Genomic DNA, 144179 nt, shown 5'->3' on the forward strand with positions numbered 1-144179 from the left:
TGGCATATCATGAGTGGAGCTCGATATCTCAACACTCCCCTTCAAGCTCAATCCCAATTCCTGCACACCAAGCAGGTCTCTGAACTTGTGCAGCTTCTCTGTGCCCAATGCCTTTGTAAATATGTCAGCTACCTGATCCTCTGTGCTGACATAAACTAGATCAATAAGACCTAGTAAAACCCTCTCCCGCACATAGTGATAATGCACCTCAATGTGCTTTGTTCTAGCATGATAGACTGGGTTATTTGCCAAGTAGGGTCTGTACATAGTAGGGTCTTCCAGAAGCTCACCTGCATTAACGCTCAGCTTCACATTCTGCTCCAAAGGAACTGAAATAGGCTTACAGCCTCTCATCCCATATTTGGACAGCATGTCCAATCCATACTGCCTCTGCAAGAGCCGTATCCCACTTGGTGATCTAATCACCTCAATGCCCAAGAAATAATGCAGCTCTCCCAAAACCTTCATCTCAAACTTCTGTTTCAATAGCATTTTCACATGAAGGATATCTTCATCACTGTCACCTGTCATAATCAAATCATCAACATAAATGACAAGTAGCACAATATCTTTCTCTGTTTTTCTCACATAAAGTGAGAAATCTGCCTGGGAAATCTGAAAGCTAATAGTGACAAGATACTGTCCTATCTTGTCAGATCATGCTCTAGGTGCTTGCTTCAAGCCATACAAGGCTTTCTTCAACCTGCAAACAAACTCAGGATGAACAGCATGCACATAACCTGGTGGCTACTCTATATAGACCTCTTCTTGCAAATCACAATGCAAGAAGGCATTCTTTACATCCATTTGATGTAAAGACCATCCCTTTGATGCAGCCATAGCAATGACTGCTCTTACGGTTGCCATCCTTGCAACCGGACTGAATGTTTCTTCATAATCAATGCCATATGTTTGTGCATACCCCTTGACTACTAATCTTGCCTTGTATCTATTCACAGAACCATCTGCATTGTGCTTCACCTTATAAACCCACTTACAACCAATTGCATTCTTATCTTTAGGCAAAGGTACCAATTCCCATGTAGCATTTGCTTCCAAGGCATCCATTTCTTCATCCATGGATTTTTCCCATTTTTCTTTTCCCATGGCTTGCTCAAAAGAAGTGGGTTCTGGTTCTTGTATTACTTTGACCATATAGGCATAGTGAATGGCTGTAAATCCATCATATTTCAGCCTATCCACAGGATACCTAGCTCTGGTAGACCTGCGCAGAGTAGGTTCACTCCCAGGTTCTCTCAAAACATCCCTGGTCTTCCTTACTCCAGGTGTAACAATAGAAGGAATACTCAACTCATAATCAATGCTTTGTTTTGAGCCACTAGATTCACCATCCACATAAGAGTGACCTGCATTCACATCAAACATGGGCTGATCTACCTTCTCTTTTCCTTTTCGTGATACCTACATACCACTATCTGCATTGCTTTGAGAAGATTCTCCTGATCTCAATTTGCCTGTCCATGGCGAAGAATGTGAACCACTGCTAGAGGACACTAATATTTTGTGACTGCTGCTGTGAATTCTGTGCAGCATTACCATTTTATGCATCTACATCATCAATCACATTTACTGGTTTATACCAGCTACTCATCTCATAAAAAACAACATCTTTGCTCACTGTAAACTTACGAGTAGAAGGGTTATAGCATCTATACCCTTTCTGCTTGCAGAGAGTAACCAATAAAGATGCACTTCTCAGCTTTTGGATCCAACTTGGATCTCAACTCATCTGGCACATGAACATAGGCAATGCAACAAAAAATCTTCAAATGAGAAATATCTGGTTTCCTACCAGTATACCTCTCCTCTGGAGTCATCCCATGTATTGCTGCAGTGGGAGTCCTGTTCATTATGTAGACTACTGTAGTAACTGCTTCAGCCCAGTAAAAATCTGGCAAGTCTTTTTCGTTGAGCATGGCACGAGATACCTCTCCAATATGCCTGCTTTTTCTTCTGCAATTCCATTTTGTTGTGGGGTATGACTGCATGAATATTGCTGCTTTATGCCATGCTCCTGCAGGAACCTTGCAAACTCATTTGAGAGGTACTCTCCCCCTCCATCTGACCTTAGGCATTTTATTTGCAGGTCTGTTTCTTTTTCAACCATAGCTTTAAGAGTTTTGAAATGCCCAAAAACTTCACTTTTCTTTTTCATAAAATACACCCAAACTTTTCTACTATAGTCATCAATAAAAGTGATAAAATAATGATAGCCTCCAAGAGATGTAGCTTTAGTAGTCCACATATCAGAGTGGATTAATTCCAATGGCTTCTTACTCTCTTGAACATGTATAGGAAATGGTTTCCTTGCATGTTTTCCAAATTGATAGGCTTCACATACCTTATGCATTTTTGCAACCTTGAATTTAGGCAATCTTGCAACAATATTTTGGGCTTGCATTGATTTAAGTCGCTGTACATTAACATGACCAATGCGTTTATGCCAGATATCAATATCTGCAACTACACCGGTCCCATGTGCAAACATTGCTGCACTCAATTTAGGCATGTCTACATCCAACGTAAACATTCTGCCCTTCTTCTTTCCTTTTTCTATCAAGTGACCTTTATTTTTCATATCCTCAACAAAGCATCCATGAGAATTAAATCTGACCTGCAAGCCCTGCTCAACCATTTGACCAACAAAAACTAGGTTCTTGGTGATATTCGGGACATGAAATACATCCGACAGGTATTTCTTTTTCCCATCCTGCATAGACAAAGGAAATTTTCCAATCTGCACAATAGGATGTGCAGTATCATCACCAGTCTCCACAAATCCTAGTTTTTCCATTTTCCTTGCATCCTGCATCCATTCTGCATGACCTGTCATGTGGTTTGATGCACCTGAGTCAACATACCACACATCGTTTCTTTCTTCTGTACTTGTTACAGAATTGGTCATGTACTGCACCATAAAGAAATGCTCATTTCTGTCATCACCCTATCTATTAGAAGATGCATAATTCCCTTGTTGCAATTTTCCATTCATGATGTCATTCTGCTTTTTATAGTAGTCTTTAGCCATATGACCCATTTTACCACAGTAGTAGCATTCAACATTGCTATTTGCATTTTGCCCTCTTTGCCATCCACCACGATCTCTTTGGCTCCCCCTGCCTCTAGAGTTACCGCGTCCTCCTCCATAGGACTGGTTTTCTTGAGCTTGCTGCATATTTTGATTTCTACCACAGCCTCCAGATTGGCCTCCTCTACCTCTGCCTCTACCTTTTCCAGTATTTGAGTAGAAGACAGCTTCTTTTGAAGTTCCTCCTGAAGAAGATACACCACCATTTCTCTGCTCCTTAGAAATTAGAAGAGCAATCAACTCCTCAAAATCAGAAAATCTTTCACGGAGCGAAATGGATGTTCGGAACTGTGCATAATTCTTTCCTAGACCATTCAAGGTCACAGAAATTAAATCATCATCTTCCACTAGCGACCCAATGGAAGCAAGTGCATCTGCAATCTTCTTCACCTTCATGTGGTAGTCATTGATGCTCATACTTTCTCTTTGTACATTGTGCAACTCTTGCTTGAGCTGCATTTTCCTAGCTTGCGTATTTGTGCTATACATTTTTGACAAAGTATCCCATGCCTCCTTTGGCATACTTGCATCTTGAATATGCACAATCATAGAGTCTGAAATGCTGATAGATAGCCAGTACATAACTTTCCTAGCTCTCTCATGCTATGCTTTAAATGCCTGCATTTGTTGATTGGAAACATCAGGAAGAACTGGTTCTTCTTCATTTCCTGCAACGAATTCCCAATATCATTTTCCCATAAGGAAATTCGTCATTCTAAACTTCCATGCTTGGAAGTTGTTCTTGTCAAGCTTTTCAATGACAATCTGTGAAAGAGAATCAGATGCCATTACAGAACACTGCAAAAAATTCTATCACTGCAAAGAACACAACTTCAGCCTCACAAGGGCAAATCTGCAAAACTGACGAAAGTGGTATTTGACCACACAGTCACTTCCTAGTGACGATTTTGCATTAACAAGCAACAAGGATGATTCTATAACTCCCAATGTCTCTACACATAGGCATACGATGCAATTTCTATAGTAACTTTTCATCGACCTGTAGAACAGTGGTCGCACAGCATAAAACTGAGCCTTTTCCTGAGTGCATGCAGAAAACTTCCACCTCCAAAATAGGCCCCGAAATGGCCTCAAATAAAAAAAACAGAGCAACCAAGGGCTAAAGCCCTGTCCCTAGTATATACTATCCTCTTGCTACACCGCGAAGGGCGTCTCAATCTGAGACAATGCACTCTTGCACTTTCTGGCTGTGCTACCTGCAGAGACTTGCTCCCAAAACAGAAAAATGAAAGCAACACTGGTCCTCTTACCAGAACACCACAAACTTGGTTTGCTTTCTTGAGCTCCTCACCACGAACAAGGCTCTGATACCATGTCAAGATTGTGGGAGAGAAGGAAGGAGTCTCACTTGTAGCTTTCTTATTTGCACCATGGGGGAATATACACATAGGTGGAGGTTGAAAACAGTTTTCCTCTTCTTAGTTGTGTAAGCCAAAAGAACTCTAGTACATAGAAATAGAAGAACCCTATATATGGGTCTCAAACCAAACTTAACTAACTAAGGTGGCATACTAATTGAGCCACGAACTAGAGTAGATAAGGATATATGTCATCTAGCTATTATTCATGGGCGGTGTACCAACCGCATCTACAGCTAACAAGTTAGTGACATAACTGCACAACGGTCACCCTGGCATATCACGAGTGGAGCTCGATATCTCAACAGTTGTTGTGAGTCACCACACTTGGGTCTACCCCTTTGAGATCTTCTAGGGACCAAACAAAGATGTCTACATACTCTCACAAGAGAGTAATGAGACTTGCTTCATCTTGCTCAACCAAGTCATCGGCTATAAAGACAAGTCATGGGGTCTCTCCCCTATCGTTTGGATCCTAGTAAGATCACCAACCTATCTTCCTTTTTGAACTTCGTGAATCATTTTGGTAGGTCTCGTGGTTTTTTCTATTCTTCTATTAGCGTTTCTTTGCTCAGCATCCATCGTTTCTCCCTTAACCGTCGGTGTTGTAGGTGGACGGGTAGGCCCCCTTTAATGCGTCTAGTCTTGGGAGGCCGAGGTATATCACTATTTGAGCTGAATTCCGATTCAAGATCAAACCCTTTGTCTTAGCTAGAAGAGGGACTCTCTTCTAGTGGTCGTAGCTCAGAAGGTGAGTCCGTTCGCGGCATTGGTGCGTCACTCGATTGGGCTAGGCTTGCCTGCTCGTAGTCAATCACACTCATGTGCTCCAACCAAGTTTGATTGTAGTCCTTATGTGTGAATCCTTTCTCTACTCTAAGTTCACTCTGCTTGCGTGGTCTCTGGGGTCTACTTGTATTTGTTCGATTATACATCCCTCAGTGTCGTACTTAAGGGTATTGATTTCCCTTTTTCTCTCATCATTGAAGGATAGTAGTCCTCATATTCATTGTCAGAGCTGTCTTTGTCCAATTGCTCATCATTTTCCAGGTTTTGACATATGTCTTCTTGCTGGTTAAGGATTAAAGCCAAATTGTATCTCTAGTTTAAATCGTGCACTCTAGACCATCCCCATTCAGGCTCGTCCAAGAGGTCTTGGAGTGGCTTAAGATTCATTGTTGGATTGTGCTAGCCAACTTGTTGGTCAAGTACCCTAGGATCTCTAGGAGCTCTCATTTATTATTCGGGGCTTGGAATGCATCAGGGTTAGATCTTCCACGTAGGCTCTCGGTCATCATGCAAACTAGCACTGAAAGTGTGTTCTTGAGCTTGCTAGTTGCCTTGATGGCTTGTTCGTACTCTTCAAAGTTTGAGAATGATAAGTTGATGGTAGCAAGAACATGCATCCAGTCTCGCTCATCCTCAGGGCATAGGATATATTTGGTAAGGTCCCCATAGGATCCCCTAGTCTGCTGTCCATCGCCATTCAGCATGGTGGAGATGGCATCTAGGTTGATTGGCATAGTCTTCCAAGTATCCATCTAGGTTGACTAGCCTATGTTCGATTGCCTAAGAAGATAAGACCGTTGCCCCAGTCTTCTACAACTCTTGCATTGCGCATCTAGGGTCGACATAGGAGGATGTCGTAGTCCACTCCCTTCATGACTATGAAGTCAACCAAGAATTGGATTTCTGCAATCTGCACTGGCCAATTTTTCAATACTCTGAATGATTTCACATTCATTTTGTTAGCTAGTGTGACGTTGAACCTAGCAGTCTCGACCAGTGGTGGTTGCCCCAGGTTTGGAGTACTGTATGGCTTAACACACTCACTCATACCCCTGTGTCTACAATCCCCTTTCTTGTGACATCCCTAAGAGCTAGGATTGGCATGATTGCATGCATTTCCGTGTCTTCCCAAAAAGCATTGACATGCAAGGATTTAGGCATGGAGTGTAGCATCAGACTCGGTATTTGAGTTTCATCATCGTGCTCAGGAAAGTCTGTGGTAATTGGCTTGTTTGGTTCTTCGAACCACTGTTTCAGCTCTAGCCATACCATTGGATGCTGCCTAAGCAGATTGCCCAAGCTTAGAGTTACAGGGGTGGTCAAGAGTGTATTGAGGAGGTTGCTAGTCACTTGCCTCTCTCCTAAGTCTACGGTTCTTGGCCAATGGCCTTGATTATTTTGCTAGCTCGAAGCATTTAGCCTTTGTCTAGGTGGCTCTACTTGTGGTGTCATCCCCTCTCTTGATTTTGGTCATGGTAGAGAGATTGGCGCACTCATGCTTGAGAGATCATCGATCTCATCTTCTAGTATGGGCTCAACGTCTTTTAGGTGCTTCTAGGCTTCCTTCACCCATTGTTTCACCTTCTCGATGGCTTCGAGTTGGCACTTTGGGTTGGGATACTCCATGACCTTAGAATTCTCTTTTTAGCCATACGTGGAGTTGACGTTTCTTCCTCTGCCTCAATGACTTTCCTCCCCATAGGTAGTGTTGTGGCACTTTTGATTTTGAGAGTGACCTTAGCATCTGGTCTTTCCTTCCTTTGTGTCCAACTCTTTCTTCCAATTGAGGTTGCATCAAGGTTGCTAGGCCATGGCAATGATATGCCAGCCTACTTCATCTGTGCATGGGTCATGACATGCAATGGGATAGGCGTGGCCTCCCCATCAAGTATCTCGATGCCAAACACCCCCAATAGAATCGATGGCTCATTTGCTGAATTAGAGGATGGCCTTTTCCTAGGGTAATTGACAAAGAGATGAGTGATTTCACACTTAGCGCATCTCAAGTCTACCTTATCTCTATTTGCTTGCTCCCTCTTGGGGCAAGGTGAAGAAATGTGTCATGGGTGACCATAAGTCCAAAGTTGGTGCTCCTAGGCCTCTGCCTCTTCCCCTACCTAATGCCATTATAGGCACTAGTCGGTAGTCCATAAGGATTGCGTTGCCTTCCTCATCATGCGACATGCATGGGTTTATGTAAGGCTCATCATTACTAGGCTCATCCACATGGTGGACTAGAGTAGCACTCGGTGGATGGGTCACCTAGGGTCTAGGTGGTCTAGGGATACATGTAGGATTTATTTTTATCCTAGGGATGGGCACCCTAGCATCATTAGGTTCCGAGAGAGCCAGTGGGTCTCCCCTCCCAAGGAAGTTTGGTGGCCTATTCTCAAGGTAGGGTTGACTATAGGGTTACAGGTATGGGAGTCTCCGAGGTAGTCTACAATGCATAGTATCATGGCTGAACCTACCATAGTTAGCGCAAGGTCGTGACCTAGGATCCTAGCACTTGACTAGCAAGTGGTTCCCGCCATAATGCACGCATTGGACATGTGAGAACGTTGGTCATCTCATCATCTCCTGTAGTTTGGTTATGTCCATTCTAATCTCTGCTAGCTCCTCCTGTCCCGAGTTAGTGCCCTTTCCTTTGTCCTGCGCACTTGGGCCTACTCTCTCACTTGGCGTTGAGGCCCTATCGGAACTCCTAGTACTGGACTCTTCTCAATTTGAACTTTTGGAGCTTCTTTCCTTGAGTTGATCATCAATCTAATAGCTTCCTCAAAAACCCTTGCAAGTGTGTCTCCCTGCAAGCTTGAGTTACTGGCCAAGGCATTGTAGAGCTCTTCACTTTGTATTCCACTGATGAATACCATGGATACCGCTCTTTCAATTGGTCTATTGCCCATTGGGATTCTCTTGAAGAGGCTCCTCACCCTGTCACGTAATCTTGGATATTCTTTTTCTCTCTCTGCTTGACGTTCATGAGTCGCAATAGCAGGTTGTTAGAGTACCCAGGTTTGTAAAATCTCTTGATGAATAGATTTTTTAAGCTAGTGAAATCGGCACGCTCTGCGACATCCAAACTCGTGTACCAAGTTAGCCTTTGTTACCTAAGCACAATCCAAAAGCTTGGGAGTGTTGAGTAGGATCGGTAAGGCCATTGGCCTCACAGACCTGCTCGAACTATTCCACGAAGCTGTATGGATTGTCATTTGCTTGGTACTTATCCAGTTGCTTCACCACCATAGGGATTTTTGATTAGCTCTTAGAGCCTTGGTTAACCCCTAACCCTGCTAGCACTGATGTTGCTAACCGTGTCATGCTTTGCTCTGCTATCATGTTATCTAGCAGTCACTTCGTCAGAAGCTCACTCAGTGTGAGGTCTCCCTCTAGTGCTCTCTTGCCATCCGGTCAATTTCTGCATGCTAGGGTTAGCACTCTCTGGATCTCTTGCATTCCCAAAGTCTAGCGCAAGCTCCTAGTTTATTGGTCCTGGTTGTATGCAACTAGGCCTTGCAGAATCTTGCAAGGAGCCAATTTCCTCTCTTTGTCTGCTATGACGTCCTCTATAGGTCTAGTGTGGTGTTCTAGCCGGGTTTTGAACATCGTATTTGTGCAGTAACTGTTGGACAGCCTCCGAGAAATCACCTAGGTTCAGCTCTTCATTTCTTCTATGGCCTGAGATGCCCTCTTCCATGTCTAAAGCTTCTTGCTCTGCCAAGTTGTCGATCAAGTTGATAAGGCCGGGTAGATCCACTTCCATGATAGTGCCTATCCTTGTTGTGCTCGGCTTTTGGCTATGCTCTTCACTTGGGCCTACCTTTGGGGATTCGATCACCCCTCTATGGCTTTGGGTCTTCTCTTACTACTGGGTTTCTTCAAAGTTTTATGTCTGAGTGAGTTTCTTATTAATTGTAACTAGTTCTAAACTTACCCTCACTCTGTGAGTGTGTGCATGTGTATGTTCCTTTTCATGCACTGTGCAAAATCAAGCTTTTAGCTCTTTTCAAGTGTGCTTCAAGTGATGGAAACCAAGGTGAGTGAGAAAACAAAGTGTGTGCAGCTTCGGCTCTCCGGTCTACGGGTTGGCTTGATAAGGTTGTGTGTTTGGTTCGTACCTGTTCTTGTCGACTTCTCGGGTTTGTTTGGTGGTAATCAGACGAGTTGAGCGTTCGATCGGACAGGGTAGTGTGTCCGATTTGGAGTTGGTCTAATTGTGGCAATTGGATGGGTCGAGCATCCAATCGGACGAGGTAGTGTGTCTGATTTGGAGTTGGACCGATTTTCAAAATCAGATGGGTATGTTTGATCAGACGAAACAAGCTCCGAGTCCGATTCTAGGAATCAGACTAGTCATTGGGTTCGATTCTGGGAATCAGACACTGTGGAAAGCATCCGATTCCGTCACTGCTGAAGCATGTGTCAATCACATTTTTGCTAAAAATCTTCCCTTACATGTTGCTAGTAGCTACCAGGACTTCCAGGAATCAAGGAGGAGTGTAGACCAAAAGAATTCTATATCTGAATCTCACCAAAAGCTCTGACAAGCTTTGATTAGTTCGACATAGTCTTGTGCCCCGCAAGCTCTCTCTCTCAAAACCAAGAGTGCAAATGAGGTTTTCCCTGGTCACCCATGATCTTAAACCCTAGCTAGTCAGCACCTCAACCCTCCCAATCACTCCACTTGCGACTCTAAGACATCTGAGCCCTCTCTTTTTCCCAATTGCCCTGTTATTGACTTGTGCATGACTGTTTTATAGCAGTAATCTGTAAGCTTCCTACTTTGATGTCTCCTTCCTATCCTACTCTAAATGCAACAAAAATCAAAAGCAAGGTACTGAATTGAATTCTCCTACTCAACCAATCATCAAAAACCAAAAATACTTACTTGTAGTATGGATTAAAACCCAAAACCTCCCATCGACCTCAAGCTCTCGCTTGGGGATGAAACCCTTACTTCGATGCTCGACTTGAAGCGTACAAGTGCTCAAGCTTGAATCTGTTGTTTGTCCCGAAAACGGAACCAAAATGTAGAGGCGAGCTTAAGCTCAACCGTCAAGACCCACAGACTGCTTATTATTCAAGCGATTCAAGCGAGCACTAATGGCTACCCCTCACATAGTCGATGAGCTATCCCTCTCTATATGTGTAACGAGCTTACCTTGATGCCCGATTCAATTGCTTCCTCCCTCAAGCACTCTGATAGCTCCATGATTCGTGATGCAAGCTCAAACATCTTGAAGCCTCTTCCTCCAAGCTCCATCCTCCATAGCCACACGTGAGACGAGAGAAGAGAAAAGAAGAAGAAGAAGAAGGGAGGAGATGGTGGAGAGCTTCACCTCCAAGATCCCTCACTCTCACACACTCACTCCCTCACTCACTCACACTCCCTCCATCAAGCACTCACAAGCAAGTAAGAGAAGAGAAGAAGAGTCTAGTTTTCCACACACCAAGGAATAAGCTTTCATTCACTTTGCCATACAAAACCCTAAATCCCTTTTGGACGACTCTTTTTCCCATTGTCATCCTATCTTCCTAGCTTCCTTCCTATTGCCCATGTACCTTTACAATTTGCACAGGTGAGAGCTCAGCACTCTTAAAATAAATCATGGCGTGCCTTGCACTCTTTTACAAAAGTATTGACTTGTGCTTTTTCTTGTGCGCCTCTCTCTTTGATTTAGGACTTTTTCACACTTCTTGTGTTTTTCGATATTTTCTTGATGCGCCTTCGTCTTCCATTCCACTTTTGCCTTGGCCTTGTCTTTTGCTTTGGATTTTCTGGATTTTTCACTTTTCCACCTTGTTCGTCTAAGGGTTAATACTGAAAAAAGCATGCAATGAACAAATGTGAATATGATCCAATGGAATGTTAAAGATGGGTTTCCAAGTGGGATCTTCTCTATTACGCATCGGTGCAGCACTTGTCACTCTTTTCCAGTTCTTCTTTCCGTCCTTTCCTTCCACCCTCTCTATCAAGCAATATAGGCATGGATTCTTTGTATTTGCACCATTGGAGATTCCACACATGCATTTTAAAGTTTTCAAGTCTCGTGCAAGATGTCATTTAACCAAGTATTGACCATACCCTTCAACCGAGGTCATCTCACCTTGTTTATGATGATCGATGATGCTTGGAATACTTGTGTACATAAAGAACAACTGCACCACCTCAAATGTTTCCTTAGGAACTTCAAATGCAGCAAGCCACCACACATGGTGCTCGAATTGAACACTAAATTTCCCTGGGTTGTTCTTATTAAATTGTGAAGCTCTATTCATGAGAGTTACACTAACTCTTTTAAGGTTTACTCCTTTGACGACCTCACTTTCATCTAATTTTATAACAAACTATAATTTACCATTACATTCCTCAACAGACATATTGAAGTACATTACCATTGCCAACTACACCTTGTACAAATCTAAAAAGTAATTGTTGAGTTCGATGAACTTTACCTCATATGCATTTATGGTCCCAACCTTTAGTGTTTCCACACATTGAACATGCATGGGTCTCCTATTAGCTCCAAAACCTTTGTATTAAGTTTCCCTCATGCCTCTATTAACTTTCAAGGTTGAGGAAGAGGCACAATTATATTTCTCTTCAGCACACGACCAAACCCAGCCTTCATACTTTTGAATATCTTTGAGTAAGTCATTGTGCTAATATCGGCTCTGTCACAAATGGATTGTGCATCCATAGAGCTGAGAACTCATTTGACACATCTTTTAATGTGCATTCAATCACCTTTTCCTTCATAGCCTTAAACTTAGGATTTCTTAAAGCGTTTTCTAATGTACTTGCCTTCAGTAATCTACTAATACATGATCCAACCTCACCCTCACCTAGGTTCTCTTTCTGAGCTACCTTACATGCTTTGATACGTCATTTCCACTAGCCACTATTCACAATTAACTCATTGATTGGCTTCTTCTTTAGTTTGCGCTCTTGTGTTAGCTTGCTGTTGATCTTTCTTAGGTCGTCCAATTGTGCCTTTGCCTTCTCATATGAGATACCAATGTCATGGATAGTGTCCTACATTGAAATAATTTGATTGTTTTGTTGAATTATAGTGTCATTTAGTTGTACCACTTGTCCTTTGAGTTGTTGTATATGAAGTTGATGTGTAGCAATCTCATCATGACAAATTTTTATGGTTGCTTGGCAAGTTATAAATACTTTGAATGCCTAATCATTGAGCCGCCTAGTGTAACCGAGCAACCCATTTTCACCCTTGGACACATACTTCAGCAAATTTTGATTCCTAAGAAAGTTGGAGGTCTATTGTTTAAAATATCAATTCGGTAAATTCCCCCATCAACCCACAAGTCCACATGTTTCAATCCCATTTGCATGTAACTCTGCAAAACATAAGGGTTGACACTAGTATGCTAGGTTCTTTTGAATAATGGGGCATATTCAATCTCCACCTCAATATGCAACTCCTTCTTTACTGTATTCATTTTACTATTAATAGAAACAGGGAGCCTACTTGGTTATCACAAGAGGTAGAGTGGAGATGCATAGAGAGGCACACAAAGGTGCCAAGGGAAAGGAGGGTGTAAGTAATTCACTTTGTTAATGAAGGTTTGATAAACACAGAGAAGAGGTCATGATAGAGCCATGGGAGAGTATAGATATGGGGAAAAATAGCTCAGAGGATAGGGATGTCCAAGAATTTTCGTATTTTAGACATTTCTATTTTACCTCCAAATTTTTTTCCAAAAAACACGAAATTTGACCAGTTGGTTTGTTTTTTGACAAAAAACTAGAATATAAAAAATCCCCAAAATATCTTAAAAGAAACTTCAAAACTTTCATTTTCCTTCTTCTCGATTAAAAATCAATTACCTCGTATCTACTAATCATTTTGCATTGAAAAGAAAGCACCACACTCTCGTAACTAACTCCTTTTTGAATATAAAATTTGGTTGAAAAAGACTTATTGAATGAGGAGAGAGAAGGAATTTGATGTATAAGGGATGTGAGCTCCATGAGCCCTTACCTCACCCGCGGTGTCACGTTGTGGTGGAGAGCAGGTTGATATTGTGCCATCCCGTGCCTGCGAACCTTGTGCCTTGCACATTCGCGCTGTGTTATGCTCGTGTGCCTTCATCCCGCCTTCACAATATACTAGGGCCCTCCATTTTTTAGCCCCACGCTACTTGTTGTTTCCTCATGATATGTTGAGATACGCTTCCACATGCTTGTGGGCATGCTGATAGGTGGGTGATTCCCCTTGACGTGGGCTCTTCGGGCTGGGTCTCCCCCTATCCCAAGGTGGACCCAAGGTGGGTTCGTGACACTTGGTATCAAAGAAAACTTCACGGTAGGTGTTCCAATGCCCTCTGGTAGGCGAAACCTGGTCTGTGAAATGGCCCCCAAGGTGAAATCAAAATAATCTTTGCTAAAGGATGAGATTGAACGGATGTATGCCGAGAAGAGGCAGCTCCAACTAGATTACTCAACGTTGGAATCCAAAAGAAGGGAAAAATGGAAAACCAAGGTGGATCTACTCAAAGGTAGTGAAAAGCCCCTTGGCTCGGTGTTGTCGAGGACCTGGACCGGCACATCGATGAGATTACTAGCGACCTCGCATGGAATAGAGCCAACTTGAAAAATTTGAATGATAGAATTGAGGAATGGTGTGACCACCTCATAGAAGTGGGAGACTGGGATGCCTTGGAGTTCGAAAGCAACCTCAAACAGGGGATAGTGTGGAATTATGGTGTGGAGATCACGGTCGGTGCAAAGTTCGAGTTTAGCACTCCAAAAGGCCAACCCACCCCCTCCTACTACTCAAGAGTAGGTGACCATGTCGACCCCGACTTCCCCCCATCGCACTCAACCGAGTTTGAGCTCAAGTGATGACTACATCGATTGGATTGGAGACTCTACAGAGACAAGTGAGGATGATGATGGGCCAAGTGCCCCAACTTTTTCTTGAAAGGTCACAAGGGCGAAGATCATGCTGAGATGGGCTGAGGCCCAAAAGGAGATGAAGGATTGTTAGATTTCATGGAAGCAGGAAGGAGAGCAACATAGAGTGAAGCAACATGCTTCCTCTCTCTATTCTTCTTATTATTCATTTAGCACACCCATAGTGCATATACAACCTAAGTTCATAAAGACCATTCACACTAGAAGTAACACCGACATATTTAATACACCTAACTGATCTACCAGACTAGCTGTGTCCAGCTCATGTCGGTCAAACACACATGTACGAGCTTGATATTCTAACACTCCCCCTCAAGCTCAAGACATCATATGTACTCCAAGCAGCTGTCTAAAACCACAGAACTTATCTTTACCCAAGGACTTGGTAAAGATATCCGCTACTTGTTCATCAGTCTTCACATACATAAGATCAACTCTTCCTGCAAGAACCATCTCTCTGATGAAATGGTAGTGTACCTCTATGTGTTTCGTCCTGGCATGATAGACTGGATTCATAGCTAGGAGTACACTACTCAGATTTTCACATAGTAACTTCACTGGAGCATCTACCTGTATGTCCAAATCAGCCATAAGCTTGAGCAGCCATGAAATCTCGCATGCTGCTAATGTAGCACCCCTGTACTCTGCCTCAGTACTTGACAAAGCAACTGTAGGCTGCTTCTTGCTACTCCAACTAATCATGCCGCTACCAAATCCAAATGCATATCCACTTGTAGATCTACAATCATATGAGCAACCTGCCTAATCTGCATCCGTGTATCCAGTCAATATCAAGGGCTTATCTCTGACATAGAACATCCCATACTCTACAGTGGACTTAACATATCTCATAATGCATCTAATTGCATCCAAGTGCGGCTTTCTAGGCTTCTGCATAAATTGGCTTATGAGCCCTACAGCATAGCTCAAGTCAGGCCTAGTGATGGTCAAGTAAATCAAGCTGCCAACCATCTGCCTGTACATAGTCACATCCTCTACTTCAGCCCCAGTGTTCATGTCTAGCTTGACATTATGATCAAGAGGTGTATCCAGCGGTTTGCATTCAACCATGCCATACTTCTTCAGCATCTCTATGGCATAGTGCTTCTGCATCAGCCATAACCCATTGTCAGCTGGAATTACCTCAATGCCTAAGAAATACTTCAGTTCTCCCAGGTCTTTCATGTCAAATTTAGATTTCAGCATCTTCATTGCATGTTGTATGCCCAAGTCATCATCACCAGTGATTATCAAATCATCAACATATATGACCAGCACTACTAAACCTCTGTCAGTATTCTTTGTAAATAGGCTGTGATCAGCCCTACCAACAGCAAAACCCAATCTCTGCAAGAAGTTACTGATCCTAGCATGCCAAGCTCTCGGAGCCTGTTTCAGCCCGTACAATGCATTTTTCAGCCTGCATACATAATGCTGAAAATCAGGGTGAACATACCCTTCCGGCTGAACCATATAAACATCCTCTGCTAGGTCACCGTTAAGAAATGCATTCTTAACATCCATCTGTTGCAATTTCTAGCCTTTAGCAGCAGCCAAGGCAATCACAGTGCGTATAGTTGCCATCTTGGCAACAGGGCTGAATGTTTCCTCATAATCAAGTCCATACTGTTGGGCATACCCCTTTGCGACCAGTCTGGCTTTGTATCTCTCCACATTGCCATCTGACTTGCATTTGATTTTGTAGACCCATTTGCAACCAATGGTCTTTTTCCCTTCAGGCAGTGGTACTAAATCCCATGTTTTATTTTCAGCCAAGGCATTCATTTCTTCATCCACGGTTGCACACCAATTCTCATATTTCAATGCTTCAGCATATGTACTTGGTTCTTTGACCTCCATCAATTTTGTCATGTACGCATAATGCTTTGCAGAGTAGCCACTGTATGTCAACCTGTCAACAGGGTATCTAACCCTCTGCGAGCGTCTAAGCTGTGGTGCACTACTCGATTCCCCTCTCTCATGAGGCGGAATATACCTGCTCTGCCTTGTGCCAGGAGTATAGACAGTCAGAATACCAAGCCCGAAGTCATTCTGCCAGGTGTCATCATACCAGATGGATCCTCAATAACTTTCTCTTTTCCTTTGCTGTCCAAGACATCATGTCTCCCCCTTACTGACATACCGGTGTCAGTGGACGGCGAGCTCCTCAACCTCCCTGTCCATGGGGATACTGTCTGACTACGAGGTCCTGTCATAACAGTACTCTGTTGTAAATCAATTGTAGAGGCATGAATGGAAGGAGTATCCGCTGGCACTGCAATTGATGATACATATCAAGAACCCATCTCATCAAAGATAACATCCTTGCTTACCAAAGTCTCCTTGGTAGAGGGATCATAACATTTATATGCCTTCTTCTCCTGCGAATATCCAATGAAAACACACTTATGTGCTTTGGGATCCAACTTCTTCCTTTTCTCATCTGGAATATACACATAACCAAGACAGCCAAAGACTTTCATGTGACTTACATCTGGCTTATAGCCATACAACTTCTCAAACGGTGTCATCTCATGAATACCTGCAATGGGAGTCATGTTCAGAATGTATACGGTTGTCATAAATGCCTCTTCCCAATAGTAAAGTGGCATATGATTTTCATTCATCATAGCCCTAGTAGCTTCCATCAGAATTCTATTCTTCCTTTCAGCTACTCCGTTTTGCTGCGGAGTGTAGCTGCAGGTGAGCTGCCTACGAATGCCATTTTCAGCCAAGAAATCATCAAATTCATTTGATACATACTCCCCACCACTATCAGATCTCAAGCAAGAGATGTAGCATTCAACCTCCTTCTCAACCTGTGCTTTAAATTGCTGAAAAATAGCAAAGACCTCATCTTTTGTTTTCAATATGTAAAGCCAGGTATATCGACTGTAGTCATCAATGAAGGATATATAATATCTGGAACCTCCCATAGATACATTATGAGCTGGCCCCCAAATATCAGAGTGCACTAACTGCAATGGACGTGTATTCTGTTGTACATGCCTGACAAATGGCAATCATGACTGCTTACCAAATTGGCAAGCCTCGCATACATGACCAATATCTGAATATTGGAACTTCGGTAACCATGTAACCAGCTATTTCTTTTGCATAATTTGCAGCCTTTGCAAATTGACATGCCCCACTCTCTTGTGCCATATTTCCAAATCCCTAACAGTGCCAGAACCATGGGCAAACATAGATGAATTCGGCTATGGCAAGGAAGCATCAAGAGTAAACATTCTGCCATTCCTGTGACCACGAGCTATCAACTTGCAGCCATTTCCAAATTCTTCAATAAAGTAGCCATCCTTATTGAATCTAACCTGCAAGTTCTGCTCCGTCATCTGACCAACAGATAACAAGTTCTTCGTAATTGAAGGGACATGCAATACATCATGCAAATTTTTCTTTCTGCCATTATGGACCACAAGAGGCACTTTCCCTTTATGCTCAATGCTATGCTGCGTGTCATCACCTGTGCATACATAGCCATGCTTTTCAGCCACCATATCTGTGAACTAATCACCATGAGCGGTCATGTGATTCAACGCCCCTGAATCAATGTACCACACTGCATCATCAGATGATTTTTCAGCAGCCTTATCTTTGACATACTGCATGGCAAACAGTCTATCACCAGAGTCATCTGCCTGACTGGATGTAGCATAATGTCCATGCTGCTTGCCCTTCTGGTTTCCCTGCTTCTTCCAGCAGTCCTTTGCAATATGCCCATACTTTCTGCAGTAGTGACAATCCTTATCTTTATTTGGATTGTCTGACTAACGCTGCTGCTGCCATGAGCCTCTACCACGGGAGTTAGATCTCCCCCTGCCTCGAAAATTTCCACCACCTCTTGTATTTGATGACTGCTGATTGCTATTACTATAGGATGCATTCTGCTGGCCTCCTCTGCCAGATCCATAGCCTCTACCACGGCTACCACGACCACGCTGATTCGAGTTAAAAACTGCATCCTTATTCTTTGAGCTGCTTGACCCTGTAGCTAAGCCAAGCTTCACCTCTTCATGAATCAATAATGCAACCAGCTCATTAAAGTCAGGCATCTCAGTCCGCACATATACGATACTGAAGTGTCAAAAGACTTGTACTCCGGACCCAAGCCATTTAAGGTCACTGCAACCATATCCTCATCTTCTACCTGTGAGCCAACAGATGCCAGCTGATTTGCTATGGTCTTAACCTCTGTGACATAATCTTGTATGGATCTGTTCTTCCTCTCCATGTTATTGAATTTTTGCTTCAGTTGTATCTTCCTTGCACTTGTAGTTGTGCCATAGTATTTGACCAATATATTCCATGCATCTGCTGGGGATTTACAATTCATGATCTGCATCACCATAGCATCCGAGATACATAATGACAACCAATGTAAAACTCTGCGAGCTCTTTCCGTCCAAGCTCGATGCGCTCCTCTTTGATCAGCTGTAGGATTCCTATCTGGAACTTCAGGTTCAACCTCAATACCTGTCACTAAGTCCCAGTATCCTTTGCCTATCAGAAAGTTCTCCATGCGGAACTTCCGTATTGCATAATTGTTGCTATCAAGCTTTTCTCCCACAATCTAGGTTACATTATCAGTTCTATCAGCATTTGCCATGTTGTAGACCTTGCATGACTACCTGCAAACCAAGATCTTCTTAACAGTTCAACTTCAGCCCGAAACTGTTTATGACAGTTTTCTGCAATTAATTGCAGTAAAAAACCAGGGTATTTCAGCCCACTGACAGTCCAAAACAGCTCACACCAAGTGGCTTAACCTGTGAGTAAAGCAGTCAGTGCAAATACTATGTATTCACTTCGGTTTGAACTCCTGTAATCGCACTGCCAGGGTGCATATATGCAGTTTGAAAATTGTAATTCTGTGAGTGACCAGCAGTGATTTCAAGCCCAAAACTGAGTAGTATACATGTCATACATGTCCCAAACTTCCATAGATAGCTGCTAGTACATGTGTAAGCCATACATAGACATAGAACCACAAAACAGTATATAACCAGCATATATGAATGTCGTAAATAAATTCCCAGATTTCAAATAGCCAATGCACTGGCAACATGGATTAATTTCAGTCCCCAAAACCCATAAACCATTTGCATCACTTCCGTTTCCAATGCTCAAGCATTCAACAGTCACAGACCAAGTCTTCAAGTACCTGTGGGACTAACCAAACCAACTAGTTCTTCAAAAATAACCAATTAGTGCTTTATGTCTGCAATTTCTTAGTTTTTAGCCTGTCACAACCTCTCAGATCAGGCCATTCCATGCTCCAATTTTATGTCAAAATACCCAAGAAATATGACATGTCTTCTACCAAGCATCAATGCTACATTCAAGTTCAATGTACATGCCAAAGAGCATCCACAAATGTTGATATCCAAAGTGTATAATGTCACTGTAACTTCAATGACAGTTCAGCCCTGTGTATTCAGATCTGTACACCTCTATTACAGCTCCCACATGAGCTCCCACAAGAGCAATAGCAAGGTATACCCTTCAAGAACCTTCATTGGTATGCATCCAAGCTCTATGCCACCTGACAAGTGCTATACTTCTTGAATCTCAGCCAATGAGAGCAGCCTGTTCCTAGGCACAGTCCACACAGACTGTTCAGAGTATATTCAGATCAGATTTTCCAACTTGTTGATGCTCAATGGAGCTTTGGTGAGTCTCTAGACAAGCCACACTCTTGGTAATACTCAGTAGAGCCTTGGTGAGCAGTCCATGTATTGAGCCTCAGCCATGGAGTTCAGCCTGAAAACAGGCGCAAACATGCAGGTCTGCCAGGAGTGTACAGCAGCACCATTTGTTGATAATGACCATGATAGGGCCCACACTAATGCTCAATCAAGCCACTGTGTGACCATTGATGGAAATGACAGCCAGTCCTCTTCCTTTTCCAGCTCTTCAGTTCACTCTTCAAGTCTTCTTCTTCAGTGCATTCCACCAGTGAGCCCATTCATGGCTCTGATACCATGTTAGATTTCATGGAAGTAGGAAGGAGAGCAACACAGAGTGAAGCAACATGCTTCCTCTCTCTATTCTTCTTATTATTCATTTAGCACACCCATAGTGCATATACAACCTAAGGTCATAAAGACCATTCACACTAGAAGTAACACCGACGTATTTAATACACCTAACTGATCTACCAGACTAGCCGTGTCTAGCTCATGTCGGTCAAACACACATGTACGAGCTTGATATTCTAACAAGGATACCCTGGTCCGCATGGAGCTGAATTCAAGCTCGCGTGGAGGTGACCCCCAACATGGCACAGAGCCGAGTTCGAGCTCCTATGACCACTTCTATGGCAATGTCACCCTCCCGCCCCAACCTTCTCGCGAAGGCCGGGCATGTGGTTATGAGGTCCATGATACAATGACTCTTACTCAGGATGTGGATGGGGAACAAGACTCCTTGAGCCAAGAGGGAAAACCAATGGCCGACCCTAAAGCAATCCCACGAGAAGACTCCTTGAGCCGAGAGGATAAACGAATGGCCACATCTTGTGCTGAGCCCCATGGAGTCTCCTTGAGTTGGGAGAATAAAGGAATGGCCAACGCTCCAAAGAAAGATCGAAGAGTCTCCTTGAGCCGGGAGAATAAACAAATGGCCTATGCTGCAAAGAAGACCCGTGAAGACTCCTTGAGCTGGGAGAATAAAGAAACGGCCAACATTTGAAGCAGGAACCAAGAAGACTCCTTGTACTGGGAGATTATAAACAAACGGCCAACCCCCAAGCAAGCTCCTTACCTCGAGAGGATAAACAAATGGCCCCCCACCCTGATCCCATCAGAAAACCAGAAGGACGAAGAACTCCCTGAGCTAGGAGTATAAAAGAATGGCAACCCCCACCGATGCTGCAAGACCTCAAAGTTACGCAGTGGAAGACTCGCGGAGCCATGAGACTAAACCAATGGCCAGCCCCAAGGTCCCAAGGAAAACGACAATGTCCAAGCCATCTCCCTGTGCTAGGAGAATAAAGAAACGGCCACGTCAGTAGCAGGCGACATGACAGAAGGAGCCAAGATGAGCTCCAAGAAGCGAAAGAAGATCAAAGCGCAGGCGAAACCTGTGAACCTAATGCCCTATCCCGAGGTGAAGGATGAGACTCCCGAGTCAACTCCAACACCTCAATCCAAGTCCATGTCTGGGAGATGTCAGGTGACATTTGCTTTGCAAGTGACCATCCACTCCTATGAACATGATGAGGAGATAACCCTTTGTGCTCAAACGGCCGATTCTAAGGTGACCGAGCCCTCACACAGCAAAGCTGAGGCAACTACTGGGATGCCTCTTGTATGGACCGATCATGGTGAATGGGTCTTTGGAAATGGATCCCAATTGACTGAGTTACATGTCGACGCAGAGTTCGTGCTCACCATGAAGGTGAATTTCAAGGAGATCCCCTTGCTTGAAAGGCCCACACGTGCGTTAAAGCCCATTCCGATTTTTGGACCAAAGGGGTGTAATCTTCTTGGCGAGGTCATCGTAGTAGGTTGGCTGCATGATCAAACCAAGTTGATTCCAAGGAGGCTTCACCCTCTAGGTCATTCATGCTTGACGCAGCTCGTTATGGAGTGAGATAGGTTGGAACGAGCTAGGAGTGAATTCTTAGCCCAAACATACGTCCCAAAGACAGATTTGGACATGCCAAGTTCCCAACAAGATGTGGGTGAACTTGTGCTAGGGCACAACACGAATCCACTTCCAACCTTATGTGCCTTAATGTATAATATGGCCATTGAGGGCCAATTCCAAGTTGTCACGGTGCACGCTATGGGTTGTGCCATGCAGGCTAGGAGGTTCAATGCTATGAATTTGACCTTGCTACTTGCTCAAAGTGCCTCAACACTAGAGCTGGCCAGCAAGGGCCCTAACATACATGTAGACATGACATGGAAGATAGATCTGCCCGAGGGTTGCCTACCAAACTCAATCCTTATAATGATGTATGTGGGTGACAGAGGCCCAATGGTATTGACCGCCCGCAGGGAGGATGTCCCTTGCACTACAGGCTAGGCGATTTGATGCAACCCATCAAGTCACCTTGCTTTGTTCAGGTGCTCCAAAGATCCAGTCCACACAAGACGAGCTCCCATCTCCTCTTTCAGTGTCTAGGTGTGCTCCAACATGAGGCAAGGTGCTCGATACGGGAGAAATGGATATCTCGTGATGCGCAAGACAACATGCAGAAACATTGCATGTCCCTTGGTGCGTCCCTATTCAAGGTGCTCCTAATCCAAGAAGGTCCAAGCGGATGAAGACGGCTGGTGCGATGTGCTGGGATTGCGCCTTCCACGCAAAGAGACATGCTACCTTTGCAAGAGGGCAGTGTGGGATCTTCGACAGCTCAAAGTGCCAAAGCGCCAATTTGGGCAACCAAGGCCCTACTCAAGGGGGGTGTGACTCCACATCGCACCCCTATGAAGACATTGAGGTATGCGGCTACCTCGCGGTGGTCAAATGCTACCTCATGTAGGAGGAGAGATGCGTCCACTCCGTGGGCAAATGCTCTCTCTTACCTTCTATGCGGATTGACAGATCGGCCAATCGAGGCCACACTTTGCAGGGTGCCACCTCTTGGGCCCTTGCCTTCATGGAGTGGCATGCTCCGCGTTGAGCTTTCCACCTTGCCCCAAGTCCTTTGGCATGGTCTGCGCACTCATACTGCCAGGACCCCAAGTTAGGGAAAGTGCACTTAGTTTTTCCTTAATCGGGTTAACTCCACTCTGTGCTTGTAAATTGGTCAGCAGGTGGATGGATTGAAGTGCGCAATAAATATTTCTTCCTAGCTAGTTTCCCGAAACCACTCCACACTTGTAAATTGAGTCAGTGTGGGTGGTTTACCTTGTAGTCTGAAAAGACCATGTTCCACACTTGCAATCGAGTCAATGGGCATGGCACCTAGCAGGTAGACCCTGGCCGACTTGATAGCGAGTTGGCAAAGACCCCCAAAATTTTGGTTAAGTATAAGTCTAGCGGGATAGACACTGGCCGCCTTGATAGTTAGGTGTGTTAAGACCCCTGAAGTTTTGAGCATACATTACCAACTCCTTGATCAACCTCAATGGTTTTTGTAAGTACTCGATGAGGACATCGAGTTCATCAAGGGGGGTGTGTATGAGGGATGTGAGCCCCAAGAGCCCTTACCTCACCCGCAGTGTCGGGTCGTGGTGGAGAGCAGGTTGATGTTGTGCCATCCCGTTCCCGCGAACCTTGTGCCTTGTGCATACACACTGTGTTATGCTCGTGTGCCTTCGTGCCGCCTTCGTAATACACTAGTATATCTTTGTAGATAATATAAAAAAGTCAAAACGAGATTGCAAAAGTGGAGAGAGAAAAGAGGATTATTTTACTATTCTTCTCTTCTCTTTTCCCTGTTTTAAGGAGGAGGAGGGGTTAAAGGCCCATTTGTGAGTTCATGTTTTTCCTAATGAGTTAGTATGATAGAATTAGTTAAGTAGTTAGACAAGCAAGTTAACTTAATAATCTAGTTAAATATCTAATCTAGTTAATAAGGTTTTACCAAGCACAGGTGTAGGATGGCCTTGATTGGTAGCCTAAAAGTAGCATTCATAGATTGGTGGCTAAAAGAAGCCACCAATGTTGATGACAATGGTGCAATAATGAAAGGTGGCAGATTAGCCATAGATTATGGGAGAGGGACTTCATGACACCATAGGCACTAGAAGCTAAGGTAGCATTGGATAACCAATAATATTGTCATTTTTTAAGACTTAAATCAAAAACATCCTATATGCTAAAACATGCATAAAATTAGAATTCAAATGATAGTTAATTCCCATGATCCCCTTCCCCCATTGTTTAAGATTTTGCATTTAATGGATAGATTAAAAGGGTATTTCATGTATGTTTCTTTGTATAGAAAGTGATAAACATGTACTATGATATACAAATGGGAGTAAACCAAGGCCAATCCTCATGCTTTAACTTCATTATACTTGCACAAATATAGTTCTAAATTTTTGATAATTTTTTGAGTGCAAAAATATTTTTTCCTATTTTCTTTGTTTCAAAACCATATTTTTTGTATTTTTTCTTATTTTCTTTATATAAAATATTGTATTTTTTATTTTTTTTGGTTCAAGAAATTAATTCAAACTCAGATCCATCATCACATTTCATTTTATCCCATATTACAAACATGATTTGATATAGAATTTGGCACATTTTTTTGCTCTTTTTCGGTCATAGAATCCTACTCTCATTTGGCGACCATCGGTGGATAGGATGACTCAGCCCGTGGAATCCATGAACTGATCCACACATGTAGAAACCATAAAGAGCATCAAGTTGCTTCAAATAAAATACACAAGAAAACACAAACATAGCTCTCACCCTACCCCTTGACAAATTCAAGGCATAAAGATCCACAAGGGATAGGCCAAGTATAGTGTGACAAAGATCCAGAGCTAGTTGCTAACCAAGTGCTCCAAGTTGGCTAAAAAGATTTATCAAAGGATTCATCCTAAGTGGTGGTCTGACCTACCTATCAGACCTAGGGGACCTGTAAAATATTACACGGCGCAGCGAACAGAATCTGAGAAAGAGATAGAGAGTACACAACAGATAAGAGGAGAATCAGTAAATTCTTTAACTCCAAACAACTGATACAAAGATGGCTCTGTCCACCCGTGCGCTTCCACTGTGTGAAGCTTAGATGGCGATCTAGACAGAAGATAGGTGAAGAGCTTAAGGCTAGCTGGAACAACAACTCTGACTGGGTGAAAGATGAGTGTGAGATGGCTGCGAAGGGGTTTAGCTTTTATAGCCCGCGAAGGTCGTTAGGTCGGCCTGCTGACCGACCTACCATATGAGCCTCCACTAGTCGGCCAGGGAATATTCCAGGGAATATTCCCTTTACCATCGGGCCGGGGGCGCTGCCCCCGGACCCCCGCCAGGGGGGCCGCTGGCCCCCCTGGGACCCCCCAGCCAGGGGCCGCTTCCGCGGCCCCCGGACCCCACAATAGGGGCCCCTTTTAACTCCCTTACCACGCAACTCAATGCAATGTGCCTCGAGTTGCTACCAGCTTAACCACTCCGTCTAACCCAAAGATTAGACCCACAACAGTCACCTTTTTGCCATCCGGTCACATAGACCTCATCTGATATACAAGTCAGAACTCAACCAATGTCCGGGCTCACATTTGGCTTCTCCTCATAATGGGGGCCTTACAACTTTGAGCACCATGGATCATTGGTAGCACCTAATGAGGGTGGGGCATTGATCATATCTAACACCCCCCCTCAATGTCCACCCATAGGTGAACTATCTCCTCGGCCCAATGCCGAGTCTCTGAAGATGAACTTGAAGCAGATCCTTCGTAAGTGCTTTGGTGAAGATATCTGCTCCATTCTCCTCTGTTGGACAGTAGACCAATTCCACTATCCCATCCTCCATCAAATCACGCACATAGTGATACTGGATCTCTATATGTTTGGTGCGTGCATGAAACACTGGATTTTTGGCAATGGCGATGCAACTCTGATTGTCACATCTCAGCACAGTTGGTTCTTCATCCTGCACTCCCATATGCCATAGAATCCTTCTCAACCATACGGCCTCACATGCAGCAAAACAAGCTGCCTTGTACTCTGCTTCGGTAGAAGACAATGCCACTGTTGGTTGCTTCTTACTAATCCAAGAGAAAATTCCTGAACCCAAAGAGAAACAATAACCAGAAACTGACTTCCTGGAATCAATGTCTCCTGCCCAATCTGAGTCACAGTTCCCCACAAGAGAAGTTCCGAAACTGTATGTGATACCATAGTCAAGAGTTTTCTTCAAGTATCTGAGCACCCGCATCCCAGCATTCCAATGACTCTCATGAGGTTTGTTTGAGAACCTGCTCAAAACACCAACAGCAAAACTGATATCTGGTCTGGTGTTACACAAGTAGATTAGACTGCTGACCAACCTCCTATACCTCCCAATGTCTGCTAGTGCTGATGTATCCTCAACGGATAACTTTACATTCACCTCCATAGGTGTAGCTATCTCCTTGCACTCGGTCATGCCAAATGCCTTCAAGATCTCCCATGCATACTTCTTCTGAGAGATGAAGATCTTTCCTGGCTCTTGCCAGACTTCAATCCCCAAACAATAGTGCAGCAAGCCCAAGTCTGTCATTTCAAACTCAAAACTCAAAGCCTTTCGAGTTTGGTTGATCATATCTTCATAGTCACCTGTAATAAGAAGGTCGTCCACATATAGGACAATCACTACAGACTTTTTACCATCCCTGTAAACATACAAGTTAGCATCTGAGGCACATCTTTTGAAGTTTAGGTTTAAAAAGAACCTATCTATCCGCTGGTACCATGCTCTGGGGGCTTGTTTCAGCCCATACAATGCCTTCTTTAGTTTACACACTTTGTTCTCAGAATGGGGGGCCTCAAACCCTGGTGGCTGAGCCACGTACACCTCCTCCTTGAGGTCACCATTTAAGAACGCTGACTTAACATCCATTTGGTACACTGGCCACTTCTTGTGGGCAGCCACTGCAAGTACCGTGCGAATAGTGGTCATTCTGGCAGTTGGGGCAAATGACTCTTGAAAATCAAACCCTTCAACTTGTGAAAATCCTTGGGCAACCAGTCTAGCTTTGTACTTTTCTAAGGTACCATCAGCCTTGTACTTTACCTTCCAGATCCACTTGGTGCCAATAATCTTCCGCTTTGCTGGCCGATCCACTAGCTCCCAAGTGTCATTCTTCATTATGCTGTCATACTCCGCCTGCATAGCAGCCTTCCATGATGGATCTGCAAGTGCTTCTTCTAAGTCAGTTGGCTCCTTTACTTCTCTCATAATCTCAACCATCAAGGCCATGTTGACTATGTGAGCAGAAGCCCTCCTTTGCTCCTCTATTCTCTGAGACCTCCTTGGTCCGTCTGCCTTCTCCTCAACAGATGCAGGCATAGGATTATTGTGGTCATAGAGCTGCTTCACCCAGCGCGGCAATGGCTTTTCCGGTGGGGTGATGTTAGGTTGGTGAACTTTTTCCTCATCATCTGAAGATGATGCTTCCTCCTCCTTAAGGATAGGGATAGCTCTCGGGACAGGTTCATAGTGGACTACTTCTTCGCTTGATGATAAAGTGGAAGACCTTGCCTTCTCCTCCTCCACTATATGCGGCTCCTCCTTGAACACCACATCACGGCTCGCGATGATCTTCTTTGCCTCTTGGTCATATAACTTGTAAGCCTTCTGCTCATCACTATAACCCAAGAAGATACATTTTCTGCTTTTTGGTTGTAACTTGTTTCTCTTCTCATCTGGAACATGTGCATAACATTCACATCCAAAAATTCTGAAATGTGAAACAGATGGTTTCTTACCAGTGTAAGCCTCATGAGGTGTTTTTCCCTTGAGAGCCTTTGTGTAGCTCCGATTTAGAATGTAGACTGCAGTATTAACAGCTTCAGCCCAAAAATGGTTAGGCAATCCCTTGCCCTTTAGCATGCATCTTGCCATCTCCACAATGGTACGATTCCTGCGTTCCACAACACCATTCTGCTGAGGTGTGTGAGGCGTCGTCAATTGACGCTTGATCCCTTTGCTCTTGCAAAAGCCTTCAAACTCCTTTGAGTTGAACTCACCACCACCATCTGTTCTAAATTTCTTCACACTTTTCCCTCTTTCATTCTCAACAAGTATTAGCCATTCTTTAAACTTACCAAAAGCTTGAGCCTTATCACGAAGGAAGTACACCCACATCTTCCTACTGTAGTCGTCGACAATCAACATAAAATAAGAAGATCCCCCCAAGGCCTGTGTAGGCATCTTACCACACAAGTCAGCATGCACCAACTCTAGAGGAGCATGTGCTCTATTCTTGCTTTCTTGTGGAAATGCCTTTCTCTGTTGCTTGCCCATCATACAAGCTTCACATGGTTCCTTCAATTCAGTTATTGTAGGTAGGTGAGCAACCATACCTTGCTTTTGCATCTCCTTCAATACTGCAAATCCGATGTGTCCAAACCTTTCATGCCAAAGCTTACTTGTGCCCACTCCAGCGGTGGCTGTAAGAGCACTTAGCTCATACAGGTTGTTCCTCCTTTCTCCTTTGCCAACAATTGTGCCAGCACTATCAATAATTTCTGCACCTGTCTTCTTGAACCTCACTTCATGACCAAGATCAGTTATGGCAGCAACTGATAAGAGATTTCTTCTGATTTCGGGAACATACAACACATTTGAAAGCTTTTTGACTTCACCATTTGCAGCAACAAAAGAAATAGTACCTGTGCCCGCAGCAGGGCATTTAGCATCATTTCCAACCGTCACAGTGATGGATTCTTGTAGAGGCTGCATAGAACTGTATAGACCTTTCTTGTTGGTCATGTGACGGGAGGCCCCACTATCCAACACCCAAGAGTCAGTGGTAGATTCTTCTTGCGCCGAGGAGCACACTTCCTCAATGGTCGCCATGAATAATTCCAACTCTGCTTCAGCCGTATTGGCTGTCTCTTTCCCTTTAGTTTTAAGGGTACCATTCTTTTCATCTGCCTTCTTGACACGACAATCTGCAATCGCATGTCCTTTCTTCTTACAGTAGAAGCACTCTCCTTGAAACTTCTTCTTGCCGCCCTTTTTCTTTTTGTCACCATCATTTTTGGTGGAGGAAACACCTTTGCCTTTTGCATTGGCAGAGAATGCAGCATCTCCATTGTTGCTTCCTTCTCGGGCTTTCAGCCTCAACTCCTCCTCCATTAATAATGCACAAAACTCCTCAAAAGTCAAAGCTTGAGGTCTCACCTGAGTATTAAGGGCAGTTACTAGTCCATCAAACTTTTGTGGACAAATCCGAAGACACCTCCGAGCTAGCTCTTCGCTAGTCTTTTGTATCCCAGCGCCAGCCATCTGGTCGCGCAGATTCTTAATCCGAGTGATGAATGCTTCAACCGTCTCTCCTTCAGCAAACTTCTCCGCTGCTAGTTGATTCTCCAAGTTTTGAATCCTTGTTTGGTTTCGTGTTTCATATTGACTCCTTAGTACATTCCAAGCCTCTGACGCTTTGGTTGTATGCTGAATCAGAGTCAAAACACTGTCAGAACAGCTTGTAACTAAGGCACACAATGCATCTGCATTCCTTCGTTTCCAAGCTCGTAGAAGATCTGCATTCGGAGGAATCATCACACTAGGATTTGATGGGTCGGGGATAGGCTGTGGTTCTGCGTCAGTCCCCAGCACAGTCTCCAGAAGCTCATAAGAATCAAGGATAGTTGTAATTTTGAACTTCCACAAGGTGTAGTTTGTACCATCTAACTTGCCTTCGCTGAAGGTTGGTGGACGAATCCTCAGTGTTTGAATAGCCGGTACAGCAGCACCACCTCCTGCACCGCTTCCGGATGCGCCAGAACTGCTTCCCGGAGTCGACATCGTTTCTCTTTGCTGTTGAAGCCTTTACCTCTTGCACGCTCTCCGATCTCTAGAGCCCCCTGGGCTCTGATACCATGTAAAATATTACACGGCGCAGCGAACAGAATCTGAGAAAGAGATAGAGAGTACACAACAGATAAGAGGAGAATCAGTAAATTCTTTAACTCCAAACAACTGATACAAAGATGGCTCTGTCCACCCGTGCGCTTCCACTGTGTGAAGCTTAGATGGCGATCTAGACAGAAGATAGGTGAAGAGCTTAAGGCTAGCTGGAACAACAACTCTGACTGGGTGAAAGATGAGTGTGAGATGGCTGCGAAGGGGTTTAGCTTTTATAGCCCGCGAAGGTCGTTAGGTCGGCCTGCTGACCGACCTACCATATGAGCCTCCACTAGTCGGCCAGGGAATATTCCAGGGAATATTCCCTTTACCATCGGGCCGGGGGCGCTGCCCCCGGACCCCCGCCAGGGGGGCCGCTGGCCCCCCTGGGACCCCCCAGCCAGGGGCCGCTTCCGCGGCCCCCGGACCCCACAATAGGGGCCCCTTTTAACTCCCTTACCACGCAACTCAATGCAATGTGCCTCGAGTTGCTACCAGCTTAACCACTCCGTCTAACCCAAAGATTAGACCCACAACAGTCACCTTTTTGCCATCCGGTCACATAGACCTCATCTGATATACAAGTCAGAACTCAACCAATGTCCGGGCTCACATTTGGCTTCTCCTCATAATGGGGGCCTTACAACTTTGAGCACCATGGATCATTGGTAGCACCTAATGAGGGTGGGGCATTGATCATATCTAACAACCTACACTACAAACTCCTACTAGTAGGCAAGGACTCCTTGACAACACTTAGAAACATACCCAAGATTGCAATTTTTTTTTCACAAAATTGTATACAACTAGCACATGATTATCAAAGTTTTATATTAATTTAAGGCAAATGCGGTTGTAGTTATTGTCTTCGGAGGATGGTCCAACAATCTAGAAAGAGGGAAAAGAAGGACATTACATTGAGCATAGTGATCTAGGACTTGTAGTGGAGAACAAGGGGTTATTGCTAATTTTCGTAGAAAGTCATAAGTCGCAAGGCAAGTTAGATGTAGAGTGAGAGATTACATGCTCTATTAGGGACAATAGAGTCAAGACATTCAGAGGTCTTGGCTCTCAAAATCACATGGGAAAAGTTGTCAATGTTCAACAATGAGGAAGACATGGAGTTGGGAAGAGCTTATGCATGTCTTGGAATGCATGCCACTTCAATCCCAAAAAAAGGAAAAGCATCCCATTCCAAAGGATGTATAGGATTTTGACACTACTGAAGAAATCTCTCCATTCTTCCATGTTACTACTAAACTTGTTAGACTTCGCAGAGTCTTAGTGACTGGGACCACTCTAGCTTCAAGAAATAAATTAGAATAGTTGTTTGCATGTTCACAGTCACACTTAAAATTGCAATGCTTAACAATGAGGATGGCCTCAAAGAGCTTTTTGGAGAGTGGTGATGGATTTTTGAAAAAAAATAAAGAAAATGGGAAAAAATGATTAGAACTGTGATAGAGAGAGGGTATCTACTTGGCCTTTAAAAAAAGGGAGAGAGAGAGTCGAGAGGAGAAAAAAAGAGAGGGGATTTGTCAGACATTGACGATGGTGATGGAGATGAGGATGATAATGATAATGATGAGGGGATTATAGAGTGCCTGGAAAAGACTATGCTGGATGGGTAATGACTGCAAACAATGACGATGACAGAGGTTGGAAAGAGAAGAGAAAACAACAACATTTAGGAGAGAGGACATGATCTGATGGAGTCTCGCTGTGCTGCTATGAAATTGATCGAAGGGGAAAAAAGAACTTAATTTGAATGGGAAAAAAAATTCAATTGAATGATTTTTCTTAACTTGGAGGAGAGGGCGCTTTGCAAAAAACCTTGCCAAGGAAAGCAAGAAGAGGGCGCCTTGCAAAAAATCTCAATGAATTGCTAAGAAGAATGTATAATCAACTCCCTGAAAGCCTAGACAAGACACATAAACCATGGCAGACATCAATGTGATCCCAATCTCTCTTCCTTTCTTCCATCGCCTTCTTTTGGTGATAAATGCCAACATGGAGCTTCAACACAACCAATCAAATTGAAGTGCTAGGCTGGTAGAATGATATTTGGGCTTCTAATCGCCTGGCCTTGCGCATGATTTCATGGACAGATTGAGAAGGTAATATAATCTTTAATTCATAAGAGGGTATTCATATTACACACAAATAAATGGGCAAGTTTGTAATATGGAGAGAAGCAAAAATGGAAGAGCATGTGTTCAAGATGATGGAGTAGACCCCACCCCCAGTTGGATTGCGGGATGCGTACTTCCAAAACAAAATCTTGATTTGCGTGTTTTCAAGTAAGCACCTAATCTGTTTAATAAAAATAAGTAGTATGAAGTTATAATTTTCTTAGTTTAGAAATTTTATAAAATATCTTCAAACCTATTTTTCTACTCTAAATCATTGTTAGTGTTTATGTATGTCTGATTCTATTTTTTAAAATAAAAAACAATTAAAAATGCTTTAAAATGGCATAGATAAATTTTTATAAACTCTAATGTTGAATAATTATGAGATATTATATTTTTCTCATCAAGTCTATACCATTGAAAGCCTTTTCATTTTTAAAAGAATTTTTTGAAGAGATGTAATATGTTTTAAAAATAAAAAATAGCAATTTAAAATGAAAATTACAGCATTTACTGATAAAATTCATATTTTTAGCTCAACAAAAAAAAAAGAATCTTGTAGAGGAAAGTTGAAAGTATGTGGGGATTATATGGGGTGGTTTTGTTATGTTTAATTTTCAAAGCTTTAGTTAAGGCTTCTATGACCCTGTTCAGAAAGTGTATCCCCATGATTGGACACTAGTTCTTTAGATGGACTGGAATGGCAAAGTATTTATTGCATAATAAAAATAGTTGTTTCCTTGGCATTATCCTTCATCATAGCTCAAGCTTTAAACCATTTTGTAAAGTAGTCGGTCGCCACAATGATATAACACTTCCGCATAGTAGATGAAGGATGCACAAATTCAACAAAATCGATACCCCACTTCTCAAAGGGAAAAGTCACAAGAATAGGATTAAGCAACTTCTTAGGATTTTCCCTAGCATTGTGTCTTTGGCAGACATCACAATGCTTAACATATGCAAAAGCATCTTGGAAAACTGTTGCCCACCAATAGCCAACACTTAAAGCTTTTTGGGTAGTAAGTTATCTAGCAAAATGGCCTCCACATGTTGAATCATGACATTTCTCTGGAATAAAGGGTACCCCATCAAGCATCACAAAAGGATGATAAATCTCATCCATCTTTCCTATATAAGACACACACTATTATTGAAAAGAGAAGTACTTGCTACTTAATCTTCATCTTCTTGGATTTAGAAAGATTTTTCACTAGATTTTCTATTGATAGATAATGCATGATAGATGCATACCATGACAGAATAGAGGCTGCATCAATTTTATATAAATCCTCCTCATCACTAATATCAGTCCACTCTTCCTTAGGCTCACCAAAATCTACTACAAACTTTACAATACCCTGCAACTTTGGTGGCTTACTCCTAGTTTCATAGTTAAACTCCTATAAATAGATAAACCACTTGGCCACGCAATCAGGGGTTTGAAGCTTGTTTGGTAATAAATGCAATCCCCCTACCTTAGTGAAAAAACCACCTTTTTATAAAGAATACAGTGTCTGAATTTCTTGGTGGCAAATACCATTTGGGTTAGGAAACAACTAATAAAACACCTTGTTGTAGTCGTGAATATATAGAAAACCTCACCTCTTTTTGGAGCTTTTAAAACTAGCCCTTTGGATAATTCCATAACATCTTCAAATGCCACTTTGCATGCTTCTATCCAACTAAAAACATGGATATGAGATAAAAGATTCGTCAATTGTAACGAACGTTTAGCCAATGCATTAATGAATTGACGATAGTACCCCACGGATGAAACAAAACTATGAACTTCCCTAGGGCAAGTGGGTGAGCTTAGGGCCACAATAACAACAATATTTTCAAGATTGGTGGCAATACTAGCCGCACTCACAATATGACCCAATAGCAAACTTAGTGCGGGTGTTGTGTTTAGAGCTATTTTTCTCTTGCTCATGAGGTTTGGATGACTCTAGTGTAGAACTAAGAGATAGTTTAGGATTCCTGTCATGTAAGCTTGGACAAAACCAGCTGAAGAAGTTAGGGTTGTATTGATGGGAATCATAAAGATCTAGGATTGTAGGATCTTTAGTGAGGCAGAAGACATATGTGCTAACATCAAGCACCATGTTCCCTACTCCTAGCTTGCTAGCCACGTGTAGATCTTCTTCTGGCAGAAATTTATTGTACAAGGGATGTTTTTGGGAAGTGGCAAAAAGCTGGATCTCATGGACCATTGCCAACACTCTTAATGAGGTCGGGGCAATGTATGTGGGATCATGTATTGATGTCCAAAGGGATTTCCTTTGCTCAACGAGTGTCATTAGTCCGCGGGCCAGTTTTGGTTGCCAAACTTTGGTTAGCGTACCATTTTTGCACAAAGTTTCCTTGTCCTTTCCCTTTTTGTTTGATTCCTTCGAGCTTTTCCTTATTTGTCACACATTGAGTAGTATAGAGTGAGGGTATCAAGCACAATTCTCTAGCTGTGGCTTTTGGGATGTCCTTTATGACTTCTTCACTAACAGCTACATAGCGGGAGTAAACAAGTTGTTGCTCATCCCAAGTTAGGGGTTCGACTATGAGCTTTGCATCCTCTGGTGTTGCCCTTCCAATATCCAGATGGACGTATGCACGTGTGATGGCTGTCAACTTGTGATCAAGATTCATCATACACTTATCTCTCGTTCATTAGTCAAATGCGCCATCTCCTTGGACAAATCTTTAAGAGATTTTTCCTCAAGTTTAGTCTTTAGGTGCTTTGGAAGTGCTAGAGGTGTCAAGGATGCTGGTTGCGACATCTCTTTTGCAAGTGAATTGCTAATAAGGACACATTCTGCAAGGGGCATCGTCATGGTTGAAGACTGTGACTGATGGATTCTTGATTGGAAGTAGTAGCGGCTAGTTCAGAGGACTGGCTATTGTTGGTAGACTGCAGTGTCAAGTCCTTAGGCAGATCGGAAGTGGTCATGTCTTTTATTGCCCTTTGAGCATTCACTTGTGCAAATTGAGAGCTAGCCACATGATAGATAATTTTTGATGCCGAGAAGTGTTAAAGATAGCAAAAAAATCTGAATTTCAGGGTGGTAGCTGCAATCAGTATGATTTTAAGCGACAAGGCCCAAAAGTGCTTTAAAGACCCACGGGACGGCGGTTGGGGAATTTTCATAATTTCTCGGCATGTCAAACGAGACTTTGGGAGATGCCTGGTAGTGGGGGACTTTGAGATGGATACCCAAAATTTTTCAAACCTTAAATTCGACGTCGGATGCGGAAATGGGGATGCCTGGGAGGCCAAGGGCCAAAGGTTAAGTGTAAATGACTTTGGAAATGGCAAAGGGGGTGACCCTTGGGGGCTCCCTTTGGGGGCCCCTTCAAAAATTGATGATTGGGGGGGGGGGGGGGGGCATTTTTTTTTGGCTACATATGTAGAGAAATGGAGGCGCCATGGTGATGGATGAAGAGAGAGGGAGAGGGGCCATCTCCCACCTCTATACAACCCTATGAAGCAACTACAGTAGCCTGATGCCCTATGTTTTCACCCTCCATCGCCACTCTCTACACCTCTAATGGTTGCCTAGACATGGAGGTAAAAAACTAATCTTTCTCTCTCCTCCCTCTCTCTCCCCTTAAGGGGCAGTTCATGCCCATGAAGAAGAATGAAGACCGATTGAAGGATGCTTGCCGCCTGGCATGAACCAAATTGCTCCAAGTTCAAGAGGAGGCTGAGAGGAGATGTTCAACATTGAAGATTTGCTACTGGTGGGTCTATTGGAAACCTGAAAAAATTAATCACAAAACCTGCAACACGCAAATAAGCGGTATGTCTCATTTTTACAAAGGAAATTTGCTTCTTATTGATATTTGATGGCGGAAATGAAATTCATATGGAACAAAAATTTGTTTGGAGCTTATTTCCGTTATTATTGAGGGCTGTGCATAAACAAAAATTGCAGAACTGTAATGATAAATAGTCATAGTAATTAAATTATGGCATGAAAAGCGTCTTTTTAGTGTAAAAATGAAGGTTTTATTGGTTTTGGGTGGGAAAAAGAGATGCGCATGGGATAAAATTCTGAGACAAAACATCTTTCAGCTTTCATGATCAGTCACTAATCATAAATCAGAAAATAATCTATTTTTATGCACAAATAAATAAAGAAAAATAACTAAAAATGGAAAAAATAGGATTTTCATGTTATAAAAATCTTGAAAATTATTATTCGTGGTTGTGGCTATATAAAAAATTTGAGGCATGAAGTTTAGCTTTAGTTCAGCTTTGTTTATGCATTATAGTTCATGTTTTTTCCATTTTATGCAAAAAATACATACAAAATAATACCCTACACCTATGCAACGCAGCATAACCTAAATGTTAGAGGGAAAGGGTGAGGTTAAGAGATAAAAAGGGCTGAGAGGGTTTGAATTTCTAAAACGTTTGATTGTGCATTCCATTTAGAATTGCAATAATTTAGTCTAAGGGGCTAGTAGCACGAGAAATCGGTGCTAGTCTCCATACATCGAAGCATATGTTTAGTGAAAATCATGAAAGGGTTGTTTTTCCGCATCATAAAATGCTGATTGGATAAATATTGTTTGTGCACTAGGATCATATGCACTATGCATGACGCATGGCATGGTATCAGTCTAGATTGCATAGCAATTGTCTTCCTAGGATATGACTTATGTGCTAAGTGGAAAAGAGCCTTTGCTGTAGGTCAGTTGTACGCTTTCCTTGGGACTGTTTAGTGAGGATTTATATATTCCTGGATTGTAAAAAACAAGAAAAGAGTGGATTTTGTATGTTATGTATAATATGTTGGGGCGACCCATCTTGGGGCCAATCCCTGAGGTATAGGAGAGTCGCAGTGGAGCCGTGGCAATTAGTTGAGGGGAGCTTCTTGATGTTTGTGTGGTGAGGCACTATGCCTACATGCTATGGGATCTCCCTCTGAGGAGAATGGAAGGTAAACATTGGACTACATATCAGCTACAAATGCATAATTAAGTATATCTAGTGTTCATCAATGTATTGCCAGACACTCCTGGCCTGCGAGGCCATGTGGTGGGGTTGTCTGTTTTGTGCATGAGGTCGGGCTAGTGCCATAGCCAGTAGTGGACCATTTTAGGTCCCATCAGTGGTGCATTTGCAAGGAGCCGGCAACAACTGGTGATTCTGAATCTAGGGTTTCTAGGGACCAAATAGTTGGTTTATGTCCTTTGACAAGAACTGTCCAGTCGAAATACAAAAAGGAGAAAGTGCTGAGAGGGCTAGATGACTTGTGGAGATTGTAAGGCGTTATTCCCCTGAAAGAAGTAGTCCACTACGCATAAGCAGTAGTGGTTCTAATAACTTGAGTGTCATAAGTAGCCCTTTGAGTGCAAGTGGAAGTCTTAGTACTTCCCCTCTTCTAGTCAATCAACCCACTTCAAGCGGGGATGTAGTTTTACCTACACAAACTCTTGTTGTCAATCCGGTTGTAGCTATGGCACAACCCATCACAATTCCAGCAGGTACATCGGATTTATCGGGATTAGGAGAACCTTTGCCCATCTTCCATGGGTTAGCAGAAGAAGATGGAGAACTCCATATTAAGGAGTTTCAAATGCTCGTGTTCAACTATCGAATCCAAGATGAAGGACACCTAATGATGTTCTTCAACATGACATTAAAAGGAAGGGTAGTAGTATGGTATCATGATCTAGAGGCCGGAACCATAACTAGCACTGACCAATTCTTCATGGCCTTCCATAGAGAGTTTGCTCCTGAGAGAGGTGGATATTATTGGTTGCGTGTCTTGAATGTAACATGCCAAGAGCCAAATGAGAATGTCCATGCCTATGCTAAGAAGCTAAAGCAAGTTCTTCGCAAATTGAACACTTATATCCCCATTCTATTGGTTGCACAGTTGCAATATTTCCTACATGGATTAGATTTCAATATCCAGGTGCAGCTCAGTAGTGTTGCTTTGACCGACATTGACACTGCTATTATCCAAGCAAGAAGGAGTAGAGTTGTGCTTGCAAGCGGCTTACGCAGCGAGGATAAATTGGAATGGTAATAATTTCACATTGATCAACGGGAGCCAAGGGGACCCCATGTCAAATGTGAATGGTAGAGGGAGTATCATGCCGAATTTGCCTATGTTACTAGCTCCTCCCAATAGTATGACTATGCCTATGGCTAGTAGAATGGCCCACTACATGGTCGAGGCCAAATAACGAATCCTAATGTTGTCCCAGTAGGTCCGTGGCCAATTCCTAATCAAGTGGTTAGGATGATGGGACGACAGATAGATGATCACGGCTATGTGTCGAATGCCTCTAATGTCCTTGGTGAAGTTAAGGACATGATGAAGCACTACACTGATATGATTTCTGAACAATACAGACAAATAGCTGTGGATGTCAATTTTCTTAAGAAGCAATAGAATTTGATAGGGAGCCGATGCTCTGAAGAGGGTGCCCCCTCAAGATTCGGCTATAAGTGGTGTGGTGGCCAACATTTCCCTAGGAATTGTCCAAATGTCAAATGCGATATTTGCGGGCAGTCTGGCCACTTAGCTGCTACCTGTTGGAGTAAGATTAGTTCTCTCCAACAAGGGAGTAAACTACCACACAAGGGAATAATCTCCAGCAAGATGAGGGACCAAGACAAATACTACAACGAGGAAAGGCTATTGTAGAAGAGTTGCCTCACAGCAATGGAGTCAGCCTTATTGAGGCTGTATGTGTCAATGACGCTGAAACTTCTAATCTATGAGCCATAATAAGAGGTCAAAAGATCAAAGAGAGTGATAAAAAAATTGTAAAGCCTGTCGAGGGAAACCCTAAGCAAGAGGCTAGGAGAAAGCAAGTTTTGAATCCTGATATGAAAGGTGGACCTTTAAGGCCTGTTGATAGTAAAGTTGATCCCGAGAAGGATAAGGGATTGCCGAGAAAGAAGGTAAATGTTAAAAAAGAGGTACTAAAGCCAGTCCAAAGACCAAAGGAGAGAATGGTTTGGCATGAGAAGAGAACTTTGGCTAACTACCATGACTTTGATCTAGCAAGTTTCCTTTGCAAAGTTAAACTGGACGTGAATCTCCTGCAATTGATTAAACTTTCTCCAGGAGTACGAAAGAAATTCAAGAAAATCCTGCATATTGGGTATATTGTAGAACCTTTGTGCATAGCTAGAGTGGGAGAAGCTTGGTTTGATCATGCTGAAAAGCATTGCCCTAGGGTTCCAACATACGTGGATGGAATATTAGTATAGCATGCTATCGTGGACATTGGATCGTCCATCAATATCATGAGTTCAGACTTGACGGAGAGGCTGTTGAGATATCGAGCTCCACTCGTGATATGCTAGGGTGACCGTTGTGCATTTATGTCATCGACTTGTTAGCTGCAGATGCGGTTGGTACACCGCCCATGAATAATAGCTAGATGACAGCTATCCTTATCTACTCTAGTTCGTGGCTCAGTTAGTATGCCACCTTAGTTAGTTGAGTTTGGTTTGAGACCCATATATAGGGTTCTTCTATTTCTTTGTACTAGAGTTCTTTTGGCTTACACAACTAAGAAGAGGAAAACTGTTTTCAGCCTCCACCTGTGTGTGTATTCCCCCATTGTGCAAGCAAGAAAGCTACAAGTGAGACTTCTTCCTTCTCTCCCACAATCGTGACATGGTATCAGAGCCTGATTCATGGTAAGGGGGATCAAGAAAGCAAACCAAGTTCACGGTGTTCTAGTAAGAGGACCAGTGTTGCTTTCATTTTTTGAGTTTGGGAGCAAGTCTCTGCAGATAGGTAGCACAGCCGGAAAGTGTAAGAGTGTAGTGTCTCAGGTTGAGACGCCCTTCGCGATGTAGCAAGAGGGCAGTATATGTTGCGGGCAAGGGCTTTAGCCCTTTGTTGCCCTATTTTTTTGATTCGAGGCCATTTCGGGGCCTGTTTTGGAGGCGGAAGTTTTCGGCATACTCTCAGGAAAAGGCCCTATTTTTGTTGTGTGACCACAGTTCTACAAGTCGGTGAAAAGTTACCGTAAAAATTGCATCGTATGCCTGTGCGTAGAGACATTGGGAGTTACAGAATCATCCTTGTTGCTTGTTGATGCAAAATCGTCACTAGGAAGTGACTGTGTGGTCAAATACTACTTTCGTCAGTTTTACAGATTTGCCCTTGTGAGGCTGAAGTTGTGCTTTTTGCAGTGACAGAATTTTTTGCAGTGTTTTGTAATGGCATCTTATTCTCTTTCATAGATTGTCACTGAAAAGCTTGACAAGAACAACTTCCAAGCATGGAAGTTTAGAATGACGAATTTCCTTATGGAAAAAGGATATTGGGAATTTGTTGCAGGAAATGAAGAAGAACCAGTTCTTTCCGATGTTCCCAATCAACAGCAAATGCAAGCATTTAAAGGATGGCATGAGAGAGCCAGAAAAGTTATGTACTGGCTGTCTATCAGTATTTCAGACTCTATGATTATGCATATTCAGGATGCAAGTACGCCAAAGGAGGCATGGGATACTCTGTCAAAAATGTATAGCACAAATACGCAAGCCAGGAAAATGCAACTCAAGCAAGAGTTGCACAATGTGCAAAGAGAAAGTATGAGCATCAATGACAACCACATGAAGGTGAAGAAGATTGCAGATGCACCTGCTTCCATTGGGTCGCTAGTGGAAGATGATGATTTAGTTTCTGTGGCCTTGAATGGTCTAGGAAAGGATTATGCACAGTTCCAAACATCCATTTCCGTTCGTGAAAGATTTACTGATTTTGAGGAGTTGATAGCTCTTCTAATTTCTGAGGAGTAGAGAAATGGTGGTGCATCTTCTTCAGGAGAAACTTCAAAGGAAGCTGTTTTCTACTCAAATGCTGTAAGAGGTAGAGGCAGAGGTAGAGGAGGCCGATTTGGAGGCCGCGGTAGAAATCAGAATATGTAACAAACTCAAGAAAACCAATCCTATGGAGGAGGACGTGGTAACTCTAGAGGCAGGGGGAGCCAAAGAGGTCGTGGTGGATGGCAAAGAGGGCAAAATGCAAAGCAATGTTGAATGCTACTACTGTGGTAAAATGGGTTATATGGCTAAAGATTGCTATAAAAAGCAGAATGACATCATGAATGGAAAATTGCAACAAGGGAATTATGCATCTTCTAGTAGACAGGGTGATGACAGAAACGAGCATTTATTTATGGTGCAACACATGACCAATTCTGTGACAAGTGCAGAAGAAAGAAACGATGTGTAGTATGTTGACTCAGTTGCATCAAACCACATGATAGGTCATGCAGAATGGATGCAGGATGCAAGGAAAATGGAAAAACCAGGATTTGAGGAGACTGGTGATGATACTGCACATCCTATTGTGCACATTGGAAAAATTCATTTGTCTATGCAGGATGGGAAAAAGAAATACCTGTCGGATGTATTTCATGTCCCGAATATCACCAAGAACCTGGTTTCTGTTGGTCAAATGGTTGAGCAGGGCTTGCAGGTCAGATTTAATTCTCATGGATACTTTGTTGAGGATATGAAAAATAAAGGTCGCTTGATAGCAAAAGGGAAGAAGAAAGGTAGAATGTTTACATTGGAAGCAGACATGCCTGAATTGAGTGCATCAATGTTTGCACATGGGACCGGTGTAGTTGTAGATATTGATATCTGGCATAAATGCATTGGTCATGTTAATGTACAATGACTTAAATCAATGCAAGCCCAAAACATGATTGCAGGATTGTCTAAATTCAAGGTTTCAGAAATGCATAAGGTATGTGAAGCCTGTCAATTTGGAAAACAGGCAAGGAAACCATTTCCTAGACATGTTCAAGAGAGTAAGAAGCCATTGGAATTAATCCACTCTGATGTGTGGACTACTAAAACTGCATCTATTGGAGGCTGTCATTATTTTGTCACTTTTATTGATGACTATAGCAGAAAAGTTTGGGTGTATTTTATGAAAAAGAAAAGTGAAGTGTTTGGGCATTTCAAAACTCTTAAAGCTATGGTTGAAAAAGAAACAGGCTTGAAAATAAAATGCCTAAGGTCAGATGGAGGGGGAGAGTACCTCTCAAATGAGTTTGCAAGGTTCCTGCAGAGCATGGCATAAAGCAGCAATATTCATGTAGTTATACCCCACAACAAAATGGAATTGTAGAAAGAAAAAATAGGCATATTGGAGAGGTATCTCGTGCCACGCTCAACGAAAAAGACTTGCCAGATTTTTACTGGGCTGAAGCAGTTGCTACAGTAATCTACATAATGAACAGGACTCCCATTGAAACGATACATGGGATGACTCCAGAGGAGAGGTATACTGGTAGGAAACCAAATATTTCTCATTTGAAAATTTTTGGTTGCATTGCCTATGTCCATGTGCCAGATGAGTTGAGATCCAAGTTGGATCCAAAAGCTGAGAAGTGCATCTTTATTGGTTACTCTCTGCGCAGAAAGGGTATAGATGCTATAAGCCTTCTACTCGTAAGTTTACAGTGAGCAGAGATGTTGTTTTTGATGAGATGAGTAGCTGGTACAAACAGTAAATGTGGTTGATGATGTAGATGCACAAAATGGCAATGTTGCATAAAATTCACAGCAGCAGTCACAAAATATTAGTAGACCTGGAGTGTCCTCTAGCAGTGGTTCACATTCTTTGCCATGGACAGGTAGATTGAGATCAGGAGAATCTCCTCAAAGCAATGCAGATAGTGGTATGCAGGTTTCACGAAAAGGAAAAGAGAAGGTAGATCAGCCCATGTTTGATGTGAATGCAGGTCACTCTTATGTGGATGGTGAATCTTGTGGCTCAGAACAGAGCATTGATGATGAGTTGGGTATTCCTTCTATTGTTACACTTGGAGTCAGAAATACCAGAGATGTTTTAAGAGCACATGGGAGTGAATCTACTTTGCGCAGGTCTACCAGAGCTAGGTATCCTGTGGATAGGCTGAAATATGATGAATTTACAGCCATTCACTATGCCTATATGGTCAAAGTGATACATGAACGAGAACCCACTTCTTTTGAGCAAGCCATGGGAAAAGAAAAATGGGAGAAAGCCATGGATGAAGAAATGGATGCCTTGGAAGCAAATGCTACATGGGAATTGGTACCTTTGCCTAAAGATAAGAATGCAACTGGTTGTATGTGGGTTTATAAGGTGAAGCACAATGCAGATGGTTCTGTGAACAGATACAAGGCAAGATTAGTAGTCAAGGGGTATGCACAAACATATGGGATTGATTATGAAGAAGCATTCAGTCAGGTTGCAAGGATGGCAACCATAAGAGCAGTCATTGCTATAGCTGCATCAAAGGGATGGTCTTTACATCAGATGGATGTAAAGAATGCCTTCTTGCATGGTGATTTGCAAGAAGAGGTCTATATGGAGCAGCCACCTAGTTATGTGCATACTGTTCATCCTGAGTTTGTTTGCAGGTTGAAGAAAGCCTTGTATGGCTTGAAGTAAGCACCTAGAGCATGGTCTAACAAGATAGGACAGTATCTTGTCACTATTGGCTTTCAGATTTCCAAGGTAGATTTCTCACTTTATGTGAGAAAAACAAAGAAAGGTATTATGCTACTTGTCATTTATGTTGATGATTTGATTATGACAGGTGATAGTGATGAAGATATCCTTCATGTAAAAATGCTATTGAAGCATAAGTTTGAGATGAAGGATTTGGGAGAGCTGCGTTATTTCTTGGGCATTGAGGTGATTAGATCACTAAGTGGGATATGGCTCTTGCAGAGGCAGTATGGATTGTGTCAAGATTGTGGGAGAGAAGGAAGGAGTCTCACTTGTAGCTTTCTTGCTTGCACAATGGGGGAAGACACACAAGGGTGGAGGCTGAAAACTGTTTTTCTCTTCTTAGTTGTGGAAGCCAAAAAGAACTCTAGTACAAAGAAAATAGAAGAACCCTATATATGGTTCTCAAACCAAACTCAACTAACTAAGGTGGCATACTAACTGAGCCACGAACTAGAGTAGATAAGGATAGCTATCATGTAGCTATTATTCATGGGCGGTGTACCAACCGCATCTGCAACTGACACGTCGGTGAGATAAATGCACAACGGTCACCCTGGCGTATCACGAGTGGAGCTCGATATCTCAACACTCCTCCTCGAGCTCAATCCCAATTCCTGCACACCAAGCAGGTCTCTGAACTTGCGCAGCTTCTCTGCGCCCAATGCCTTCATGAATATGTCAGCTACCTGATCCTCTGTGCTGACATAAACTAGATCAATAAGACCTAGTAAAACCCTCTCTCGCACATAGTAATAATGCACCTCAATGTGCTTTGTTCTAGCATGATAGACTGGGTTATTTGCCAAGTGTATACTACTCATGTTGTCACAATAAATGACAACTGGCCCATCTATAGACTGATGCATATCATCAAGTAGCTTATGCAACCAAGCTACCTCACATGCAGCCATTACTGCACCCCTGTACTCAGCCTCTGTGCTTGACAAGGAAACTGTAGGCTGTTTCTTGCTGCTCCAAGTGACTGCAGCACTCCCAAAAGAGAACACATATCCACTGGTAGATCGTCTATCATAGATACTACCAGCCCAATCAGCATCAGTGTATCCATGCAACTGTATCTGAATCCCAGCCTCATAAAATAGTCCATACTGCAATGTGGACTTCACATACCTGAGTATGCGTCTAGCCGCATCCAAATGTGGTTTCCTTGGAGCCTGCATAAACTGACTTACCAATCCAACAGCATAGCTCAAATCTGGCCTGGTAATAGTCATATAAATCAAACTTCCTACTATGCGTCTGTACATAGTAGGGTCTTCTAGAAGCTCACCTGCATCTGTGCTCAGCTTCACATTCTGCTCCAAAGGAACTGAAATAGGCTTACAGCCTGTCATCCCATATTTGGACAGCATGTCCAATCCATACTGCCTCTGCAAGAGCTGTATCCCACTTGGTGATCTAATCACCTCAATGCCCAAGAAATAACGTAGCTCTCCCAAATCCTTCATCTCAAACTTCTGCTTCAATAGCATTTTCACATGAAGGATATCTTCATCACTGTCACCTGTCATAATCAAATCATCAACATAAATGACAAGTAGCATAATACCTTTCTCTGTTTTTCTCACATAAAGTGAGAAATCTACCTTGGAAATCTGAAAGCCAATAGTGACAAGATACTATCCTATCTTGTCAGACCATGCTCTAGGTGCTTGCTTCAAGCCATACAAGGCTTTCTTCAACCTGCAAACAAACTCAGGATGAACAGCATGCACATAACCTGGTGGCTGCTCCATATAGACCTCTTCTTGCAAATCACCATGCAAGAATGCATTCTTTACATCCATCTGATGTAAAGACCATCCCTTTGATGCAGCCATAGCAATGACTGGTCTTACGGTTGCCATCCTTGCAACCGGACTGAATGTTTCTTCATAGTCAATGCCATATGTTTGTGCATACCCCTTGACTACTAATCTTGCCTTGTATCTATTCACAGAACCATCTGCATTGTGCTTCACCTTATAAACCCACTTATAGCCAATTGCATTTTTACCTTTAGGCAAAGGTACCAATTCCCATGTAGCATTTGCTTCCAAGGCATCCATTTCTTCATCCATGGCTTTCTCCCATTTTTCTTTTCCCATGGCTTCCTCAAAAGAAATGGGTTCTGGTTCCTGTATCACTTTAACCATATATGCATAGTGAATGGCTGTAAATCCATCATATTTCAGCCTATCCACAGGATACCTAGCTCTCGTAGACCTGCGCAAAGTAGGTTCACTCCCAGGTGCTCTCAAAAAATCCCTGGTCTTCCTTACTCCAGGTGTAACAATAGAAGGAATACCCAACTCATCATCAATGCTCTGTTCTGAGCCACTGGATTCACCATCCACATAAGAGTGACCTGCATTCACATCAAACATGGGCTGATCAACCTTCTCTTTTCCTTTTCGTGATACCTGCATACCACTATCTGCATTACTTTGAGAAGATTCTCCTGATCTCAATCTACCTGTCCATGGCGAAGAATGTGAACCACTACTAGAGGACGCTCCAGGTCCATTAATATTTTGTGACTGCTGCTGTGAATTTTGTGCAGCATTACCATTTTGTGCATCTACATCATCAATCACATTTACTGGTTTATACTAGCTACTCATCTCATCAAAAACAACATCTCTGCTCACTGTAAACTTACGAGTAGAAGGGTTATAGCATCTATACCCTTTTTGCTGCAGAGAGTAACCAATAAAGATGCACTTCTCAGCTTTTGGATCCAACTTGGATCTCAACTCATCTGGCACATGTACATAGGCAATGCAACCAAAAATTTTCAAATGAGAAATATCTGGTTTCCTACCAGTATACCTCTCATCTGGAGTCATTCCATGTATTGCTGCAGTGGGAGTCCTGTTCATTATGTAGACTGCTGTAGCAACTGCTTCAGCCCAATAAAAATCTGGCAAGTCTTTTTCATTGAGCATGGCACGAGACACCTCTCCAATATGCTTGTTTTTTCTTTCTGCAATTCCATTTTGTTGTGGGGTATGACTGCATGAATATTGCTGCTTTATGCCATGCTCCTGCAGGAACCTTGCAAACTCATTTGAGAGGTACTCTCCCCCTCCATCTGACCTTAGGCATTTTATCTGCAGGCCTGTTTCTTTTTCAACCATAGCTTTAAGAGTTTTGAAATGCCCAAAAACTTCACTTTTCTTTTTCATAAAATACACCCAAACTTTTCTGCTATAGTCATCAATAAAACTAACAAAATAATGACAGCCTCCAAGAGATGCAGCTTTAGTTGTCCACACATCAGAGTGGATTAATTCCAATGGCTTCTTACTCTCTTGAACATGTCTAGGAAATGGTTTCCTTGCCTGTTTTCCAAACTGACAGGCTTCACATACCTTATGCATTTCTGCAACCTTGAATTTTGGCAATCCTGCAACAATATTTTGGGCCTGCATTGATTTAAGTCGCTGTACATTAACATGACCAATGCGTTTATGCCAGATATCAATATCTGCAACTACACCGGTCCCATGTGCAAACATTGCTGCACTCAATTCAGACATGTCTGCATCGAATGTAAACATTCTGCCCTTCTTCTTTCCTTTTGCTATCAAGCGACCTTTATTTTTCATATCCTCAACAAAGCATCCATGATGATTAAATCTGACCTGCAAGCCCTGCTCAACCATTTGACCGACAGAAACCAGATTCTTGGTGATATTCGGTACATGAAATACATCGGACAGGTATTTCTTTTTCCCATCCTGCATAGACAAAGGAAATTTTCCAATCTGCACAATAGGATGTGCAGTATCATCACCAGTCTCCACAAATCCTGGTTTTTCCATTTTCCTTGCATCCTCCATCCATTCTGCATGACCTGTCATGTGGTTTGATGCACCTGAGTCAACATACCATACATCATTGCTTTCTTCTGCACTTGTCACAGAATTGTTCCTGTGCTGCACCATAAACAAATGCTCATTTCTGTCATCACCCTGTCTACTAGAAGTTGCATAGTTCCCTTGTTGCAGTTTTCCATTCATGATGTCATTCTGCTTTTTATAGCAGTCTTTAGCCATATGACCCATTTTACCACAGTAATAGCATTCAACATTACTGTTTGCATTTTGGCCTCTTTGCCATCCACCACGACCTCTTTGGCTCCCCCTGCCTCTAGAGTTACCACGTCCTCCTCCATAGGACTGGTTTTCTTGAGTTTGCTGCATATTCTGATTTCTGCCACGGCCTCCAAATCGACCTCCTCTACCTCTGCCTCTACCTCTTCCAGCATTTGAGTAGAAGATAGCTTCTTTTGAAGTTCCTCCTGAAGAAGATGCACCACCATTTCTCTACTCCTCAGAAATTAGAAGAGCAATCAACTCCTCAAAATCAGGAAATCTTTCACGAACTGAAATTGATGTCCGAAACTGTGCATAATCCTTTCCTAGACCATTCAAGGTCACAGAGACTAAATCATCATCTTCCACTGGTGACCCAATGGAAGCAAGTGCATCTGCAATCTTCTTCACCTTCATGTGGTAGTCGTTGATGCTCATATTTTCTCTTTGCACATTGTGCAACTCTTGCTTGAGCTGCATTTTCCTGGCTTGCGTATTTGTGCTATACATTTTTGACAAAGTATCCCATGCCTCCTTTGGCGTACTTGCATCTTGTATATGCACAATCATAGAGTCTGAAATGCTGATAGACAGCCAGTACATAACTTTCCTGGCTCTCTCATGCCATGCTTTAAATGCCTGCATTTGCTGTTGATTGGGAACATCAGGAAGAACTGGTTCTTCTTCATTTCCTGCAACAAATTCCCAATATCCTTTTTCCATAAGGAAATTCGTCATTCTAAACTTCCATGCTTGGAAGTTGTTCTTGTCAAGCTTTTCAGTGACAATCTGTGAGAGAGAATCAGATGCCATTACAGAACACTGCAAAAAGTTCTGTCACTGCAAAGAACACAGCTTCAGCCTCACAAAGGCAAATCTGCAAAACTGACGAAAGTGGTATTTGACCACACAGTCACTTCCTAGTGACGATTTTGCATCAACAGGCAACAGGGATGATTCTGTAACTCCCAATGTCTCTGCGCACAAGCATACGATGCAATTTCTACAGTAACTTTTCACCGACCTGTAGAACAGTGGCTGCATAGCATAAAACTGAGCCTTTTCCTGAGTGCGTGCAGAAAACTTCCGCCTCCAAAACAGGCCCTGAAATGGCCTCAAATCAAAAAAATAGGGTCGCCAAGAGCTAAATGGGGGAAGACACACAAGGGTGGAGGCTGAAAACTGTTTTTCTCTTCTTAGTTGTGGAAGCCAAAAAGAACTCTAATACAAAGAAAATAGAAGAACCCTATATATGGTTCTCAAACCAAACTCAACTAACTAAGGTGGCATACTAACTGAGCCACGAACTAGAGTAGATAAGGATAGCTATCATGTAGCTATTATTCATGGGTGGTGTACCAACCGCATCTGCAACTGACACGTCGGTGAGATAAATGCACAACGGTCACCCTGGCGTATCACGAGTGGAGCTCAATATCTCAACAGATTGGACATGCTGTCCAAATATGGGATAACAGGCTGTAAGCCTATTTCAGTTCCTTTGGAGCAGAATGTGAAGCTGAGCGCAGATGCAGGTGAGCTTCTAGAAGATCCTACTATGTACAAACGCATAGTAGGGAGTTTGATTTATATGACTATTACCAGGCTAGATTTGAGCTATGTTGTTGGATTGGTAAGTCAGTTTATGCAGGCTCCAAGGAAACCACATTTGGATGCGGCTAGACGCATACTCAGGTATGTGAAGTCCACATTGCAGTATGGACTATTTTATGAGACTGGGGTTCAGATACAGTTGCATGGATACACTAATGCTGATTGGGCTGGTAGTATTTCTGATAGACGATCTACCAGTGGATATGTGTTCTCTTTTGGGAGTGTTGCAGTCACTTGGAGCAGCAAGAAATAGCCTACAGTTGCCTTGTCGAGCACAGAGGCTGAGTACAGGGGTGCAACAATGGCTGCATGTGAGGTAGCTTGGTTGCATAAGCTACTTTATGATATGCATCAGCCTACAGATGGGCTAGTTGTCATTTATTGTGACAACATGAGCAGTATACACTTGGCAAATAACCCAGTCTATAATGCTAGAATAAAGCACATTGAGGTGCATTATCACTATGTGCGGGAGAGGGTTTTACTAGGTCTTATTAATCTAGTTTATGTCAGCACAGAGGATCAGGTAGCTGACATATTCACGAAGGCATTGGGCGCAGAGAAGCTGCGCAAGTTCAGAGACCTGCTTGGTGTGCAGGAATTGAGGTTGAGCTTGAGGGGGAGTGTTGAGATATCGAGCTCCGCTCGTGATATGCCAGGGTGACCGTTGTGTATTTATGTCACCGACTTGTTAGCTGCAGATGCAGTTGGTATACCGCCCATGAATAATAGCTAGATGATAGCTATCCTTATCTACTCTAGTTTGTGGCTCAGTCAGTATGCCACCTTAGTTAGTTGAGTTTGGTTTGAGACCCATATATAGGGTTCTTCTATTTCTCTGTACTAGAGTTCTTTTGGCTTACACAACTAAGAAGAGGAAAACTGTTTTCAGCCTCCACCTGTGTGTGTATTCCCCCATTATGCAAGCAAGAAAGCTACAAGTGAGACTCCTTCCTTCTCTCCCACAACCGTGACAGAGGCTAGGTCTCAAAATTCAAAAAGTCAGCTCTACACTTCTTAGGATGGCAAACCGTCAAGGACTACTACCCGTTGCTCTTTATTGACCAAATTTTGGATAAATTAGTAGGTAGGGAAGTTTATTCGTTCATGGATTGCTTTGCAGGGTATAACCAAATGGTGATTGCTAAGCAAGACAAGCTTAAAACAACATTTATTAGTCTTTGGTACCTTTGCGTACCATGTGATGGCATTTCGTTTATGTAATACACGTGGTTCGTAGCAAAGAACAACCGCTAAGACCTTTGGTGACATCTCCCTAGAGGAGTTGAAAGTATTCATTGATGACTTAGAGGCAACCACCACAAGAGAAAGGCAATTGATCATTTTGTGGAAGTGTTTTGAGCATTGCATACAATTCTGCATAGCTCTTAACCCACGGAAGTGCGTCTTTGGAGTGCCTTCTGGGCTATTATTAGGCCATGTGGTCAGTTCAATAGGGATTGCGACCGACCCTGAAAAGACCAAGGTTATAGTCGCCATGAGTTTGCCATGTACTCCAAAGAAAGTACATAAATACAATATTAGCGAGTTTGGGAATCTCCCAATTCCCATTTTTTGAATACTAAAAAGGTGGCACCCGGATAACATGCCCATAAGTTTCTCAAAACTATATGATGTGACCTATCATTGAAAAGTGCTTGAAAAATGGAATCTATTGAGCTATAGAGTACTTAATTTAGAGTTATAGTGTTAAGTTATGATAAATCCAAAGATTTGACTACGTGTCCCAAACTTATGGGAAATTCCCATATTCCCCAATATGTTATTCATAGCTTTTTGTCATCAGTAGGGTATTATCAGAGGTTTTTCAATGCCTTGGCAGAAAGAGCGTTGCCACTGACGAACCTATTGTCCTTCAATTATCAGTTTACATGGAATGATGCTTGCAAAGTATCTTTTGATAATGTGAAGTAGGAGCTTGCCAAAGCACTTGCTTTAAAAGCAACTAAAAGGGGCGAAGTGTTCTATAGGGAGGAAAAGTGGTATCATCTGATAGGTTTTGCTAGTCGAAATTTGGGCACATCAGAGATTAACTATACATATATGGAGAAGTTGTGCATTGCGATGGTATTTGCGACCAAAAAGTTCAGGCACTACATTCTCTACGAGAAGGTGGTTTTTTATATGAAGGAAGAAGGGAATAAGTTACAGCCGCTTGATCATTTAGCAAAGTGGTTAATCACTTTGTAGGAGTTTGATTACAAGATCAAGAGCAAGCCACCAAGGCTACATGGCATTGTAGAATGTCTTGTGGATTTGAGAGAGCCCAAAGAGGTCATGGCTGAAGGAAGTGACATGGAAACTTTGTTTAAGATTGATATGGCATCTATTCCCTCCTGGTATGCTGCTATAACACACTATTTATCTACAGGAGAGACTGGAGCTACTTTATCCAAATCCAAGAAGAGGAAAGTTAAACAACAGACATTGAAATTCTCCTTGATCGCAGGAACACTATATCGGTAAGGTGTTGATGATATCTATCACCGATATGTGATGCCTGATGAGGTTCCATTTTATCTTGGAGGAGTGCCATGACTCCACTTGTGGAGGGCACTTTGTTGGGCGGTTGATGACACTTTGTTGGGCGGTTGATGATAGAAGGCACTTTGTTGGGCGGTTGATTTGGGTGATGCAGAGGGTAAGCGAGACTCATCTGCCTTTATTATCTTAGACCCACAGACTGATTCGATGACATGTGATGCGAACACCTCTTGCAATATACGTAGGAGGGATAGGTCATAATTTAATGCACTTAGTTTAGGGCTACAAGCCCTGTTCCCCCGGGAATGGTATGCTTTGATGTCTATCATGGTTGTTTCCAGGAGGATGTTATGCGTAGTATTGTTTGATTTCGTTAGGCCAAGAGGGCGGATTCAGTTTTGTAGCAAAGTCATGTCTGGTTTCATCAGGCCAAGAGGGCCATTTGCCTGTCTAGTGCAGGTGCATTTAATTCGGTTTTTGTTTTAAGTGCTGTGCTAGACAGGTTTGAAGGCAAGCTTGGAGGGAGCCTTTGTCGCGGCATCAATGGAAGCTTTTTGTGGCCAATCCAGGTGATACCTCTCCTTTACGAGTACCTTTCTTTCCTGTTATATGTGTACTTGTACTTGTTGAGGGGATACATTTTATTGGGGACCGGCGACCAAGGCATGAAGTCCCAGGTTTAGGCTAAGTATGTTTGAGGGAGGTCGGAGTAGTCATTGCCTCCTGTAAAGACATTGTCCGACATCGAAAGACCTGTTTTAGAAGGACGTCCTAGTGGCCCTGTTCTGCTAACCCGCTAGGTAGCCGTTCTAGGAGTTCTTGTTAGTAGTGAGGCAGTTAGAGAAGCCTGCCAGAAGATAATAATGATGATGCCCAGAAACTCTGTACATCCTAAAAGACGAATATAAATACGAAGGTGTGTAAAAAGGGGTTCTAACCCCTATCAAAGAAAAGAAAAGAAATGAAAATATATAAGCAGTTGATCATTGCCTTGCGAAGTCCTGGTAGGTTCCTGGGGACGAATCAGACCCGGGGCCGATACCTTGTCTTCCTAGGGGTGGCTTCTTGCTGGAAAAAAAAAGACAAAACAAGGAAGGTTGGAGCGAAAATAAAAGTGAGCGTTAAAAAAGGATTAAGTGTTGCCTTGCGAGGGCTTGGTAGGTTCTTGGGTGCCGAGACAGGTCCTGAGGCCGATGCCCTGTTCTCCTTGGGTCACTACGCTCAGCTCCCTCCTTTTTACATGCCCAAGTATATTGATCAAATAAAAATCCTCACAGAAGAACTGTACTGAAAGAAAATACTCTTTGATCAGGCTATAGGAGTCCTCGCCTTGTAGGAGCTCCTAGTTGTGTTGTCTTTAGTTGGTAAGTAGTGCAGACTACCACTTAGGGCAACCTCTTTGATAGGTTTTTTTTTAGTTTGGCTGTGTTGGAGCAGCTGGTTCGTGACTCACTTCGGATCTTCTATTAGATGATGCTAAGCCTACTCCTTGTGGATGTCATGCCTTGGTTCTGTCCAGGGGTAGGGGGAGCATTGTGCTGAGTTTTATTATCTATCTGTTTTGTATCAGTTTGATGCTTCTTTGGTTGTTTATGTGCAGATATGTTCGTGGATTCGACGGGCTAAGTCGCCCTATCCCATGGTCACCAATGAGAGCGGAATTTTGGTGCCGGAAAGTGCTTAAAAATAGCTAAAAATTATGAATATCAAGGGAAAAATATTCACCGTCAAAGGCGGCGGCTCGATCTAGGACGATTTTAAGCATAAGCAGTCGACGGGCGCCCAAGTGACACGTCCACATTTTTAGCAAATTTTCTGCCAATCAGGACGGGATGTGGGAGCTGCAGGCCGGTCCGGGATGCCGAGAGGGATGCCCAAAAATTTACAGCACGACAATCGGAGTCCGTATGCGGTAGTGGCCAAAAAACCGGCCAGGGTGCCCAAAAAAGGGGCCAAAGGGGAAATTTCAAAGGGTGTGAAGAGAGGGGGGTGACCTTTGGCAACCCCCCCCTCTCAAAAAAAAAAACGTGATGTAGGGGGGGCGGCGGCTGTTTTCAGCCGCCGAAAAAAACGCGCCCCCCCCCCCCCCCCCCCCCCCCCCCCCCAAATCGACATGATGGCTGTCAAGTAAGCCATGAAACAAATCACAGCAGGCCACTACATTGTTCTCACGCTCTGCATCGCTCCGTTCCGTGCAGACAATGGCAGCCTGTAGAGGGAGAGAGAAAATCAGTCTTTCTCTCTCCTCCCTCTCTCTCTTCTAAGGGGGAGTTCATGTGGGAAGAAGAAGGAAGAAGAAAGAATGATGGAGGCTCATCCGGCATGGATCGGATTGCTCCACGGGCTGGAAATGGTGATTGGTGATTGTGCTGGACATGAAGTGCTGCTGATTTCCAAATTTGCAGCCATGGACATGAAACCCGAAACACGCAAATAAGCGGTAATTTAAAATTTTCAAAGGAAATTTGAGATTCTATAGCTTTTGATTGATGAAATGTTGTTCATGTGGGCTAAAAATTGTTCATGTTGCTGTTTTCCATGAGTTCTTGCTGGTCATAATCAGACAATCAGAAAAATATGCATCTTGTGGTTCAAAATAATACATTAAAATACGAAAAACATGAAAAATCAAGGGAAAATGATGGTTTTTTGGCATAAAAATGGGGAAGTAAATAGGAACATCAACTAAACTTTCATTTTTCTGCAAGAAGGAACTAAGGGCCACAGCCCATAACATGTTTTGAATTTTCAGTAATTAAATAATGCAAGAAAATAAGGGAAAATACAAGAAAAGGGTGGAAAAACCCTAAAAAATAGGGAAAAAATATATTTTGGGTTTCAAAAAATAAGGATAAATAAGAAAAATGGTTGTGAATGTTTGTGGGGACTGAAGCATGAGGATTTGCCTCAGTTCAACCCCACCTTCTTGTTATAGTGTGTCTTTTTCCGCTTTCTACACATAAAATGATGTCAAAATACCCTATAAACCTATCCAACGATGCACTATTTAAACAGGGAAGGGTAGAGGAGTTGAAATATGTCTAAATGCCGTGTGAAATGATGGGAAATTTGTTGATTTCTATGCATAGCATTTTAGGACGGATAATAATTAAAATTAAGAGCTTAGTAGCACGAGGATCACCTCGGTGCTAGGCCCATGCAACGAGGCACGAACGATAGTTGGAAACCATTAAAAGAATGTTTTTGCACTTGTGCACAATACTGTTTGCTGAATGTTTGAGTACTAGACATCCACCAAATGCATAGAGCATGAAAAAGAATTTAAAAGTATCAGTGATCAGGACATGCATTGCAATTGGTTTATTGGAACCTGACCTACGATGAGAGGCAGTGAGGTACCCATGCTGTAGGTAGATGCGGGTCCCAAAGGGGAAAGAGAAGTAAGGACAATGGTACATTCCTGGACATGTTTATTTGGTACCTTGAGTGACTTTTGTGCTATGTGTCTATTTGTTGAGCAACACACTGAGGGGCCAATCCCCAAGGTGTAGGAGAGTCGCAGAGGGTTGACGGCATTCAGCCGTAGGAGGAACCCCGTGTGTATGTGATTCGAGCCTTTTGGCTATGTGAAAGGGACTCCCTCTGAGGAGTAATATTGGGTTAGGATCAGTTGGACTATAACGTATTACAGACGCAATGTTGAGGAAGACGAAGATTTTGATAGACGCTCCTGGCCGCGAGGCCAAGGGGTTGTCTTGTGCGTAGTGACGAGGCCCGGCTAGTGCATGAGCCAGTGCCGGCCCGTCTTTAGGTCCATCAGTGGTGCGTCTGCTGGGAGCTGCTTAAAAGTGGCGGTCCTCGAATCCTGGTTTTCTAGGGACCAACTAGTAGTTTATGCCAAAGGATACTGAGATTGATCCGTTATTTATTGATAAGCATCGTCTAGCGGAAATCCAAAAGCAAGAAAGAGACGAAAGAGCTAGGCAACGTGCTGAAATTTTTAGGAGATATTCCCCTAAGCGTAGCGGTGCTGAACCCTTACGAGGGAGTGGGTCTAGTGGTCTTGGGGCCACAAGCAGCAAGTTAGGAGAAGGTGGAAGCTCTAGTGCTCCCCTTCCTGCCATAAGCCAGTCCACGTCAATTGCGGGAGGTGTAACCCCACCGTCCCCTATTCCTAGTGCAAATGCAATCCGCGTCATGGCGCAGCCTATTGCAATTCTAGCAGGAACGACGGATTTGCCGGCTCTAGGTTACCCGCTACCCATTTTTAATGGGTTAGTTGAGGAAGATGCGGAACTCCACATTAGGGAGTTTCAAGAGCTGATGTTTAATTGCCGCATCCAAGAAGAAGGACATTTAATGATGTTCTTCAAGATGACTCTCAAAGGAAGAGCCGCTATATGGTGTCATGGTTTAGAAGCCGGAACCATATTGAACATTGATGCATTTTATGGAGCTTTTCGAAGGGAGTTTGCCCCTGAAAGGGGTGGGCAATATTGGTTGCGTGTACTCAACGTGACCTACCAAGAACCACACGAGGATATTCGTGCTTATGCGAAGAAGATAAAAGAGGTTTTTCGTAAGTTGGACACCTTTATTCCTATCCGTGCAGCTGCCCAATTGCAATATTTCCTTCATGGTTTGGACTTTAATATCCAATTGTAGTTGAGTAGTGTTCCCTTGGGGGATATAGATACTGCCATTACACGAGCGCAAGAGGTGGAATCCCAACTACAAGCAGCCTATGCTTCTCGAGGCAATTCGAACATGGGTTTAGTATTGGGAAATAATGTGGCAATGGCCAATGGCAGTGGTGGTCAAGGGATAGCAATGGCTAACCCTAATGGGAGAGGGAACATGATACAGAATGTCCCTTTATTACCAGCTCCCCCTAGCATGTCGATGCCTACGGGCAGTCAAATGGCTCCAAGTGCTGGAGGCCAGGTGGTCAATTCTAACACCATGCCTGTGGTTCAACAACCTATGCCTAATCGAATTGTTAGGCCAATGGAACGACATGGTAATGACCAAGGCTATGAGTCGAGTTCTTCCAATGTTCTTGGCGAGGTTAAGGACATGATGAAGCATTATACCGACATGATTACGGAGCAGTATCGACAAATAGCCGTGGATGTCAACTTCCTTAAAAAACAACAAAACTTGATAGGAAGTAGATATCCAGATGAGGGTGCACCTTCGAGGTTTAGTTGCAAATGGTGTGGTGGGCAGCACTATCCAAGAAATTGCCCAAATGTTAAGTGCGACATTTGTGGAAAATCCGGCCATTTAGCAACTACTTGCTGGAGTAAGATCAGTTCCCTCCAGTGTGGTAGTCGGCAGCTAGGGCCTGTTAATCATCGTGCCCAAGGAAATGATTCCCAGCGAGAAGATGGGCCTAAACAAATACTTCAACGACCAAAGACTACATTGGAGGAGCTACCAAGTGGTAGTGGGGTTAGTTTGATTGAGGCTGTACGCGTGAATGATGCTGAAACCTATAATCTGCGAGCTGTTCTTACGAGAGGTCAAAAGGGTAGAGAAGCCGACAAGGATAAGCCTGTCGATGGAAACCCTAAACAAGGCGACAAAGGAACGCAAGTTTTGGATCCTTCCATGGAAGGGGGACCTTTGAAGCCCGTGGAAAGTAAAAACGATAAGGAACCACCAAAGAAGAAGGTGAAAGTTAAAAAGGAGGCATTGAAGCCAGGTCAGCGACCTAAAGAGCGGATGGTTTGGCGTGAAAAGCGAGCTCTATCAAACTATCATGAATTCGATTTGGTGAGCTCTCTTTGCGAAGTCAAGCCGGATGTGAATCTTTTACGGCTTATTAAGCTTTCCCCAGGAGTACGTAAGGAATTTAGAAAGATTTTACGTACCGGGTATATCGTAGAACCTTTGGGTATTGCGTGAGTTGGTGATGACTGGTTCGAGCATACTGAGAAGCATTGCCCAAGGGTTGCAGCCTATGTCGATGGGATATTAGTAGATTATGCCATTGTCGACACGGGATCATCTGTTAACATTATGAGTTCTGAACTGATGGAATGGTTGGGTCTTGCGATCCAGAAAGATACCTCCACAATTCTCAGAATGGCAGATGATAGTTTGAGACAGCCGGAAGGCTACATTACTAAGGTCCATGTCACTGTTGCAAATGTAGAATGCCTGTTGGACTTTAGGGTGATTCGTTTTGCAGGCCGTCCAAGTTACCAAGTATTACTCGGACGACCTTGGATCTTGCAAGCGGACTGCCAAGTGGATATACCCACTGGTCGGCTAATATTCGGCAGAGGTTCTCAGCGTGTGGTGGTTGATGCTTATCCTGAGTCCCCATAGAGTGAGAGAGCTCCTCTATCTTCTACAGAATTGGAGACATTAGAAGATTTATCTACCAGTGAGACATCATCGAGTGATGAGTCCAAAGAGGGATCCACCACGGAAGACATCTATCAGATCACTTTGAATGAGCCGATAGAGGGCCAAGATCGTATAAGAGATGCAGATGTTATCGAGCTAGACCTTGGTACGCCTGATGATTCGCGGCCAATCAAATTAGGTTCTATGCTCAGTTCAGCAGAAAGGGAGGACTATGTGGCCTTGATCTAGGAATTCTGGGATATCTTTGCCTGGAGTTATGATGAGTTGAGAGGCATCCCTCCTAGTCTTGCTGTTCATACAATTCCGTTGAAAGAGGGCAGTCGTCCTGTACGGCAGAAAGTAAGGCGTATGCCTTTCGAACTGAGGGACGGGTTGTTTGAAGAGTTATAGAAGCTTCGGAAAGCGGGTTTGATTTTTCCTGTGCAACACACGGAATGGTGTTCGCCAGTTGTGATTAGAAAGAAGAAGAATAATCAAATCCGTTTATGTGTAGAATTTAGGGAGCTGAATAAGTAGACAATTAAGGACTACTACCCGTTGCCATTTATTGACCAGATTTTAGATCAATTAGCGGGTAGGGAGATATATTCGTTTATGGATTGCTTTGCAGGATACAACCAAATGGCAATTGCAGAAGAGGACAAGTTGAAAACAACTTTCATCACTGTATTTGGTACTTTTGCGTACCATGTGATGGCCTTTGGTTTATGCAATGCGCCTGGTTCGTGGCAATGAACAGCAGATAAGACATTCGGTGACATATCCCCTGAAGAGTTGAAGGTGTTTATTGATGACTTAGGGGCCGCTACCGTGAGAGAAAGGCAGTTGATCATTCTAAGAAAATGCTTTGAGCGCTGTAGACAATTTTGCATTGCCCTAAACCCACGGAAGTGTGTTTTTGGAGTACCTTATGGGCTTTTGCTGGGTCATGTGGTCAGTTCGGTAGGAATTGCGACAGACCGCGAGAAGGTTAAAGTTATAGTTGCCATGGGTCCACCACGCACTCCGAAGGAAGTTCATAGCTTTCTGTCTTCGGTTGGTTACTACCGTAGATTCATCAACGCCTTAGCAGAAAGAATGTTGCCGCTTACAAATTTATTGTCCTTTAGCTGTTCGTTTGTATGGGGTGACCCTTGTAAGATAGCATTCGAGGATGTGAAACAAGAGCTAGCAAGAGCACCCGTTTTAAAAGCACCTAAAAGAGGTGAGGTGTTCTATATATTCTCAGCAGCCACCATGTATAGTATCAGCTGCTGTTTAGCCCAAATTTGGGAAGAGAAGTGGTACCATCCGATTGCTTTTGCTAGTCGGAAGCTGGGGGTATTCGAAATCAATTATACCTACATGGAGAAGCTGTGTCTAGCGATGGTCTTTGGGACCAAGAAATTCAGGCATTATATTCTCTATGAGAAAGTTGTGCTTTATACGAAGACAGAGGGACTTCGATTATTGATGAATAAGCTACAGCCGCCTGATCGTCTAGCGAAGTGGTTGATCACTTTGCAGGAATTTGATTATGAAATCAGGAGTAAGCCACCATGGTTGCAAGGCATCGTGGAATGTCTTGTGGACTTTGGGGAGCCAAAAGAATCTGTGGCTGAAGGTAGTGACATGGAGTCATTATTTAAAATAGATATGGCATCTATTCCCTCCTGGTATGCTGCAGTAATGCATTATTTTATCAACAGGAGAGGCGGGATCCGAATTATCTAAAGCTGAGAGAAGGAAAATTAAGCAGCAAGCGTTAAAGTTTGCTTTGATCGCAGGTACATTATATCGGCAAGGGGTTGATGATATCTATCGCCGGTGTGTGATGCCTGACGAGGTGCCATTCATTTTGGAAGAGTGCCATGATTCTGCTTGCGGTGGCCATTTCGCTAGACGGCTTACAGCACAAAAGGCTTTAAGAGCAGGTTATTGGTGGCCTGCCATCTTCCAGGATGCGTTTGCGTATGTTAAGAAATGCGATATTTGTCAACGACATGATAGTCGAGAGAATAGGAAACGACCACTCACCCCTATTATGGCAATACTTCCATTTGAGAAGTGGGGAATAGACTTTGTGGGTCCTATTACTCTGTCGTCGACTACGCAAAAGAGGTACATCATTGTAGCAACCGACTACTTTACGAAGTGGTCAGAAGCACGTGCAACAAGGAAAGATGATGCTAAAGAAACTGCTAGTTTCCTTTTAGAGCAAATAATATGCCGGTTTGGTCCGTCGAAAGAATTAGTGTCGGACCGCGGAACCCATTTCCTGAATAAGGTGATTAAAGGTTTGACAGAGATGTGGCAAATTAAGCATAACAAGACAACCTATATAATCCGCAAGCCAATGGGCAAGTTGAAAGCACCAACAAGCAGCTTGTGGGCATCCTGTCCAAAATTGTGTCGGAAAAGAAATGGGATTGGGATAAAAAGTTATACGTGGCAGTGTGGGCTTATAATACCACCTTCAAATGAGCCACTGGCCATACCCCATTCAAGTTAGTATATGGGGAGGAGTGTGTCTTGCCTTTAGAGATTGAGCTGCCGACTATTCGGTTTGCCATCAATCATTCTTTGAGCGATGAAGACACACTTTTTGAGCGCTTGACGACACTGGCACATTTAGATGAGCTTAAGTTGCAGAGCTTATTGCACCAAGAAGTGGCGAAGCGCCGAATGAAGCAGCTACACGACCTCAAAGCCAAGAAATACACCTTCAAGAAAGGAGAGCTTGTTCTGTATTATGATGCACGACGTGAATTATTTCCAGGCAAGCTAGAGCCCAAATGGGATGGGCCCTATAGGATTGTTAGGATAGGAAAGAATAAATCCACAGTCTTGTTAGCTGACCTTGAGGGGATAGAATTTAAAAATAAGTTTAATCTTAATAAGATTAAACCTTATTATTTCTGATTGCACTAATGCTATGACTGCCTTGCCGGTCTAGGAGAGATCGATCAAACATCTGCAAGGAAATCGTGATAGAGTTTGATGGGTCGTCTAATCCCTTATTTAGAACACCCATATTTGGAACAAAGGTATCATCAGGGAAAGCTCATTTGGTGGAGCAAAGGATACAAGGTGATTGAGCAAGAAGGCGGGACATTTATTTGGGAGATCAAGGTCTTCTGCCATCACTGCCTACAAATTTTGACGAGCATCCCTGTTGAATTCAATGACGATGGAGGGATGGAGCCTACAATCCACCCGTTGAATATGCTGAATTTCGATTACCATAATTACGAGTAGAGTCCAGGATGGCGGGATATGTAAACCCTTTATGGACGTACACCTTGTACTTTGATGGGGCGTCCAGGGGTGCATGCAAAAAAGGAAGTGTAGGAGTTGTCATCCGAGACCCCCGACGACGCATTGTCATGAAGTTAGCTGCTTATCTCGGGGTGAATTTTACCAATAATATGGCAGAATACAAAGCCCTAATTATGGGTTTGAATATTGCGAAGAAGGGTGGTATCCACCAGTTGTTGGTGAAAGGGGACTCTCAGTTGGTTTTAAATCAACTCAGTGGGACGTACATGGTACGAAACCCCATCCTTTGTATGTACCATCATACTGCCATAGCCCTGCTAGACGAATTCGATAGAGTGTCTTTTCAGCTGATTCCACGGAATTGGAATCAGTTTGCCGATTCTTTGGCTAATTTTGCGTATGAAGAAGACCTCTTATTTAATTGTGGCCTGTGTCCCGATATATCTATTGATGGTGAGACAGGACACGGTCGTTTGTGGGAAATGCTTTCTGAACATGCCCTCTTTGGCAGACGATGGTTGATTTGGGTGATGCAGAGGGTAAGCAAGACTCATCTGCCTTTATTATCTTAGACCCACAGACTGATTCGATGACATGTGATGCGAACACCTCTTGCAATATACGCAAGAGGGATAGGTCATAATTTAATGCACTTAGTTTAGGGCTACAAGCCCTGTTCCCCCGGGAATGGTATGCTTTGATGTCTATCATGGTTGTTTCCAGGAGGATGTTATGCGTAGTATTGTTTGATTTCATTAGGCCAAGAGGGCCGATTCAGTTTTGTAGCAAAGTCATGTCTGGTTTCATTAGGCCAAGAGGGCCATTTGCCTGTCTAGTGCAGGTGCGTTTAATTGGGTTTTTGTTTTAAGTGCTGTGCTAGACAGGTTTGAAGGCAAGCTTGGAGGGAGCCTTTGTCGCGGCATCGATGGAAGCTTTTTGTGGCCAATCCAGGTGATACCTCTCCTTTACGAGTACCTTTCTTTCCTGTTATATGTGTACTTGTACTTGTCGAGGGGATACATTTTATTGGGGACCGGCGACCAAGGCATGAAGTCCCAGGTTTAGGCTAAGTATGTTTGAGGGAGGTCGGAGTAGTCATTGCCTCCTGTAAAGACATTGTCCGACATCGAAAGACCTGTTTTAGAAGGACGTCCTAGTGGCCCTGTTCTGCTAACCCGCTAGGCAGCCGTTCTAGGAGTTCTTGTTAGTAGTGAGGCAGTTAGAGAAGCCTGCCAGAAGATAATAATGATGATGCCCAGAAACTCTGTACATCCTAAAAGATGAATATAAATACGAAGGTATGTAAAAAGGGGTTCTAACCCCTATCAAAGAAAAGAAAAGAAATGAAAATATATAAGCAGTTGATCATTGCCTTGCAAAGTCCTGGTAGGTTCCTGGGGACGAATCAGACCCGGGGCCGATACCTTGTCTTCCTAGGGGTGGCGTCTTGCTGGAAAAAAAATGACAAAACAAGGAAGGTTGGAGCGAAAATAAAAGTGAGTGTTAAAAAAGGATTAAGTGTCGCCTTGCGAGGGCTTGGTAGGTTCTTGGGTGCCGAGACAGGTCCTGAGGCCGATGCCCTGTTCTCCTTGGGTCACTACGCTCAGCTCCCTCCTTTTTACATGCCCAAGTATATTGATCAAATAAAAATCCTCACAGAAGAACTGTACTGAAAGAAAATACTCTTTGATCAGGCTATAGGAGTCCTCGCCTTGTAGGAGCTCCTAGTTGTGTTGTCTTTAGTTGGTAAGTAGTGCAGACTACCACTTAGGGCAACCTCTTTGATAGGTTTTTTTTTAGTTTGGCTGTGTTGGAGCAGCTGGTTTGTGACTCACTTCGGATCTTCTATTAGATGATGATGCTAGGCCTACTACTTGTGGATGTCATGCCTTGGTTATGTCCAGGGGTAGAGGGAGCATTGTGCTGAGTTTTATTATCTATCTGTTTTGTATCAGTTTGATGCTTCTTTGGTTGTTTATGTGCAGATATGTTCGTGGATTCGACGGGCTGAGTCACCCTATCCCGTGGTCACCAATGAGAGCGGAATTTTGGTGCCGGAAAGTGCTTAAAAATAGCTAAAAATTATGAATATCAAGGGAAAAATATTCACCGTCAAAGGCGGCGGCTCGATCTAGGACGATTTTAAGCATAAGCAGTCGACGGGCACCCAAGTGACACGTCCACATTTTTAGCAAATTTTCTGCCAATCAGGACGGGATGTGGGAGCTGCAGGCCGGTCCGGGATGCCGAGAGGGATGCCCAGAAATTTACAGCACGACAATGGGAGTTCGTATGCGGTAGTGGCCAAAAAACCGGCCAGGGTGCCCAAAAAAGGGGCCAAAGGGGAAATTTCAAAGGGTGTGAAGAGAGGGGGGTGACCTTTGGTAACCCCCCCCTCTCAAAAAAAAAAACGTGATGTAGGGGGGGCGGCGGCTGTTTTCAGCAGCCGAAAAAAACGCCCCCCCCCCCCGCCCCCCCCAAATCGACATGATGGCTGTCAAGTAAGCCATGAAACAAATCACAGCAGGCCACTACATTGTTCTCACGCTCCGCATCGCTCCGTTCCGCGCAGACAATGGTAGCCTGTAGAGGGAGAGAGAAAATCAGTCTTTCTCTCTCCTCCCTCTCTCTCTTCTAAGGGGGAGTTCATGTGGGAAGAAGAAAGAATGATGGAGGCTCATCCGGCATGGATCGGATTGCTCCACGGGCTGGAAATGGTGATTGGTGATTGTGCTGGACATGAAGTGCTGCTGATTTCCAAATTTGCAGCCATGGACATGAAACCCGAAACACGCAAATAAGCGGTAATTTAAAATTTTCAAAGGAAATTTGAGATTCTATAGCTTTTGATTGATGAAATGTTGTTCATGTGGGCTAAAAATTGTTCATGTTGCTGTTTTCCATGAGTTCTTGCTGGTCATAATCAGACAATCAGAAAAATATGCATCTTGTGGTTCAAAATAATACATTAAAATACGAAAAACATGAAAAATCAAGGGAAAATGATGGTTTTTTGGCATAAAAATGGGGAAGTAAATAGGAACATCAACTAAACTTTCATTTTTCTGCAAGAAGGAACTAAGGGCCACAGCCCATAACATGTTTTGAATTTTCAGTAATTAAATAATGCAAGAAAATAAGGGAAAATACAAGAAAAGGGTGGAAAAACCCTAAAAAATAGGGGAAAAATATATTTTGGGTTTCAAAAAATAAGGATAAATAAGAACAATGGTTGTGAATGTTTGTGGGGACTGAAGCATGAGGATTTGCCTCAGTTCAACCCCACCTTCTTGTTATAGTGTGTCTTTTTCCGCTTTCTACACATAAAATGATGTCAAAATACCCTATAAACCTATCCAACGATGCACTATTTAAACAGGGAAGGGTAGAGGAGTTGAAATATGTCTAAATGCCGTGTGAAATGATGGGAAAGCTGTTGATTTCTATGCATAGCATTTTAGGACGGATAATAATTAAAATTAAGAGCTTAGTAGCACGAGGATCACCTCGGTGCTAGGCCCATGCAACGAGGCACGAACGATAGTTGGAAACCATTAAACGAATGTTTTTGCACTTGTGCACGATACTGTTTGCTGAATGTTTGAGTACTAGACATCCACCAAATGCATAGAGCATGAAAAAGAATTTAAAAGTATCAGTGATCAGGACATGCATTGCAATTGGTTTATTGGAACCTGACCTACGATGAGAGGCAGTGAGGTACCCATGCTGTAGGTAGACGCGGGTCCCAAAGGGGAAAGAGAAGTGAGAACAATGGTACATTCCTGGACACGTTTATTTGGTACCTTGAGCGACTTTTGTGTGATGTGTCTATTTGTTGAGCGACGCACTGAGGGGCCAATCCCCAAGGTGTAGGAGAGTCGCAGAGGGTTGACGGCATTCAGCCGTAGGAGGAACCCCATGTGTATGTGATTCGAGCCTTTTGGCTATGTGAAAGGGACTCCCTCTGAGGAGTAATATTGGGTTAGGATCAGTTGGACTATAACGTATTACAAACACAATGTTGAGGAATGTGAAGATTTTGATAGACGCTCCTGGCCGCGAGGCCAAGGGGTTGTCTTGTGCGTAGTGACGAGGCCCGGCTAGTGCATGAGCCAGTGCCGGCCCGTTTTTAGGTCCATCACTTTACAAAGCGGTTAGAAGCAAGGGCGACGAGGCAGGACAATGCAAAAGAGACTGCCAGTTTTCTACTTAAGCAAATCATCTGTGATTTTGGTCCGCCAAAGGATATAGTATCGGATCGTGGAACTCACTTTTTGAATAAGGTGATTAAAAGCTTGACTGAAACTTGAAAAAGTAAGCATAATAAGACGACTTCCTATAATCCACAAGCCAATGGACAAGTTTAAGTGACAAGTTGAAAGTACCAATAAGTATCTTGTGGGTATCCTATCCAAGATATCGAAGAAAAGAAACACAACTAGGATATAAAATTATATGTGGCGGTTTGGGCATATAACACAACGTTTAAACAAGCCACTGGCCACACCCTATTTAAATTAGTTTATGGGGAGGAGTGTGTCTTGCCCTTAGAAATTGAGTTGCAGACCATAAGATTTGCAATCAGTCATTCTTTGGGTGATGAAGATGCCCTGTTTGAGCAGTTTACAACTATAACCCACTTGGATGAGCTAAAATTACAGAGTTTGTTGCACCAGGAAGTGGCTAAGCATCGGATGAAGCGCTTGCATGATCTAAAAGCAAAGAAATATACCTTTAAGAAAGGATAGTTAGTTCTATACTACGTTGCACATAGGGAGCTATTTCCAAGGAAGTTGAAACCTAGATGGGATGGCCCTTACAAGATAGTTAGGATAGGTAAAAATAAGTCCACGACTTTATTAGTTGATCTACAGGGAGTGGAATTTAAAAATAAGGTTAGTCTTAATAAGATTAAACCTTATTATTTTTGAGTATGCTAATGCACTAAATGCATTAGAGGTCTATGCTGGGGTTGATTTGAGACCTACAAGAGAGCTTAAATTGGTTGATGGGGTGGTTAATCCCTTACTTGGAGCATCCATATCTAGAGCAAATATATCATTAGGAGAATCTTATCTAGTGGAGAAGGATACAAAGTGATTGAGCAAGAAGATGGTACCTTTGTGTGGGAGACTAAAGTTTTCTGCCATCATTGTTTACAAATTTTGATAAGCATCCCTGTTGAGTTTAATGAAGAAGGTGGGATGGAGCCGTTAGTTCATCCTCTAAATATGTTGAATTTTGATTATCATAATTGCGAATAGGAGAGTTCTTGATGGCTAGTTGTGTATACCCATTGTGGACGTACACGTTATACTTTGATGGAGCATCCAGAGGCCCTTATAAAAAAGAGAGTGTTGGAGTAGTCATCTGCGATCCTCGACGTAGAGTTACAATGAAATAAACAGTTTATCTCGGGGTAGGATTCACTAATGACATGGCAAAGTATAAGGCTTTGATTATGGGACTAAATATTGCCAAGAAAGGTGGTTTTGGTGGTTGTTAGTAAAAGGGGATTCCCAATTAATCTTAAACCAACTCAATGAGACATATACAGTTTGGAATCCCATCCTTTGTATATATCATCGAATTGCTATAATCCTACTTGATGAATTTGAGAGCGTCTCTCTTCAGCTGATTCCACGTTATTGGAATTAGTTTGCGGATTCATTAGCCAATTTTGCTTATGAGGAGGACCTCTTCTTCAACTGTGTTCCTAGTCCGGATATTGTTATTGATAATGAGACATGACTTGCGCTTGTGGGGAGTTTTATCAGACCATGTATTATATGGCAGGTGATGGTTGATATGGGTAATGCGAAGAGTAGCCGAGACCCATTTACCACTACTATCTTGGACCCATAGGTTGATTAGACGACATGTTATGCATACGTCTCTCTTGCTATACATGCAGGAGATATGGATCACAACTTGATGCATTTAGTCTAGGGTTGAGAGCCCTATTTTTCCCCTTGGAGTAGAGCATATTTTGGTATATCTGCCTTCTTCCAAGGAGGGATCTATATGTGCTGTTCTGTTTGCTTTCTTTAGGCCAAGAGAGCTAGTAGTTTTAATGTTTGCTTTCTTTAGGCCAAGAGGGCCAATCCGTGTTGTAGTTTAATGTTTGATTTCTTTAGGCTAAGAGGGCCAGTTAGTTTGCAGTGAAATGTGCTATTTCTTTAGTCCAAGAGGGCCCTATGTCTGTTTGGTGCAAATACGATTAATGGTTTGCTATTTTAGTGATTACATCATATAGGTTGACGAAGTCGTTGTGACGGGAGCCTTTTCTGCGAAGAAGCTTCTTGTGGGCATTCCAGGTGGTTTCGTCCCCTTTCCGAGTCTTTTTCCCTTAAGCAAATAATGATGTATGTGTATATAAGGGGTATTTTCTTTTTTGTTGGGGACCAAAAATCAAGGCATGAAGTCCCATGTTTAGGCTATGTATGTCTATGGGAGGTCGGAGTAGTCATTGCCTCCTGTACTGGCATTGTCAACCATTGAAAGACCTGTTTTAGATGGCAATCCTAGCGAACCTGTTCTGTTGACCTACTAGGCGGCCATTCTAGGAGGTCATGTTAATGTGAGGCAGTTAGAGAAGCCTACTAAAAATAACCAAAAGGAAAAAAACCCTAAATATTAGAAAGAAAATATATGAGTATATGGAGGTGTGTAAAAAGGGGTTCTAACTCCTATAAAAATAGAGAGGAAAGAAAAATCTTTGAGAAATTGTTTATCGCCTTGCGAAGGCCTGGTAGGTTCTTGGGGACGAGACAAGACTCGAGGCCGATGCCTTATCTTCCTAGGGGTGGCAACTAGCTGAAAAACTAACGTAAATAAAAGAATGCTGGAGCGAAAATAAAAGTGAGTGTTAGAAAAGGATTAAGTGTCGCCTTGTGAGGGCTTGGTAGGATCTTGGGTACCAAGACAGGAACTGAGGCCGATGCCCTATTCTCCTTGGGTCACTACACTTAGCTCCCTCCTTTTTACACCCTCGAGTATGGAAAATAGTCTAAAAGGAAAATGTGCTACAAGACGCCATTTATTGATCAGGCTATAGGAGTCCTCACTTCATAGGAGTTCCTAGTTGAGTTGTTCTTAGTTAGGTAGGTAGCTCAGACCACCACTTAGGATGACCTCTTTGATTGTTCTTTTTAGCTTGGTTGTGTTGGAGCAATTGGTTTGTGACTAGCTTTAGGCTTTTTGTCAGATTCTGCTAGGCCTACTCCTTGTGGATTTCATGCCTTATTTTTGTCAGGGAGTAGGATGAGAGCTGTGATGTGTTTTGTTGTGTATCTATTTTATATAAGCTTGATGCTCTTTGTGGTTGTGCGTATGTGTAGATTTATTTGTGGGATTCGAGGGGCTGAGCCGCCCTATCCCATGGTCGCTAATGATAGATGATTTTTGACGCCAAGAAGTGCTTAAAAATAGCTAGAAAATCCAAATTTTAGGAAAAAAATAGACTTCGTCGAAGGCAACAACTGCAATCAGTATGATTTTAAGCGACAAGGCCCAAAAGTGCTATAAAGACCCACGGGATGGCGGTTGGGAAATTTTCATAATTTCTCGACATGTCAAAAGAGATTTTGGGAGATGCTCGGTAGTGGGGGACTTCGAGACGGACGCCAAAAATTTTCAGACCTTAAATCCGATTGCTGGGCGAGGAAATGGGGATGCCCGGGAAGCTAAGGGCCAAAGGTTAAGTGTAAATGACTTTGGAAATGGAAAAAGGTGTGACCCTTGGGGGCTCCCTTTGGGGGCCCCTTAAAAAATTGACAATTAAGGGGGGGGGGGGGGGGGGGGGAGGGACATTCTTTTCGACCGCATGCAGAGAAATGGAGGCGCCATGGCGATGGATGAAGAGAGAGGGAGAGCAGCCATCTCTATACAACCCTATGAAGCAACTACAGTAGCCTGATGCTCTATGTTTTCACGCTCCATCGCCACTCTCAGCTCCTCCAATGACTGCCTGGACATGGAGATAAAAAACTAGTCTTTCTCTCTCCTCCCTCTCTCCCCCCTTAAGGGGCAGTTCATGCCCATGAAGAAAAGTGAAGACCGGTTGAAGGATGCTTGCCCAACATGAATCGGATTGCTCTAAGATCAAGAGGAGGCTGAGAGAAGATGTCCAAAATTGAATATTTTCTATTGCTGGGTCCATTGGCAACCCGAAAAAATTAATTACAAAACCCGCAACATGCAAATAAGTGGTATGCCTCATTTTTACAAAGGAAATTTGCTTCTTGTTGATGTTTGATGGTCGAAATGAAATTCATATGGAACAAAAATTTGTTTGGAGCTTGTTTGCATTATGATTGAGGGCAATAATTAAATTATGACCCAAAAAGTGCATTTTTAGTGTAAAAATGAAGGTTTTATTAGTTTCGGGTGGGGAAAAGAGATGCACATGGGATAAAATTCTGAGACAAAACATCTTTCAACTTTTATGATCAGACTAATCATAAATAAAAAAAATCTATTTTTATACACAAATAAATAGAGAAAAATAGCTTAAAATGGAGAAAAATAGGATTTTCGCATTATAAAAATCTTGAAAATTATGATTCGTGGTTGTGGCTATATAAAAAACTGAGGCATGAAGTTTGGCTTTAGTTTGGCTTTGTTTATGTGTTATAATTCATGTTTTTTCTGTTTTATGCGAAAAATACATACAAAATAATACCCTACACCTATGCAACGCAGCGTAACCTAAACGTTAGAGGGAAAGGGTGAGGTTAAGAGATAAAAAGGGCTGAGAGGGTTTGAATTTTTGAAACATTTGATTGTGCATTCCATTTAAAATTGTGATAATTTAGTCTAAGGGGCTAGTAGCACAAGAAATCGGTGCTAGTCTCCATACATCAAAGCATATGTTTAGTGAAAATCATGAAAGGGTTGTTTTTCCACATCACAAAATGCTGATCGGATAAATATTGTTTGTGCACTAGAATCATATGCACTATGCATGATGCATAGCATGGTATCATTCCTAGATTGCATAGCAGTTGTCTTTCTAGGGTATGACTTATGCGCTGAGTGGAAAGGAGCCTTTGCTGTAGGTCAGTTGTGTGCTTTCCTTGGGACTGTTTGGTGAGGATTTATATATTTGTGGATCATACAAAACAAGAAAAGAGTGGAGTTTGTGCGTTGTCTTATATGTTGGAGTGACGCATCGTGGCCAATCCCTGAGGTGTGGGAGGGTCGCAGTGGAGTCGCGGCAATCAGTTGAGGGGAGCTTCCTGACGTTTGTGTGGCAAGGCACTATGCCTACAGGTTATGGGATCTTCCTTTGAGGAGAAGAGAAGGTAAAAGTTGGACTACATATCAGTTACAAATGCATAATTAAGTCTATCTAGTGTTCATCGGTGTATTACTAGATGCTCCTGGCCTGCAAGGCCATGTGGTGGGGTTGTCTGTTTTATACATGAGGTCTGGCTAGTGCCATAGCTAGTAGTGGTCCATTTTAGGTCCCATCACCACGGTGGATTGCACAGGCATGTCCCTAGGTTAATAATTAGGGGTGCTATCATGTCCCACATCTTCGACATTTGGAAGCTCATATGGAGATAGATATTGGGATTGAGCAGTTGTACTTGACAACTTCTATTGTGCTTCTTGTGTCTGTTTAGAGAAAGAGGGTGGAGGAGACTTGGGACTCCTAGGTGGACTTGGCATTGGCTGAAATATTTACTCATGGCTATTAGACGACTCTACCATTTGCTTTATTGAGCAATTAGCCTTATCATGAGCAACATTGCACGTGTGGTGCTCATTATCCCTTGGGAAGTCAAAGGCTCCTTGGGCACGAGTGGATTTTGTGCACACTCAGCGACGGTTACATATGATATCCACTTGTTAAGCATGCTAGGATGAGGATCTACCCTTCGAATAGTCCTGTTTGGTTTCTTAATTTCAATCATGAGGGGCCACTCCAATGTTTTTGACTCGAGGCTTTTTTGTTTAGATTTCCTCCTACCCTTCTTCGGTCTTGAATCGTCCTAGCCTTCAATTGACAAAGGTGGTTTGGCAGGGGGTTTTGGTACCCAAATCCATCGGTTACCTACGTAATACCCTTGAGCACGTAGCAACGTTTTGGATATCCATTGCAGCATTGTGTTGGCTCTCCATCGATATCTTCCTCTATAAGGCTTGGGCTTCTTTTGTGGTCTTCTATGATATTTGTAAGTCCAAAGCCTGTCCTTGGCATTGTCCTTGACCTTCTTGTTTCAAGCATGGCCTCGCTTACTGGTTCTCTCTGTTCAACATGTGCTTGTATCAACTCTTTCAACAAGTCCTTACTCTCATCACTAGGCTTGTCTGGCATGTTAGAATGTTCCTTTTCCTTCCCTCAAGGTTTGATGAGGTCACCCTTGCTAAAGGTTGTGATTATTCTCACACTCAACAGTCTCAAGTGTATCCTCTGTGCTACATAATCGGCCTCACACTTTGACGTCCTTTTGAAGGGTCTTCCTAGGAGGGTTTCCTTTCCACAATCAGCACTATTTGGAGGAACATGGAATAGGATAGGCAAGCTTTCAGTTTCAATAGTTACAAGGATTTTGCACTTTACTATAAGTTCTTGTGGGTGTCCCTCATAAGGACTAAGAGTTGCATTAGTCCATGTGAGCTCTAGTTTGCCTAATAGTGTCCATGCTTCATAGGTCAAGATATTAAAATTTACTCCTTTATCAATGAGAGCATCGACACTACGCTCTCTTTTTGCAGTGAGTTTGACCCTAAGATAAACAGATGGTACTATGTCTTCATCTTCCGGGTCTTGGCTTGTAAATTTAAACCTTCTGATGCATGCCCTTGAGTCCCTAACTACACAACTAGATATGGATTCTCTATTGATGTCTTGAGTTGTCTGTACAGTGCCGTTCAAGGTGCATCTATCATTAGGACTGTCATTTCTAGTCATCCTCCTAGTTGTAGATTGATGTTATTCCATTTTGCTTTGACTAGATACAATCCGAATGAAACGTATACATGCTTTTGTGGTGTGAACTTTTTGCCCTTGTCAGCTAGATTGACCCATTGAGGTTCTAGGGTCTCTTTTTGTCTTTGTTCAAGTATGGACTTTTGGTTGCTATTTTGTAAGTGGGAATCTATGCTTGTGTAGAGCCATCACTACACTATAATCTAATTTGGAGGACCTTTCATGACACACATTTTCTCTTCGGCCTACTTGGGGGAGGTGCGAAGGGGGCAGAGCCCCCCCTGGGGGGTCTGGGGGGGTAGTCCCCCCCAGTTTGCATGGCCATTACACTAAACACCATGCGTAATTTGAAGGACTATTTGTAGCCAAGTTTTGAATCACTTGCTTTAGATTTCAGCCCAATGATAGGTCTATAATGTGCTTTCGGCTCTATATGGTCTTTGGGTCTGTATTTTCTTATTTTGGTTTGTTGATCCGATTCCCAGAATCAGACTTTTTGGGTGGTCCGGCTTTCAGAGTTGGATGGTTTGATTGGACTGGGTCCGATTCCGAAGAGTGGTTCGATTGTAGTTGTGGGTCCAAGTCCTATGGTTGGTTCAACTATAGAGTGATCCGATTGTTGTGCACATCCGACTGGACAAATGGGGTGTCCGATTGGATGGTTGGGTATCCGATAGGATGATTGGTCATCTTCGTGCATCCAATTTGACATGTATTCAATCTTGGAGTGTCCAATTCTAAATGGTCCAACTTTTGTGTTTGATTTTCATACGTCCGATTCTAGGAGTCCGATTTTGGGAATCGGATGTCCGATTTTGGATGGTCCGATTTTCGTGCGTCCGATTCTGGGATGTCTGATTTTCAAAATCAGACAGGATATGTCCGATTGGATAGGATAGGTTGGTCTCATTCCAAAAATTGGACTGTGGTCCCCGATTCTGGGAATCGGACTTTGGTAACAGTGTTTGATTCCTGCGGAAGAGTTTTAGGGATGACAAAAATCAACTTGATTCTAATGATTTTGGTTATGAGGGGTCACACAAACTTCCAAAATGTAAGAATAGGCCTAATGAAGGATTGTGTATACTTGGAATGGCAAATAAACTCCAAAATACAAATTGGCAACAAATCAAACCCTCTTGCCTTGTTATGACAACAGAAGCCCTGATGCTTGTTTTTCTTCTATTTCTTTGTTTTTTCCTTACCTTAATGCATCCAAATCACAAAGCAAACACCTATGCTACTCCAACTTACCTTTCCAAATTCAAAAAACCAACTTGCTAAGGATATCAAATACCTCTTCAAACTCCCTCCCTTCCTATCTATCTAGCTCAAGCACTAATTTAGGAAAAACCCTACTTTAATGCTCGATTTGGAGCACACAAGTACTCACGGCTTGAATCCATTGGTCTAAAAAATAGAACCAAAGTGTAGAGGTGATCAAGTGCAAAGACCCAGGTTTGCCAAGACCCACGGACCGCTCAATTCAGAGTGTGCAAGCACTCAAGGCTATCTATCTCTATGAGTGTAGTGAGCTTACCTCTATGCTTGATCGAGTTGCCTCCTCGCGTGAGCACTCTAGTAGCTCCACGATTCAAGTGCAAGCTTCAAGCAAGCTCCATCCTCAAGCTCCACACTCCAAGCTCCATCGCCGTGAGCAAGAGAAGAGAAGACGGAGAGCTTCTCCACCATGGTCCCTCACCCTCACACACTCACTTCCTCACACTCTTACACTCCCTTTCTCAAGCACAAGCTCAAGCAAGTAAGAAGAAGAAGAAGAAGAAGAAGAAGAAGAAGAAGAAGAAGAAGAAGAAGAAGAAGAGAGCTAATTTTGGCCACGCACAATAATGAGCTTCTAATTCCTTTTTCAACTTTATATACAAAGCCCTAAATCCCTTTTTGGCGGTCATCCCCTTTTTATATGTCATAGCCTAGGCCCTTTTTTCCATTGTCCTCCTATCTTTCTAGCTTCCTTCCTACCACCCATCTACCTTTACAATTTGCATGGGAGGCTGACACTCTTAAAATAAATCATGGTGCGCCTTGCACTTTTTTACAAAATTATTGACTTGTGTTTTTTCTTGTGCATCTTTCTCCTTGATTTAGGACGTTTTTGCACTTCTTGTGTTTCCATATTTTTCTTGGTGCGCCTTCGTCTTCTGTTTCACTTTTGCCTAGGCCTTGCCCTCTACTTTAGAGTTTCTCGATGTTCCACCTTGTTTGTCTGAGGGTTAACAATTGCTCAAAGCATGCATGTAGAACAATCAACATGACGAGTCATGGTAGGTATCTCCAAATCATCTATGAAGACCTTCAACTCTTTAGGGGATATATTGACAAACATCTCGTCAGCCATTCTTTGCCAAGACCAAGGTGCATTACATAGGCCAAAAGACATTACATGATACACAAAAGTACCACAAATTATAATGAATGTTGTCTTCAACTTATCATCTTTAGCTATGGCCCTTTGATTATAACCTGCGAAATAGTCCATGAAAGAGTATATCTCGCACCCTACCAATTGATCTAAAATCTAATCATAGAGGGTAGAGGATAATAGTCCTTCACTGTAATATTCCCACCATAGTGCTTCATATCAAGAAACAAATTTGGGCTTCAGGCATTTTAAAAATTACTCGTTGAGCTGTCACATAAGTGACCGCACGTAATTTTCTTGATATCGAGTCTTGTATTAAATCAATTTCACAATCCGACATGAGAAGACACCTCAATGTTCGCAGCCAACAAAATGCAAAGATGCGTCGCAAATAATGTTACGATGGATTGATCATATAAAATTTTCCGCATTATATTTGATTTGGCATTCTCGATTCCATTTAATGTGTTGAGGATCGCATTGATTTCATAATCGTAAGACAAATATCAAAAGCCTTAATTGATAGACAAAGAACACACAAGAATGAGCATGATATTGAGTAAGTTAAGTATCAAAGAGTATGACATGACTTTATATACTAGATAAGTCATGTAGTAACTAGGCCAAAAACCACCAGATGAAGTCATTTTTAAAAGAAAAAGATGTTTTTGAAAAAGTAGGTAAAAAAACATGACGTTTTTGACTAGAGAGAAAAATCATTAAATAATCATCCCCGTGCCACTATCCACCAATAGGTACGAAATCAAAATGAATATTTAATAAATCTCAATTGTCTCTTGACAAGTAGCCAAAAGAATCAGTCGATTGCATACTTCTCCTCATACCTAAAATATGCCCTCTCTCCTTCACAAAAAAAGCAAGAAGAAAGACCTCTTGATGATGGAAAAAATTCTCTATTTCTCTTATCCATTGAAGCTTGAGCCTTGAAAGAGGAAAATACTCCCCTTGTACCATATTTTCATTTTCTCTTTCCCTGCTATGCTTTCGCCTCATACAACCATACCTCTAAGCAAGATGCTAGTGAAATTTTTTTGGATGACCACCAACTCTGCTAGAACTACCATGTTAATTTTACTTGACATCTATGGCTCTACAAGATTATAGAAATTCAAAATACACATTTGAAGCAAGGGAAGCAAGGAACGTGACCGATGGAGAGAATGTCATAGTAGGAATTGGCGAGACCCCTGTTACAACAAACCTGAGAGAGGTAACATCTTGTTAGTTTGGAAAAAAAAATGTTTTCTAAGCTTATTGCCTTATTTGTCTTTAAACAATTATAAACGTATTCTAATGAAAATGCATATAAACTACCAGTTAGGAAAAAAACCCAAGTAATATAATAAATAACTATTCACTGAAAAGACTCTTTCACTTGAAAAAGGATTACATGTATGTCATTAAGAAAATATCTTAATTATGATTTATTTCACAATATTTATTGTTATTTCATTAATGACGCATGTGATCATAATAACAAAAAAAGTTAGACGTTGTTAGGTAGGGGAACATTTTATAATTTTTCTCTAAAAGCAACTATCTCTATTTCATTTTGCTAATGATAAACATACGTATATGAATTTTATAATAATTTATAGAAAATCATTTAGATAATATCATGAAATAATCAATGCATTAAATCAACAAAAAATTGCATAAGAAAATATATAATAGATGTGTATAAATTAGGTGCCTAGAAATATGATTTAATGTCTAAAAGATGAAAGAAAAATTGCACTTATGATTTTTGCATTGCATGGAATAAAAAAATAGAAAAACAATCAGCATTGCACTTAGGACATAGCTAAAAGAAAATTGATATTTCTAGATAACGTTGAAAGTTCTCAACAAATTGGAGCGGTTCCTAGTTCAATTGAATTAGCAATTGGATATGGATTGGCTAATCACGAGATTAGACTTGAACTAGGAGCCGCTCCAATTGCTAAGAGTTCATATAAAATATATATCCCTAAACCAATTGAGTAGAAAGAGCAACTCAAGTAATTTTTGGATCAAGGATACATCAGACCCAATAATTTGCCATGGGGAGCCCTAGTATTGTTTCAAAAGAAAAAGGACAAAACTCTTTGCCTTTGCATTGATTATTAAGGTCTAAACCAAGTAACAATCAACAATAAGTATCCGATCCCAAGAATAAACGAGCTACTTGATAGGCTGCAAGGGGCGAAAATATTTTCCAAAATTGATCTCTGATCTGGTTATTACCAAAAAAGGATCAAGGAAGAAGATATCCCCAAAATTGCCTTTAATACCAGATATGGTCATTTTGAATTTCTTATAATGTCTTTCAGTCTAACTAATGTCCCTACTACATTTAACAGATTAATGCAAGACATTTTTCGACCTTATCTTCATGAGTTTTTTCCAGTCTTCTTTGATGACATCCTAACATACTCCACGAGAGATGAAGACCATGAGCTGCAATTGCACATTGTGCTGGACATAATGAGGATGCACAAGCTCTATGAGAAGAAAAAGAAGTGTGTCTTTTTCAAAAGACAGATGGAATATCTTGGATTCATATTATTTGTGTAAGGAATCTCTATAGATCTAGCCAAAGTTAGGGATGTTCAAGAGTGGCAACCTCCAACGGGAAGTGAGAAGTTTTCTAGGGCTGACTAGATGGTATAGAATTTGCACCCTAATAGCTGCACCTCTCACTAATTTGCTGAAAAAGCAAATTACTATTGTGTGGATGCCCATTGAGCAAGCTAGGTTTGAGCAGCTTAAGAAAAGTTTGGTAATAGCACCCATTTTAAAGATACTTGCCTGACCTAAGTCAAGAGTTTGAGGTCGTAATAGATGCAAGTTCTCTTGCACTAGGTTGTGTGCTTATGTAGCAAGGCCATCCAATAGCCTATTCTTCAAGGAAATTGAAAATCGATGAGAGGAATTACGCCGCCCATGATCTCAAGCTGTTAGATGTGATCCATGCTCTCAAATTGTGGCCACACTATCTGCTTGGAAGCAAGTTGACTTTGGTCACTGACCACAAAAGTATCAAATGGATCTTTACTCAAACATATCTCAACATGAGGTAGCGTCGGTGGATTGAAGTCTTGCAAGAATTTGATTTTGAAATGTAGTTTAGACATGGAAAATAGAATGTGATTGCTGATGCATTAAGTTGTAAAGCTTTTTTGAATGCACTTGTCATGGAAGAGCCATCTAAAGGAGAAAATTTAGCTACCATGACATCGATGCCAAGCAATCCAATCATTGAGCTAGCCAAAGAAGAGGCAGACAAGGATCCTAAGTATTAGCTAATGCTTAGAGAAATCCTAGCTAAGGATACTGATCCTAAGCTCAGAGTCAAATACCAAAATTTCACTATGGACGATGGACTTGTTTATTTTAGGAAAAGGCTCCTCTTAGTTAAGTGATGAAAAAGAAGATATTATGGGAAGCCCATGACTCCCCATTCTCAAGACACCTTGGCTATGCAAAGACTCTTAATGCAGTCAGGAAAAGTTACTACTAGGAAATACTGAAGCATGATGTACTCAAATATATTACTGATGCCTTATGGGCAAAGAGGCTGAGCTTCGCATCCCTCTCATTTCCCATTCTCCTTGAACCAAGTGCAGTATAAATCCGCTTCGACCCTAACGTTTCTGCGTAAAGTAGTTCATCTGGGGCTTGATGCTAGTTACCTCCGAGGAACTTGACCATTAGGGAAACCCTGATTCAGGTCGATCCTAAGTGGGAATGGCCGGAATGCTTCTGCTTCCTGGTAGACTCGAGAAGACCTAGATCGTAAACCCCATGACATTCCCTGGGAGTGCCGAACAACACTTTTTGGACTCTCTTCCCGATGGGCTGCTAAGACATGTCCTACTAGTGGACAGGTGGTCACGTTACAGTTGGTATCAGAGCGAACCAATGAGGAACTAATATTTACAAGGAAACTTAATGAGGGGAAATAGAGCAAATGTTGCTGTTAGGAACATTTCCTTACTTATCGATGCTGGCCTGCAGAGTTGCGAAGCATGGAAAAAATTCTTGGTGTTCCAGGTTACGTTTATGACTACGATGCATGCTTCGAATTATTGACGGAGGCTAGGCATGATGAATATCGTAGACCACATCTACAATCCTTCACCCCTGTACGTTGAACGGAGATGGATGAGTGATTCAGGAATTTATTACATAGCTGCCCACCAACTTGCGTACCTTTGGACCAACTTGAAGAGAATCAAGTGGATGGAGGACTTAAAGATTGTGAAGTTGTTCATCTTTGTTGAGGCTCACGCAAACGCAATCCTACATGTCGGTGGTCGAAAGGTCAAGCAGAACAAGTATGTGTACGAGGAAGTAACTCAAGTAATCCCTACCGACAGAATCAAGGTGTTGGGATGTTATGAGAAGAACGGGTATCAAAGGAAAGGATATCCCAAGCTTCCTATGACCTATCGATTCCTGAAAATCCATGACCCCAATCCATATTATTACTCAGTTCACGTAGCTAAATGTAACACAATCTTATTCTCCCCAAATTAATGTATCAGCTTGCCCTATCTTCCCAAAAATAATTGTACTCGAAAGGGCTATGCCCATATGAATGAAATAGACTTATTTATCAATGTCTGTCATGGCTGTGAGTGTTGGTAAAGAAGTTAAGTGATTAGGTCACTTGGCTAAAAGCTGAATTGGACATGAAATGTAATGAGAGAAACGTTAGCAAGTTTTTAATGTAAAGATTATTGCCTAGGCACAACCTCAAGTGCAGATTCCTAGTCCGATCCCTACTCTAAGTATGACTATAATTTAGGAGAAGAAGTTTCTTCTCAAGCAGATCAAACCACCTGAATTTGATGGTAAGGGAAGGACCGTCCAATGACGAGATCTGGATCGAATCCATGGAGGATTACTTCGAAGTAGCAGGTACTGCAACTGCTAACCAAGCGATGCTCACCAAACTGAAGCTTACCGGCGAAGCAAGACTTTGGTGGAAGCAATGGTGCAGAGACCAAGGGATCTCGGAAGGGTCACTTACTTGGGAGAAGCTAAAAAGTGTTGTGCGAGGGAGATATCTACCACTTGCCTACCGCACGTAGAAGGTGAATGAATTCTATGAACTAAAGCAGCTTGGTCTATCCCTTGATGCATACTATTCAAAGTTTGTCTCTCTTTTGAAGTACGCGCCACAAATGGACATGACACAACAGGTGTCAAAGTTTTGTGCTAGATTAAACCCACCCATAAACACCTGCCTCGAATCAATGCACCCAACAAACCTACAGGACGCGCTCATTCAAGCTGCACCCATAATACAGGAGGTGCAGACCAAGCCAAGAAATAACAGGACTTGGCCATACAAGGATCAAAACAAGGGAGTGTATAGGTCTCAAGCCAAGAGAGCGTAGGGCCAAAATCAGGGACAAAGGAAGAAATCTAGGACCAACACTGTCAATAATTTCGTTCCTACCCAAGGTAATGGCCGCAATCTCCGTTGTTTCCATTGCAACGAGCCCGGTCACTTTAAAAGGCAGTGTCCCAAGCTTAGTGGAGGACAACGTCAAGGACCATCCCAAGGAACTGTCCATGGCCAAGGGGCCACCGTCAGGGCTAGATGGAGAACCTTTAGTGTTGCCAACAAGGAGCTGTGTGATGAAGAAGACCCATCCATGGAAGCAAACATTGAGAGGGCAATGGTTCATGCCGCCCTTCACAAGAAAGGCCCGAATCGCCAATTCTCGGTGATTGAGACTCCATCGGATTATCAAGGTAAAAGCTTCAAAACCTTGATTGATTGTGGCAGTACACATTCCTTCGTTTCACCAGTTTGTGCAAGAAGATTAGGAATAGCCACAAAAGATGCACCTACCTTACTTATGGAATTAGCAAATGGTCATGAGGTCACTTGTACCAGGAAAATTGCTAAGGTGAAATTCCTACTGGGAGGAAAGTTGGCTTTGGTCAGATTCAAGATTATGAACCTAGGTGTCTACGAGTGTTTGCTCGGAATGGATTGGCTTAAACCTAATGATGCCCACATCCACTTTGGAAAGGGCCAAGTCTCCTTCCAAAATTCTGAAGGAGAACTGGTCACAACTCAAGGAGAGGCTGATATGCCAAAAATTCAACTAGCCAAAGTATCTCAGATAATAAAAGGAGTTAGAAAGGGGCTACCTGTCTATTTGATTAAGCTAAATAAGCTAGATCAGAATCAGGAGTCTAGGGAAGAACCCTCTTGGCTAAAGGAGTATGCAGACATATTTCCTGAAGAGTTGACAGAGCTTCCTCCTCAAAGGGAAGTCGATCACGAAATCAAGCTAGCGCCAGGAGCTGCACCAATTGCAAAGAGACATATGGAATGCCCATCCTGGAAGCGATTGAGCTAAAGGAGAAACTCAAGAAACTGTTAGACCAAGGTTACATCCATCCTAGCAATTCTCCATGGGGAGCTCCAGTGTTGTTCCAGAAGAAGAAAGATGGAATGCTTCGGTTATGCATTGACTACAGAGGGTTGAATCAATCAACCATTAAGAACAAATATCCTATTCCTGAACTTCTTGACTGTCTTCAAGGTGAAAAGATATTCTCTAAGATAGATCTCAGGTCTGGATATTATCAGATTAGGATCAAGGAAGAGGATATCCCAAAAACAGCATTTAGTACAAGATATGGACACTTTGAGTTCTTGGTCATGTCATTCGGGCTGACAAATGCTCCTGCCACCTTCAATAGGCTAATGTAGGATATCTTTAGGCCCTATCTTGATGACTTTGTACTCATCTTCTTCGACGATACCCTAGTCTACTCCAAACATGAAGAAGATCATGAACCCCAGCTTCACATTGTTCTTGAAACAATGAGAGCCCACAAGCTTTATGCCAAGAAGAAGAAGTGTGCATTTTTCAAGCGATAGATTGAATATTTGGGATTCATTGTATCAGCGAAAGGAATTTCAATAGATCTGACACTCTGGAGTGGCCAATACCAACAACTGTCAAAGAAATACTTAGTTTTCTTGGATTGACAGGATGGTACAGGGTCTTTATCAAAACCTATGCTTTGATTGTAGCGCCGCTAGACTGATCTACTGAAGAAGCAAGCATCAATTGTATGGTCACCTACTGAACAGTCCAGCTTTGATAAACTAAAGCAAAGCTTGGTATCAATACCTATCCTAAAACTTCTAGATCTTATTAAGAAGTTTGAAGTGATAACTGATGTTAGCACACTTGCCTTAGGATGTGTGCTTATGCAAGAAGTTCATCCTGTAGCATACTCTTCAAGGAAACTGAAGAGCCATGAAAGGAACTATGCTACCCACGATTTGGAGCTATTAGTTGTCATCCATGATCTCAAGCTTTGGAGACACTACTTACTGGGTAACAAGTTTACCCTACTGACGGATCATAAAAGCCTTAAATGGATCTTTACCCAGAATGAGCTCAACATGAGGCAATGTCGATGGATTGAAGTGCTGGAGGAATATGATTTTGAAATTAAATACCGGTCTGGAAAGGAGAATGTAGTTGCCGATGCACTTAGTCGCAAGGCATTTTTGAATTCTCTGATTTTGCAAGATCCATCAACAGCAAGACCTCGAGCCACAAAGGTATCCATGCCAGAAAATCCAATTCTTGAGCTAGCTAAAGAAGAGGCATGCCATGACCCAACCTATCAGAAATTGCTAAGGGAGATCCCTATCAAGGATCAAGGCCAGAAGCTACAAACAAAGTATCAAGAATTCTCTACCAATAATGGACTTGTCTACTATAGAACGAGATTATGTATACCGGCAAGCGAGTCACTCAAGAAGAAGATACTTTGGGAAGCCCATGACTCCCCTTTTTCAAGACATACTGGCTATGCCAAGACCCTCAATGCAGTCAGAAAGAACTATTATTGGGAGAGGCTCAAAGGTGATGTTCTCGAATGTTTGTCTTGTCAATGCATTAGGGCCGAACATGTCAAAATGCTAGGGAAGTTGCAACCATTTGACATTCCCCAAATGAAATGGGAATCCCATTTCATTAGTATGGACTTTGTTGTTGGCCTACCCCAAGTTCAGGGAGGATACAACTCCATTATGGTTGTGGTAGATATGCTTACCAAGGTTGCACATCTTATCCGTGTTAAGACAAACTATAAAGCCTCAGACATTGCAAGGCTATTCATCAAGGAGATATTCAAACTGCATGGGTTACCCAGAAGAATCATCAGTAATCGTGACTCTCTCTTCACATCACACTTCTGGAGGGCCATCTTCAAGGCCATTGGGACTCAACTCTGTTTCAGTACAGCTTACCATCCCCAAACCGATGGTCAAACGAAGTGAGACAACCAAGTCATTAAGGATATGCTAAGGGCACATTGTTTTCGTGAACCCAAAAAGTGGATTCAATATTTGCCACTGGTTGAGTTTGCCTACAATGCTTCCTACCAACAAAGCATCCGGATGACCCCTTTTTAAGCATTGTATGGGCACGACTGTCATAGTCCTTTAAATTTTTCGGATCCAACCTTGAGGGTTGAAGCTTCAAAGTAGATGCTGGAAGACATGGATGACGAAATCAAGTCAATAAGATAGGACATCCAAGCTGCCAATGACAGATAGAAGGCTTACACGGACTTGAAATGTCAAGACATATCCTTCGAGCAAGGTGATGTGGTTTTCATTCGTGTATGTCCAAAGAAGAGTTCCCTATCCTTGGGGGAATGCAAAAAGCTAAGTCCAAGGTATTGTGGACCCTACAAGATTCTTAAGTTCCTAGGGCCTAATGCTTACATACTTCAACTCCCTGAGAACCTAAAAGTTCATAATGTATTCCATATCAGTCTACTGAAAAAGTATGTACCTAACCCTAGTCACGTACTTGATGATTAACAAGTTGTAATGCCTAGCCAAGGAATCCTTGAGCTACGGCCTGACAAGATCTTAGATGTTAGGGAGAGGCATTTGAGTTCCAAAAACTTGAGAGAATACCTCATCCAGTGGAAAGATTATCCCGAAGAGGATGCCACTTGGATGGATGAAAGTACTCTCAACCAACAATACCCGAGCTCTTCTCGAGATGAGGACATCTCGATTCCTCTAAGGGGGAGAGAATGTAATATTTCCGCACGAAATATTAAAACAACCCTAGACCCCGCACACCACGTGCAAAAAGCGGTTCAAAATAATCTTTCGCATCGATAAACGTTGGTGGCTAAGTGTTCCCTCCACGCGCATTAATAAACTCCAGCCCGTGTTGTGTATGGAATACCGTGGCTTGAAACCGCAAGCCCACACAGGAACACCCTTCACGGAAAAAGGCAAATGGATAATGGTTAAAATTGTGGCAAATTTTTTAATTATTAACCCCCTCCCCTCAGCCGATGCATGGCGGGGAGAGGGAGTGTGGGAAGAGCATGAGTTGAGTGGTGGAGAGTATGGGGGAGGGAGGAGGCATGTAGAGCCACATGTGTGGCTATCTCCCCCCTCTACCTATAAGACCTCCCCCCTAGAGCTTGGGAAGGGAGAGAGAAGAGAGAGAGTCGTGCTGCTGCAGGAGAGGAGGAAGACGTTGTTTGCCACACTGCCATGTCACAGGCCGCTGCTGCCATGCCACCTCCACCATCATCATCGTCATCATCATAATCATTATCCTCTTCATCTCCTTCGTCGTCATCTCATCATCTCCTTCATCAACATTCTCTCTCCACGTCACATTGCCTGTGATAGGAGTTGGAAGCTTCTATAAAAGCTTCCCATAGCCCCTATTCACCCGTGCCTTCTCGGGGTGCTCTAAACCCGCAACTGCAAGGCCGTGTCCTGTGCGGAAGAGGGAGATCACGGACTGAGAGACTACGAAACACGCGAGTAACCCAAGAGGAAGTTGCTGATGGCTCCCAAGAAAAAGACGCGAGGCGCACACGCGGGAGCTTCCAACCCGAGCACACGTGTGGACAACACTCCGAACCTCAATGCCCAAGTTCTTAAAAATTGATTCCGCATGAAAATAATGCACTAGGCATGTCCAATTATCATAGGCAAGTTTAATTACATTTGGAAATTTTAATTGCTCCGCCGATTTACAAGATTTAGCTACATGTCGTGCATTTGAAATCGCTTGCACTTCCAAGTTGCAATTCTGAGCGCATATTGCATAGGTTAAAAGATGGAATTGTCTAAATGCATCCTTGATTGCCTCGTGAAAAAGAACAACGCTTAATGCACTTAGGTAATAATTTCCTAATCGTGACTCGTGCATGAGATAATCCTAGACGCCCATTGAATGTTGTCCAAAATAATCGCAATGCATAGAAATGCATTTTATGAACTTGTAAATTGCATGCGATGATAGTTCATTTTGAGATGGGTTAAGTGTTAAAGGAAGGATTAACTTAATGTTGGACTCATGGTATTCGCTCATGCATGAAGTTCTTTTATTGAAGTGTGTATTTAGGAAAGGATGCATTTTCATATTAAAGCTTGAATTCAATGCATTAAACGAAGGGTTTATGGGCATAGTTCTTGATGTAAATTAACGTAGGGTTTATACGAGTTAGCCCTAAATTGTCAATCATTATAGTTTAGGCAAGGAAAAGAAATGGTCATTGTACATCTTATAGTTGCATAGAAGGAAAAAGTCTATGAATTGCAAATTTGCATGTAATGTTATATCTTGCAATTATTTACATCTTTTAGGAAAAGTATTTGCATCTCTAAGGAAAGATCACCTCTTGTTGCAAGACAATTAGATCGATTAGGTAAATCTCTTGTAATGGTGTAACCCAAATGATGATCACCTCAATGCGCTAGGTAGAGCTAAGCCGTGATAAAATTCTACCTAGTATCACACTCGGGAAACCGACTTAATATTTCCGACCTCAAAGGTCCTACCCACATTCACAGAATGTTAGGGTTAGTTAAACGCCCATGCAAGAACGATCTAGGGTCCTCACCCTAAGGATCAATTGGCCAAATACTAGACTTCCTTTTGAATTTAGAAACCTTAGGGCCAAACGTTTTCGGCCTAGTAAGGTTAGGGTTGGGTTGGGTCAAGAGGACTCCCAAACCCTACATCTTGACCAAAGTATTCTTGACCCGAGAATACCGTGTGATGGGAGAAATAATCCCACAAGTTAGGTGCGACACTTGTCTCGTGCAACAAGTTGCAATGTCGGATGATTTTGTGTTAAATCACAAAATAGTATTGCCCCTCCTTAGAACAAGGTTGGCGAGTTCTAAGTACAAGTCTAATTTTCTAGAGGATGAGTAGATTAACTACTACATCACCCTTTTGTGAGGCTGAGTTGCCAAGTTAGGGTAATTATGAATTGCCTAGCAAGCAATTGACCAATCAAGTTAGGGTGACGAGGTTGCCCAGGATTTACTATCTTAGTTTAAGGAACCTAAGGTGTTTATTAATTTGGGTAAATAGGGTGTAAACCCTAATCCAAGAAAAGAGGGTAAACTAGCAACACAGCTTACGAAACCTTGGAAATCTTGCCAAGTCGCAATTGATCCCGGATCGAATGCTGAATGCATTCGGAGAGAAGGATTCACACCTTAGCAGTTGGCCGTACAAACGACCACTGGATTGATTGTGTTTGTACAATTAGAAGCACTTTTTGTACTTCTTTACTCAAGGAACTAAGGCTGGAAAATAACTAATGCTTCAAGTTGAAATCCTGGAGGGAGAGGTAGCATCAGTTACCCCTGATTGTTTGCTGACCCTATCCAAGGGGGTTGTTAGCCGCGCCGGATACATGGACCGAACCCACCGTGAGAGGTCTCTCCGTGGGTGCCACTTGGAGCAGGAGGACGCTTGGGTGCCAGGGGGGATTCTAGCCATAAACCCCTTGCCTCCGGACCCTGTACAAGAGGCCGATGTGACTCGAGATTGGATCTCGAGGCTTGCATACTAGTGCGGAAACTTGGAATAGTGATCCTTGAGGATTGTTGAAATTGCCTTCGGGCGGATTATGGAATAGCCTTCGGGTGGATTATGGATTGCCTTCAGGCGGATTATGGAATAGCCTTCGGGCGGATTATGGATTGCCTTTGGGCGGATTATGGAATAGCCTTCGGGCTGGATTATATGATGTATTCCAAAGACTGATAAATAAGATCAATTGTTGAAAAGGAACTTGTTTGACATTGTTTTTCTATGTATGTGCCTAAGTTACGTGAAGGAACCAGTGATTAATTGGCTAATTAAGGAAGCTGTTTTTGCTTATCAAACTGAATGTGGTAGGTAATTAGATAACTAAAGCAACCTAAGGAAAGTGCAGTGGATGTGACCATGGGTCCGTCCTATGGAAGGGTGGTCCCGGTTGGCCAAGAACTTTTCTCAACGAAATTAACAGCGAGGTAATGATGACCTAAAACCTAGGAAGCTAGAGTCCCGATTTATGTTGTTTTAGGGGAATGGAATGGGACTATGCCTTATAGGTAGAGAGGTCAAGCTTCGCATCCCTCTCATTTTCCATTTTCCTTGAACCGAGTGCAATATAAATCCACTTCGACCTTGACATTTCTGCATAAAATAGTTTGTCTGGGGCTCGATGCTAGTTACCTCCGAGGAACTTGACCATTAGGGAAACCCTGATTTAGGTCGATCCTAAGTGGGAATGGCCAGAATGCTTCCGCTTCGTGGCAGACTCGGGAAGACCTAGATTGAAAACCCTGTGACATTCTGTGGGAGTGCTGGGCGGCGTTTTTCACGTTACACAATGGATTACGTGGAAACACCAATTGGGAAATATGAAGAGCTTATACCAAAAACAACAAGGACTTTTACTATGCCAGATTGAAATGATTCGAGAATCAAATTTGATAAGTAAAAAGATGATTGGTTAATCTTGGTAGACAAGAGGTTTATGTACAATTACAAACTACATTGTGTTAATGTGCTGAAGGAACAATCTTCAAGAAGAACCTTGAGACATCTAAGGAGGCAATGAGGCTTGTATAGAACTCTACTCTTCATTTTGGAGAAATGTGTAGTAAGCTGACTGCTATTGTCAAACACAGCTAATGTGGAGGCTTAATCAGTAGGATAGGAAGGTGGCTTGATGATGCAATGCAAGCTGTCCATTTATGAATTATGGCGATATGATACAACTCTATTGATCATATGTGGGCAATGATGATAGCCTCCATTTGATGATGTTGAAGAACAAAAGTTTTATTGGAAAAATCCACGTGCTTTTTGGGGGTAGTGAGAGACATCTGTTGAATCCTGCAAAAAGCATCACTTCTGATCATCAAGATAGGAGATCCACCTTCATCATCGACTGCTTCTTCCTTTTTGACTGATGATATGAATACTTTGTTAAAACTCTTTCTTCAGCCATTATGATGTAGAATCAATAGATATAATTATCTATGCAGCATCAATAGTAGTTACATCAGCAATAGTTGGAATAAAAAACAATAGGCCTTTGAAAGCCAGATGTGCTTCTTTGTAGTTCCAACCAATTGGAGCGACTATTTCTTATGGCTTGTTATGCCTGCTTTGTAGGCTAGAGTGACAGATTTGTTTATACAGGACTCTACTTGGGATGCTTTCAAGAAAGCACTCAAAGATGAATATTTTTTGGAGAATTATGGTATTGCTACATGAAAGACATTCAGAGAGTGGTTTTATTATCCCAACAAAGGACTTCTTGCTTCTAAATTGTTGTAGGAGTTTGAAGAGTGATAGAACCAGTTGGATGCACTAGAGCAAAGAGCTCTAAATTGAGAGAAAGTGGAGCTATTCTTATAGGCAGTTGATCCTACACTACAGGATGAGTTGGGAGAGCTTCTAGAGGACCGTATGGAGCCTATGGGATTGAAGACGGATTGGCAGGATGCTATCGATGCGGTTTCTACACTGACAAAGAAGAGGAGATGGAAGGCTCGCTTGCAGAATGGGATGCAGTCACCACCAACAATGTCTTCTTCTACCATGACTTTTCCTACTTCTCATGTTGTTGCAACATCCACTACTTCTTCTATTTCTTAGCCTATGTCTATACCTATGCCTATTCCTACTACGGTTGTCAGACCATTTGCAAAATCGATTGATATGGTGGAGGAGATTTCAAAGAACTTAAAAGACCTACAAATCAAGATGACTAGAATGGAGCAGTAGCCACTTAGTCCAGTGTCCAACTCCAGTTTCAACCCCAGCTTCTTCTACTCCTACAAATTCTTCTAGGAATTATTGTGTTTGTCATTGCATGTGGTGTGATAGTCTAGATCATGAGCAGAAGAATTGTCAATATTTTGAAGAGATGAGAAGGCTGAAGTTGGTAGTCTAGAAGGACAAGATGATATGTTTTGGATATATAGAGTAGCCAATCAAACCAAATTTTGGTAAGGGTGGTATGAAGAAATTGTTAGAGGAGTCTCTTTTGCACTCTTCTTATGTGATGTGAGAGGTGGCAAGAGAAGCTGCTATGCCTATGGCCTTCAGTTAGAGCAGTTTGCCAAAGGAAAAATCTCCTTTATGGTCCTATGCACTGCATGCAAAGAAATAGGGGAAAGATCCACCATCTGAACTTTTAGTCATAGGCGATAAGATTAGAAAAGGGAATAGATGGGATGATCGAGTTGATGTCTTTTCTATCTATGCTTATATAGCGAAATCTTAAGGATTTGAAGCACTTGCTGAGGAGAAGCAGAAATAAGATGATGATCAGCCCAAAGGTTCAAAGAGGGTGACTAGGACGAGCGATCCAGTTTCTCAGCCTTCTTCTTTAGGTCTAGAGCAGAGAGTAGGACTGATGTTCTGAAGCCAAAAGTACAAGAAGATAAAAAAGCCCCGAAGACAAAGGATCCAAAGCCAAAAAAGCAACTTGGATTCAAGCTACTTTCTGACATTGAGACGACTACAGACTTGAAGAAGGTGCTTGAGGATTGGATTTGAATTCACTCTTGGAGTAGTTTTGGGGATTTCCAAAAAAGAATTTCATGATGTTATCATTGACAACATTATAAGAAAATGAGAGATTATTGAAGAGCTGACACATGATATGATCCATTGAGAGGCTAAGGAGATTGATTTCGATGATGAGAACAGTATTGCAGAGAGTGGTGATGCACCTAGATTGGTGTCTCGTAGCCATTTTTCTCGTAGTCACTGGGCTTGTGTGACTAGGGAATGGTAATCAAGCTTGGTGAGACAGATACCCTCTGTGTTGCTCTTTTGGATCAATTTCTTTGATACGGTTACGGGTACGGTGTGTAGTTTTTTTCTCTTTATTGCCTGATACGGGGATTTGGGTGCTTGCATGTTGCATTGCATGAAGCTTTTGGTTGCCTATGTGTAGAGGTCATGTCGAATTTTTTCTAGGCTGTGGTTTGCTTGGGGATAGTTGGTCGAGTCACATTTTACCATCTTGGTTGATATCTTATCCTTGGTTTTTGTCTGTTGCTTTGCAGGCATTCTCTTTGTTTGTCTGTCTTTGTGGTGTGTGTGTGTAACCATCTTAATGGCGCCCTCTCGTACTCCTCCCCCGATTCAGTATGTTCCTTTGGCTGTCCATGATTATTCTTTGTTACTGGATTCGGACATTGTCACTAAAGCGGGCTTGTCCAAGTTCGTCAGTCTTTCTTTCCACTAGTTCCAGATGATCCTTCCCTTTGTGACGAGTTTTTAACCTCTTATAGCAAGAGGTCTGGTCCAGTCCGTGGAATTACTGTTCTTCTGACACCGAAGAGTCTAGGAAAGGGTCTTGGTCTGCCATATCATGGGGAGTTTGTCCCTGCTGCCAGACAATTGTTTACCAATGAAGATATTTTGAAGCTGTTGCAGAAGCAGACTCAAGATGTTCTTGATCCAAAGAAGGTCATTACTACGTCAGGAGTGGGTGTTTCCATGATTTCCAATCCCTTATGGAAACAGCTATGCCAATTCCTTCAGGACAGGTTCATGCCTGCAAAATCCCCATCTCATTATCTTTCCAAGGAGTTGTTTACAGCTTCACGAATGATTTTGAAAGGCATAACTATTGATTGGAGTACCTACCTCCTCTCCAAGATGGATCACCATTTTATTCGAGCTACTCGAGGAAATGTGACTTTTCTTACATATGGGTCCTTCCTATATGTCTTCTTGCTACATGCTGCCCCTGCAAAGGAAGTTCCTTTACCTCCAGTTGATCCTCTAGAAGTTCCTCCTCCGCCTCATAATGAAGATGATGAAGTGATAATTGAGGATGATGATTCTCCTCCTCCCCTAGTCATTTAGAGAAAACACATCAAGAGGGTGGCTGAGTCAATGCCTATCCCTCCTGTTCCAGTGACATTCCTGCCCAGCCTTGCAGCAGCTTGCCTGCATTCCTTCAGATGCCAAATCTTTTTAGAGCCCATAGAGATGGGATGTTAGACCTTACTATTCCTTCTGTTCACCGCCTGGTAATAGGCGATGCTATTCTGTTCCTGTGCAAGGATATCCAGAGTTCTATTGAACTTTCGATGACTGCATGTATCCAGCAATTATATTCTTCATTTTATGATGAAGTTCAGCCGTCTAAGGAGGAACTGAATAAGACCAATACTGAGTTAGCCTCTGCTTAGGAGAAATTCTCTGACCTTTGTACGCAAATGGAGCAACAGACTAAGCTAGTGGATACTCAGAAAGCTGAAATCTCTAAGTTGAAAGCTGAGTTGGCAGAAGCTAGGTCTCAAGTGGTTGCTGTAGCAGAGGAGAGCGATAAGTTACAGAAGGAGAGTCAAGAGATGAAGGAGGTGATAGCTGCCCAAGTAGAGAAGTTAAAATCCACCACAACTATTTTAGACCAGAGCAATGCTCAAATCCATCACCTCAAAGATCAGTTGGCCCTGTCTCGGTCTAATACACAGAGTCCTGTGCAACCAGTTTCTCTTTTATCCCCTGCAAATTTGGCAGCTCTTCAAAGACATACTACCTTATGTCCCTTATTCCAAGCCAAGGTGGAAAGATTGAAATCTCTCATGGATTTGTTATGGTCTTCTTTTGAGCAGTATCAAGAATATGTTCCACCAGATCATTCCTTTTTTGTCCATTATCAACAACAGAAGTTGGCCTTCTATATAAAACTTTCCACGATGGATTTACCTATTCCAGAGGATGGATGCAGTGGGGCCTGGTCATCAGATTTGCTGATAGAAGTAGTGATGATGGTTTTTGAAGACTCTGTCACTCCAAATATGATGCTTTTGTCCTATATGTATTTGAGGGGTGATTTACTAATTCCAGATGATGAAGATCTGGCTTGGTATGTCGGAGATGTGGTATTGCAAGCTTCTTTGTATGTCCGACATTTGGAGTTGAGGATTGATGAGATGTTCCAGGGATATTCTTCAAAGGTGGCTGAGTGTCCTGAGTTTTCATGGCACACTATGGTTAATGCTGTCATTTTGAATCACCGCCAGGTCAAAGCTTCAGCTCATGCCCAGAACACAAACCAACTGAGGGTGGATCTTTTAGCCTATCTTTCCAATCAACCTCCATTTGATAATTCTTTCTTTGAAGCCTATCATCGTAGATCAGCTTTAGGTCCGTCCTTACCATGCCTAACTCATTATCAACAAATGGCTCATAGGTATGATGCTTATATTTCCCTCTTTTAATATAACCCAAAAGTCATTTTACCCCTTCTTTTCCAACCTCAAGGATCTCCTCAAATTCCTATCTTTACCCATTGTTCTTTTATTGAAGAACGAGTTTTTCTACCTCCTGATCCTTGTCCTTCCCCATCCCCTGACATTCTATCAACTGTTCCTGCTTATCTTTTAACGCCTTTCTTAACAGAATCTCCTCAATTTTCAGCCAATCCATCTTTAATCCATTCTTCCTTTTATGATTTTGCCTATCCATTGCTTCATCCTCTTTCATTAGTCCCCCTTCCGTCTCCTGACACTTCTATTCCTAATCCTCCTCAGTTGGTTAGCGGGTATCCAGGTTTTGATCAGAAGATTCTTCGAAGAAGAGGCTGGAGTTCAAATGAATCCCTTACTGGACCTCAAATCAATTGGCCATTGATCCTAGGAGAATGGATAAGTGCTAGTCAGGCTTCTCAGAATTATTTGCATTTTGCTCAGTAGTATTCTCAGTCTGTAGATCCTTCTGTGCACTTAACTGCTCATTTTACTTGGTACCTGGCGTATATGCATAGGCATTCTCATAATGATTCAAAGCCTATTCCAAAGTTGTGCATGAATGTCAATGTGAGCATTGATTCCCAGCAACTGGATGTATTGTACTTTCATGCCCTCTGTTTGCCTAGCAGATACCTTGTCTTGTTGGAAAGGATGTGCTGCCTTCAGTTTTCTCAGAATCCTCCCAAGACATTTGTAGATGAATCCTTGTCCATGGATCATTTTCGAAATCACCAATCTTTCAAGAGGGATCATCTTCATTGATATCTTTGCCATGTATGGTGGATGATTTTTAATGATAAATATCTCTTTTTGGAGGAGTCATTCAGATGGTTGTGTTGTGTGTAGTGTTTGTGTTGTGGGTTTATTTATGTAATAAGATCGTGGTGGTTGCCTATTGGATTTGCTTTCGTGCGAGCTACATTTTGGAGAATTTTGGTGATGGTGTTGTTGGTTGGATAGTTGAAGATGTTGATGTAGAAGAAGAAACCTCTTATATTCTTTATAAGTTTGTTGTGAGTTCTAGTTTGATAAGAAGTGTTAATGTATAAAGGGTTTTCCTTTCGTTGTATTCTTTATATCAGATACAGGTTATAAGTGGGGTCGTGGTTGGGTGGACTGTTTTTGAAGATGTATTGAAGATCAAAGTTGAGCTCTTGAATGAGCTTGTATTCCCTTTTTCTTGGGTCGTGAGGACTCTTCTTTATTAAGTGTGGGGATATGTTGAGTGTTGAAATGACCTATTTTTTTGCTGATTTTTGTTGTTTTTGAGAGTTGAATGGTTGATTTTATGAGATGATTGATTGGTTTGGAAGCGGTTTGAGAGTGTTTTGGATAGATTGGAATGGTTTTATTAAGCTCATGATGTTTATTAGTAGAGATGTGAAGTTCTGTTGATGTTCTGATATATTCTGTTTTGTTCTGTTTTCTCTCTGTAAAGGAAGGATGGAGTATTGATTGATAGGGTTTGAGATTGTTTGAAAGCTTATTGAGTGATTTTTGATGGTTTGGAATGTTTTTGGTATGAGTTATGTGGTTCTGATGCTTTTTGTTGACCTTCTGTAACTCTTTGATGAGCTTCTGGTGAGCCTCTGTAGACCTTTTGTATGCTTCCGTATGTGTTTTGTTGGATGAGAATGTAGCTTGGGAAAGTTTTCTAGCCTTGGAAAGAGGTGAATACAAGTGCAAAAGAGCTAAAAGAAGTCAAAGAAGTAGCTGCTGAAGACTGAAGTAAAGAGTGGAGTGAAGTGACAGTGGTGAGCTATGAAAGGACACTATAGTGGCTCTGGTGCCTCTTCATATCAGACATACCTCTTGGGAGGTGCATCCACGACCTAAAAAGGATTATTGAGGGTTATTATGGAGAGATTTTAGTGAGGATATAATGTACTATTGATGGAGAGAGAGAGAGAGAGTCAGAGATAGTCAAATCTATGAAAACAGTGTGATTGTATATGAGAGATTGAGAGAGAAGACTATGAAGATATTGAAGATGAATACTATGTGATGTATTTCCATTCAAAGATGGTTTATCCCTTTGCTTTCTTTGTTCTATTGATGGATTCTATGAAGATGTTGAAGAATATGGTTGATTCTATCAAATCCGTGGGAGATCTACATGATGATGCATAAAGATTTGTTGTGCGTGGTGTTCTTTTCTTCATTGTGATCATATAAAATCTAATAAAAAAGCTTGTTGATGTTACAAGATAGATTTTCTTCCAAGAGAATTCCCTTTTCCTTGGTGTTCCTCTTGGGGCTCCAACGCAGTTGATCATTACCTTGCGAAGGCTTGGTAGGTTCCTAGGGACGAGTCAGACCCGGGGCCGATGCCTTGTCTTCATAGGGGTGGCATCTTGCTAGAAAAGAAGAAAATAAGGAAGGTTGGAGTGAAAATAAAAGTGAGCGTTAAAAAAGGATTAAGTGTCGCCTTGCGAGGGCTTGGTAGATTCTTGGGTACCGAGACAGGACCTGAGGCCGATGCCTTGTTCTCCTTGGGTCACTACGCTCAGCTCCCTCCTTTTTACATACCCGTGTATGTCAATAAAATAAAACCCTAAAAGAAGAAATATGCTGAAAGAAAATACTTCTTGATCCGGCTATAGGAGTCCTCGCCTAGTAGGAGCTCCTAGTTGTGTTGTCCTTAGTTAGGTAGGTAGTTCAGACCACCACTTAGGGCAACCTCTTTGATAGTTCTTTTTAGTTTGGTCGTGTTGGAGCAGTTGGTTAGTGACTAGCTTCGGCCCTTTTATCAGATTATGCTAGGCCTACTCCTTGTGGATATCATGCCTTGGTTCTGTCAAGGGGTAGGGAGAGCATTGTGTTGTGTTTACTATGTATCTACTTTGTATCAGCTTGATGCTTCATTTGGTTGTTTTGTGCAGATCTGGTGTGGGATTCGACGAACTGAGTCGCCCTATCCCGTGGTCACCAATGAGAGCAGAAATTTGGTGCCGAGAAGTGCTTAAAAATAGCTAAAAATTACGAATATCAAGGGAAAAATATTCAACGTTGAAGGCGATGGCTCGATCTAGGACGATTTTAAGCGTCAAAGTGCTTTAAAGATGCCCGAGAGACACTTGTTGATCTTTTATAAATTTTCAGACTGTTGTGTGGGTTGACAAGAGTTACCCGCCAATGCGGGATGCCGAGCCAGACGCCCAGGATTTTTCAGAGCTCAATTCGGAGTCCGGACGGGAAAATGGCCAAGAAATGGGCAAGATTTGAAGAGGTGGACAAAACTTTGGTCAAGTGGGCAAGTGACCTTTGGGGCCCAAATTTTATGCCACATGAAATGTGGATGAAAAAAAACGTGATGGAGAAGAAGAAGGCGTGAGAAACAGGTGCCGATTTTTGCGCCATGATCTTGGGAGATGGAGGACGGAGGCTACAAGCAACCTACTTAATCGATCATACCCCCGATCTTCCCTCTGCCTGCTGGTCTTATCGCCTTGCTTTGCTCCTCTAATGGCAATCTCTATGAAGATCTTTGATTTCAGCCTTTCTCTCTCCTCCCTCTCTCTCCCCTAAGGGCAGATTCACGTGGTGAAGAAGAAGAAGAAGAATGGATGACGGATGCTTATCCAATGAAGACCGGATTGCTCCGTGGTTCAAGAGGAAGGAAGATTGCTGATTGTGGACTGTCATGAGCATTAATGGTGGCTGGAAATCAGTCTCGAGATATGACAAATAAAAACCCGCAACCCGCAAAGAACGATAACTTCATTTTTACAAAGGAAATTGATGTTTTATGCAATTTGCTTCATGAATATTTGTTCCCATGGGATGATTATGCATTATAATGTTGTTTGCAATGTCTTCTAACTATTTGAAATCAAAAAATCAGAAAATCATAAGTGTTGTGAATGAAATTAATAGTGTAAAACCCGTAAAACACGTGAAATATGGAAAAATTGGGTGTTTTTGAGATATAAATGGAAAATGTAATAAGACACACCAACTAAATTTGTGATTTTGCTGCAAATGAACCTAAGGGCCATAGCCCACAACTCATTTTGAATTTTCAGTCATTTAATATTGCAAAAAAATACAATAAAAATAGGAAAAAACCACTAAAAATAGGGAAAAAATAGATTTTGAGTGCCGAAAATTAAGGAAAAATAAGAACCATGTTTGTGGATGTATGGGGGGTTTGAAGTATGAGGTTTAGCCTTAGTTCAGCCCTACCTTCATGTTTTAGTGAGTTTTTATTGCTTTTCATACAATAAAAATGTGAAAAATAAACCCTAAACCTATGCACCATACACAACCTAAATGGGTGAGGGGGTAGAGTGTATAAAAGGTGTTTAAATGATGAATGAAATGATGAAAAGATCGCTGGTTTTTATGTATACCATTTAGGTTGGTCGATAATTAAAAATTAAGAACCTAGTAGCAAGAGGGTTTCTCGGTGCTAGGTTCATGCAACGCCGCATACGAGCGATAGTCGAAATCATTGAAAGAAATATTTTCCACATGTGCACAATGCTAATTTTTAATTGTTTGAGCACATAGACATTCACAATTTGCATGAATCATAAAAAAATTTAAAAGGTATCAGACAATAACTCCCGGATGCATGGCAATTGCTTTCTAGAGGAATATGACCAACGTTGAGTGAGACAGGATATTCCAAGCTGTAGGCTAGGCGTTGGATATAAGGGGAAGTGAAGGTGAGGAAAATGGTACATTCCTGGATACGATCAATTGGTACCTTGAGAGGACTATGTGCGATATTGTGTTATATATGTTTAGCGACGCATCGAGGGGCCAATCCCCAAGGTGTAGGAGAGTCGCAGTGATGTAGCGACAGTCAGCCGTGGGAGAACCTCCTATGTTTGTACTTCGTGCTATTTGACAATGTGCTGGGACTCCCTTTGAGGAGTCGTGTTAATTGGGTTAGAGTTGGACTAAGAGACGTGATACAAATGCAAGATGTTTAGGAAAATGATGTATGTGTCATCCACGCTCCTGGCCACGAGGCTGTGGGATTGTTGAGCGCATGATAGAGGTCCGGCTAGTGCATGAGCCATTGGCGGCCCGTTTTAGGTCCCATCACCCGATGATGATGATTTGATGTCGTCTACCTTGGGTGGACTTAACAATGAAAAGGCTTGGAAGTCTTTTGTAACTTTCGTATATGTCAGAAAGCCATTTCTAGATTTCGATGAGTTGGTCTCCCTTATGATCACTGAAGAGATCAACATGCAAAGTGAGACATTTGAAAAAACTGGTGAACAGTTCCAAGATTTCTACTCCAGTTTAGGAAGGGGACGTGGTAGGTTCTCTTCAAGAGGCTGTGGTACAGGACGTGGTAGTGACAACCAGCAAAACAGATTGAATCAGCAATTTGGCGATATGCAGGTTTCAGGAGGTCGTGGTAACTTTAGAGGTAGGGGGAGCTTTAGAGAAAGAGGTGGATGGCAGAACAGAGGTTCTAACAACTCTGGTATTGTGTGTCACTACTATGGCAAAACAGGTCATATTGCAGCCCAATGTTATGCTAAGAAAGATGATATTCGTAGTGGTAAGTTGCAACAAGGAAACTATGCATCGTCTTCACAACATAATGAAGACAAAAATGAACGTCTGTTTGTTATGCAGCATATGCTAAATGCTGTTACAGGAAAGGGAACACATGATGATGTTTGGTATGTTGATTCAGGTGCATTCAATCATATGACCAACCATGCAGAATGGTTTGGAGAGATGCAGGATTTGCAAAATGCAGGTTATGTGCAGACGGGTGATGATTCATGCCACCCAATTTCACACATTGAAAAAGTTCCCTTGTCCTTGCATGATGGTAAGACAAAGAGTCTTTCGGATGTATTACATATGCCATCTATTACAAAGAACTTGGTGTTAGTTGGGGAGATGGTAGAGCAAGGGCTGCAAGTCAGATTTAATGCAAATGATTGCTTTGTAGAAGACTTCAATGACAAGTGCAGGTTAGTTGAAAAGGAAAGTAGAGTTGGACGTATGTTTACTCTCAATGCTGGAATTCCTACTATGAATACTGCTATGTATGCTAAAGGAAAAGGTGTTGTTGCACACATTGAAATTCGGCACAAATGCATAGGACATGCAAATGTACAAAGGCTAAAATTAATGCAGTCCAAAGGGTTGGTTACAGGTTTTCCTACATTTAGAGTTGCAAAATTTCATAAGGTATGCGAAGCATGTCAGTTTGGTAAGCAGGCAAGACAACCCTTTTCACATGATAGATATGTAAGCAGAAATATCCTTGATGTTGTGCATACAGACATTTGGGAGCCTACACAAAATGTATCTCTTGGAGGCAATTCATACTTTGTCACATTCATTGATGATTGTTCTAGAAAGCTGTGGGTATATTTTATGAAGGAAAAGAGTGAAGCGTTTGAGCACTTTAGAACTTTCAAGGCTACACTTGAAAGAGAAACAGGCTTGAAAGTAAAGTGCTTGAGGTCAAATGGAGGGGGAGAGTACCTCTCGAATGAGTTCAGTGATTTTATGAGGTCTCATGGGATAAAGAGACAATTCACATGCAGGTATACCCCACAGCAAAATGGGGTTGCAGAAAGAAAAAACATGCATATTACAGAAGTTGCACGCACATTGATGGCTGAAAAGAATATGCCTAAGCATTTTTGGTCTGAGGCTATTCATACTGTTGTTTATATTATGAACAGAACTCCCACAGCTACAGTTCATGGGATGACCCATGAAGAATGCTTTACTGGCAAGAAGCCTGATGTATCGCACTTGAAGGTATTTGGCTGTTTTGCATATGTTCATGTGCCAGATGAGCTACGGAAGAAGCTTGATCCAAAGGCAGAAAAATGTATCTTTATTGGATACTCTTTAGAGCAGAAAGGGTATCGTTGTTATAACCCTGTCACATGTAAGTTCAAAGTGAGCAAGGATGTCATCTTTGATGAAATGAGCAGTTGGTATGTAACTAGTGGTGATGCATTGGATGATGATGATGTTCATGACACTCATGTGCAGGTTGAAAAGCAAGAATCACAGACTCTTAGTGGACCAGAGACATCATCTGGTAGTCCTTGGTCTAGGAGACTAAGGAGTAGCTCTACATCTTCAGGTGCATCTAGTAGCACTATAGGTAAAGACAAAGGAAAGAATAAAGTGCCAGATGGCATTGATGCAGTTCTTGATGGAGACTCCAGTGGCTCAGAGAGCTTGGATGATGAGCTTGGCATTCCTTCTGTCAGGACACTAGGGTACAGAGAGGTCATAGTAATATAAAGGCTCCATTGAGTGATCCGATGGTACGCAGATCTAGCAGGGTCAGATACCCTGTTAAAAGATTTGGTTTTGAAGGTTATGCAGCTCATCATTATGCTTATATGGTGAAACTAGTTGAGGATGTTGAGCCCACATGTTTTGAGGAGGCTATTGGTCATGCTCATTGGGATGCAGCAATGGATGAGGAGATGATTGCATTAGAGGCCAGTAAGACTTGGGATCTAGTATCATTGCCGAAGGGCAAGAAAGCTATTGGATGTAAGTGGTTTTATAAGATTAAGCACAATACAGATGGTTCTATTAGTAGGTACAAAGCTAGGCTGGTTGCAAAAGGCTATGCCCAGACATATGGCATAGCTTATGATGAAACCTTCAGTCCAGTTCCTAGAATGGCAACAGTCAGATGTGTGATTGCTTTGGCAGCAGCCAAAGGTTGGAGGTTGCAGAAAATGGATGTGAAGAATGCCTTCTTGCATGGTGATTTATAGGAAGAAGTGTATATGGATGAGCCAACAAGTTATGAAGATTTAGAGCATCCCACGTATGTGTGCAGGTTGAAGAAGGTACTCTATGGGCTCAAGCAAGCACCTAGAGCATGGTCTGACAAGATTAGAGAGTATCTTGTCAATATTGGCTTTTATGTTTCTGATGCTGATCACTCACTTTATGTGAGAAAGGGAGATGCAAGTTTGGTCATCATAGTCATCTATGTGGATGACTTGATTATTACAGGTGATAGTGATAGTGGGATTGCTGAAGTCAAGGACTTTTTGAAGAAGAAGTTTGAGATGAAGGATTTAGGTGAGCTAGGGTACTTCATTGGCATTGAAGTGATCAGATGTGATGATGGTATATGGCTGTCCCAAAGATAGTATGGCTTGGATATGTTGTCCAAGTATGGTATGACAGCATGTAAACCACTTTCAATCCCGTTGGAGTAGAATGTAAAGTTGAGTGCTAATGTTGGGGATGATATAGAAGACCCTACTATGTTCAGGAGGATAGCGGGGATTTTGATCTACATGACCATTACAAGGCCAGACTTGAGCTACGCTGTTGGTCTTGTGAGTCAGTTTATGCAAGTACCTAGAAAGCCACAATTGGATGTAGTCAGACGCATATTGAGATATGTAAAGTCCACATTACATTATGGACTTTTCTATGAGCCAGGTACAGATGTACAGGTGTTTGGATACACAGATGCAGATTGGGTTGGTAGTATGTCTGATAGAAGATCTACCAGCGGATACATGTTCTCTCTTGGTAGTGTAGCAGTTACTTGGAGCAGCAAAAAGCAATCTACAATTGCTTTGTCGAGTACAGAGGCTGAGTATAGAGGTGCTGTTGTTGCAGCATGTGAGGTAGTATGGTGGCTGCAAAAGTTATTGGCTAATTTAGATGTGCAGGTGGAAGGTCCAGTTGTCATTTATTGAGACAACATGAGCACTATACAGTTGGCTAGGAACCCTGTGTTCCATGCCAGGACAAAACCTATTGAGGTACACTACCACTTTGTGAGAGAGAAGATACTAGCAGGTGAGATTGAATTGGTGTATGTCAGCACACAGGATTAGATAGCTAACATCTTCACGAAGGCATTGGGTACAGAGAAGCTTCAAAAGTTTCGGAGCTTACTTGGAGTTACAGAGATGTAGTTGAGCTTGAGGGGGAGTGTTGAGATGACAAGCTCAACATATGCGGACATTAATGATGGACCGCCTGGTTAGATGGGTCCACATGTCTACACTTAGCATGTCGGTGGTCATTATGACTCTCACATGGCCACTGACTCATTACTTATTATATTCAGGTTGTTACACCTATTTACAGCTGGCATTGTTATAGCGCCAGTCGACTAGTGTAGTCGGTTATGCATTGTTTGACTTAGTAGACCACTTTCCTTTATGTTGTATCTTATCTATACTTTGTGTACATTGTAAAGAGTGTAAAAGAAGATGAAAAAACTAGCAAGGAAACGTTTTGGCCTCCATCTCTCTTCTTGTCTCTTGAGTGAGCTTCTCCTCGTGCATTCTGTGTGTGTTCGGTGCAACATCTTGAGCAAGTCCCCCCACCACGCGATTCTTGACACAAACACCTAAAAAAATACAGATTTGAAATCTAACCTGTGCACCGACTTTCGGTCAATACAGCGAAATCACAGTTTACCCTGAAACTGTTGTTCGCAACCTTGGGGCTCTAAAACGGGGCCTAAAATGGCCTCAGACACCCAAAATAACTGCAAGACAGCCGTTAAGGGCTAATCTATAGAATATACAGTGCTCTACTCTCGCAGACCAAATCTCACAACAATATCTGAGATTTTTGCTCGATCATGCTTCTGGTGCCTCCACATGCACTATCCAAGAGAGAGAGTGGAAGAATGGGAGAGCTTCTTACCCGTTGCTTGCTTTCTCGTACATTTCTTCTTCTCCTTCACTTCAGCCTTCAAAATCAGCCTTTCTCAGTGGTGCGACTCTGATACCATGTCAAGAATTGCCTAGTGGGGGACTTTGCTTGAGCTGCTGCGCCAAACACACACTATATACACAAGAGAAAGCTCACTCAAGAACACAAGAAGAGAGATAGAGGACAAAACGTTTTCTTGCTGATTTCTTCTTCTTCTTCTACACACTACACAATGTACACAAAGTATAGATAAGATACAACATAAAGGAAAGTGGCCTTCTAAGTCAAACAGTGCATAACCGACTACACTAATCGACTGGCATATATCTTTGCGAGCTGTAGGTAGGTGTAACAAACTAAATATTATAAGTGATAAGTCAGTGGCCATGTAAGTATCATAATGACCACCAATGTGCTAAGTGTATACATGCGAACTCATCTAGCTAGGCGGTCCATCATAATTTCCACACGTGTTGAGCTTGCCATCTCAACATTATGGACGTACATACTTTACTTTGATGGAGTATCCAAGGGCCCCACCAAGAAAGAGAGCATAGGTGTAATCATTCGAGATCCCCACCATCGAGTCGTCATGAAGTTAGCAGTCTATCTTGGGGTTAACTTTACCAATAACATGGTGGAGTATAAAGCTTTGATTATGGGCCTGAATATTGCCAAGAAGAGCGATATCCGTTGGTTGTTGGTAAAGGGGGATTCCCAGATGGTTTTAAACTAGCTTAACGATGAGATGTACACTGTGTGAAATCCCATCCTTCGTATGTATTATCGTGCTGCCTTAGCCCTACTTGACGAGTTTGATAGAGTGTCTTTTCAACTGATTCCACATTATTGGAATCAGTTTGCAGATTCCCTGGCTAATTTTGCTTATGAGGAAGACCTCTTTTTCAATTGTGGTCCTACTGCGGATATTTGTATCGACGATGAGATAGGACCTAGTCGACAATGGGGAGTTTTATTAGAACATGCTTTATACAGCAGGTGATGGTTAGTATGGGTGATGCAAGAGATTGCCAAAACCCATTTGCCGTTATTATCTTGGACCCATAGGTTGATTCACTGACATACTATGCGTACCCCTCTTGCTGTCTATGCAGGAGGGATGGGTCACAACTTAATACACTTGGTTTAGGGCTGTGCGCCCTGGTGGTTTTCTTGGAATGGTATGCGCTTGAGTGTCTATCAGGATTATTTTCCAAGGAGATCTATAGATGCACTTTCATTCTTTATTCCTTTAGGCCAAGAGGGCCAATTTGATTACGATTTTAAGGTCTCATTTCTTTAGGCCAAGAGGGCCAGTTAATTTGTAGTGAATTGTGTTATTTCATTAGGCCAAGAGGGCCATTCCTCTGTTTCGTGCGGGTGCATTTAATGGTTGTTTGTTTTTAGTCCTGTGCTTGACAGATCTCATGCTACTTGGGGGAGCCTTTGCGTCGTTGGAGCTTCTCGTGGCGGAATCCACATGCTATCTTTTCTTTTGCGAATACTTCGTTATTTATGTTATATGTGTCTATGTGCTTGCGAGGGATTTCTTCTTTTTTTTGGGGACCGGAAAATCAAGGCATGAAGTCCCAGGTAGTAGGGTAGGTATGTCTGAGGGGGGTCTAGGTAGTTGTTGCCTCCTGTCAAGGCATTGTCTAGCATTAAAAACCTGTTATGGCAGGAAGTTCTAGTGACCCTATTCTACTGACCTGATAGGCGGTCGTTCTAGGAGTCCTTGTTAGTAGTGAGGCTATTAGAGAAGTCTGTTAAAAATGATAAAAGAAGAGAAACTCTGAATATCTAGCAGATATAGTATATCGATATATAGAGGTGTGTAAAAAGGGATTCTAACCCCTCAAAGAAGAAAAGAAAAGTAAAGTAAAATTCCATGAGCTGTGGATCATTGCCTTGTGAAGGCCTTGTAGGTTCCTAGGGACGAGTTTGCTGACCCAAGACCGATGCCTTGTCTTCCTAGGGGTGGCTTCTAGCTGGAAAATAAGAAATGAATAGGAAGGTTGGAGCGAAAATAAGTGAGCGAAAGATACAAAAGAATAATGAATAGTATCACTTGCGAGCGCTTGGTAGGTTCTTGGGTACCAAGACTGGACTTGAGCCCTATGCCCTGTTCTCCTTGGGTCACTATGCTCAGCTCCCTCCTTTTTACACGCCTGCATATGGCAGAATAATATCCTAATGAGGAAAAAATTGTGTGCTAAAAGAAAATATTCTTTACCAGGCTATAGGAGTTCTCACCTAGGAGGGGCTCCTGGTTCGGTTGTCCTTTGATAGGTAGGTAGTTCAGACCACCATTTAGGGAAACCTCCTTGATAGGTTATTTAGCCTGGCCATGTTGGAGCAGTCAGTTATAGCAACTAGCTTGGGCTTTCTGACAGATTATCCTAGACCTACTCTTCGTATATTTTATGCATTGGTTTTGTCAGGGGGTAGGGTGAGAGCTGTGTTGTGCTTTGACGTGCATTTTTTCTTGTATCACCTTGATGCTTTATGTGGTTGTCTTTTGTGCATGTCAGTGTGTGGGATTCGACAGGCTGAGTCACCCTATCCCGTGGTCGCCAATGAGAGCTGGATTTAAGGTGGGAAATATGCCTTGAATTTGCCAAAAAATCCAGAATTTAGGGGAAACATATGCTTTGTTGAAGGCGGCGTCCGCAACTAAGACGATTTCAAAGACAGTTTCCAAAAGCACCTTGAAGGCCGCTCGAGCAGCGGTTGTGTCTGTGAGTGTATAATGAGGATAAAGCATGAGGATTTGCCTCATTTTATCCCCATTTATGTGCTTTAATGCATATTTACTACTTATTTTATGAGGAATACACGTGAAATTGCCTCTTTTACCTATCACCATAAGCAAAACTCTAAACGGTAGGGAGAGAGGAGAGTTTGAGCGCTAAAATATGTTATAAAATCTAAATTTTTTGGTGCATTATTCATATAGGACGACGTTAAATTAAATAAAGGGAAGTACAGCACGAGTGTAAGGCTCGATGTCTTCTCTCATCGCATCAATTAGTGGAAACATAAAAAGAATGGATTCGCATGATCCACAACACTATTTTTTGAATGTTTGAGCACTGAATCGTATACTCATTTGCATTGAGCATCATTAAACGATATCAATTACAAGCTCCTGGATGCATAGCACTTTATTTCCTTAGGACTTGACCAATGTAGAGAGAGTGAGCAACCCGGGCTGTAGGTCTAGATGGTGGGTCCAAGGGGACAAATAAGTGAGGATCGGTGCATTCCTGGAACGATAAATATATTGGCAGCAAGAGGAAAGTTTGTTTCAAATGTGTTTATATGTGGAAGTAGCGCATCGAGGGGCCAATCCCCAAGATGTAGAAGAGCTGCACTGGGGCCACGACAATTAGTCAATGGGGTGCCTCCTGTGTCTGTAATACGTGGCATTTATTGCCAATATGTGTGTGATCTCCCTCTAAGGAGATGGGAAAGGGAACATTCATTGGACTACAGACTATAAACACGTAGTGATTAGTGTCTAGGATAGATTGTCCCTCGATAGATGCTTCTGGCCCGCAAGGCCGTGTGGTGGGGTTGTCTGTTGTGTGCATGAGGTCCGGCTAGTTCCTTAGCTAATGCCGGCCCATTTTAGGTCTCATCATAAGGAAATAATCTCCAGTAATATGATGGACCAAGACAAATACTTCAAAGAGAAAAGGCTAGTGTAGAGGAGTTGCCTCATGGTAGTGGAGTCAGCCTTATTGAGGCTCTATGAGTCAATGGCGCTGAAACTTCTAATCTAGGAGCCATAACAAGATGTCAAAAGGCTAAAGAGGGTGAGAAAGGAAATGTAAAACCTGTCAAGGGAAACCCTAAGTAAGATGATAGGGGAAAGCAAGTCATGAATCCTGATATGAAAGATGGACCTCTAGAGCCTATTGATAGTAAAGTTGATCCCGAGAAGGATAAAGAATTGCCAAGAAAGAAGAAAAAAGCTAACAAAGAGGCACTGTCCAAAGACCAAAGGATAGATCGGTCCAAAGACCAAAGGAGAGAATGGTTTGGCGAGAGGAGATAGCTTTGGCAAGATAGGATAAGAGACACAAATGTAATTGATTTGGAACTTGGTACACCAAACAATTTGCAACCAATTAAATTAGGTTCCATGCTCAATTCAGAAGAAAGAGAGGACTATGTGTCCTTAACTTAAGAGTTCCACGACATCTTCGCTTGGAGTTATGATAAACTTAGAGGCATTCCTCCAAGCCTGGCTATACATACAATTCCTCTAAAGGAAGGAAGTCAACTCATACGTAGAAAGTAAGGTGCATGCCTTTTGAACTAAGGGATGGCGAGCTATTCGAGGAGCTATAAAAGTTGCAAAAAGCGGGTTTGATCTTCCCTATTCAACATACTGAATGGTGTTCACCGGTTGTGATCAGGAATAAGAAAAATAATCAAATCGGGCTTTGTATAGACTTTAGAGAGTTGAATAAGCAGACTGTTAAGGACTACTAGGAAGCGACAAAGGAATGGTACAGAGAGAGTATGCCAGGGTGCACAATTGATGGTGCATCAGTGAGTCCAACCCATCTAGCATAGGTGCAAGAAGAAAGGCAAGGGAGCCTTGTAGTGCAGTGTATAAAGCAGAATGATGTGTCATGTGTTGATGGCAGAAACCCCGCCCATGGGTGCATAGGGAAACGGGAACGTACCTGACTCCAAAGGTCATAACGTCCATCAATCCTCACCTCTCGGTAATTGATTGGAGAAAATCCAGTCACACTCAGCCCACCCTCTGTCTCACTCTCTGTTGAAAGATACAGAGGGCAGCCATGTCCTGAAACCCGTTGATATAATCCTTACGGTCACTTGTGCAAAGGTTGTATGCCTTGTGCGCATTTGATGGTGCAACTGTGCATCCCGCCCTGTGCCATCATACAGTGCAAGAAGGAAGGCCAGGGAGCCTTATGGTGCAGTGCATAGGAACAAATCGTGCTTTGTCCATTGAGAGGCCCATCCCGTGCGTGCAACACTCTGTTCACACTTCTCACCTCTTATTTGATTTAAAGGAAAAGACTGGTCACTCACCCCACCCTTTGTCTCACTCTCTGATAGATATAGAGGGTAGCCCATACTCACATCCCCATCCTGTTAGGATGAAAGCTCACATCACTCAAGGGGTTGGTGATGAAGATCATGTCGACTGTTGGTGTTATCAGGAGCTTGAAGACGAGACGTACCCAGGGAGGCAGCCAAGGGAGGTGGCTTCAAATTGCTTTCTGAAGAGGTTCTGCTGGTGAATCAGCTATCCTAAATTGCAAGGTGTTACCACCTTTTCCACAGTCAGCTTCTCGCCCAAGGGTGTTTCTACCTTTTCTTAGAACAAGGCCTATTATGACAGGGAATTTCTTCCTTTTCTCCCATAACAGTTTTGTTTTTTTTAATATTTTCTTTCTTTTTTCTTTTCTTTTTCTTTTTCTCTACTCTCTTCTTTTTTTTTCTTTTCTTCTTTTTTTTTCTTTGTTTTTTTCATTAAGAAAGAGAATGGTAGAAATACCATATGTCAGGACAAACCTCACCACCGTTGTTGGATTGGACGAGAAGAGAACAATATCAGATTGAGATGTTTCCGCGAGGGGATAGCAGAACGAGACCGCCGCATGAGGAGAATCATCATGGCTATCAGAAGCACGACAAGAAGGATAGTGCGACACCCAAAAGGGAAAGGGTAGGTCGACTGTGATTATCAAGATCCCCAGGGAGGGAAGTACTTTTTCAGGCGATATCCATTGATCAGAAAAGGATCATCAGAGGCATCAACGGTCTGCACCTGAACAGAACCATTAGGATTGACAGCAAGTACCTTGTACGGGTCCATCCACCGTTGTTGAAGCTTGCCAGGAAACTTACCAAATCTCGAATCATAGGCTAGAGCAAGATCACTTTCTTTGAACTCCTTGTGCTTGATGAAACTGTCATGATAGGCCTTGTGTCGCGCTTGAGTGGTTTCCATGTACTGTAGGGCCATCCTCCGGATCTCATCCAAGCATTCCAAGTGTAGGAGATGACGTTGCAGTGACTCGCTATCTCCCAAGCATTCTTTAACTGCCACTCGCAAGGAGGGCAATTCCAACTCAACAAGGAAGACGGCTTTTGTACCATACACTAGCTGGAAAGGGGTTTGTCCTATAGCTGCCTTATGGGAGGTTCTGTACGCCCAGAGGGCCTCTATAAGTCAATCATCCCAATCGCGATGATGTGCGGCAATCTTTCTTGTTAGAATCGAGCAAAGTATGCAATTGGTGACTTTAACTTGGCCATTGGCTCTGGGGTAATAGGGAGCGGACTTGCGATGGCGGATCTTATACAGCTCAGTCAGCTTGGCCATGATTTTGTTAAGAAAATGAGTACCTCTATTACTTACCAGCTCAAGGGGACTACCAAAATGGGTGATAATATTCTCGTACATGAACAGGGCTACGCTATTACCATCGTCTCGCTTTAGGGCTTTAGCTTCACACCACTTTGTGACATAATCTGTACATACTAAGATTGGAGCCCCAATAGGAACACCAAGGAAAAGGGAATTCTCTTGCAAGAAAATCTATCTTGTAACATCAACAAGCTTGTTTATCATGTTTCATATGATCACAATGAAGAAAAGAACACCAGGCACACCAAATCTTCATGCAGCATCATGTAGATCTCCCACGGATTTGATAGAATCAACCATATTCTTCAACATCTTCACAAAATCCATCAATAGAACAAAGAAAGCAAAGGAATATACCATCTTTGAATGGAAATACATCACATAGTATTCATCTTCAATGTCTTCATAGTCTTCTCTCTCAATCTCTCATATACAATCACTCTGTTTTAGTAGAATTGGCTATCTCTGACTCTCTCTCTCTCTCTCTCCATCAATAATACATCATATCCTCACTACAATCTCTCAATAATCCCTCTCAATAATCCCTCTTAGGTCGTGGATACCCCTCCCAAGAGGTATGTCTAATATGAAGAGTCACCAGAGCCACTACAGTGTCTTTTCATAGCTCACTACTGTCACTTCACTCTAGTCTTCAACAGCTACTTCTTTTACTTCTTTCAGCTCTTTTGCACTTGTATTCACCTCTTTCCAAGGCTAGAAAACTTTCCCAAGCTACACTCTCATCCATCAGAACACATACAAAAGCATACAGAATAGTCACAGAACAGTACTAGAACAGCTACAGTACAGAACAGAACAGAACAGAACAGAAACAGAGGCTCTACAGAAGACCTACAGAAGGTTACAGAAGGTCATCAAAACCACATAAGTCATACTCAAACCATTCCAAACTCTCACAAACCATTCAATAAGCTTTCACAAGATCTCAATCTTCATCAATCAATACTCCATCCCTCCTTACAGAAGACAATCAAAACAAAACAGACCAAAACAGAACAAAACAGAAGGTATACAAAACCAATCAGAACCTATCAGAACATCACAGAACCACTAATAAACATCATGAACTTCCAAAACACAATCAATATCATCCAAAACACTCTCAAACCACTTCCAAACCAATCAATCATTTCATAAAATCAACCATTCAGCTCTCAAAAACAGCAAAAATCAGCCAAAAAAACAAGTCATTTCAACACTCAACATATCCCCACACTTAATAAGGAAGCGTCCTCGCGACCCAGGAAAAAGGGAATACAAGTTCATTCAAAATCGCAACTTTGATCTTCAATATCACTTCAAAAATAATCCAGCCAACCACGACCTCAACTTATCACCTATATCTAATATAAAAATACAACGAAAGGAAAACCCTTTATACATTAACACTTCTTATCAAACTAGAAAATCACAACAAACTTGTAAAGGATATAAGAGTTTTCTTCTTCTTCATCAGCATCAGCCTCAACTCTGCAACCACGACCTCAACACCACAATTCTCCAAAATGTAGCTCGCACGAAATCCAATCCAATAGGAAACCACCACGTTCATATTACATAAAGGAACTCACAACACAAACACTAATATAACACAACCATCTGAATGACTCCTCCAAAAAGAGAGATTTTCATTAAAAAGCATCCACCATACATTGGAAAGGTATCAATGAAGATGATCCCTCTTGAAAGATTGATGTTGTCCGAAACGATCCATAGACAAGGATTCATCTACAAAGGTTTTGGGAGGATTTTGAAAAAACTGAAGACAGCACATCCTTTCCAACAAGACTAGGTATCTGCTAGGCAAACAAAGGGCATGAAAATACAATATATCCAACTGCTGGGAATCAATGCTCACATTGACATTCATGTACAACTTTGGAATAGGCTTGGAATCATTATGAGAGTGCCTATGCATATACGCCAAGTACCAAGCAAAGTGAGCAATTAATCTCACTGAGGGATTTGCAGACTGTGAATACTGCTGAGCAAAATGAACATAGTTCTGATAAGCTTGATTGGCAGTTGTCCATTCTCCTGGAATTACTGGCCAATTGATCTGAGGTCCTGTAAGGGAATCATCCGAACTCAATCCCCTTCTTCTGGAAATCTGATCATCAAACCCGTCACAGTCACGAACCAACTGAGTTGGTTGAGATATAGAAGTGTTAGGAGAGGGTAATGGAATAAGGAAAAGTGGATGAAGTGAGGGATAGGCAAAATCATAAAAGGAAGAAAAGGTTAAAGAAAGAGTGGCAGAAATTTGGAGGGAATCACTAAGGAAGGGTGTTAACTGATAAATAGGAAATGTGGAGGGTACATGAATGGATGGAGAAGGACATGGTGGAGAAGGGGAAAATACCCTATCCTCAATAAAGGAACAATATGTAAAAATGGGAATTTGAGGGAAAGATGAAGGTTGAAAAAGAAGGGGTAAAATGGTTGTGGAATTAGATTGACAAAGGGAAAGATATAGAGCATATTGGTGAGCCATTTGTTGGTAATATAGGAGGGTAGGAACAGAAGGTCCTAAGAGAGATCGTCTATGATAGGCATCAAAGAAGGTAGCATCAAACTGATTATGTTTTGAAAGATAGGCTAAGAGATCCATCCTCAGTTGATTAGTACTCTGGGCAGAGGTAGGAGCTGTGTTTTGTCTTTGATTCAAGACCACAGAATCAATCATGGGATGCCATGAATTATCATGACAATCAGCCACTTTGGAGGAGTAACCCTGGAACATGTCAGCTATGCGCAACTCCAAATGGTTGACATACAAAACAGCCTGTAGTACCACATCTCCCACATACCATGCCATATCCATCTCATCTGGAATTAACAAGTCTCCTCGTAGATACATATAGGACATCAACATGGTATCTGGCGTGACAGAATCTTCAAGCACCATCCTTACTACTTCTGTCAACAACTCAGCAGACCAAGCCCCACTCCATCCATCCTCTGGAAGAGGTAAATCCATAGTGGAAAGCTTGATGTAGAAGACCAACTTCTGTAAGTGGTAGTGGATAAAGAAAGAATGGTCTGGTGGAACATATTCCTGAAACTGCTCAAATGTAGACCATAACAAGTCCATTCTGGATTGCAATCTTTCCACTTTATCTTGAAAGAGAGGACACAAAGTAGCCTGTCTCTGAAGAGCAGCCAAGTCTTGCTGTGAAAGAGAAGGGATCAAGGGAACATTAGGGCTTGGAGGAACAGAGCGTGACTTTGCGAGTTGATCTTGCAACTACTGGATTTGGAAGGCTTGGGATTTAGTGTGTCATTAGCAATCTGTAAAGCTAAAAGTTTGGCATCTAAGATAGCTTGGAACTCCTGCGCTTCTGTGGACATCCTCTCCTTCTCCTCTGAAAGGCTAGTAACCTGGGATTGAGCCTCTAGTAACTGGATCTTCAAAGAAGAGATCTCATCGCTTTGGGTGGCAACCAGTTGGGTTTGTTGTTCCATCTGCTTAAACAAATCTGCTAGGATATCCTTAGCAGAAGCTAACTCGGATGTTGCCTTATGCAACTGGTCCTTAGATTGCATAAGTTCTTCATAAAAAGACGCGTACAGCTGTTGAACATAGGCTGTCACTGACAATTCAATGGAACTTTGAATATATTTACAGAGGAAAGGAATGGCATCTCCTGAGACTAGACTGTTCAGGGAGGGAACTGATATGTCCAATGATCCTTCTCGATGTGCTCGGAACAGGTTATTACAAGTGAGATACCCAGGGAGTTCACTACCAGAGGTAGCAGGGATGGGCACTGAAGAAAGTACTGAAGGAGCTTTATCCGCTACCCACTTCAAGCGTTTGTGCTGGATGACCAGGGAGGTGGAGAATCATCATCCTCTGTGTCAATAGGTTTTGACTCATCTGAAGGTGGAGGAGGAGGTACTGGATCTGATGGAGGAGGTGGAGGCACAGTCTTCTGTAAACCTGAATAGGTTAAGAAGGTAGACAAATATGATCCATATGTGACATTGGTAACATTACCCCTGGTGACTTTGACGAAATGTTGATCCATTTTAGTGAGGAGGTAAGTGCTCCAATCAATAGCAACTCCTTTCAACACCATCTTGGAAGCTGTGAAAAGCTCTTTGGACAAATATTGGGATGGCGTTTTCGCAGGCATAAACCTGTCCTAGAGAAACTGACAGATCATCTTCCATACGGGATCAGTGATCATAGAAAAGAAAACTCCTGAAGAGTTGATCACCTTCTTTACATCCAACATTTCCCTTGTCTACTTTTGCAACAGCTTCAGAATCTCTTCATTAGAGAAAAGCTGACGAGTGGTAACAAAAGGTTCACCTTTGGAGGGAAGAGACAGAGCCTTCCCTAAGCCTCGAGGTGTCAAAGTCATAGAAATTCCTTGGACTAGTCCTGTCTTCTTGCTGTAAGAGGCCAGAAACTCATCACATAACGACGGATCCTCTGGAAGCAATGGAAAGGAGGTAGCCACAAAAGCAGCGAGTCCCGCCTTCGTGAGAGGCTCAAAAGTGAGTAGGGAAGAGTAATCCCTACTAACTAATGGGACGTACTAGATAGGGGGAGGAGCATGAGAAGGTGCCATTCAGATGGTTACACACACACCACAAACACAGACAATCAAGGAGAATGCTCACAAAGTAACAGACAAAAAACCAAGGATAAGAGAACAACCAAAACAATAAAACGTGACTCGACCAACTAACCCCAAGCAAACCACAGCCTAGAAAAAATAATTTGACATGACCTTTAGACAAATGCGACCGAAAGCTTCATGCTATACATCAGACAAACACCCAGAATCCCGTATCAGGCAATAAAAGAAAAAACTGCAAACCGTACCCGTAACCGTAATAAAGACAGTAAACCAAAACAATACCACATCCGACACATATCAAGACTACATCGTGGATAAACCAGTAGTGGACCATGGAAATAACTCCAATGACTGCGCATACCCATCCCACGAAACGGTTCGTTAAAAAGGGAAATTAAGTGCAGTGAGGGGGGATTAATTTAATGAAGGGTTGATTTTAAGAAATTATTAAGAATGGGTGAATTTTTATTAAGTGATAAACCTTAGCAAGAAAACGACGGTTCCTTATTAGATATTTAATTACCAATTATTAGGTGAAAACTATGCTTTAATTCGAATCCCGAACTTTGATACCCAGACTGGGTCTCTAAATGCAAGTTCATTGATTACAAATTAAGGTGATGTGGAGCGTTTTTTTGCCAGCGCGTGCTCTTGGGACGGCTGGTTCATTTTAATTAAAAATTAAAGTGCCTCTGTAGCGCATGTAGCGCGTGCTAAGTGAACGGCGGGTTTATTTTAATTAAAAATTATGTGTGTATAGCGCGAATGCGCGTGAAAACTGTGGGTGAATAAATAGTTTATTTTAACAATTAATTTGTGATTAAGGGGGAAATAAAAATAAATAAAGCACATAAAATAAATACCTGAAAGGGGTGTGTATGTAATGCCTAAATGCGCACGGAAGAGTCTCCCAAAAGAAGTGAATCCTGTAAAGGAAAAGTAAAGACCACTGACGAAACAACAAAGACAACACCTTAGTGGATTTGTTGAGTTTGAGTATGATTGTTAATTTATGGGATGATGTATTAGGATAGTTTTGAGTTTGTTTTTGTTTTTGTTTTGTTAAGTTTATTGTGTGTGGTTGGTATTTTAGGGAGTATTAGGTGGGGGGATTGGAATTATGTGTGTTGGTTTGGAAATTGTTTTGTTTAAATTTGTGTTTTTGTTTGTTTTTTTTGTGAATAAATTGTAGGGGGTCGTGTTTTGATGTTGGTGTTTTTTTTTTCAAAAGGAAGAATAATTACAAATGGATAGGGAAAAAAGAAAAATTCAGCTAGGAAGGAAATATCCACAATTTAGTGTATGAAAATAAGATGGAGATTTTTAGGGTGAAGTGTTGTGTGTTGGTCATATTTTTTTCAGTTTTTTTTATTTTTGTTTTTTTTTTTAAATATGGGTTTCATGTATGAAAATATTTTTAAGTGAAAAATGAAGGGAAAAAGGTCAAGGGGGGTGGGTGGAATTTTTTAGAAATTTTTAGAATTTTTTAAAGAGTTTTTTAATTAATTTTAAATGAATTTTTGACATTTGTTGGGAATTTTTGGATAAATTGAGAAATATTGAATTTTCAGAAATTTTGAGGGGTAAAAATTTCCAAAAATTGGCAAAAAGCGAAGGGAATTTTTAGAAATGTTTTTGAAATTTTATGAGGTGGAAATTAATTTATAAATTAATTGAATCAGTTAAATCAACTTAGTCTGGTAAGTAAGGTCAAATTAAGCCAGCTAGTGTAAGTCATGTAAGTCAGACTAAGTCAAGTCAGGTTAGTCAAATGGAACTAGGTTAGTCTAGGGGAAGTCAGATAAGTCAGTTAAGGCAAGGCAGTGGAGACTAGCCTAAGGGGGGTTAGTTAACCTAAGTAGGGTCAGGGTTAGGGTTAGGGTAACCTAACTAAGGTTAGTTGGTTAGGGGGTGGGTTTAGGGGTAGGGTTAGGGTTAGGGTAACCTAACTAAGGTTAGTTGGTTAGGGGGTGGGGTTAGGGGTAGGGTTAGGGTTAGGGTAACCTAACTAAGGTTAGTTGGTTAGGGGGTGGGGTTAACTAACCTAACTAGGGGTGGGATTAGTTAATTAAGTTAATTAAGTTAATGCAAGTTAGTTTAACTGAATGCAAGTTAGTGTAACTAACCTAAGGGTTAGTTAGGAGGAGGTGGGAGAACGGGGTGGCGGCTTCAACGATGCTTGGCGGCGGTGTCAGCGACTCGGCGGCGGCTCTGGGAGACGGTGGCATCTCGACGGCGGGTGGACGGCGTCGCGGCGGGGGCTTTGGGAGACGGTGGCTCGACATCGACCCGGCAGCGGTGTCAGCGACTCGGCAGCAGCTCTTGGAGACGGTGGCGTCTCGGCGGCGGCTCTGGGAGACGGTGGCTCGGCGTCTCAGTGGCGGCTCTGGGAGACGGTGGCTCGGCGGCGACTCGACAGCGGCGTGGCGCCGAGGGGGGAGAAGGGGGGAGGAAAGAGGAAGGGGGGAGGAGGAAGGAAGAAGGGGAAGGGAAGGCGGGGGAGGGAGGAAGAAGGGGAAGGCGAGGGCGGGCAGGCGGAAGAAGGCGCAGGAGAGAAGGCGCAGGAGGCGGAAGAAGGAGGGGAGGTGGGAGGGAAGAAGGAGGGGAGGTGGAGGAAGGAAGAAGGGGAAGGAGGGAGGGAAGAAGGAGGGGAGAAGGCGTGCAAGAGGCGGAAGAAGGAGGGGAGGTGGGACAGCAGATGGGGAGATGGGGGAGAGAGAAAGAGGGGAGAGGAAGAAGAAGAGAGAGAGAGAGAGAGAGAGAGAGAGAAGGGTAGTTGAGAGTCGGGGGGGGGGAGAAGGTGTCCGTTGGGGGGAGGGGTGTGTTTTTTTTAAAAAAAATTAAAAAAAATAAATGAATTAATTAATTAATTAATTTAAAAAAAGGAAAGGTGAGACGCCCCTGTCCCACGCGCATGCGCAGGGCAGGGGTAAAAAATTTTGCGGTGACGGGAGTGAAAAGGCATCCGGATACAGGGACGAAGCACGCATACACGACCGGGGTGCGTTAAAACACGTAAAATTGAAAAAGGGCGCGTTCACGCGCGGAACGGAGCGCGTAAAAACTCATAAAAATAAGGAAAAATTAATAACTCCCAATCCGGATGTCAAAACGAAAGGACGTAAAAACAAAAAGTGGGCAGGACGGCAGGTGAAAGACAGAGAATATGCAACGGAGGTTCCGGGAGGGGTAAAGGGCGGTCACGTGCAAAAAACACAAAAAATGAACCAAAAAACGGAATTAAAAATTAATATCGGGAGATCCGTGCATCGGAATGAGGTGCAAAAAAAAGAAAAACTGTGCAGAAAGACGTGCCCGACAATCCTATCACATCAAAACATAGTTCTGAATGAGATAAGACACGTTCACATGGGAAAAACCCAAAAAGCAGACCCAAAAATGGGATCGGAAATTAATATCGGACGAACCATTCGTCGGAATGACATGCAGTAAGAAGGAAAAATGGCCGCAGGAAGGAGTGGCACAGGGTTGTCATGTTAAACCGCAGTTCCGGTGGAAGTAGGAGGGGTTCACATGCGAAAAACTCCAAAAATACATCCAAAAACTCATTGAAAATTTAATAAGTAAAAATTCGAAAGTCGAAAGAGGGGGGAGGAAAAAGGAAAAAGGTGGGGGAAGACACGGGGGACACGGCAGTCAAATCAAATTGGAATTCTGATGCAAACAGGGTAGGTTCACATGGAAAAATGTCAAAAAGACGCATGAAAAAGTCGTAAAAAATCGAAAAATTAATAATGGACAAACCGTGTATCAGAATGACTCGGAGTAAAAAGGAAAATTATCAGGGGAAAAGTGATTGTCAAGGCTATGATGTCAGATCATGGTTCCGAAGCAAGAAAAGCACATTCATATGGAAACCGGCTAATTTGCGCAAAATGCTTCAAAAATTAATAACTCAAAAAACGTGCAACCGGAATAGGGGTAGGTAAAAAGGAAAAATGGTTAGTTCAAAGATAGGAACAGGGCTATAAGGTTGGATTTGGACTTTGGTGAACGTAGGGTGCGTTCACATGACAGGACCTCAAAATCAGGGAATGAAGGAAAACTGCAAGGGAACAGCCCCAAAGGTGGGTGGAAAATGAACGGTCGGGTGGGAAGGGACCCCATCAGGGTAACAGCAAGTCATGGCATACATGCATGAGCAGGTTGAGGCATATGCAGAAGGGTATGCAATGTAGACGCGCAGGGACGTGTCCCCACACTAAAGACCTTAATGGATAGGGTTAACCGAACAATAGGGACCTAGGACCATGCCACAGACCATCCACTAACTTCCCCACACTTAAAACATAACCGTCACTGAGAAACAGAGTGTAGGGTTAGAAAAACTTAGCCCATATTGTTGAGGATCAAGGTTGATTGTCAATGGCACGTCCTGTGTCGTTGTCGGCTGCTGGAGGTACCAAGGCATCTTTTCGGCACACGTCCTTCATGGCAGGGACCACGCAGCAGCACCCAGGGAGGTAGCTGATTGAAGGGATTGCAGGAAATTTGTCGATGATGAGGGATATTGCACTCAACTCACAATCACTCAAATGAAATGAAAGAACTGTCACTCACCCCTTGACTAATATCACTCAAGGAATAAGGATTGAAACCCATATCGCATACCCGGTTGAGGAATCGACAAGGGAGAATGGTGCAGAATGAGTATGCCAGGGTGCACAGTTGATGGTGCATTAGTGCGTCAAACTCGTTTGGCATAAGTGCAAGGAGGAAGGCAAGGGAGCCTTACAGTGCAGTGTACAGAGCAGGGTGACGTGTCATGTGATGACGGCAAAGACCCATCCCGTGGGCGCATAGGGAAACAGAAATATACCTGACTCCAAGTGTCGTAACATCCCTCAATCTCACCTCTCTGTAATTGAATGAAGACACTCCAGTCACACTCAACCCACCCTCTGTCTCACGCTCTGTTGATAGATACAGAAGGGCAGCCTTTTCCTAAAACCCATTGATATAATCCTCATAGTCACGTGTGCAAAGGTTGTATGCCTGGTGTGCATTTGATGGTGCAACGGTGCATCCCGCCCTGTTCCGGCATACGGTGCAAGAAGAAAGGCCAGGGAGCCTTATGGTGCAGTGTACAGAACAAATTGTGCTTTGTGCATTGAGAGGCCCATCCCGTGCGTGCAACACTTCATTCACACTACTCACCTCTCATTTGATTTGAAGGGAAAAGACTGGTCTCTCGTCCCACCCTCTGTCTCACTCGCTATGGATAATTACAGAGGGCAATCCATACTCACGTCCCCATCCGGTTAGGATGAAAGCTCACGTCACTTGATTATTTGTCGACGAAGATCGCGTCGTCAGTTGTTAAAAAGGCATACCCCAGGGAGGTGGCCATCAAATCGAATGTTGTGTTGGATAGAAACATGTCGTTTGCTAGAGGACAGTTAGACACTCTGCAGAGAGACCCAGGACACAACGTACCAAGGAAGGTAGCTTCGGAATTGGATCCTGGGGATTTCAAGTGATGAATTCACTTTCTGGACTGCTGGGTGTTGCCACCTTTTCCATAGCCAGCTTCTCGCCCAAGGGTGTTTACCACCTTTTCTTGGAATGAGGCCTGCTATGACAAGGAATTTCTTCCTTTTCTCTCATAACAGTTTTGTTTTTCTTTCTTTTTTTTCTTTTTTTTCTTTTTTTTTTGTTCTTGTTTTCCCCTATTCCCGAGGGTGTTTCCACCTTTTCCCGAAGAATAAGTCGGCATGACAGGGACCTAAGTCCTTTTCTCCATGACCGATATGTATATTTTTTTTTTCTTCTCTTCGAATTAAACAAGGGAATGTTAGAAAGACCATGTATCAGAACCAACCTTGCCACTGTCGCTGGTGGAAAATAGAGGATAAGAGATAAAGGCTAGAAGGGGGGTTTGAGGGGACAGAGGGTTGCGTCCACCTCATCAGGAGTGGCTGAAGAACGGCTATCAGAAGTAGCAGCATAAGAAGTACAGTGCCATGCCAACGAGGGAAAAGATCAAGTGACCATGATTGTCAAGATCCCCAAGGAGGGAAGTACTCCTTCAGGCGATATCCATTGATCAGGAAGGGATCATCAGAGGCATCAACGGTCTGCACTTGGACAGAGCCATTAGGGTTGACGGCAAGTACCTTATAGGGGCCCATCCACCGCTATTGGAGCTTGCCAGGAAACTTGCCAAATCGTGAATCATAGGCTAGGACCAAATCACCTTCTTTGAACTCCTTGTGTTTGATAAAGCTATCATGGTAAGCCTTGCGTCGAGCTTGCGTGGCTTCCATGCACTGTAGAGCCATCCTGCGAGTTTCGTCCAAACATTCCAGGTGCATGAGACAGCGTTGTAGTGAATCATCGTCCCCCAAACGCTCTTTGATAGCCACTCTCAAAGAGGGTAATTCCAGTTCAATAGGGAAAACAACTTCTATACCATACACCAGCTGGAAGGGTGTCTGTCCTATTGCTGCTTTATGGAAGGTTCTGTACACCCAGAGGGCCTCTGTAAGTCGATCGTCCCAATCACGACGATGTGCGGCAATTGTTCTTGTCTGAATCGAGCAGAGGATGCGATTGGTGACTTCGACTTGGCCGTTGGCTCTGGGGTAATAAGAAGTGGACTTGCGATGGCGGATCTTATACAACTCTGTCAATTCTTCCATGACTTTGTTAAGGAAATGAGTGCCTCTATCACTTACAAGCTCTAAGGGACTGCCAAAACGGGTGATGATATTCTCGTACATGAACAGGGCCACGCTGTTACCATCGTCCCGCTTTAGAGCTTTAGCTTCACACCACTTTGTGACATAATCCGTACATACGAGGATGTATCGGTTCTGTTTCCTTCTGGTGGGAGGATCGATTGGGCCTACGAAGTCGATGCCCCACTTCTCAAATGGCTTTAGGGGAAGGATAGGTTGCAGTGGCATGGCACTTGTCTTCGTGGGTTTCCCCATTCTCTGACAAGCATCACATCTTTTACAATAATCATAGGCATCCTTGTGGATGGTAGACCACCAATAACCTGCTAGCAGAGCCTTCCTGGCTGTGGCTTCTCCTGCAAAGTGACCTCCGCATGGCTCGTTATGGCAAGCCTTCAGAACAATCCCAATCTCATTTCCTGCAACACATCTTCGGAGCACTTCATCTTTGCCTTTCTTGTACAGTGCACCGCCTAGCAGGGTGTAGGGGGCTGATTCTAGCATGAGCTTCTTCCTTTCCTGACTAGAAATGCCAGGAGGGTACTGTTGGGTTGCCAGCAGATTGGCAATGTCTGCATACCAGGGAGTTACAGTTTCTACCAAGAATAGGGAAGCATCAGAGAGGTCTAGATCATCCTGCTCCTCATCTGCAATTTGTGGGATACGCAACAGATGATCAGCCAAAACATGGGAATGACCAGGCTTAGTAATCACCTCAAAGTCGAACTCCTGGAATAGAAGGAGCCATCTCATCATTCGTCCTTTCACATCTACTTTGTTCATCAGGAAGGACAGGGCCTCATGATCCACATAAAATTTAAAGTGGGTGGATAGGAGGTAATAGCGGAACTTCTCTAGGGCAAACACCATGGCCAAGCACTCTAGCTCTGTCACTGTATAGTTCCGTTTCCTATCAGTGACTTTTTGGCTTGCATAATAGATCGATTGATCTAGCTTCGAGGAACCCTTTTGGTAGAGAACTACGCCTAAGCCTTCAATAGATCCATCAGTGTGTACATGGAACTCTTTCGTCCAATCAGGAGGTTGCAAAATGGGTGCCTCAATCAGACACTGCTTCAGAGTGTGGAAGGCTTTGTCACATTCTTCCGTCCAAGTAAACTCCACATCTTTCCTCAGAAGCTTGTGCAAGGAGGTTGCCTTTGTTGCGAAATGGGCTATGAACCTTCTGTAGTAACCCACATGGCCTAGGAATCCCCTCAACTGTTTGAGGTTGGTGGGTGCTGTCAAAGCTGCAATATTTTCTATCTTTGCACGATCTGTTGATATCCCTTGTGCAAAGACAATGTGGCCCAACAGAACTCTAGAAGAGACTCCAAAGATGCATTTGTCGGGGTTGAGGGAAACCCCATACTCCCGGCATCGATTAAAGCATTGTTCCAGGTGTTCCCAATGTTCTCGGATCAAACTATAGACACAGAAGTCATCTAAATATACCTCAATAAAATCGTGCAGATGATTTTGAAATGCGGCCATCATGACTCGTTGGAAAGTAGCAGGGGCATTGCAGAGCCCAAATGGCATCACTCGATAAGCGTAGGTCCCCCATTCTGTGGTGAAGGTTGTTTTGGATTGGTGCTCTTCTGTGATTTGGACTTGGTTGTATCCGCTGAATCCATCCAGAGGGAATAAAGCTCATGTCCTGCCACTGTGTCCAACACTTGGTCTGTGAAAGGGATAGGAAAGTGATCCTTCTTTATTTTAGAATTGAGCTTTCGGAAATCCACACATATTCGAAGCTTGCCATTCTTCTTGGGTACCACCACGATGGGTGAAACCCATTCACTATTTGCCACTGGATAGATGAACTCGACTTCTAGAAGCTTTAGCAGCTCTACTTTCACCAATGTGGAATAATTCGGGTTCATTCGCCTCTGTCGTTGCCGTACTGAATTGGCATCAGGCTCCAAGTCAATATGATGTTGACATATTGTGGGATCAATCCCCTTTAGGTCTTTGTAGGACCACACAAACACGTCCAAATTCTCTTTCAATAAGTTGTACAAGGTTTACAACTCCTCTTCTGGGAGGCTGCTACCCACCTTCAAGTGGCGTTCAGTGCCTTCTGCATCCACAAAAGTTAACTGTCTTTCACCTTCTACTTCACGGATGAAGGTCCCACGGACTGCTTCTGGATACAGATCCGACTCCTTCAAGGGAGTGATATCCTCTTCTGACGTCCCACTAGAACCCACTTCTTCTTTTGGTGGAGACTTAGGTTTCTTCTTAAGATGTTGAAATGGGATTAGAGCCGTTTCGGGTTTGGTTTCAAGATTAATTACCTCTTGGCTTGAAGACTCATCTTCTGATGACACATCCAGGAATGTCACATAACAGGGACCCTCTGATTTCTGTTGGGTTTGTGGGACTGGTGCTTGTTGGCATGGTGCATCATCATCATCTTTTCTTGGCAAAGATGCGTTAGGACGGCATGAGCCACTGCTGAAAGACGGCTTGTTCTTCTTAATCCATTTCTTATAAGGATTTTGCATATAAGAAGATCCATTTACCAGACCAAATGGTACATCACCATTTTGTCCCATAGCATGAGCTCGTCTGCTTCTGATGCTTCTGGAACTTCTTCTTCATATATATCCTCGTCAGGTGGGATAGATTCTTCTGGCTCACTTTCATAACCTTCTTCGTCCATATCATATTCATCCTCTTCTGTCTCTGCTTCTGCTTCTGTCTCTGTCTCTGTCTCTGCTTCCGCTTCTGTCTCTGCTTCTGCTTCTGTCTCTGTCTCTGTAGGAGCTCTGTAAGAGAAGAACAGGTTTTCTATTTCATCTTCTGCCTCTATCTCGGCTTCTGCTATGGCCATGTAACAGGGAGAGCAGTATATCCATGCTTCTATCTCACTGTCAGAAGTGATTTCAGAAGTCATTTCTGGTTCAAACAGGAAGTATTCACCCATTGATAATGGCTTTGCATCTTTTGGAAGTCGGCTTACAGTATCCACTGTTAAGGAACGTGCCACTATTTTCTTGGGAAGGATTTGTTTGACAGCATCTTCGTCTGCTGATGTTCCATCCGTAGCCTCATTAGGGGAGTCAGAAGATAATTCCAAGGAGGTGGATCCATGTCCTTTTTGAGCACCATAGAGCTTCATCACCACTTTGTTGGGTCCTCGTCCCAAGGTCAAAGTTCCTTTGAACCAATCCGTCCTTGCTCGGGCTTCAAAAAGCCATGGTCTGCCCAGTAACAAAGGGTAGGATGTACCATAAGAGTTTGGCTTCACCACTAGATAGGTTAGCCAATAATCTTTTCCAGCCACTGTAGTCTTCACATATGGGAGAATGCCCAAAGGCTTGATTCTACTTTGATCCGCCAGTCTGATGAGCCATTGGGTGGGTTGCACACCTTGTAGGCCTAGATCCTTCATTGTCACATCCGTCATAATGTTCACTGATGAACCACCATCAATCAGTGCATTTGAAATGAAGCAGCCTTCTATCCACACGCCAGTCTCTGGAGTACCCGGATCTAGGAAAGTGTTAGCCACATCCACTTCTTTTATAGGCTTTGGAGCCTTATTGGACTTTGTTGCTGTTGAAGGAGCAATCCTTAAGCCACGTCTTCTTGTCAGTATACTTTTGAACCTTTTTTGGCAACTAGGAGACAACATCAATAATTGTTGGAATGTAAGGTTTGGTTTAAAGGTATCTAGATCTCTGACTAGATCGTATTCCTTAATAGGATCCACTGGCTTCTCTAACCGGTTAGGGAATGGGGCAACACCCATTTTCATTTTCCCTCTTTCTTCCAATAGAGGAATCATGGAAACTTCTTCTGCCACTTGTGGCACTTTCTCCTCTTCTATCTCCTGGACCTCTGGTCCTGTCTCTGGAACTGTCTCTATAACTCTCTGTGGCACTGTAGGGCTCTGTACGGCACTGTCAGGCTCTATTCTGTTCTGTTCTTCTGGTGGAAGATTGAACTTCACTGTTGTGACTGGAGGGTTATTTTCTTTCTGGATAGATAGTTCCTTCTTATTTGCACGTGTGATGGCAGCAACTTCCAATTCCACTAAATTGGAGGTAGGCTCTTGTGCCTTGGCCGGACTATCAATAGCACTGTTTTTCACTGGGGCTGTGCTTGGACAGTCTTTTGTAGTGTGGCCTTCTCCTTTGCATCGACTACATAAGGGCTTGTAATCCACTAACCTTTTGGGATTTGGACAATTTGGTGAAATGTGTCCCTTTTCTCCACATCTATAACACTCCACTTCTGTCCTCTGACCATCACCAGACTGTCTTCCTCTGTAACTTTGAGAAGGAAATCTTCTGGGTCCGAAATTAGGACCAAACTCTCTAGGCTTGGGTCCAATATCCTGTGTTGTCATTTTGGATTCCAGCAAGTTAAATCTTGCATCTTCTTCCTTCCTTCTCCTATCATGCATCTCCTTCACAGAGCAAATGTCCTCTATATGGTTCTTTCGCAAACAATAGGAACAAAAGGCTCTAGGAATGGTTGGTTTTCATGTACATTCAGTGGCTAAATGGCCTACTTGATGACACTTACCACACCAAGTATTTGTCCGCATCACATCTCTTCCTGCTCCTGCAATGTTGGATATGCTAGCGGTATTCACTTTCAGTGTCTGTAGTTGTTCTGTAATCACATCCATCAACAACTTTTTGATGTTTGCAACTGAGTTGGATAAGTAATCCTTCAAGCTCTCTCCTCCGGAGGTACTGGCAGGAGGGTTTTGAGGAGTCTCTGTAATCACTGCATAAACCGGTTGGGCTGGTGTAGAGGGATCTCTGTTCTGATTCTGATTCAGAGCTCCTGTTTGAACTGTTGGCTGTTGGCTCTAGTTGGTAGGGTTCCACTGTTGCTGTTGATTTGGCATTGAGGAAATTGGTTGGGACCATTGTTGTTGTGGTTGAACCACCATTTGAGGCATGGATTATGGCCACTGTGGATTTGGTGCACTGTATTGTGATACTGGGGGCATCTGTTGGTAAGGGTAGGGGACAGTCCCTGGGACTGCATTTGGTGGGTACATCATTCCTGGCATCAGAGGAGGTAGGACTCCTCTTCCTATATTCATCGCTAATCTAGCTTCCACTTCATCGTACAGTCTTGCACCTTCTGTTGCAGCTTGCAGTGTGGCTGGTCTTTGCAGCTCCACAAACTTACGGACTTCTGGTTGTAATCCTCTGAGAAACACCCCCTTCTAAATACCATCATCTAAATTATGGTTAGTCCATCTCTTCAGGATGGATTCCATTCGTGAGACATAAGCTTCTACTCTTTCTCCAGAGGACTGACTTAGGTTCATAAATTCCTCTCGCATTCGCTCTTCAAAACCTTCACGCCTCAATTTAGTGAGGAAGGCCAACTCCAGGTCGTCCCATGTGCCAAAAGTTCCTGCTGCTTGTCTCTCATACCACTGAAACGCCGCGCCCTTGAAAGTGGCGGGGAATATTGCTAACCAATGCTCAGGGGTTCTGACATTGTTAGCCACATGCGCTACCATAGACTCTGCTACATGAAGATCGGGGTCTTCATTGTACTCTCCTGTAAACACTAGCAATGGGACTACATTCGCTGGCCTGTCATCAATATTTCCAGGAAGGATCTGGCTTAAGTGGACCTCCAGCAGGAGGAGGAAGTGCTTGATGTGCCATTGGGACTTCGGTAAAGAGTTCCGCAAGGGCATCAAAGGCGGCTTCTGCTGCGAGCTCGTTCTTAGCCTTGATTTTTGCTTTCTCTCTTCTCACGTACCTCTGGACTCGTTCTAACGCTTGCCTCTTTATTGCGCTATTCATCAGGGGGTTGGCTCCACTATGTTGTTAGTGCTCCATAGAGGGTTAACAGAAGGCTTCAGTCTCTAGAGGACTCTCTTGCCAACATTTCTTCTACTTCTTTCTTTTCAACGTCCCTCAATTCTGCTTTCATTCCACTACACAGAGGAAGGTATTCGGTTCTAAAGGTGTCAAAATGCATACGTCTGAGCATTGTGGTGGTGCCATCATCATAGTAATGCCAGCTTCTGATGGTTTCAACAGTGTATGTTGTGAAAAACACTCTGTCTACCAACTTCCAGTGGGTTTCCAATTGAACAAACAGAAGATTATCAGTACACCAAGCATCCCATATATCTTGCTGTTGAGCATCCACAAACAAATTCCAACTCTTTTCCTTCTTGTCTTTGTGAACCTCTACAGACCAAGACTCCTGAAGCTTCTTTACAATCTCCCACTTGATGTTGTCTGGAAACTTCTCAATGAATGCCAAATCTTCCATGGATGGTCATTCTCTCTGTTTCTACTCTTCAGTTTGTTCCCAAACAGTTTGCCACCAAGATGCAAGTTTCTACTGCTTCAACAGAAAGAGGAAACTGTCCACCACATAGAGCATGCATCATGATGGTGATGTGTTTCTGCCGTTGTGGGATGAACTTCTCGTGGAAAGTGGCTTTGATTATGAGGAATTCCAACTCTTCAGTGGAAGAAGGAACTTTACAAACATCCATTGAATTCTTCTCTTCTTGGCAATGCCATTTCCTTCATTTTCAGTCTCTTCTGGTGCTTGTTGATGGCAAGTTTTCCCGACTGCACACAAAAAACATGGAACCCCAAGAGGAACACCAAGGAAAAGGGAATTCTCTTGCAAGAAAATCTATCTTGTAACATCAACAAGCTTGTTTATCATGTTTCATATGATCACAATGAAGAAAAGAACACCAGGCACAACAAATCTTCATGCAGCATCATGTAGATCTCCCACGGATTTGATAGAATCAACCATATTCTTCAACATCTTCACAAAATCCATCAATAGAACAAAGAAAGCAAAGGAATATACCATCTTTGAATGGAAATACATCACATAGTATTCATCTTCAATGTCTTCATAGTCTTCTCTCTCAATCTCTCATATACAATCACTCTGTTTCAGTAGAATTGGCTATCTCTGACTCTCTCTCTCTCTCTCCATCAATAATACATCATATCCTCACTACAATCTCTCAATAATCCCTCTTAAGTCGTGGATACCCCTCCCAAGAGGTGTGTCTGATATGAAGAGTCACCAGAGCCACTACAGTGTCTTTTCATAGCTCACTACTGTCACTTCACTCTAGTCTTCACTTGAGTCTTCAAAAGCTACTTCTTTTACTTCTTTCAGCTCTTTTGCACTTGTATTCACCTCTTTCCAAGGCTAGAAAACTTTCCCAAGCTACACTCTCATCCATCAAAACACATACAAAAGCATACAAAACAGTCACAGAATAGTACCAGAACAGCTACAGTACAGAACAGAACAGAACAGAAACAGAGGCTCTACAGAAGACCTATAGAAGGTTACAGAAGGTCATCAAAACCACATAAGTCATACTCAAACCATTCCAAACTCTCACAAACCATTCAATAAGCTTTCACAAGATCTCAATCTTCATCAATCAATACTCCATCCCTCCTTACAGAAGACAATTAGAACAAAACAGACCAAAACAAAACAAAACAGAAGGTATACAAAACCAATCAGAACCTATCAGAACATCACAGAACCACTAATAAACATCATGAACTTCCAAAAAACAATCAATATCATCCAAAACACTCTCAAACCACTTCCAAACCAATCAATCATTTCATAAAATCAACCATTCAGCTCTCAAAAACAGCAAAAATCAGCCAAAAAAACAAGTCATTTCAACACTCAACAAAGATGTATCTGTTCTGCTTCCGTCGGGTAGGTGGATCAATGGGACCCACAAACTCAATCCCCCACTTCTCGAACGGCTTTAGGGGAAGAATGGGTTGCAGTGGCATGGCACTTGTTTTGGTGGGTCTCCCCATTCACTGACAAGCATCACATCTTTTACAGTAGTCATATGCATCCTTGTGGAGGGTCGGCCACCAATAACCTGCTAACAGAGCCTTCCTTTTCTCCTGCGAAGTGTCCACCACATGGTTCATCATGGCATGCTTTCAACACTATGCCGATTTCATCCCCCGAAACACATCTTCGCAGCACTTCATCTTTGACCTTCTTGTACAGTGCACCGCCTAGCAAAGTGTAGGGGGCTGATTCTAACAAAAGCTTCTTCCTCTCATGACTTGAGATGCCAGGAGGATACCGTTGGGTTGCCAAGAGGTTGGCTATGTCTACATACTAGGGAGTAACTATTTCAACTAGAAACAAGGAAGTGTCGGGAAGGTCTGGATCATCCTGTTCCTCTTCTTTTGTTTGAGAGATCCGTGATAGATGATCGGCTAGGACATGGGAGCGATCAGGCTTAGTGACTACTTCAAAGTCGAACTCTTGGAATAGGAGCAACCATCTCATCAGTCGTCCTTTAACATCTGCTTTGTTCATCAAGAAGGACAGGGCTTCATGATCCACATAGAACTTGAAATGTGTGGACAATAGATAGTGTTGAAACTTCTCCAGTGCAAACACCATTGCCAAGCACTCAAGCTCTGTCACTGTGTAGTTCCATTCCCTATCCGTGACCTTTCGGCTTGCATAGTATATCGGTTGATCTAATTTGGATGGGCCCTTTTGACATAGGACAACACCTAGCCCTTCAACTGATGCATCTGTGTGCACATGGAACTTCTTCGTCCAGTCAGGAGGCTGTAAAATAGGTGCTTGGATCAGGCACTGTTTTAGGGTATTAAAGGCCTCTTCATAGTCATCCGTCCAAAGGAAATCAGCTTCTTTCCTTAGGAGCTTGTGTAGAGGGGCTGCCTTAATTGCAAAATGTGCAATAAAACTTCTGTAATAGCCCACATGGCCAAGAAATCCTCTCAATTGCTTGAGGTTTGTTGGTGCTCTTAAGGCGGCAATCTTTTCAATCTTTGTTGGGTTTGTTGCTATTCCTTGTGCAGAGACAATATGGCCCAAAAGAACTCCTGAGGAGACACCAAAGACACATTTGTCGGGGTTGAGAGAAATCCCATACTCTCGGTATCTGTCAAAACATTGCTCTAGGTGTCCCGAGTGCTTACGGATCAAACTATAGATGCAGAAGTCATCAAGATACACCTCAATGAAATCATGCAGATGGTTCTAGAAGGCAGCCATCATTACTCATTGGAAGGTGGCAGGAGCATTACAGAGCTCGAATGGCATCACTCTGTAGGCATAGGTCCCCCATTCCGTGGTGAAGGTTGTTTTGGATTGGTCCTCTTCTGTGATTTGAACTTGATTATATCCACTGAATCCATCCAAGAGGGAATAAAGCTCATGGCCTGCCACTGTGTCCAACAGTTGGTCTGTAAAAGGGATAGGGAAATGATCCTTCTTTGTCTTTGAATTGAGCTTTCGAAAGTTGACACATATTCAAAGTTTTTTGTTTTTCTTGGGTACTACCACAATGTGCAAAACCCATTCACTATTAGCCACGTGATAGATGAACTCTGCTTCAAGAAGTTTCAATAATTCGGCCTTCACCAGAGCAGAATAATTAGGATTCATCCGTCTTTGTCTTTGCCTTACAGGTTTGGCATCAGGCTCTAGATCAATGTGATGTTGACATATTGTGGGATCAATCCCCTTTAGGTCTTTATAGGACTAAGCAAACAAGTCTAAGTTCTCTTTGAGTAGGTCTTGCAGGACCACTAGTTCTTCTTCTGGAAGATTGAGACCCACTTTTAGGTGACGTTCAGTACCCTCAACATCCAAGAACATTACTTGTCTTTCACCTTCCACTTCACAGATAAATGTCCCACAAATTGCTTCTGGGTAGAGGTCTGACTCTTTCAAGAGAGTAGTATCCTCGTCTGATGTTCCACTAGAACCAGTGTCCTCCTTCTGAACAGATGACTCATTCGTCTGTTTAAGTTGCTGGAAGGGTATCAAATCTTTATTTGCTTTTGTTTGAGTGGTGACCTCTTCAGGACTCAAGGCTTCATCTTCAGAGGATGCGTCCAGGAATGTCACATAGCACAGACCTGCTAAAGGCCGTGACTTTGAGGGCTTGCACTTCTGTTGGCAGGGGGCATCATCATCATCTTTTCTTTGGACTGAACAGTCAGGACGACAAGAGCCACTGGTGAACTTAATTTTTATGCTTTTAATCCATTGCTTATACAGATTCTGCATACTTTGTGGTCCATTGATCAACCCAAACGGAACCATGGTCATTCCATCCAGTACCCTGAGATATTCGGCCTCTGAGGTCTCTATAGGGACATCAACAAGATCATCCTCTATCAGAGAAAATTCTTTATCTGCACTTTTATAACCTACTTCATTTTCTTCCCCATCATTTTCATCCTCATCCTCTGGAGGCTCTATCTCTGCTTCTGTAGAGGCTCTGTAGTAGAAGAACAGATCGTCTGCCTTTGCATCTACTTCTGCTTCAGTCACCAGTTCTAACTCTGCTTTTGCCTCTGGCTCTGCATCTGTTACTGTCTCTATTCTATAGCCACTCTGTATTTGCTCTGCCTCTGTATTGCTGACTCTGTTCTGTAACTGTACTGTCTCTGTACTGACTCCGCTCTGTCTCTACGACTGTCATGTAACAGGGAGAACAATACATCCATGCTTCTATTTCACTGTCAGAGGTGATTTCAGAGGTTAATTCTAGTTGAGGCAGGAGGTATTCACCCATGGACAAGGATTTTACTTCCCTTGGCAGTTGGCTTACAGTGCCCACTGTCAGGGACTGTGCCTCAGTTTTCTTAGGAAAAATTTGCTTAACAACTTCTTCATCTCCTGAGGTACCATCTTTAACCTCATTAGAGGAGTCAGTTATTACCTCAATGGATGTGGATCCATTGCCTTTTTGTGATCCATACAGCTTTAACACCGCTTTGTTGGATCCTCTACCTAGGGTTAGGGTTCCTTTGAACCAGTCCGTCCTGGCTCTTGCTTCAAAAAGCCAAGGTCTTCCCAACAACAGAGGGTATGAGGTCCCATAAGATTTTGGTTTGACCACCAAATATGTCAGCTAATAGTCTCTTGCTGCAAGGGTTGTTTTTACATATGGGAGGATGCCCAACGGTTTGACTCTACTTTGGTCTGCCAATCTGATAAGCCACTATGTAGGTTGTTCTCTCACGGTGGTGGCCCCTAAGTCATCAATAAACACCTTCAACTCTTCAGGGGATATGTCACCAAATGTCTTATCTGCTGTTCATTGCCACAAACCAGGCGCATTGCATAAACCAAAGGCCATCACATGGTACGCAAAAGTACCAAAGACAATAATAAAAGTTATTTTCAACTTGTCCTCTTCTGTAATTGCCATCTGGTTGTATCCTGCAAAGCAATCCATAAACGAATATATCTCCCTACCCGCTAATTGATCCAAAATCTAGTCAATAAATGGCAACGGGTAGTAATCCTTAACTGTCTACTTATTCAGCTCTCTAAAATCCACACATAATCGGATCTGGTTATTTTTCTTCTTTCTGATAACAACTGGCGAATACCATTCCGTGTGTTGCACAGGAAAAATCAAACCCGCTTTCTGAAGCTTCTGTAACTCTTCAAACAGCCCGTCCCTCAGTTCGAAAGGCATACGCCTTACTTTCTGTCGTACAGGGCGACTTCCTTCTTTTACAAGAATAGTATGAACAGCCAGGTTGGGAGGAATACCTCTCAGCTCATCATAACTCCAAGCAAAGATATCGCGGAATTCTTGAATCAATGACACATAGTCCTCCCTTTCTGCTGAACTGAGCATGGAACCTAATTTAATTGGCCGCGAATCATTCGGCGTGCCAAGGTCCAACTCAATCACATCCGCGTCTCTTATATGATCTTGAGCCTCTATCGGCTCGTTCAGAGTGATCTAATAGATGTCTTCTGTGGTGGATCCCTCTTTGGACTCATCACTCGATGATGTCTCACTGGCGGATAAATCCTCTAATGTCTCCAATTCTGTGGAAGATAGAGGAGCTCTCTCACTCTGTGGGGACTCAGGATAGGCATCAATCACCACACGCTGAGCACCTCTGTCTGCCGAATATTAGCCGACCGGCGGGTATATCCACTTGACAGTCTGCTTGCAAGATCCAAGGTTGTCCAAGTAATACTTGGTAACTTGGACGCCCTGCAAAACGAATCACCCTAAAGTTCAACAGGCATTCTACATTTGCAACAGTGACATGGACCTTAGTAATGCATGTTGAGATATCGAGCTCCACTCGTGATACGCCAGGGTGACCGTTGTATATTTATGTCACCGACTTGTCAGTTGCAGACGCGGTTGGTACACCGCTCATGAATAATAGCTACATGATAGCTATCCTTATCTACTCTAGTTCGTGGCTCAGTTAGTATGCCACCTTAGTTAGTTGAGTTTGGTTTGAGACCCATATATAGGGTTCTTCTATTTCTTTGTACTTGAGTTCTTTTGGCTTACACAACTAAGAAGAGGAAAACTGTTTTCAGCCTCCACCCTTGTGTGTCTTCCCCCATTGTGCAAGCAAGAAAGCTTCAAGCGAGACTCCTTCCTTCTCTCCCACAATCTTGACATGGTATCAGAGCCTTGTTCGTGGTAAGGAGCTCAAGAAAGCAAGCCAAGCTCGCGGTGTTCTGGTAAGAGGAGCAGTGTTGCTTTCATTTTCTGTTTTGGGAGCAGATCTCTGCAGGTAGCACAGCCGGAAATTGCAGGAGTGCATTGTCTCAGGTTGAGACGCCCTTCGCGCTGAAGCAAGAGGGCAGTATATGCTGCGGGAAAGAGCTTTAGCTCTTGGCGACCCTGTTTTTTTGATTTGAGGCCATTTCGGGGCCTGTTTTGGAGGCGGAAGTTTTCTGCACGCACTCAGAAAAAAGCACTGTTTTATGCTGTGCAGCCACTGTTCTACAGGTCGGTGAAAAGTTACTGTAGAAATTGCATCGTATGCTTATGTGCAGAGACATTGGGAGTTACAGAATCATCCTTGGTTCCTGTTTATGCAAAATCGTCACTAGGAAGTGACTGTGTGGTCAAATACCACCTTCGCCAGTTTTGCAGATTTGCCCTTGTGAGGCTGAAGCTGTGTTCTTTGCAGTGACAGAACTTTTTGCAGTATTCTGTAATGGCGTCTGATTCTCTCTCACAGATTGTCACTGAAAAGCTTGACAAGAACAACTTCCAAGCATGGAAGTTTAGAATGACGAATTTCCTTATGGGAAAAGGATATTGGGAATTTGTTGCAGGAAATGAAGAAGAACCAGTTCTTCCTGATGTTCCCAATCAACAGAAAATGCAGGCATTTAAAGCATGGCATGAGAGAGCCAGGAAAGTTATGTATTGGCTGTCTATCAGCATTTCAGACTCTATGATTGTGCATATTCAAGATGCAAGTACGCCAAAGGAGGCATGGGATACTCTGTCAAAGATGTATAGCACAAATACACAAGCCAGGAAAATGCAGCTCAAGCAAGAGTTGCACAATGTGCAAAGAGAAAATATGAGCATCAATGACTACCACATGAAGGTGAAGAAGATTGCAGATGCACTTGCTTCCATTGGGTCGCCAGTGGAAGATTATGATTTAGTTTCCGTGACCTTGAATGGTCTAGGAAAGGATTATGCACAGTTTCGGACATCCATTTCAGTTCGTGAAAGATTTCCTGATTTTGAGGAGTTGATTGCTCTTCTAATTTCTGAGGAGCAGAGAAATGGTGGTGCATCTTCTTCAGGAGGAACTTCAAAAGAAGCTGTCTTCTACTCAAATGCTGGAAGAGGTAGAGGCAGAGGTAGAGGAGGCCGATTTGGAGGCCGTGGTAGAAATCAGAATATGCAGCAAACTCAAGAAAACCAGTCCTATGGAGGAGGACGTGGTAACTCTAGAGGCAGGGGGAGCCAAAGAGGTCGTGGTGGATGGCAAAGAGGCCAAAATGCAAACAGTAATGTTGAATGCTACTATTGTGGTAAAATGGGTCATATGGCTAAAGACTGCTATAAAAAGCAGAATGACATCATGAATGGAAAACTGCAACAAGGGAATTATGCATCTTCTAGCAGACAGGGTGATGACAGAAATGAGCATTTGTTCATGGTGCAGCACATGAACAATTCTGTGACAAGTGCAGAAGAAAGCAATGGTGTATGGTACGTTGACTCAGGTGCATCAAACCATATGACAGGTCATGCAGAATGGATGGAGGATGCAAGGAAAATGGAAAAACCAGGATTTGTGGAGACTGGTGATGATACTGCACATCCGATTGTGCAGATTGGAAAAATTCCTTTGTCTATGCAGGGTGGGAAAAAGAAATACCTGTCCGATGTATTTCATGTCCCGAATATCACCAAGAATCTGGTTTCAGTTGGTCAAATGGTTGAACAGGGCTTGCAGGTCAGATTTAATCCTCATGGATGCTTTGTTGAGGATATGAAAAATAAAGATCGCTTGATAGCAAAAGGAAAGAAGAAGGGCAGAATGTTTACATTGGATGCAGACATGTCTGAATTGAGTGCAGCAATGTTTGCACATGGGACCGGTGTAGTTGCAGATATTGATATCTGGCATAAACGCATTGGTCATGTTAATGTACAGCGACTTAAATCAATGCAGGCCCAAAACATTGTTGCAGGATTGCCTAAGTTCAAGGTTGCAGAAATGCATAAGGTATGTGAAGCCTGTCAGTTTGGAAAACAGGCAAGGAAACCATTTCCTAGACATGTTCAAGAGAGTAAGAAGCCATTGGAATTAATCCACTCTGATGTGTGGACAACTAAAGCTGCATCTCTTGGAGGCTGTCATTATTTTGTCAGTTTTATTGATGACTATAGCAGAAAAGTTTGGGTGTATTTTATGAAAAAGAAAAGTGAAGTTTTTGGGCATTTCAAAACACTTAAAGCCTTGGTTGAAAAAGAAACAGGCTTGCAGATAAAATGCCTAAGGTCAGATGGAGGGGGAGAGTATCTCTCAAATGAGTTTGCAAGGTTCCTGCAGGAGCATGGCATAAAGCAGCAATATTCATGCAGTCATACTCCACAACAAAATGGAATTGCAGAAAGAAAAAACAGGCATATTGGAGAGGTATCTCGTGCCATGCTCAATGAAAAAGACTTGCCAGATTTTTATTGGGCTGAAGCAGTTGCTACAGCAGTCTACATAATGAACAGGACTCCCACTGCAGCAATACATGGAATGACTCCAGAGGAGAGGTATACTGGTAGGAAACCAGATATTTCTCATTTGAAAATTTTTGGTTGCATTGCCTATGTACATGTGCCAGATGAGCTGAGATCCAAGTTGGATCCAAAAGCTGAGAAGTGCATCTTTATTGGTTACTCTCTGCAGCAAAAAGGGTATAGATGCTATAACCCTTCTACTCGTAAGTTTATAGTGAGCAGAGATGTTGTTTTTGATGAGATGAGTAGCTGGTATAAACCAATAAATGTGATTGATGATGTAGATGCACAAAATGGTAATGCTGCACAGAATTCACAGCAGCAGTCACAAAATATTAGTGGACCTGGAGCGTCCTCTAGCAGTGGTTCACATTCTTCGCCATGGACAGGCAGATTGAGATCAGGAGAATCTTCTCAAAGTAATGCAGATAGTGGTATGCAGGTATCACGAAAAGGAAAAGAGAAGGTTGATCAGCCCATGTTTGATGTGAATGCAGGTCACTCTTATGTGGATGGTGAATCCAGTGGCTCAGAACAGAGCATTGATGATGAGTTGGGTATTCCTTCTATTGTTACACCTGGAGTAAGGAAGACCAGGGATGTTTTGAGAGCACCTGGGAGTGAACCTACTTTGCGCAGGTCTACGAGAGCTAGGTATCCTGTGGATAGGCTAAAATATGATGGATTTACAGCCATTCACTATGCATATATGGTTAAAGTGATACAGGAACCAGAACCCACTTCTTTTGAGGAAGCCATGGGAAAAGAAAAATGGGAGAAAGCCATGGATGAAGAAATGGATGCCTTGGAAGCAAATGCTACATGGGAATTGGTACCTTTGCCTAAAGGTAAAAATGCAATTGGCTGTAAGTGGGTTTATAAGGTGAAGCACAATGCAGATGGTTCTGTGAATAGATACAAGGCAAGATTAGTAGTCAAGGGGTATGCACAAACATATGGCATTGACTATGAAGAAACATTCAGTCCGGTTGCAAGGATGGCAACCGTAAGAGCAGTCATTGCTATGGCTACATCAAAGGGATGGTCTTTACATCAGATGGATGTAAATAATGCCTTCTTGCATGGTGATTTGCAAGAAGAGGTCTATATGGAGCAGCCACCAGGTTATGTGCATGCTGTTCATCCTGAGTTTGTTTGCAGGTTGAAGAAAGCCTTGTATGGCTTGAAGCAAGCACCTAGAGCATGGTCTGACAAGATAGGACAGTATCTTGTCACTATTGGCTTTCAGATTTCCAAGGCAGATTTCTCACTTTATGTGAGAAAAACAGAGAAAGGTATTATGCTGCTTGTCATTTATGTTGATGATTTGATTATGACAGGTGACAGTGATGAAGATATCCTTCATGTGAAAATGCTATTGAAGCAGAAGTTTGAGATGAAGGATTTGGGAGAGCTGCGTTATTTCTTGGGCATTGAGGTGATTAGATCACCAAGTGGGATACAGCTCTTGCAGAGGCAGTATGGATTGGACATGCTGTCCAAATATGGGATGACAGGCTGTAAGCCTATTTCAGTTCCTTTAGAGCAAAATGTGAAGCTGAGCACAGATGCAGGTGAGCTTCTAGAAGACCCTACTATGTACAGACGCATAGTAGGAAGTTTGATTTATATGACTATTACCAGGCCAGATTTGAGCTATGCTGTTGGATTGGTAAGTCAGTTTATGCAGGCTCCAAGGAAACCACATTTGGATGCGGCTAGACGCATACTTAGGTATGTGAAGTCCACATTGCAGTATGGACTATTTTATGAGACTGGGGTTCAGATACAGTTGCATGGATACACTGATGCTGATTGGGCTGGTAGTATTTCTGATAGACGATCTACCAGTGGATATGTATTCTCTTTTGGGAGTGCTGCAATCACTTGGAGCAGCAAGAAACAGCCTACAGTTGCCTTGTCGAGCACAGAGGCTGAGTACAGGGGTGCAGCAATGGCTGCATGTGAGGTAGCTTGGTTGCATAAGCTACTTTATGATATGCATCAGTCTACAGATGGGCCAGTTGTCATTTATTGTGACAACATGAGTAGTATACACTTGGCAAATAACCCAGTCTATCATGCTAGAACAAAGCACATTGAGGTGCATTATCACTATGTGCGAGAGAGGGTTTTACTAGGTCTTATTGATCTAGTTTATGTCAGCACAGAGGATCAGGTAGCTGACATATTCACGAAGGCATTGGGTGCAGAGAAGCTGCGCAAGTTCAGAGACCTGCTTGGTGTGCAGGAATTGGGATTGAGCTCGAGGGGGAGTGTTGAGATATCGAGCTCCACTCGTGATACGCCAGGGTGACCGTTGTATATTTATGTCACCGACTTGTCAGTTGCAGACGCGGTTGGTACACCGCTCATGAATAATAGCTACATGATAGCTATCCTTATCTACTCTAGTTCGTGGCTCAGTTAGTATGCCACCTTAGTTAGTTGAGTTTGGTTTGAGACCCATATATAGGGTTCTTCTATTTCTTTGTACTTGAGTTCTTTTGGCTTACACAACTAAGAAGAGGAAAACTGTTTTCAGCCTCCACCCTTGTGTGTCTTCCCCCATTGTGCAAGCAAGAAAGCTTCAAGCGAGACTCCTTCCTTCTCTCCCACAATCTTGACAATGCAGCCTTCCAGTTGTCTCAAACTATCATCCGCCATTCTGAGAATTGTCGAGGTATCTTTCTAGATCACAAGACCCAACCTTTCCGTCAGTTCAGAACTCATAATGTTAACAGATGATCCCGTGTCGACAATGACATAATCTACTAATATCCCATCGACATAGGCTGCAACCCTTGGGCAATGCTTCTCAGCATGCTCGAACCAGTCATCACCAACTCGCGCAATACCCAAAGGTTCTATGATACACCCAGTACGCAGGATCTTTCTAAATTCATTGCGTACTCCTAGGGAAAGCTTAATAAGCTGTAAAAGATTCGCATCTGCCTTGACTTTGCAAAGAGAGCTCGCTAAATCGAATTCATGATAGTTCGGTAGAGTTCACTTTTCACACCAAACCATCTGCTCTTTAGGTCGCTGAACCAGCTTTATTGCCTCTTTTTTAACTTTCACCTTCTTCCTCGGTGGTTCCTTATCCTTCTTAACATCGACTTTACTCTCCACAAGCTTCAGAGGTCCCCCTTCCATGGCAGGATCCAGAACTTGCAATCCTTTGTCGCCCTGTTTAGGGTCTCCATCGACAGGCTTATCCTTGTCGGCCTCTCTACCCTTTTGACCTCTTGTAAGGACAACTCGCAAATTAGAGTTTCAGCATCATGAGCACGCACAGCCTCAATCAAACTAACCCCACTACCACTAGGTAGCTTCTCCACTATAGTCTTTGGTCGTTGGAGTAAGATTAGTGCCCTCCAGCGAGGAATCATTTCCTTGCGCACGATGATTAACAGGCCCTGGTTGCCGACTACCTCGCTGGAGGGCACTAATCTTACTCCAGCACAAGTGGCTACTAAATGGCCAGATTTTCCACAAATGTCGCACTTGACATTTGGGCAATTTCGTGGATAATGTTGTCCACCACACCATTTGCAGCTAAACCTCGAAGGTGCACCCTCATCTAGGTGTCTACTTCCTATCAAATTTTGTTGTTTTTTAAGAAAATTGACATCAACGGCTATTTGTCGATACTGCTCCGTAATCATGTCGGTATAATACTTCATCATGTCCTTAACCTCTCCAAGAACATTGGAAGCGCTCGACTCGTAGCCTTGATCATTACCCTGTTGTTCCATCGGCCTAACGATCCTATTAGGCACTGGTTGTTGAACCACAAGCATGGTATTAGGATTAACTGCCTGGCCTCCACCATTTGGAGCCATTTGACTGCCCGTGGGCATCGACATGCTAGGGGGAGCTAGTAATAAAGGCACATTCTGCATCATGTTTCCTTTCCCATTAGGATTAGCCATCGCTATCCCTTGGCTACTACTGCCATTGGCCGTCGCCATATTATTTCCCAATGCTAGACCTATATTCGGATTGCCACGAGAGGCATAGGCTACTTGTAGTCGGGATTCCACTTCTTGTGCTCTGTAATGGCAGTATCTATATCCCCCAAAGAGACACTACTCAATTGCAACTGAATATTAAAGTCCAAACCATGCACAAAATATTGCAATTGGGCAGCTGTGGGGATAGGAATAGAGGTGTCCAACTTACGGAAAATCTCTTTTAGTTTCTTCACGTAAGCACGAATATCCTCGTGTGGTTCTTGGCGGGTCACGTTGAGTACACGCAACCAATATTGCCCACCCCTTTCAGGGGCAAACTCCCTTCGAAAAGCTCCATAAAATGAATCGATATTCAATATGGTTTCGGCTTCTAAGCCATGATACGATATGGCAGCTCTTCCTTTTAGAGTCATGTTGAAGAACATCATTAAATGTCCTTCTTCTTGGATGCAACAGTTAAACATCAACTTTTGAAACTCCCTGATATGGAGCTCTGCATCTTCCTCAACTAGCCCATTAAAAATGGGTAGTGGGTAACCTAAAGCCGGCAAATCCATCGTTCCTACAGGAATTGCAATGGGCTGCGCCATGACGGAAATTGGATTTGCATTAGGAATAGGGGACGGTGAGGTTACACCTCCTACACTTGATGTAGACTGGCTTATAGGAGAAAGGGGAGCACTAGAGCTTCCACCTTCTCCTAACGAACTGCTTGTGGCACCAAGACCACTAGATCCACTCCCTTGTAATGGTTTAACACTGCTACGCTTAGGGAAATACCTCCTAAGAATTTCAGCACGTCACCTAGCTCTTTCGTCTCTCTCTTGCTTTTGGATTTCTGCTAGACGATGCTTATCGATGAATAATGGATCAATCTCAGTATCCTTTGGTATAAACTGCTAACTGGTCCCTAGACAACCAGGATTCGAGGACCGCCACTTCTAAGTGGCTCCCGGCAGACGCACCACTGATGGGACCTAAAACGGGCCGGCACTGGCTCATGCACTAGCCGTACCTCTATCATGCGCTCAACAACCCCATGGCCTCGTGGCCAGGAGCGTGGATGACACATACATCATTTTCCTAAACATGTTGTGTTTGTATCACGTCTCGTAGTCCAACTCTAACCCAATTAACACTCCTCAAAGGGAGTCCTAGCACATTGCCAAATATCAGGAAGTACAAACATAGGAGGTCCTCCCACAGCTGACTGCCGCTACCTCACTGCGACTCTCCTATACCTTGGGGATTGGCCCCTCGATGCGTCACTAAACATATATAACACAATATCGCACATAGTCCTCTCAAGGTACCAATTGATCGTATCCACAAATGTACCATTTTCCTCACCTTCACTTCCCCTTAGACCCAATGCCTAGACTACAGCTTGGAATATCCTGTCTCACTCAACGTTGGTCATATTCCTCTAGAAAGCAATTGCCATGCATCCAGGAGGTATTGTCTGATATCTTTTAAATTTCTTTATGATTCATGCAAATTGTGAATGTCTATGTGCTCAAACAATTAAAAATCAGCATTGTGCACATGTGGAAAATATTTCTTTCAATGATTTCGACTATCGCTCGTATGCGGCGTTGCATGAACCTAGCACAAAGAAACCCTCGTGCTACTAGGTTCTTAATTTTTAATTATCGACCAACCTAAATGGTATGCATAAAAACTAGCGATCTTTTCATCATTTAAACACCTTTTATACACTCTACCCCCTCACCCGTTTAGGTTGTGCATGGTACATAGGTTTAAGGTTCATTTTTCACATTTTTATTGTATGAAAAGCAATAAAAACTCACTAAAACATGCAAGTAGGGCTGAACTAAGGCTAAAAACCTCATACTTCAAACCCCCCATACATCCATAAACATGGTTCTTATTTTTTCTTAATTTTCGACACTCAAAATCCATTTTCCCCCTATTTTTAGTGGTTTTTTCCTATTTTTCTTGTATTTTTTCGCAATATTAAATGACTAAAAATTCAAAATGAGTTGTGGGCTGTGGCCCTTAGGTTCATTTGCAGCAAAATCACAAATTTAGTTGGTGTGTCTTATTACATTTTCCATTTATATCTCAAAAACACCCAATTTTTCCATATTTCACGTGTTTTATGGGTTTTACACTATTAATTTCATTCACAACACTTATGATTTTCTAATTTTCTGATTTCAAATAGTTGGAAGACATTGCAAACAACATTATAATGCATAATCATCCCATGGGAACAAATAGTCATGAAGCAAATTGCATAAAACATCAATTTCCTTTGTAAAAATGAGATTACCATTCTTTGCGGGTTGCGGGTTTTTATTTGTCATATCTCAGGACTGATTTCCAGCCACCATTAATGCTCATGACAGTCCACAATCAACAACTTCCTTCCTCTTGAACCACGGAGCAATCCAGTCTTCATTGGACAAGCATCCGTCATCCATTCTTATTCTTCTTCTTCACCACATGAATCTGCCCTTAGGGGAGAGAGAGGGAGGAGAGAGAAAGACTAAAATTAGAGATCTTCATAGAGACCGCCATTGGAGGAGCGAAGCACGGTGATAAGACCAGCAGGCAGAGGGAAGATCGGGGGTATGATCGATTAGGTAGGTTGCTTGTAGCCTCCATCCTCCATCTCCCAAGTTCATGGCGCAAAAATCGGCGCCTGTTTCTCACGCCTTCTTCTTCTCCATCACGTTTTTTTTCATCCACATTTCATGTGGCATAAAATTTGGGCCCCAAAGGTCACTTGCCCACTTGACCAAAGTTTTGTCCACCTCTTCAAATCTTGCCCATTTCTTGGCCATTTCCCCGTCCGGACTTCAAATTGAACTCTGAAAAATCCTGAGCATCTGGCTCAGCATCCCGCATTGCCCGGTAACTCTTGTCAACCCGCACGATAGTCTGAAAAATTATGAAAAATCAACAAGTGTCGCTGAGGCACCTTTAAAGCACTTTGACGCTTAAAATCGTCCTAGATAGAGCCGCCGCCTTCGACGTTGAATATTTTTCACTTGATATTCGTAATTTTTAGCTATTTTTAAGCACTTCTCGGCACCAAAATTCCGCTCTCATCGGGCATTGCGTCAATCGCTGCCAAGGCATTTGCAATGCTCCTTACGTTCAGTGCATACTCATTGATAGACATCTTCCTTTTGTTCAATGTATTCAACTCTTGCTTGAGTTGAATCTTTCGTGCCTTTGTATTTACGAAAAACATACTTTCAAGTATGGTTCAAGCTACATATGAATTCTCTGCATTTCTAATATGTCCCAGCATATTATTGTCAATTACTGCAGACAGCCAATACATAACCTTTTTGTCTTTTGCATTCCATTCCTTCCATGCTTTTGTCTCTTCTACAGTTGGAGGATCACTCACCTCGGGCTCCTTTTCTTCACTTGAAACAAACTTGTAGAGGCCTTTTCCAATAAGGAAGTTCGTGACATGGAACTTTCATGAAGGGTAGTTGTTCTTGTCGATCTTCTCAATGATGGGATTTCCACTATTCTCTGCCATTATCACAAAACTAATACCAAACAGTAAGCAAATCTTCTGCAACCCTTGGCCTGTAGTGCACAACAATACACCAAACAACCTTTTTCACTGTCTGCTCAACAATACATGCAATTTGCAACCAACTTATAGATAAACCTTGTGTTTATTGGCTGGTAAGCACCTTTGAACTTATAGATTTGAAATCTATAACCTGTGCACCCACTTTCGGTCAATACAGCCGAAGTCACAGTGTACCCTGAAATTGTTGTCCGCAACTTTGCGGCTCTAAAACGGGGCCTGAAACGGCCTCAGATGTCCAAAAAAACTGCGAACAAGCCCTAAAGGGCTTATCTGCAGAATACACAGCGCTCTTCGCATACACCAAATCTCACTACAATATGAGATTTTTGCTTTGCCCTGCTTTTGGTGCCTCCATAGGCATTGTCCAAGAGAAAGAGTGGAAGAATGGGAGAGCTTCTTACCCGTGGCTTGCTTGCTCGAACCTTGCTTCTTCTCCTTCACTTTAGCCTTCAAAAACAGCCTCTCTCAGTGGCGCGGCTCTGATACCATGTCAAGAATCGTGTGGTGGGGGAACTTGCTCAAGATGTTGCGCCAAACACACACAAAATACATGAGGAGAAGCTCACTCAAGAGACAAGAAGAGAGATGGAGGCCAAAACGTTTTTTTGCTGGTTTTTTCATCTTCTTTTACACTCTTTACAATGTACACAAAGTATAGATAAGATACAACATAAAGGAAAGTGGCCTACTAAGTCAAACAATGCATAACCAACTACACTAGTCGACTGGCGCTATAACTATGCCAGCTATAAATAGATGTAACAACCTGAATATAACACCATATTGGGGAATATGGGAATTTCCCATAAGTTTGGGACACGTGGTCAAATCTTTGGATTTGTCATAGCTTGAACACTATAACTCCAAATTGAGCGCTCTATAGCTCAATAGATTCCATTTTCCAAGCACTTTCCAATGATAGGTCACATCATATGGTTTTGAGAAACTTACGAGCTTGTTATCCAAGTGCCACCTTTTTAGTATTCAAAAAATAGGAATTGGGAGATTTCCAAACTCATTAATATTGTGTTATATAATAAGTAATGAGTCAGTGGCATGTGAGAGTCACAATGACCACTGACATGCTAAGTGTAGACGTGTGGACCCATCTAACCAGACGGTCCATCTTGTCATCTCAACAGTTTGCAGGAAGCAAACATGAGGTTTATTTGCAAAGAGGTTATAGATTACATGTACTATTGAGTAATCAATGAAAAAGTTGCTTGGTGTATTGATGTGCACGTGTTGTGAAAGATTGCAGAAGACTAGCTTGGTGTATTGTATCCTTGTTTGTGATAATGGCAGAGAACAGTGGAAATCCCATTATTGAGAAAATCGACAAGAATAACTACCCTTCATGGAAGTTTCATGTGACAAACTTCCTCATTGGAAGGGGCATTTATGAGTTTATTTTAGGTGAAGAAAAGGAGCCAGAGCTGGGTATCCCTCTAACTGCAAATGAGTTAAAAGCATGGAAAGAGTGGAATGCGAAAGACAAAAAGGTGATGTACTGGCTATCTACAGTCATTGATAATACTATGCTGGGACATATCAGGAATGCAAAAACTTCACATGCAGCTTGGAAAATTTTTGAGAGCATGTTTTTAGTAAATACAAAGGCAGAATAAATTCAACTTAAGCAAGAGTTGAATGCCTTGAAGAAAGGAAAAATGTCTGTCAATGAGTATGTGTTGAAGGTGAGGAGCATTGCAAATGCTTTAGCAGTGATTGATGCAATGCCGGATGATGATGATTTGGTTTCATCCACTCTGAGTGGCCTTAATAATGAGAAGGCATGGAAATCATTCGTTACTTCACTATATGTACGGAAGCCATTTCCTGATTTTGATGAGCTGATCTCTCTCATGATTACTGAAGAGATCAATATGCAGGGTGATTCGTCTGAAAGAAATGGTGAACAGGTCCAAGCATTTTACTCAAGTTCAGGAAGGGGACATGGTAGATCCTTTTCGAGAGGTCGTGGTATGGGATGTGCTAGCGATAACCAACAAAACAGGTTCAATCAATAGTTTAGTGAAATGTAGGTTT

Source organism: Lygodium microphyllum, chromosome 13 (genome assembly GCF_053477565.2).
Source record: "Lygodium microphyllum isolate KBCC chromosome 13, Lygodium_microphyllum_v1.1.10, whole genome shotgun sequence".
Classification (NCBI taxonomy): Eukaryota; Viridiplantae; Streptophyta; class Polypodiopsida; order Schizaeales; family Lygodiaceae; genus Lygodium; species Lygodium microphyllum.